General features: G+C 45.1%; 6 protein-coding genes across 12 annotated transcripts; 4 read left to right on the top strand and 2 right to left on the bottom strand.

Moving 5' to 3' along the window:
• Positions 1–15792: 15792 nt before the first annotated feature.
• LOC308588969 (transmembrane 4 L6 family member 1-like) lies at positions 15793–34436 on the top strand. Its single transcript, XM_081197728.1, has 6 exons — positions 15793–15850; positions 22010–22192; positions 28040–28105; positions 31107–31252; positions 32551–32731; positions 34105–34436. Exons 2-6 carry the CDS (start codon positions 22022–22024, stop codon positions 34123–34125), a joined length of 585 nt encoding a protein of 194 aa, XP_081053854.1. The 5' UTR covers positions 15793–15850; positions 22010–22021; the 3' UTR covers positions 34126–34436.
• A 4343-nt stretch (positions 34437–38779) lies between these two features.
• On the top strand, positions 38780–49212 carry LOC308588937 (high-affinity choline transporter 1-like; the record flags this gene model as incomplete). The annotated part of the gene is made up of 8 exons (XM_081197666.1): positions 38780–38954; positions 41397–41510; positions 42440–42595; positions 43239–43387; positions 44163–44306; positions 45107–45260; positions 45528–45745; positions 48529–49212. The coding sequence occupies 8 exons, from the start codon at positions 38780–38782 to the stop codon at positions 49033–49035; spliced, it is 1617 nt and encodes a 538-aa protein (XP_081053792.1). The 3' UTR covers positions 49036–49212.
• Positions 49213–53568: 4356 nt separating this feature from the next.
• VSTM5 (V-set and transmembrane domain containing 5) lies at positions 53569–64746 on the top strand. Of its 2 annotated transcripts, none has more exons than XM_081197726.1 (4): positions 53569–53993; positions 58039–58371; positions 60771–60854; positions 63862–64746. In XM_081197726.1, the coding sequence occupies exons 1-4, from the start codon at positions 53903–53905 to the stop codon at positions 63903–63905; spliced, it is 552 nt and encodes a 183-aa protein (XP_081053852.1). In that variant the 5' UTR covers positions 53569–53902; the 3' UTR covers positions 63906–64746. The 2 variants fall into 2 exon arrangements, with proteins under 2 accessions (XP_081053852.1, XP_081053851.1); XM_081197725.1 differs by having other exon boundaries at positions 53572–53993; positions 60717–60854.
• A 558-nt stretch (positions 64747–65304) lies between these two features.
• MED17 (mediator complex subunit 17) lies at positions 65305–77537 on the bottom strand. Its single transcript, XM_081197658.1, has 12 exons — positions 77083–77537; positions 74602–74768; positions 73924–74140; positions 72845–72981; positions 72677–72761; positions 72158–72310; positions 71659–71789; positions 69731–69915; positions 67681–67818; positions 67183–67300; positions 66039–66198; positions 65305–65642 (listed from the first exon to the last, which is right to left on the bottom strand). The coding sequence occupies exons 1-12, from the start codon at positions 77327–77329 to the stop codon at positions 65434–65436; spliced, it is 1947 nt and encodes a 648-aa protein (XP_081053784.1). The 5' UTR covers positions 77330–77537; the 3' UTR covers positions 65305–65433.
• Positions 77538–80204: 2667 nt separating this feature from the next.
• On the bottom strand, positions 80205–90206 carry LOC308588956 (ester hydrolase C11orf54 homolog). Of its 2 annotated transcripts, none has more exons than XM_081197712.1 (9): positions 90070–90206; positions 88266–88360; positions 87736–87834; positions 85560–85633; positions 84465–84566; positions 82722–82898; positions 81746–81895; positions 80903–81019; positions 80205–80590 (listed from the first exon to the last, which is right to left on the bottom strand). In XM_081197712.1, exons 2-9 carry the CDS (start codon positions 88321–88323, stop codon positions 80417–80419), a joined length of 951 nt encoding a protein of 316 aa, XP_081053838.1. In that variant the 5' UTR covers positions 88324–88360; positions 90070–90206; the 3' UTR covers positions 80205–80416. The 2 variants fall into 2 exon arrangements, with proteins under 2 accessions (XP_081053838.1, XP_081053839.1); XM_081197713.1 differs by having other exon boundaries at positions 88266–88402; positions 90070–90132.
• Positions 90071–101815, top strand: TAF1D (TATA-box binding protein associated factor, RNA polymerase I subunit D). 5 transcript variants are annotated; one of them, XM_081197700.1, is made up of 13 exons: positions 90071–90377; positions 92248–92660; positions 93361–93536; positions 94163–94220; positions 94712–94773; positions 96754–96907; positions 97853–97898; positions 98437–98537; positions 99221–99254; positions 99813–99880; positions 100621–100674; positions 101194–101265; positions 101659–101815. In XM_081197700.1, the coding sequence occupies exons 1-6, from the start codon at positions 90074–90076 to the stop codon at positions 96767–96769; spliced, it is 1029 nt and encodes a 342-aa protein (XP_081053826.1). In that variant the 5' UTR covers positions 90071–90073; the 3' UTR covers positions 96770–96907; positions 97853–97898; positions 98437–98537; positions 99221–99254; positions 99813–99880; positions 100621–100674; positions 101194–101265; positions 101659–101815. The 5 variants fall into 5 exon arrangements, with proteins under 5 accessions (XP_081053826.1, XP_081053827.1, XP_081053828.1 ...); XM_081197701.1 differs by having other exon boundaries at positions 99826–99880; XM_081197702.1 differs by having other exon boundaries at positions 92251–92660.
• The last annotated feature ends 4322 nt before the right edge of the window (positions 101816–106137 follow it).

The raw sequence follows: 106137 nt of genomic DNA on the forward strand, positions 1-106137 counted from the left end.
CTATGCTAGCAAAAAAACCTCCAGCTAATTCAGCCCGTTTCCCCAGTCTTATATTTTCTTTTCCCTTTACTTAACCTAATTGGTACTTATTGCCTCACAAGGCCTTTGCATATATTCATTAATGTCAATTATGCAGAGGCAAAACTCAAATAATGCTTATTGCAGCACTCCAGGCAGGTATCAGCACATTTGGGGGAACTCCAAATATGTTGGCCGAGGGAGCTGTACGCCGGCTCCCTCGGCCGATAAAGCGAGATGAGTGCCGCAACCCCAGAGTCGGTCACAACTGGACCTAATGGTCAGGGGTCCCTTTACCTTTACCTTTACCTTTACAGCTCAGTACAGCCTACTCTGATTGGCAACAACTCTCCAGGGTTCCAGATGCAGACCATTCCCAATCCTACCTGTGCACGCCAAGGATTGAACCCGCAACCTTCTGAATATCTATGATTACTCCCGTTCGTTAAGCCTTTGACTTCATCCCTCAGGCCTCCTCTCGTAACTGAAATAAATATGTGACAGCATTTGCTGATATTCAGATGTTGCTGTCTTCTCCTCCCCCCCCCCTTTTATTGACTCTATTATTGTGAAGATGAACCTTATAAGCGGCTTGCAGGCAGAGACGTGCTTAGCTTGGAGTCATTTTGTTTCTCTTGCTTGTGGTTTCCGTTTTGTTTTGTTTTGCTTGCTTGCTTACATGGGTGCCGGCTCACTAGGGCCCTGGGTGCTCAAGCACCAACAAAATTCCCCATGCAGGGGCCAGGCACCCACAAATTCCAGCGCCAGGGCCATGCACAAGGCATGGCAACCACGGCTCTGGACGCCCCTGGTGGTGCAGTGACAATAATTAACAATTAGTAACTGTAATTTCAGGGACACATTGTGACGTATTTTATCAGCCGTGACCCCCGCTAATTGATTTATGGCCCTCAATTAGCTCTTCCTTGCCCGGCACGCTTCTTCTGCCGCATGCTCTGCTCCGAGCTCTCCGTCACGGCCAAGCAGAGTTTTGCACAGCGGTGAAAACTGTCACGTTGCTTGAATTCAGACAAACTCACACTGAGTCCAGGTTTGTCTATATACAGCATTTATTCCAACATTTCTCAGGATTTTCCAGGGCTATTAGCAGCCATACCAAGACCACGTCTTTTCCCCACAAAGTTCACAGTGGGACTGGCAAACTCCTCCCAAAAACTCCTCCCAGCTTCTACTGCTGACGTCAGAGTGGTGTGGCACCATGGGAATAACTTAACCAGTTAAGTTCCAGCTCCAACACCCCCCCTTGCCACGCCTTCTGACAAGACCTTTTTGAGTTCAACACCTTTCCCTTTGCCTTGTGCCCCTTCCCGGCATCTTTCCCAGGCACCTGTTGAACCCCTTCAACACTCCCAGAATCACACTGTGCGACACTTTTCCACGCACCTGTGACCTGATACCCTACTGACCCATTAGAGCCAGCAGTTGTGTCTTCTCCGTCAGACGTTTCCCCCTCTGACTTGACAACCCTTCCGTGAGCTTTCTCCATTACCGGAGATGAAGCCTCACACCTGGACACTCCTTTCACAACCCTTGGAGATGCCCAAACCTGCCCTGACCCCTGACCCTGGACATGGTCCTCATCACCGGGATCTGAACCCTGATTCTGGACCTTGTCCCTGTCACTGGGATCAGCCACAGCTTCCCTTCTCCCTTGAGAAGACTTTGCACCCGTCACCTGGTGACGTATTTCCTTTTCCTTGAAAAACTTCTCCAGAGCAGACCCAGTAAACTGTGACCCTTGGTCGCTCTTGAACCCTTGCACCCTGGTGGAGAACCTTCGTTCCACCCCCGCAACCCATTCCTGGATCAGTTGCGTCACCTCCCCCTCTGATTTGAGAGAGAAACACCAGCCAACCTGGCTGTGGTCACCTGTCAGCGACAGCACATACCTGGCCTCACCCAGACTCTCAGACCTCTTGGGTCCTGACAGATCTGTGAGAACCAGCCCAAAGGGCTGCTTGGTTACCCTCCCAAACCCGGGAAAACCAAGCACCTTTGCACCTGTGCATGCCCTGCACCCTTGGGACCTCCCACATTGTGTGATTTTACACCCTTCTTTTGTGCACCTGTGCAACTTTTGCACATGACTGGGAACCTTAGCACACTGCACCTGTGCTTTAGCAGCATTCCCACAACCCTCCAGAGGTGTCTCCAGAACAAAGACGTTGTTCCCCCTCTGCATGTTGACCCGTTGTCTCCCCCCTCTGAAAATGTTACAGGTGTCATTTTCAAAACGAGCATTGTATCCCTGCTTCTTTAGAGCTGATACATATAAAAGACAACATTCCAGTCCCGGCACAACGTAGAACTCTTGCTCCTGCTGGAAAGAAAAGAACACGTTAGCCATTGCACCACAGACTGATTTTTGTGTTCTCCGTCTGTGAACCTAACAGTCATCCCTGTCAAAACAGCCCTGCATTTCCGCAGCTTCCCAGCAGATGTCTCTGGAATCAAGTCGCAATCAGCAGCAGAGCCAATAACAAAACTCTGCTCTGGCCTTGTCCCACGAGTCTCTTGCTGGCACCTGGTACGTTCACCAGCCTTAGTCTCACGCCTGGTTGTTTTTCCAGACCAGTTGCCATGGAAACCCGACTGGTTCCCATGAGAATTCAACAGTTTGACCTTGCAAACATCCTGTCTTGTCTCTCTGCTCCGGTGGGGGCAACTGCCACGCAGACGTTGAACTCCAGTGGAAAAATACTGCTCGGGGCTCCCAGCTGGCTTGGCCTTCCTCCTTCTGGAACGGCGCCTCCCACCAGCCTCGCCCCCCCTGAAGCTCCACTTCATTCCAGCACGTACAGTGGAAAACTTTGAACGTGCCTTTGGAAACCTTCCGCCCCCCCGACCTGCTCAGCAGCACTCCTTGTGGCTAAAGCATCAGGGACAGGGGCTCCAGCCATCTTTAGGCTTTTTGTATTCCTTCTCCAGGGCTCTGGCCTCCTGCTGACGCTTTACAGCAAACACAGCAGGACATTTCCAAGTGCCAATAGTCCCTTTGCCCCCCCTCTGGGGCCCACAGCCTTTCCCAGCTGTGCACCGGCTCTCACGTAGGTGATCAGCGCCATCTTGTCTTTCTGTTCTGAAGCAGCCATCTCCCGGCCCTTGTTTTCCGCCTCCAGCCTCACAAACACCCTGGAGCGCTGAACGGCCTCTGGCTTCCTGGCACCCAGAACAGTAGACTTTAGATCAGCAGCCAGGTTGCCCAACTTCTTAAAGTGAGCCTCCCACAGTCCTCCAAGACCTGTCAGCCTGCCATCCTCTCCCCGGGGCCCAGCGTACTCACGTAAACAACCAGCCGCTCTTCAGCTCCCGGTTTAGCAGATTTGCTCCCCTGCCTCTTTGAACTTTAGGCAGAATTATAAGCTGGCATCAGCAACGTCGTCAGCTTGCCTCCACACGTTAGGCACATTTCCAAGCTCTCTGCAGCCTTTCTGCACAGCGGCTTCAGCTTGCTTGCCTGCTTGCCTCAGACTCCGGCCTCCCGTTCTCCAAAGACGCCCCCAAGCTGTACTCACAAGACTTCCAGCTCTCCTGGCGTGGAGAAACGCTTCCCTGCTGTTCTCAGCTCCTTGGCTCCACAGCAACGCAGGCACTTCTCTGCGTCTTGCAGCTGCCGCTTGCTTGTTTGCCGACACAGCAGATCAAAGCCTCTGCTCGACACCGCAGAGTTTACGACTCCCGCGACAGTTTTACAAGCGGTAATTTATTGGCCCATAACCTGTGACGTATTTTATCAGCCGTGACCCCCGCTAATTGATTTATGGCCCTCAATTAGCTCTTCCTTGCCCGGCACGCTTCTTCTGCCGCATGCTCTGCTCCGAGCTCTCCGTCACGGCCAAGCAGAGTTTTGCACAGCGGTGAAAACTGTCACGTTGCTTGAATTCAGACAAACTCACACTGAGTCCAGGTTTGTCTATATACAGCATTTATTCCGATATTTCCCCCAGGGATTTCCTGGGCTCCTCTCCGCCATTACAGGCTACGTCTTTTCCCCACAAAGTTCACAGTGGGACTGGCAAACTCCTCCCAAAAACTCCTCCCAGCTTCTACTGCTGACGTCAGAGTGGTGTGGCACCATGGGAATAACTTAACCAGTTAAGTTCCAGCTCCAACAGCGCTGTGGGTTAAACCACAGAGCCTAGGACTTGCCGATCAGAAGGTCGGCAGTTCGAATCCCCGCGACGGGGTGAGCTCCCGTTGCTCGGTCCCTGCTCCTGCCAACCTACCAGTTCAAAAGCAAGCCAGTGCAAGTAGATAAATACCTTCCAGCAGGAAGGTAAACGATGTTTCCGTGCGCTGCTCTGGTTCGCCCGAAGCGGCTTAGTCATTCTGGCCACATGACCTGGAAGCTGTACACCGGCTCCCTCGGCCAATAGAGCGAGATGAGCGCCGCAACCCCAGAGTCAGCCACGACTGGACCTAATGGTCAGGAGTCCCTTTATCTTTACCTTTAACTGTAATTTCTGGTAAGGTTTTTATTAAAGTTTTTCATAATACCATAAGATATAGAAAACAAATGTAAATAAAAAACCAAAAATACAAATAGAGTAAGTAGAATAGTAACCATAACTGTAAATAAGATCTTCAAATTAAATGAATTCCAGTTGTCAAATAGCGACACCAATTCCTTTAGCCATGTTTATTTATAGGCAAGTGCCAGACTAAGTAATTTTCCACCAAGGGGAGAAAAAACACCACACAAGTTTGACTTCCTGAAAGTCATCTTCATAAGTTCCAGTGTTTTGGCTTACCTTTCTTCCACTGAATGACTACAACTTTTTCCCACTCGTAGCTTGTTCAGTCAGGGCTAAGCAAATGACTCTCAAGTCACAATGTACACTGTCTGGAGCAGCAGTGTGAAGTGGAAGAACTGGGGATGCTAAATTCAAGGCTCTGCAGAGCTACCGTCCTGTGGAAGTTTGGAGTGAGAAAACAGGAGCAATTCTCTCATTAAAAACGAACACATTGTGGTTTTTTGTTTATTTCATTTGTGAGTCCCTTGACTCCAAAATGGTCTCCAAGTGACGTATCTGATCAAAAGGCATACAAATGAAAACGAGCATCAAAAAATAAAATGAAATCAGGCTTCTTAGGCTGAGCGGATGCAAGTCAGCCTTTATCCGCCTAACACAATCGAGCCAGCAGATGACCCGGTCATTGAGCATTCGTCCTGATTTGCTTATGTGGTGGTTAGATTATACCCCGTCTTTATTGAATCATAGAACCACAGATTTTGTTATATATATTGATCCAGATAGCATGAGGGAGCAGGCTTCCACAGGGGTAAAAGATAAAAGTAAAGGACTCCTGGACGGTTATGTCCAGTCAAAGGCGACTATGGGGTTGTGGTGCTCATCTCATTTTCAGGCCAAGGGAGCCAGTGTTTGTCCACAGACAGCTTTCTGGGTCATGTGGCCAGCATGACTAAACAGCTTCTGAAACAAAGGAACACCGTGACGGAAACAAGAGTGCATGGAAATGTCATTTACCTTCCCGCCACAGTGATACCTATTTATCTACTTGCACTGACGTGCTTTTGAACTGCCAGGTTGGCAGGAGCTGGGACAGAGTAACGGTAGCTCGCCTCGTCACAGAGATTCGAACCGCTGACCTTCTGATCACACAAACCCAAGAGGCTCAGTGGTTTAGACCACAACGCTATGCGTGTATCCCTAGCTGGTTATGAAATCACATAAAAAAAACAAAGTGTGTGATTCCTTGGCTGGTGGGGCTACAATACATACTCGCTTATTTGTGGGGGGAACGGGACACCTTCCAATCAGCTGTTCAGAAGTGGGAGCAAAGGGTTGCATTCAGTCTTACTCTTCCCTGTTCTTACACACACTCATACCCCACAGCTGAACTGTGCTTGTCATTGCTTTCTGAGCAAATAAGGCATCAGAAAACTACATATAAAAACGGGAATGAGCTAATCTGCACGTACAAACCCATTTTCTAATCCTATTACATTTTGTTGACTCTGCTAGAGTTAAGGCTCCCTCTGATGGACAGAAATGGCCTCAGTTGTCACTTGCTAGTGGTTTCCAAACTGTGCTTGAGCAAAGAGAGCATTCTAACGCTTGCACTTAAAAGGTGCAGGGAAGGACTTAGGGAAATGGGGTACGTAATGGGGCTTCAAGGATGCTTTAAATCCTATTTCTTGTTCTTGAGGCATCTTTAGGTACAAACACTCTTCTGGGGAACTTAATGCAAGATCGGTGGCTTTGCTACCTGTTTCTTTAGCTGCCTCCTTGTGCACAATGTCCTCTGGTATCCTGGTAGCTAGCTGCCTTATAGCTGTTCATACATTTGTCCATCGAGAGCAGTATTGTCAGCTCGGGCGGGCAGCAATTATCCAGGCTCTCAGGCTTCCTCATCGCTTTCCCACCAGTCTTTCTAATCTCTTATACCTGATGCTGAAGATTTTGGCTGAGCCATGCCTACTGGCCCTGCACCATATATGATGTCAGGTGTGGGGCAGGTAAAGTGTGGGGCAGGTAAAGCCAGGCTTGACCAAGCACCTAACAACCACCTGGCTGCTGAGCATTTGGGAAGCACAGGACAATTCACTACACTTTGACAGGCGTCAACCACCTGATGTCGTTATGATTGGCTGGTGGGTATTCTTCATGTCCACCTGCCTAAGTTGGCTCATTGGGGGTGGGAGAGTTAAAGACCTGGTGTCAGGCTCCAGGGACTCAGCTCCCCCCCCGACTGTAGATAAGCAGGACAAAGCAAAAAGTGTCCGTTACCATATAAAGAGTCTTTAATGATCACAGCAAAAGAACAAAGCATCCATTATTGGAATTGAAGGTGTTCCCAATTAAGGATTCTACCCACTTCCCCCCATGTCATTTCCATCTTGCAACCTGATCACATAACCACCTTGCTTTTTGTGTAGCCACCTTATCTGCTCTACCTATCTGTCTGCTCTTAGACTGATAAGCTGATAGGACACTTTCTAGCGAGAGTCTGTTAGCTCTTTCTCTTCCTGTTCTTCTTCACTTTGCTGTTCACACCCCAGTTCTTCCCAGCTTTTGTCTTCAGAACTATGCCCCTCTGCAAACCACTGTTCCAAATCTATACTGCTTCTTCTGCTCCTGGGCAGCTTCAGGATCCTGGTCAGGAGCAGGGAAAGGGCGAGGTGTGACGTTAACATATGAGAGTGCTGGAGGAGAAATAGTTAAACAGGTTACCCAATCAGAACCTGGGGGCGGAGTCAGAGGGACTATAAAACCAGCTCTGGGAGGAGCAAAGGGAGGAGTTTGTTGGCAGTTGGGTGGTTGGTTGGAGTGGGAGTGAATTGGGATAGAGTCTGTGGGTAGGTTGGGTGAGTGTAGTGAAATAAGCTGAGTCAGGAACGGTTAGGAGCTAGGAAGACAAGTATATATCTGAGAGGTGGTTTAGTGAGTGGGAGCAGGTAGCAAAAGTTATAGGTCTGGATAGGCACCCCATGATTGTAATTGACCTATACCGTTTATGAAACCACACGCTTGTTAAACTGCAATAAATAAACAGAAGTTTATGTCCCAATTTAACCCTGACTGGACTCAGTATTGTACCAGGTAGGGCCTGGGTGGTGGCAGCGAGAAATAAAGTGGTGGCACAGGGATCAATAGATGGTGAAACGTCTGGGGACCCTGTGTGATCGCCACACGAGGCTCCCACCATTCCTCATCAGAGCAGTACTCCTCAGCCTGGTCTCTGACCCCAAAGAGTGTTGGAGCAGCAAGCATCAGGTTCAAACTCTAATTCAGCCATGAAGTTCATTGGATTGTGTTGGGCTACTTACTTTCTCTCTCCTTAACCTACCTCAAGGGGTTCTGGTGAGGATACAAGCATGGGGAAGAGCCATGAGTGCGGCCCAAGGCTTATTCGATGAAGGAAACAACTACTCATCTGCAATAAATAAATCCAGCACAGACTTAAGGATATTTAAACCTAATTAACGCCAATGTACCTATGCACATCTAACTCCGAACTGGTTCATAGCAGGTACACCATGCATTGGTGGGTTTGGGAGAAGCAATTTCTGGGAGTTTGATGTGACACAACTTTTTAATAATAACAGCACATTAATGGCTGTTAATATTGGAAGTGCACGAACCTGTTCTTTTTAAGTGCCCAGCAACCTCAACAAGATTGACATAATGGTTAATGGTCTCTCTCCAATATTATCAAGCCCTTTCATTAAAGGATTCTGAGACACTTCGTACTTCTAGTAATTATACCATTCTTGCGAGTTGGTTTAACAAACATAAACCAGTCAACCGGCTCTCCCTAAAGATGGGGCAGAAACAGGTTATTACCCTTAACTTTGCTAAGGATGCACAGAAAGGAAGGGTGGAATTTGACCTCTAATTGGCAATGTGGAATTTACAGGTTATAGTGGGACTAAGAGTGATCTCGGCCTCCATGTCAAATATTAACGCAACCAACTTAAAGACTCATTTTGGAAATTATCTGTGTTTGAAGACTGAAAAAAGGTTGGTTTTTGAATAGCAGAAGAGTTGGATGTTATTCTGGAGCAGGCATAGGCAAACTCGGCCCTCCAGATGTTTTGGGACTACAACTCCCATGAACCCTACCTAACAGGGCCAGTGGTCAGGGATGATGGGAATTGTAGTCCCAAAAAACATCTGGAGGGGTGAGTTTGCCTATGCCTTTTCTGGAGCAATGCTTTATTTATTTATTTATTTATTTGTTAGTTAGTTAGTTAGTTAGTTAGTTAGTTAGTTAGTTAGTTAGTTAGTTAGTTAATAAATAGGATTCCTTTTCAGATTGTTCTCTTGAGGCCATAACATTATATTTTGGTTATATATTTTTTAAAATATGCGTTTTGGTGTTCTAGCCCTTTGTTTTTGCTGTGAGCCAGTTTCTTAAAAAAACCAAAAACAATTTTATTGCTTTTTAAACAAATACAAATAGCTGAGACAGTAGAGCACGAGATTCTTAATCTCAGGGTTGTGAGTTCAGGCCCCACTTTGGGCAAAAGATTCTTGCATTTTGGAGGGTTGGACTAGATGACCCTTCTGGCCCTTTCCAAATCTATAATTCTATGACTCTAAGTGTTTTGCACATATGTGTGTGTATGGCTAATAGACAAAGAATAAGAAGTATTCCCTTTTCCTTTTCCTTTTCTTCTTTTTCCTTTATTTTATCTCCTTCGGTTTTTATGTTTTAAAAATACTTGTCACTTGATGTTAACTTTTGCATATTTTTTCTTTGTTCTGCAAGCTTTAATAAAAAAATATATATTCTGAAAAAGAAGGAATTCAGGCTCTAAATATAGACAATGGTATATTGTCTCGCCATTTCTGCATATTCCATAAGTTTTTGTATCCATTCTTCCCTTGCTGAGACTTCGTCTTCTTTCCATTTTGGGGCCAGTAACATTCTTGCCACTGTAGTCGCATACATGAATAGGTTTCTATACAATTTAGGTACAGTGGTACCTCAGGTTAAGAACTTAATTTGTTCCGGAGGTCTGTTCTTAACCTGAAACTGTTCTTAACCTGAGGTACCACTTTAGCTAATGGGGCCTCCCGCTGCTGCCGCACGATTTCTGTTCTCTTCCTGAAGCAAAGTTCTTAACCCGAGGTACTATTTATGGGTTAGCGGAGTCTGTAACCTGAAGCGTCTGTAACCTGAAGCGTCTGTAACTTGAGGTACCACTGTAGTTCTGTCCCTTTTTCCCCAAGAGAAAGAGAGAGTTTGAGTTTCACACAGTGTCTGCTTGGCCACTGGGAAAACAATGCTGGGAAACTGGTCTGATTCAGCAGGGTGTCCGTATGCTTAGTGGTTTGTCTCAGCATAAGGTATCTTCTAATGTTCCTAAGCACTTTGCCATCAGTATTTTTTTTTAGCTTTCCCCCTGCACTATATCCGTGACCGACTTTGCAACAGGTAACAAAATCCATGGCTTTAGAGGCATCCGTTTTACTTTGTTCGATTTTGCAATGGCGTCTATTGCAGGTAGCCAAGAGAAGCAGACAGCTGCCTGCTCTGATCTCATTAACGCTGGTAAAGGTCTGTAATTGCACAGTTAATTGTTACTGGCAAAAAACCGGGAGGTATAGCTATTTGGAATTTGTAAACAGTAAAAACAATCAAGATATCTGGCTCTCTGGGACTCAGGAGGAGGGCGTTGCACAGACCTGAATAGGCTTCCAGATGTCAAAATAGAACTTTGTGCTCCCACTGGCCCTGTAACGAAAACAAGACAGTGATTAGACTTGTTAAGCACTATGCCTTCTGTACTTTCCCCAGTCCAAGATTTAAGTTCATCTATAAAACAATAAGGGATGCGGGTGGTGCTATGGGTTAAACCACAGAGCCTAGGGCTTGCCGATCAGAAGGTCGGCGGTTCAAATCCCTGCGGTGGGGTGAGTTCCCATTGCTCGGTCCCTGCTCCTGCCAACCTAGCAGTTCGAAAGCACGTCAAAGTGCAAGTAGATAAATAGGTACTGCTCCGGCAGGAAGGTAAACGCCGTTTCTGTGCGCTGCTCTGGTTCACCAGAAGCGGCTTAGTCATGCTGGCCACATGACCTGGAAGCTGTACGCTGGCTCCCTCGGCCAATAAAGCGAGATGAGTGCCGCAACCCCAGAGTTGTCCGAGACTGGACCTAATGGTCAGGGGTCCCCTTACCTTTATAAAATAATTATATATGCCCATCAGGTACTGCCACACCTTTAAGTTCATATTTACTGTACATTTTGAATTTAATCTATTATATTATTTGCAGGTATAAGAGGTCAGCCTGCTGGATACATACCCTCCAACTTTTATCCAATGAAAATAGGGGCGTCCCATTCCACAATGATAATTTTATTATTTATAACCCGCACATGTTACTGGGTTGCCCCAGCCACTCTGGGTGGCTTCCAACATATATAAAAACATAATAAAACATCAAAAAACTTCCCTATACAGTGGTACCTTGGGTTACAGACGCTTCAGGTTACAGGCGTTTCAGGTTACAGACTCCACTAACCCAGAAATAGTACCTCGGGTCAAGAACTTTGCTTCAGGATGAGAACAGAAAAAGTGCTCTGGCGGCGCGGCAGCAGCAGGAGGCCCCATTACCTAAAGTAGTGTCTCAGGTTAAGAACAGTTTCAGGTTAAGAACAGACCTCCAGAACAAATTAAGTTCTTAATCTGAGGTACCACTGTACAGGATTGCCTTCAGACGGCTCGGGGGGTCGGATAACTCCACACCCTCCAATATTTCTCCAATGAAAATAGGGACATCCTAAGGAAAAGCGGGACATTCTGGGATCAAATCAGAAACCAGGATGGCTTCTCTAAATCAGGGACGTCCCTGGAAAATAGGGGCACTGGGAGGGTCTGATGGTGCCCCGAGTCCCTTCCAGCTGTTGGGGTTCTGTAACCAGCAAGGGTTAAACAGCTGGGTATCAAACAAAAAATAAGGCTATTGGGATGGCAGATTATGTTTGCAGGAATCAAAACCCAATGGCACAGAGAGAAATGTGAGTGACAGAGGCAATATCACAATTTTTGAAGCAGAGGTACTTCTTCTGTTCTGAGGCAGGGATAATAAGAGAGGGAGGAATGCACATCTGCTCTCAACCTATGTGCATTCAAGAGAGCTTGTGAAATATTTTCTGTCTGCATGTAACAGCTATGTGCATAGGCTTATATTTATATGATCTTTGACTCTACTGCAAACAGTAGAGTTCCTGATTACACACAGAAGTCTGTGACCTTACAGCTTAGATGTATGTGTGTACACACACACACACACACACACACACGGGGTCTGGTCTACATTGTTTTCAATTCCCAAATGTGTCAACTGCCTTGAGACAGCGGTTTAGAAGCTGATTAATAAATCAATGGAAATAATCATAACAATAAAAAGCAGCACAGTTGTGCCTGTTTACATTCCCTTTCCCATGATTTGAGCTATGCAACAACAAGAGAGCGCCGACTTTTTTTTTTTTTAACGAAAGACAAATGCACAGAAGTAAGGCAGCGTTGATCAATATAACCAGGAGCCATTGATCAGTGGAACAGAGCAATGCTTTCATTGCCTTAAAAATCAATCATGCACGGTGACACACGCAAACATAAACACAGAGTACCGGATATCTCGCAGCCAAATTTTAGGGTATTTTTTGTGTGTGTTCCCAAATAGTGTGATAGAAGGAACCATTTGCTTGCTTGCTCGGCTACAGCAACAACGCTCTAACTCCAGAAAGTTTGAAGAGATTTGACAACGGGCTAGCATTTGCACAGGGTCTTCTCAAGGGTGTATTGTTTCGAAGTTCTGCCTCATAACGAAGTTCATGGTAAGTTTGATTGGCACATTAAGGTAAGTGAATGTCTGCTGAAGCTGATCTTTTAGGCAGCCTTTAGGCACCATAGATAAAAATGAATGTGTAATGGTAGACTAACTTCAAAGAACCTGCAGTGAAGTTGCACATCGTATCAGATTCCTAAGGCACAAGCCATCAGAACGTTCCTTCTGTGTAGTAGTAATAATAATAATAATAATAATAATAATAATAATAATAATAATAATAACTAATATATTTATATCCTGCCCATCCGGCTGGGTTTTTCCAACCACTCTGGGTGGCTCTCAACAGATTAAAAACAGAATGCTGTAAAACACCAAACATTAAAAACAGCACTGAAAAGAATGGGTTCAATGCATGAGCATCGGGTTCCGGCAGCAATCCAGATCTTTTCAATTCGGTTTGCACAAAGGAGCATCTCACTAGATGGTGCCCACATGCGTTTTCTGCCGCGATTACACAAATCGGACAATCAATGCGTATCTGGGCTCACAGACTTTGGCACTGATGGCAGAGGAACAAACTTGCACTGCTCTGAAACGGAAAGCTGGCTTTTATTAGATGTGTTGGTTCCGGAATAGCAGGACACAGAGTTGAGGTGATAACCTTTTCTGAACCAAAGTTTGAGCTGTGATTACTTATTAACACATCCATGTCACCTCCTTTCCCCCCTCTTAAAGTGTTTGGAGGACTTGAGGCAGGAAGTGTCAGGTTTATATAGGGCAAGGGTGGGTGTGATGGCCTGGGACTTGGGCTCGGAACCGGAACCGGAGGAGTCTCCATCCGCGCTGGATCCTCTGCCTCAGGCGGCATCTGAACCGAGTCTGGGGCCTTATTCTGAAGAGCCCCAGACTGCACAGGTTCCCCTGCAACAAGCACCAGCTGAGCCGAGTCAGGGGCCTGAGTCTGCCTTGGCTCCAGATGCGGGGATGACCTCGTTGCCTTCAGCTGGGCCATCACGTACAGCTGCTCCACTACCAGTTGGGTCAGGAGAGTCTGAGGCAGCCTCTGGGTCTAGTAACCCACTGAAATCTCCCGAGCTGCAGAGACTCATGTTTGAGAGAAGGAGAGACCTGAGTACTCGCAGGAGGAATGCTCGCCTTCAGGCAAGACAGGGAGGTGAGTCGCCGGGGTATCAGGACCGGCCGCTACCCCGACAAAGATAAAAGGCTGTAGGACCCCATCCCAGGTTGTGGGAGCAAGATTGCTGCTTGTTGGAATCTGCCTGTTACCCTGTGCTTGACCTAGCCTGGTTTCCTGCCTTGGCCCTGTTGGACTGACTCCTCGTGGGATCCTTGGGTTTGGGACCAGACCTGGACCGTGTTGCTCAGGTTAACCCCCGGGCCCAGCACAGTGAGAAAACTCAGACTTGGGGGCCAAACGCAGCTCTCCAGACCTCTCCATCTCATGCTTGGGACTCTCCCCAGGCCACACAACCTCTCCTGGCTTCCTTCACCCTCTGCAACGGAGTGTTTCTGCCTGGCAAGAATGTGCCCTTGAACTGTGAGATAAAGACTCTTGCTTAGCTGGATGGAGTGTGAGGCGGGAGAGGGGGGCAGCAATTTGTAGGGAACCGTACCGGCCAGGAGGCAGGGGAAGCTTCAGAGTTGGGGGGTGGAGCACCGGATGGGCTATAGAAGTGACAGTGTTGTTTTTGACAATACGGTGGTACCTCGGGTTAAGAACTTAATTTGTTCTGGAGGTCTGTTCTTAACCTGAAACTGTTCTTAACCTGAGGCACCACTTTAGCTAATGGGGCCTCCCGCTGCCACCACACGACTTCTGTTCACATCCCGAAGCAAAGTTCTTAACCTGAGGTACTATTTCTGGGTTAGTGGAGTCTGTAACCTGAAGTGTCTGTAACCTGAGGTACCACTGTAAAGAATTAGCTATCTGCTGTGTTCATTCATTGGAAATGTGTAGAAACTACCCTACTGCAAGGCTTACAGCCATTGCTCCACCCACTTTCACCTCTGTCCCCACCCACTGCCAGCATGTTGCCCCCAAGAGGAAGAAGAGGCTACCCACAACAACAGGTCCCTCAAATGGGCCCAGAGGGGAGGTGTGGACAAAGAAATGGGACCACGCCTAATGGCCACACCTCCCAACAGCCACAAATTCAGTGGAAGCACGAAAGGAACGTCTCCTGCACATGATCAGAAGCTCAGGATTGCTGATCATGTGGTAGAGCCCCATGCAGCTATAACAGTGTGCGCATTACAGGCCCTTTTTATACTAACACTGAGCATGCGGACATTGGGAGTGTGGCCAGCACCGTTTTGGTTCCTTCTCCAATGGCCATAGCTCCCAAGCACTCAAGGACTTTACTGTTCAAGATTCATCCAGACATCCATTGAATATTCATTCTGATTTGCTTGCACAACGCTTACACATAGTTAGTTAGATTGTATCTGGTCTTTATCAAGCATTTATGCTGATTTGCTCCCTGGTTGTTTATGTGTCTTCACATTAATCGTATGTCCGCCCCATATTTTCCAATGCCTTTAACCCATCACTTCCCAAACCACAAAAAGTCCATGGGGGGGGGGAGTAGATTTCTTGGATTAGGGCAACAGAGTCTTTATCAACTTTAAATGCACAAACCTAAAGTTATGGTGGGACGCGGGTGGCACTGTGGGTTAAACCACAGAGCCTAGGACTTGCCGATCAGAAGGTCGGCGGTTCAAATCCCCGCGACGGGGGGAGCTCCCGTTCCTCAGTCCCAGCTCCTGCCAACCTAGCAGTTCGAAAGGACGTCCAAGTGCAAGTAAATAAATAGGTACAGCTCCGGCGGGAAGGTAAACGGCGTTTCCGTGTGCTGCTGTGGTTTGCCAGAAGCGGCTTAGTCATGCTGGCCACATGACCCAGAAGCTGTATGCTGGCTCCCTCAGCCAGTAAAGCGAGATGAGCGCCGCAACCCCAGAGTCAGTCACGACTGGACCTAATGGTCAGGGGCCCCTTTACCTGTACCTCTAAAATTACGGTATGCATTAGATTACCGCCCCCTGCAAAATACTGACACAGCCTCCCACAGTGTTTATTGTGGGTCCCTCCCTCACCCTGTTATTTGATAGATGACTTCCTCTTGTTTTGTTTCCCTAAACTGTGATGTTGTAAAGCATTTCAAACATAATGATGGTGACGGGTTGAGGCTTTCAAAGAGCTGCAGAAAGTCAATGTGACTTCAAGGTGCCCATTGACCAATGGAACAGTCCCTGGAAAAAAAATCCATAATGCAGAGTGACACATGGCCTCGGTGCCTGTCAAATGGAAGCTGTTTGGGGTATTTCCTCGTTCTTTGGTGTGGGTTTCACGTATTTGTTTAATGGAAGTTCTACCTCCAGAGGGTTTATTTGCCTTCCTAAGGCTGCTATGGAGAACGAGGGGGAAGTATAAAATCTGAAGCCATCAGAAAGAAAGATTCCTCACCCCATTCCCAGCTGGAGATTTTACAGTTTGGGATAATTTGCCTGCCTGTACGATAAATAAGGTAAGGATTGATGCTGTCCTCGCCGTCATATTTCAGGAGGAATCCAAAAGATCTCCTTAAGGAGAAGATCTGCCTAATGTCAATTTTGGCTTACAGGTGGGTCCGGATTTGGGCTTGCCAGATTCCTAATGAGGCTAGCTAGGATCGGCGGATTTCCCAACTTGTCCATCTGTTATCAGTCTGGTTTTTATTAAGAAGATGCACAAACTTGTTATTGTTTGGACAATATCTTTGCATTTTTGGTTGAAGTCCAAATCCTTTTTTTTCTCGCAATCTGAAGAAAACATTGGTTTGTTTCTTATTGCTCCAGAGGTCAAGCTCCATCATCTATCTATGTGACACAGGCAATTTTAAAAAAAAATTGGAGCTGATTGTTAGACACCTTCCTTATGTCTTCTAATCAGAGCAAAAGCAGATCTCTTCCCTTCCCTAACCCAGCTAAGGATGTGGAAATGTCTTATTTAATTTGTTGGGAGTGGAACACAGAAAAAAGGCTGGAACCAAGAGACAGAGAGCTGAGATTGAGCTAACAACAGCATTGTGAGTCTGTCCCCTAACCCTGATGAATTACTACTGCCATCAGCCCCAGCCAGCTCAGGAAACCTGAATAAGCTGTGCCTCCACCTGCGTTCAACCTGTATATCTGTAAATGAACTCAGATATTACATATAACACCTTAACCTTCCATATCTTCCTCCCAAAGGTTATTAAGCTAGGGCGAATAGTGCATCCCCAGAATTTCACACTGCTCAGAGAAGCTAGGAGAAGCAAGTTGAGCATAGGAATATTGTAATCTACAATTTGATGATTCTATGGTTGTTGGATTCTATGTCAAGTTTGGTTTCTCAGTCTCTCATTTCCCCATTCTTAAATTCAGTTCCCCACATTTGCATATCAGTTTGCATTAAAAAAAAATAGTCAAGGAAATTCATCAGCTTTTGGGTGCAAATTTCTCCTAATATTCCCACTTTCCATGTGTACGTTTGCCAAACATACACATTTTTGCAAGGTGATTTTCCCTACTATGATACATTTTGGCATGCTGTTTTCAATAACGTTATTTTTTAGGCATATATACTTGGCTGGAGAACTGCATTGCAGAATTTGGAGTAGTGCAAATTTCAAAGGAGAGCTGAATTTCGATTCACACGTTGTTTCAGAAAGAGCCAATTGGTTTTGTTGTTTAGTCGTTTAGTCGTGTCCGACTCTTCATGACCCCATGTACCAGAGCACGCCAGGCACTCCTGTCTTCCACTGCCTCCCGCAGTTTGGTCAAACTCATGTTGGTAGCTTGGAGAACACTGTCCAACCATCTCGTCCTCTGTCGTCCCCTTCTCCTTGTGCCCTCCATCTTTCCCAACATCAGGGTCTTTCCCAGGGAGTCTTCTCTTCTCATGAGGTGGCCAAAGTGTTGGAGCCTCAGCTTCAGGGTCTGTCCTTCCAGTGAGCACTCAGGGCTGATTTCCTTCAGAATGGAGAGGTTTGATCTTCTTGCAGTCCATGGGACTCTCGAGAGTCTCCTCCAGCACCATAATTCAAAAGCACCAATTCTTCGGCAATCAGCCTTCTTTATGGTCCAGCTCTCACTTCCATACATCACTACTGGGAAAACCATAGCTTTAACTATACGGACCTTTGTTGGCAAGGTGATGTCTCTGCTTTTTAAGATGCTGTCTAGGTTTGTTATTGCTTTTCTACCAAGAAGCAGGCGTCTTTTAATTTCATGGCTGCTGCCACCGTCTGCAGTGATCATGGAGCCCAAGAAAGTAAAATCTCTCACTGCCTCCATATCTAGAGTCATTTAGCTAGGTTTAAATGCAAACAGTATCTGATTTCTCTTCCATCCCAATTTAGAAATGATGAGGAAGGGGAGGTGAAAACACAGGCTGCTGCTTTTAGTGGTATACATGTAAACTCCATAATGCCTATTTTCTGCGGCCTATCCTGTTTGTTTGTTTGCTTGCTTGCTTGCTCGCTTGCTTGCTTTGAAGTCTCCTGCATGTTAGAAGATATTGCAATGATGCGAGGAATACCTCTGCCAAGAGATGGTGCTATAGGTTTTTCTTGCTGCTACTGGGTCGTCCCCCGTCCACCCCACAATTTCTTTCTGAAATATAAGATTATGTACATATTGCTATGTTTCCCATCCTCCCCTAATGGGGAGAAGTTCCAGGACAGTACTAACTGGGCTTGGCTTCTTTTGGCTCAGAACATACTGGAGAGACCTGTCAGGAGTAAGCATGGACTAATGGTACCAAATAGTATGGGAAACAGACCTACTAGAAAAGTTAACCAATAAACTGGAACTGACACGGGGACAAATAGAAGAAGACACCTTTATCCTTTATCACATACACAGCCCAACAAGACAACAGCAAACAATCCACCAACAGCATACAAATCAATATGGCTAACCTGATCCAAAACACCCACCCACCCACCCCACTCACACACGAAAACAAAGTCCACCACAGCCAACCACAAATGAATAACCACACCCTAGGCCAACCCCCACCTATCTCACCACCAAAGGAACACAAGTGAACAGCAAAGAACCTGCAAAAGCAACGCTGACACCAAACCCTACATATAGTAAGTAAAATAGAAACATCGCCACCCGACCCCGACCCCGCTCATCTCTCCCCCCTCCACCTCTTTCCCCCTTTTCTTCCTAATGTCTCAACAAATGAAACTGATTTGTAAAAATGTTACATGGGGGGAAAAATACGAGAGAGAGACATTGCATAATTTTGTAAATCAAGAAAATCTTTAATATAAACAAACAAACAAACAAACAAACAAACTGGAGACTTGGTGTATCTTTGCAATATTTGTAAAAACACATTTGCAAAGATAGATTTCTTCTCAAATATACAAGTGAAGTCTAAACAGAGGTCAACCAGTGCCAGTGTGGTGTAGTGGTTAAAAGCAGTAGTCTCGTAATCTGGGGAACCGGGTTCGCGTCTCCACTCCTCCACATGCAGCTGCTGGGTGACCTTGGGCCAGTCACACTTCTCTGAAGTCTCTCAGCCCCACTCACCTCACAGAGTGTTTGTTGTGGGGGAGGAAGGGAAAGGAGAATGTTGGCCGCTTTGAGACTCCTTAAAGGGAGTGAAAGGCGGGATATCAAATCCAAAACTCAACAGCAGACACTCTTACATGGCAGCAGACATGCTAGTGTTGCCATACGTCCAGAATTTCCCGGACATAGCTGGGATTCGGCCGTCAGAAACAGTGTCTGGGCTACTCCCAGAGAGAAGCCTGATGCCATCAACCTTCCAGCCAAATCGCAGCTCAATGTTGTGTCTGCTGTCCCTTCGCTGTCTCTCTCTTAACTTTTAAGCAGCTGTTTCACTATAGAATGAATAATCAGACAATAGGCATAAGATGGGGGTGGCTGGAGCTCAGTGGAGGAGCCCTTGCTTTGCATCCAGAATGTCGCAGGTTCAATCCCCAGTCTCTCCAGACGGGGCTGGCAATGATAATGGTCAGCTTCCACTCAGCAGAGACCAGGAATGGGGAACTGGCATCCCTCCCAGAAGATGTTGACGCTCCAGCTTCCATCAGCTCCCACCAGTACCAGCCAGCATGACCAATGGACAGGGACGATGATCTATTCAATTTCCATCTCACCCTTCCTCCCACAGGAGTCAAAGTAATGGTGGGAATTATGGAGCATCTGGGAGTTGGACAGCGACATCTAGAGGTCCATAAGCACCAAGGGACCACTGAGCCTCTTGGGCTTGCCGATCAGAAGGTTGGCGGTTTGAATCCCTGTCGTGACGGGGTGTGCTCCCGTTGCTATGTTCCAGCTCCTGCCAACCTAGCTGTTCAAAAGCACACCAATGCAAGTAGATAAATAAGTACCACTGCGGTGGGAAGGTAAACAGCGTTTCCGTGCGCTCTGGCTTCCGTCACGGTGTTCCGTTGTGCCAGAAGCCCGTTCAGGCATGCTGGCCACATGACCTGGAAAGCTGTCTGTGGACAAACGCCGGCTCCCTCAGCCAGAAAGCGAGATGAGCACCAGAACCCCATAGTCGCCTTTGACTGGACTCAACCATCCAGGGCTCCTTTACCTTTTTTACCTTTACCATAAGCACTCATTACTGGCCTAGATATTATTGAGCTAGATGGATCAGTGGTCTGATTCAAAATAAGACAGCTGTTTACGGCCCATTTATGAGAAAGCATCTCACTTAAATGTCACAAATCGTTTTCTCCCACAATCAAAATACACCCTGTTTTATTTCCTGATTTCCTCATGATTTATATACAGTGGTACCTCGCAAGACGAACGCCTCGCTAGACGGAAAACCCGCTAGACGAAAGGGTTTTCCGTTTTGGAGGCGCTTCGCAAGACGAATTTCCCTATGGGCTTCCTTCGCAAGACGACAGCCCATAGGGAAATATCCGGGACAGCGGGGAAGCGCAGCGCGTCTTCCCCACTGTCCTCGGACCTCCTCCGAAGCCGGGCGGTGGGGCGGGAACGCCTCCTCCCGCTGCCGCCGGGCTTCGGAGCATCGTTCCGAAGCTGGGCGGCGGGGAGGGGACACTTTCTGAAGGCGGGCGGGGGGCGAAAGTCTTTGCTCCCCCCTGCCTGCCTGTCCCGGAGGGCTTTTGAAGGCAGGCGGGGGGAGCAAAGACTTTCGCCCCCCGCCCGCCTTCAGAAGAGGTCCAGGACCTCTTCTGAAGGCTGGCGGGGGGCAAAAGTCTTTGTCCCCCCTGCCTGCCTTCCCAGGGGCTTTTAAATCGCCCCGGACAGCGGAGAAGTCCTCCGCTGTCCCGGGGCGATTTTAAAATGCCGCCCGCCAGCATTTTAAGATCGCCCAGACAGGGGAGAAGTCCTCCGCTGTCCCGGGGTTTTTTAAAATGCTGGGGGTGGGAAGAAAAGCGCTTGTCCCCCCCCCCAGCCTTCAGAAGAGGTCTGGGGACAGACTGTCCCCGGATCTGGTCTGAAGGCGGTTTCCCTAGGAACGCATTAATTGATTTTCAATGCATTCCTATGGGAAACCATGCATCGCAAGACGAAAAACTCGCAAGACGAAGAGACTTGCGGAACGAATTAATTTCGTCTTGCGAGGCACCACTGTACTGCTTGATTGTAAAAAGCAGTTTACAAAAAGGGATAAAACAGTAAGATTGTCAGTAAAAGAAGAAGTTAAGAACGACTTAAAACATTCAGAACATAATAATTGAAAACATTGAAAACACTGAAAACATAAAACCACCAGTAAGCTACCGTATTTTTCGCTCTATAGGACGCACCCGACCATAGGACGCACCTTGTTTTAGAGGGGGAGAACAAGAAAAAAAATCTCCCCCTCTCTGCTCAGTGCCCCTTCAGCCAGGAGAGTCTTGTTTTAGGAGGGGAAATTTTTGGAGGGGAAAAAGTGTGTCCTATAGAGCGAAAAATATGGTAAATGCCAGATTAAAACACACGTCAACATTCTGCATGTCTGGGTACCAGCAGCGGAGCTTCATGCTCCGGCACCGGGGGTGGAGAGCAGGTGGAGGCAGGGGGGGCAGCCACGATGGCACCCTGGGGATCACGCTGCCGGGGGCAGTGCACTCCTCCCACACTCCTCTTCCACTGCCAGTGCTGGGTGGGCTTAGAAGGTTTTTTAGCAAAGCTGCCTGCCTGAGGTCAATAGGCAGGGAGTTCCAAAGTTTGTGTGCCGCCACACTAAAAGCTGGATTTGCAACTTCCAGCTCTGCAGAGCAAAGCAGCTGAGCTGGCATATGTAGGTAAAGGCAATCTAGCATGTAAACTGTTCCCAAGCTGTTATATACTAACACAGGCATACTCAACCTGCGGCCCTCCAGATGTTTTGGCCTACAACTCCCATGATCCCTAGCTAACAGGACCAGTGGTCAGGGATGATGGGAATTGTAGTCCAAAACATCTGGAGGGCCGAAGGTTGGGGATGCTTGTACTAACACCTTGAAAATGACCTGGCAGCAAATTGGCAGATCTCTGAGCAGAGGTGTACTATGTTGACAGTGCCTCACTCCTGTCAGCAACCGCGGTGCAGCATTCTGCACTAACTGCAGCTTCTGGATCAAAGGCAGCGGAAGCCCCATTCTTCATTTTATAGGGATCCACTTTTATGCAATGCATCTACTCAGCCTTTTCTTTTCGTTCCCCATGTCCTTCCTAAGAAGAGATACAGGATGTGCACTGGAAAATGCTCCAAATGCATTGGGATTGCCCTCCTGCCTCTGGCTGTCTGCGCTATCGTCTCCAATCTCCTCCTCTACTTCCCTAACGGAGAAGTGTTGGAACCACGCAGGATCACGGACCTGGTCTGGTTCTTCCACGGTATTCTTGGAGCTGGAATATTGGTAAGGAAAAAGCTGGCACTGTTTCTCTTATTCATGTTTTCAGCTTTATGTGAAATGAACCTAAAGGGAACCTAATGCAGGGCAGATCTGAACTAGAAAACAATATTGATTTATATGTATAGAGAGAGAGAGAGAGAGATGATAGATAACAATTATTTATTTGGATTTTCAGATTAATTTTTTGCAGTCACATATCCAACATACAACATAAAAATAAGATTCCAAAGAATCTCCTCCCCTTTGTCAGTCCTATTGTTAATCATTTCCTCCTGCATCTTTTATGATAATCTGAATCTTTTACCTCTCCATTGTATCCAAAATTCACCATTAAACTACAAGTGATATTCCAAACCTATTAATGGTTTTAACTGTTTAAAATGGTCTTTATGATAAGTTACAAATTTTCCTCATTCTATATTAAAATTTTGGTCTTCCTGATTTCTGATTCCTTTGGTCATTTTAGCCTTTTTGGCATAATCCATCAACTTGATTCGCCATTCTTCTCTGGTAGGGACTTTATCTTCTTTTCATCTCTGGGCCGATAACATAAAACAGAGTTGAATGTATGCTGGAAATATAAGGAAACAGAAGGCACCTTTTATCATATGTGATGGAAATGTAAGGTGGTAAAAGAATTTTGGGAAATGATATATAATGAGTTGAAAAAAATGTTAAAATAACTTTTTCTAAAAACAAACAAACCCAAAGCCTTCCTTTTAGGAATTCTAGGTGCTGAAATCCCAAGGGAGCAGAAAAGACTATGTATGTGACCATGGCTGCGTGGATGTTATTGTCACAGAAATCGATATTAATTTTATACTTTATGCAAGATGTAATGATGATCAGACGCGGGTGGCGCTGTGGGTTAAACCACAGAGCCTAGGGCTTGCCGATCAGAAGGTTGGCGGTTCGAATCCCCGCGACGGGGTGAGCTCCCGTTGCTCGGTCCCTGCTCCTGCCAACCTAGCAGTTCAAAAGCACCTCAAAGTGCAAGTAGATAAATAGGTACCGCTCCAGCGGGAAGGTAAACGGCGTTTGTTGGCATCTGTCAGTCTTGAGAGACAATGGAGTGTGCCTACGGGGGTGAAGTCAAACTGCTGCGTTAGCAGCACTGAAGTGAGCTCCCGGGGCTCAAGCCTGGGCAGTGTGTATGGAGGTCTGGACTGATGTCAAGACCACCCTCTTGGCCTCACTGATGTGGTCCAAAGGAAAACAGAGCAATACGTTTGGCACCAGCTTGGCTGTAGGAGTTGCCAGAAGGAGGCGTACAGGACACCATCCAACCGTCTTAGGGACTCCACTCCGAATTTGTGTAGGGTTTACTCCTTAGCCTTTTCATCTCCCGAAGATGTCCCGCAAGGCAGCTGTTATGTACTGAGTTGAATAGGATGTAAACTGCAGCAGTCTGATTGGTCCTAGAACAATAGGATCCAAATTGCAGCAGTCTGATTGGTCCTAGAACAATAGGATTCAGAATGCAGGAGTCTGATTGGTCCTAGAACAATGCATCAGTATGATTGGTTGGCAGGAACCACCCAATCATGCTCCAGATATAAGTGAATCCACAACCTGATTGGCTTACTATAGAATTCCAGAATTAGCCAATCATGTGCAGCCCATTGTGTAAATAATGTATATAAAGCAGATACTTTGAGGGGACTTTCATTCATTCCTCCTCACCACTATGAGCTGAATAAAGAGCATGAAATCACTTTGCGACTCTGAGTATATTTCAGCAGCGGAGGTTTAGGTTCAGAATTTCCATTCTCCTAGAGGGGAACCTTCCCAGATTGATGAGCCCCCATCTGCCCCTCACTTCTCGCTGGCTGTTAGAAGGCCGTTAGAAGGACAAAGGCCAGAGTTGTGGGTTTGTGAACTGAGTTAGAAGCAGGAAGGAGGCTATGAAACCGAGGCTGAGGCTATGAGAGAAGCAGGGAGGAAGAGGACAGTCTGCTGAGACCCAGCCGCCCCATGTGATGAACTGGCTCTAAGGCATGAGTAGGCAAACTAAGGCCCGGTGTCTGGATCCGGCCCAATCGCCTTCTAAATCCGGCCCTTGGACGATCCGGGAATCAGCGTGTTTCTACATGAGTAGAATGTGTCCTTTTATTTAAAATGCATCTCTGGGTTATTTGTGGGGCATAGGAATTTGTTCATTCCCCCCCACCAAAAAAAAATAGTCCGGCCCCCCACAAGGTCTGAGGGACAGTGGACCAGCCCCCTGCTGACTGTAGCTGTCAACTTTTCCCTTTTCTTGCAAGGAATCCTATTTGGAATAAGGGAATTTCCCTTAAAAAACAGGAAACGTTGACAGCTATGCCCTGGACGGGAAGAAAGAGGGAGCGGTGCGGAGCAATAAGGAATCTTCATTAAAAAAAGAAGAAGAAGCTTTGTGTGTTTGCATCTAATCTTGCCCCTTTCTAAAATTTATTTATCGGTTTGTGTTTTTCTTTTGGTAAATCTACCAAAAATTAAAATAAAACTGGGAATAAGAGGTTCTTGCAGGACAGTGGAGGGCCTGTGTGCCAGTCGCCCTACTTCTGATAGGAAATGTTCTGGGTGTGGGTGGGTGTGACAAAAATGTGGGGTTGAGGAGGGGCAATTGGGGTGGGGAGTGAGAAATGCCCCTATTTTCATGTGAGGAATGTTGCAGGGTATGAGATAAGAGACATATGGGAGGCCACAATCAGCCCCCTTCAGGGAAAACAGCTTATTTATGTTGTGTTGGTTTTTAAAGGAAGCACCCAAACGTCATCATCAAGGAAAGGCATGAGCAGAGAGGCAGTGTGGTTTGTGTTCTCAGTCAGAATATCACTTCTTGGGAAACATTTAAATAGAAATAGCCTAAGGTCAGATTGGTTGGCGTCAGACATGCGCATGAAGAACAGCGAAGGGGGAGGCGCACCCATCGATCTTCCGAATACCGACAACAGCACTTTGAGAGTAGATATTGACCCTTAATGCAGACTGCTGCAATTAAAGTGCATGTTTCCCCGTGAAATGACATATGCGCTGACCGTTGGCGGGTTGTTCATTCCTGCAAACACCGTTGTACAGTTTGCATTTGGGATGCCATCGGTTTGTTGTTAAATAACGGCTGGTGTTTTACTGCTGTTTCCCCGGGGAGCCTTTTAAAACGTTTACCTTCCCCATGATTCCAGACACAAGGGCTTTACTCTCCATTCATCACTAGAATGAATGGGAAATGGTCACTGAACTCGCTATATCCAGAAAAGCTTGATTCAAATCCAGAAGAGTATCTGTTAAGGCACCATTGCTTATTTTTCAGGGCTACTTTCCCCTCGGTGTGTTATGTTTATAGCTCTTTCGGTGCTGGTGTCTTACTGTAATGAAAGCCAAAATATTGAAGATTGCTTCCTCATCTTGCATTGTACGATAGCCTTTTTGAAAATTTGATGTGAGGTTAACTTATTATTTGGGGCAAAGCACATATTGATTTAAACAAATCCATCAACGAATGGCTCAAAAGCAACTGGTTAGTGGATTTAAACTCTTAAAATGGCAACAACTGTTAGTTGGAGGGAATAATAATAATAATAATAATAATAATAATAATAATAATAATAATAATTTTATTATATATACACTGCCCATCTGGCTGGGTTACCCCAGCCACTCTGGGCGGCTTTCAACACACATAAAAACATAAGATAACATCAAACATTAAAAACCTCCCAATACTGTACAGGGCTGCCTTCAGCTGTCTTATAAAAGTTCTGTAGTTCTTTATCTCATTGAAATCTGATAGGAAGGCACACAAATAGTTGTTGTTGGAGGCTATAAAAATGTCCCTTAAGCAGATGGAAGGGTTTTTTGCAGGGGGAGGCTTGTGTGAGGAAAAGTGACTCACATAATCAATATTAAGAAGTGCTTAGGATTCCTGGGCCAATTAGGAAGTTGAACCAGAGGCCACCATTCTGGGCTGTGCTAACTGAACCACCGAGAACATCTCTCCATTATGCCAGCCTTCTGGCAAAGTTCCACTTTAGCTGCAAAAGATAGAGTGAGAGAACAAATGTCCTCTATGGCACACAATTGTCCTTGGAATGAGGCTAGATAAAATAAAAAGCAAATGTGCAGATTGTCCAGAAGGGCCTCCAGGAATTAGTTGGCTTTGGGTGTCGCAAGAAATGAGAGGGGGAGCACCAATGGGTTGCTGAACTTCCATTTTCCGCCACCAGTTCCCTTCTGCAACCGAGATAAGAAACTTCAGCAATATCCTTAAAGTCTCAGGTGTTCGGAAATGGAGTGTCTGGCCTAGACTTGATGTGGTGTTATGGTTAGAGTGTTGGACTATGACCTGGGAGACCAGGGTTTAAATCCTCACTCAGCCTTATAAAAGCTCATTGGGCGACCTTGGGCCAGTCACTAACTCTTAGCCTAACCCACCTCACAGGGTTGTTGTGTGGATGAAATGGGGAGATGGAGAACCATCAGCACCACCTTGTGCTCCTTGGAAGAAAAGGTGGGGTGTGTGTGTGTGTGTGTATTAGCAAATCAAAGTGGTGCACATAACTCTACTCATTGATGTATTCAGTTTTCAGTTAACCCTCCTCATCTCACAAATGACAATTTATTATAGACTCTGTGCTGTTCATGCCTACAAGTTTTGTGCTATGTCTACAGGACGTCACCCTCAGCGAAATGATATCATTTCCCTATTTAATCCAGATTTACAGCTGCAGAAGTTCTGGTAAGGAGAAAGAACCAACCAACAAAATACCATATTTACTTGAAAGTAACACACACCTTTTTTGACCAAACGACATCGCAAAAATCAGGATGTGCACTAGATTTGATGGCGCATTTACATCCGCCAGCGATTTCTTTTTTGGTTTCAAGGTTTTGAAAATCTGAGATGTGTGTTAGATTTGACGGCACATTAGAATTCATGTAAATACAGTAGTAAATCTGAATTAAGGGGTGGCACCATTTTTATGTGAACTTGCATGCATAAACAGCAGCACAGCTACAATAAACTGCTGCATATGTGGAAGTGTCCTGTGATAAATTGTTACAAAACCGCTCTGGAAATTGGGGCAGGGAAGTGTAGTTATGATGTTATAGGCACTACCCAATAGACACCTTCCACAGATGACTTTCCCGCATTCAAGCAAAACCACTCTGAAATCCTTCAGGGCTGTTCTTGTCCCATCCTTTGTTGTTGTTGTTGTTGTTGTTGTTGTTGTTGTTGTTTAGTCGTTTAGTCATGTCCAACTCTTTGTGACCCCATGGACCAGAGCATGCCAGGCACTCCTGTCTTCCACTGCCTCTCGCAGTTTAGTCAAACTCATGCTGGTAGCTTCAAGAACACTGTCCAGCCATCTCGTCTTCTGTCGTCCCCTTCTCCTTGTGCCCGCCATCTTTCCCAACATCAGGGTCTTTTCCAGGGAGTCTTCTCTTCTCATGAGGTGGCCAAAGTATTGGAGCCTCAGCTTCACAATCTGTCCTTCCAGTGATCACTCAGGGCTGATTTCCTTCAGAATGGATACGTTTGATCTTCTTGCAGTCCATGGGACTCTCAAGAGTCTCCTCCAGCACCATAATTCAAAAGCATCAATTCTTCGGCGATCAGCCTTCTGTCCCATCCTTACCACTACAAAAATGTCTATTTGCAGACAAGAAGAATAACTATCACACCCTGTCCGAAACTCCTGTTTAGAATTCTATCGCTTGCCTTCAGCTTGATTTCTCATTTCTCATGCATGTCAGCTGCCCTCAACACTGAACACAATTTTGTCTTGGCAAAAGCCTTTGTTTGCTTGTGTAATAACAACTACTGCTTTCTTCCACCACCATTTAATGTGTGCTTTTCTTTTCCTCCAGGTTTTCTTGCCAGCATTTATGATATTGGGTGCAGGTGAAGCCAAATGCTGCGCTAACAGATGTGGGGTAAGCAAAGCCTTGTAAATTGGGGGGAGAGAAATGCTCCTTTCTGTTTCCCTTTCGCCCCAGTTTCTCCACATCATCTCTTAGTCAGCATTCCATGGTCAATGAGAACAGTCAGTCCTCGCTGGGTTGTTTTGAATTCCCTTCCCCTTAATATTCTTCTCTACTTCTTCAAACGCTGGGTGAGTAATACAGAATCTGGAGAGAATAATGAAATTTAAAGCAAATCACCTATTAAATTTAAAGAAAACCGAGGAACTTAAAGCAAAGCAATACTTATAATGGCACAAGCTAACAGCTATATTGACAAAGCGATCAGTTGCAGTAAGTGGCACAGTTAATATAGTCTCCTCCTAACTTCCTCCAGCCAGCCAATTTACGTAGTTGTAAAACAGAAGTTCTAAGTTCCCTTTTCTGGTTCCCTAAAAGCTTGGAATAAAGTTGATTATTACCATTCCAGGGCAGTATGCAAAGTTCCCTCAGCTGGAACTGTTGAAGCAGACGTTTCAACATTCCTCAGATAAAAATAAGGACATTTCTCACTGCCCACCCCCCAGCTGACCCTCCTTAGTGCCCCATTTTTTGTGTCCCCTCCTACAGAGATTTTCCTGTCAGGAGAAGGACGAGTGCCCCCACCACCAGCACATGCCCCTCCCACCATCCTGAGAGAACCCCTTACCCCCCCCCCCCTTAAATTATTTGGTATACAGTCAAACCTCGGGTTTCAGACGCTTCAGGTTGCGAGATTTCGGGTTGTGCACTGAGCCGAACCCAGAAGTACCAGAATGGGTTACTTCTGGGTTTTGGCAGTTGCGCATGCGCAGAAGCACTAAATCGTGCTTTGCACATGCACAGAAGCGCCGAATCACAACCTGTGCATGCGCAGACACGGCGCTGCAGGTTGCGGACGCTATGGGTTGCAAACGTGCTTTCTGCATGGATCACGTTTGCAACCTGAGCGTCCACTGTATTTACAAAAATAAAAACACACACCAATAAATAAGTTTTAGAAAGGGAGAAGATTAGGCCTGGACACACAATTGTTTTTATTAAAAAATAATCATCCTTGCACTCTGCTCCCCTTTCCCCCCCACCCAGAGCGGCCCTGCCCTCTGCCTATTGGTGTAGCCAGAATTTTTGTTAAGGGGGGGGGGACAGGACTTCTGTTATGGGGGGGCACAGCCAACGTGATTGGTCAGTTAGTTAAGTATTTCTATTGTTTAACTTGATCTAGGGGGGCAGCTGCTCCCCCAGCCCCCCCCCTTGGCTATGCCCATTTCCTGCATCTGCCCCTCGGAGCTGCTACGTGACAGCAGCTTCTTCTCCTCCTTGCCTGCTCTCCAGCAGCTGCTTTGAGCTGCCCAAGGCAGGAGGCCAGCAGCAACCACGGAGAGGTTATGGGATGCTTCCTTGCTGTTGCTGTTGCTTGGGACAAGGGCCAGCTCGTTTTCCTCCTTGAGTCTGGCGACGACAGCAGCGCTGGCAAGGGAAATAGGGGCATTCCAGAATCCAATCAGAATCTGGAATGGCTTTTGTAATTCTAGGACTGTCCCTGGAAAATTGGGACACATGGAGGGTCCGCGAGAGTACAGAAAGATGATATATAAGCAGCAGGCAACAAAAAACAAGAAAAGTTGCCTGCAGATCATCTGTACAAAAATCACACACACACAAACACCATATACAGTGGTACCTCTGGATATGAACGGGATCCATTCCGGAGCCCCGTTCACATCCAGAGCAGAATGCAACCCGCGTCTGCACGTGTGTGGGTCGTGATTCGCCGCTTCTGCGCATGCGCATGACATCATTTTGACCGTCTGCGCATGCACGAGCAGCAAAACCCAGAAGTAACGCATTCCGTTACTTCCGGGTCGCCGCGGAGCGCAACCCGAAAATGCTCAACCTGAAGCAACTTCAAGCCGAGGTGTGATTGTACATATATGGCTTTTTTATTTCGGTTTGTACCGCATATGAAACAGAGAACACTTACTATAACAGCAGACAAAAATTAAAAGATAAAAACAAAACTGTAAGATGGGCACACAGAATGAGTACATTTGCCTGTGGGTTAAAATAAAGTCAAAGAAAAGACTATTGGTGTGATCAGATTATGAGTGTACGCTTTTTCATATTGATCCAGAACTGGGCCAGGGTTTGGACTTTTCTATATTTTGCATAAATTTCATTACTTATGTTGGCAGGATCATAGTCTGAGTTACCACAGTCTGGGAGGAGGGATAGCATACGCAAGGGCCTTCCTTCACCAGTGGTTCTTTGTGCAGGCACTGTTGATCGTTTGACTTTCTCCAAGGCCTGTTTTTCTAAGCGTGCTATGGTTTTCCTTTTGTTTTGCTTCCTCGCTGTTCTTCATGTTGGAGACGTCTCGTTCTGGTGATAGCACAATGCTTCCTTCTAATCTCATCCTTCAGAATGCCAAGGTCTCACATAGGAGGCTGCCGCCTAGCACAAAACTGCAAACAGTTCACTCAGAGATGATTCAGAGTTGCATATTTAATCTATCTTTGATCCATCATGGCTTCTTTGATGTGTACCTCAAAGTTGCCTGGAGGGTTCCTCCAGAAAACCTGTTTATTAAGCATCTGTCGTGATTTGTTTGCAGTGAGATGGGACTACGTTGGTTATTTGACAAGCGTTTGCACTCGTTATCCGCTTGCAGACTGTGTTATGTCACAGCAAATTTTACCTCACAGTATTTTCTCATCACTTTCCTTATCGCCCGCCCAAATTTTGGGGAAGCTGCTTCATTGAGCAAGGTCTCTCAGTCAAGTATAATTGTGCAAAACTGAATTTGAAAATGTGGGATGGAATCCCACCTGAGAATTGCAACTGTCTGGAAGTACCTGTAGTTGCTGGTTCCACGGGCCTATCTAGGTTCAGGTGAACAGGCAGGGGATCAACCCCACTGCTGGTCAGGTCGAAATTACATACACCTTTTGGAGTTCCAAACGGCTTTAATGCCAACATGTCTATTGCCTTCCAGATGGTCCTCTCTCTCGTCTTTGCTGTGATTGGAGCTCTCGGTGGACTGTACTGTGTGATCATCTCATCCTTGGGGTTAATTAGTGGTCCTCTCTGTGATATTGGTGACGAAGTATACACCTACCCTTTCAGGAATGACAGCTTAGTGTGAGTATAATGGAGCCCCTCTATCATCAACATCACCACTGCAAAGTTTGTTCAAAAAAAATGGTATATACCGCGGCAGCAAGGACATAGCTGCCGGGTTGCCCAGTTTCCCCCTCTCCCATTCTTCTGTCCACTTTCCCATTTGCTGTAGCAAGGGGTCCGTGGGGGGGGGGGGCACAACACGCTTGATGGAGAGGGCAGAGCCAGGAAGCACAACCTGCCCTCCCTCCCCCCCCCCCATATGATGACAACCATGTAAGCTGCAGATGATTATAAAGGGCCTCAAAATAAGAGCTGGAAACCGTGGTTTGGAAGTGTGTTTTCAACTTGGAGGCAATCTTATGGTCACTATAGTTTGCTGTCTTCGGATGCAACAAGAAACTGTGGAGGTTTCTTGGAAACCAGGAAGAGGAAGAGAGAAAACTAGTGTGCTTCAGGAGTGAAGGGGAATATGAGAGCCTAAGCCATGGAATATGAGAGCCTAAGCCTTTGGGATGCAGGTGGCGCTGTGGCTTAAACCACAGAGCCTAGGGCTTGCCGATCAGGTCGGCAGTTCGAATCCCCGCGACGGGGCGAGCTTCCGTTCCTCAGTCCCAGCTCCTGCCAACCTAGCAGTTCAAAAGCACATCAAAGTGCAATTAGATAAATAGGTACCGCTCCGGCGGGAAGGTAAATGGCGTTTCCGTGCGCTGCTCTGGTTCGCCAGAAGCAGCTTAGTCATGCTGGCCACATGACCCAGAAGCTGTACACTGGCTCCCTCAGCCAATAAAGCGAGATGAGCGCCGCAACCCCAGAGTCGGTCACGACTGGACCTAACGGTCAGGGGTCCCTTTACCTTTACCACCTTTTGGGCCAATTGCCTCACAAAGTGTTCATAGTCACAACACATCAATAAACAATTGCTTTATATATAGATTAAAATACTGTAACACTTTATACTGAGTTCCCCATGAGCCATGCCTTAAAATGAACTAAGACTGTTAGGAAATTAATGCTACACTAGGAATTTGGTTCATTTCAGACAAGTCATAGTTAAGATCAACTATGGTGTGTTGTGTTCAGAGGATGTTGCAAGGTGTGGTTAATTAAAAAGGGAAGGAAAAGTTTCTGAACTCCTCTTCCCAGCTGCACCGGGGAAGAGGAAGGAGTGTGTGGACCCGATGAAGGCTAGACTTATTCCTGTTATGATAAACCATTGTTTGCTATGATTCCTGAATGCAGCCTTTAAGTCTGATGAAGGAAGTATTTCTCAGCTGAAAGTTTCTAGCAAAACTCAGTTTTGACCTCTCCCTTTGTAGGGACAATTATTTGTTTAACCAGACAACCTGGAGCATCTGCAAAAAACCCGAAAATATCATCCTTTGGAACATTGTGTTGTTTTCCCTCCTGCTGGCAATCGGCTTGGCTGAAGCCATCCTCTGCCTCATCCAAGTGGTCAACAGTCTCATCGGGTTCCTACGTGGCTTGAGGGAAAGAAAGGTGAGTGCATGAGAGAAAATTGGGATGCGCACTTCAGATCTTTCCACCTCCAGTAAAGTGTAGCAGAACGGGGGAAGATAGAAGAAAAGGCAACGCAAGCATTACGGGGCATAGAATATATTCCTTATAAAAACAGTTGTGCGAATGAGGTCTAGAAAACCATGAGTTGCATTTGAGAGAGTGAACTGGTTTATCCTTGGTTTATGAAGGAATGAAACGTCGGCCATTTTGTATTTGGGTTTTAGTTGTGAAACGTTTGCTTTCCACTCAGATCAGATATTGGGAACCTTTGGCCCACCTTTGCATGGCTACCGCTACAGTTGCCCATTTGTATTCAATGTGTCATGGTAGGTTGTATTCCTATTTGGGGGAATCTCAGGCCTCTAGGTCAACTGTGGCCCTCAGACCTCTCTCTTAGGCCCCTAGGACTCTTCCCAACCTCTCTCCAGGCCTGCCCCTCCTCATCCATGCTCTAGGCCCTCCTGACTGGAATGTGTCTTTGAACAGTGATAATCCCTCTTGGCTGACTGGCTGGAAGACAGGGGTGTGTGTGTGTGTGTGTGTGTGTGTGTGTGTGTGTGTGTGTAAAATGGCCTACTGTACAATGATAAATTTGGCATGGTGGGAGGCAGCAATGCTTCTGAATAACAGTTGCTGAAAACCACAGGAGAAGATTGTGCTATTGGGCTCGAATCCAGTCATTGTATATAGCCAAAGGCCTTTACAATGGACGACAGGGAATAAAAGGGAAACTTGCTGCCGGCACAAATTTGGCTACCTGGAGTGTAATATATAGATGTTTATCTGCCAGGAGTTGTGCTCGAATCCTGCTTGCATGCTTCCCACTGGCACCTGACCGCTATGAGAACAGGATGCTAGATTTAGATAGACCATTGGCCTGATCTGGCCTGCTGTTATATAGCGTGGGGTTGCCATATTTCAAAAAGTGACTTTTGAAATAGTTTTTTAAAGGAAATTCGCCCAAAGCGTCCAACATGTGTTGCCATACTCCCAGATTTTCCAGGAGATTTCAGCGCTTTCCATCCGGACCCTGATTCCGACGGCCAAATCCTAGCTATCTCCAGGAATTTCCGGGCGTATGGCAACCCTAATATGGTGGTTCCCCATAGCTTGAGTGCGCAACCTGTATCCACCAGAACCGTGTGTTCTGTATTGCAGGCCCAAGTTCATGGAACTCCTTTCCAGTTAAGGTCAGATATGTCTCCTCCCTATTGAACATCTGGGGCCAAGTGAAGGCTTTTATTGTTGTTGTTATTTAAACTAAATTCTGAAAAAGTAAAATGAAACTATGCTATCTGACTGCGATCTTGACTTATTTTGTTAAGAGAACTCATCCTTTCGCTTGCTTGCAGACGGATATTGCAGGAATGTGACCGGCCTACGAAGAAGACGAAAGACAAATAACCAACAGCCAACATGTGTAAAGTCAGGATAGTGTGTGTTGTATATTTATAGCCGTGGTGGGGAGCCTGGGGCCCTCCAGATATTGCTGGACTCCCAACTCCCATCAGCTCCAGCCAGCATGGCCAATGGTCAGGAATCATGCGAGTTGCATGTAACCTGGGAATATCTGGAGAGTCACAGGTTCCCCACCTCAGATTTATAGGAACCAGAAACACAGCGGATTCTTATAACCACAGAAAGAATCCCAAAACGTTCTTTTTTATATATAAAGTTAAACACTATACAGTGGTGCCTCGCAAGACGAAAAGAATTCGTTCCGCGAGTCTTTTCGTCTTGCGGTGTTTTTCGTCTTGCGAAGCACGGTCCATCGCAACTGCGCCTCTTCAAGCGGCTGGAAAAAAAAAGCGCAAGACGTTTTCGTCTTGCGAAGCAAGCCCATAGGGAAATTCGTCTAGCGAAGCAACGCAAAACCGAAAAACCCTTTCGTCTAGCGAGTTTTTCGTCTTGCGAGGCATTCGTCTTGCGGGGCACCACTGTATAGGTAGGGGGAAAGGTTGTGTGTAATTTATTTAGGACTTTTCTGAGATTATACTAGATGGACCACTGGCCTGATCCTGCAGCCTATCCTATGGTTACCAGATTTTTTTCAATGAATCTGGGGACACTTTTTTTTAAGCTGAGTAGCAACAGGGAGTCAGTAGTGGGGATGGTGAGGCAAAAGACCCTGGGCCCAGGCACACATGCATATTGTATAAAGGTACAAAGCCCTTCTTTCGCACACTGTGAAACATAAATGCGTAGAGTTTTTTAAAAACTGGGCAATGGCTGCCCACCTGTGGCTCCTGAGCCTTCCCTGATCTGTCAAAACAAAGGGGGGAAGGGGGCAGGAGATCGAGGGAGGCTCGGGAGTCATGGCCGGGCAGCGCGCCATTGCCCAGTTTTTTAAAAACTCTGCACATTTATCTTTCACACGGTGCGAAAGGGCTTTGCACCTTGCCCGGCAGAGAAACTGCACCCCTTGCACCCCTCCTGGGCAACAGCCGCCCATCCGCAACGCCCGAGCCTCCCCATCAGTCAAAACAAAGGGGGAAGGGGGCAAGAGATCTGTACCGCCAGACGTCCCCGATTTCCCTTCGGCAGCGGCAGCAGCAGTCAGCAGCTCGGAGCCAACCAGAGCCAGCTGCGCTACCAGGCTGGCTCCTGGCTGCTGAGGCTGCCGCTGCCACATTTCCCGGGAATAGATCTGCAAATCTGGGGACATTCCGGGGACGGAATTTGTCCGGGGACAGATTTGAAATCCAGGGACTGTCCCCGGGAACCAGGGACATCTGGTAACCCTAGCCTATCCTTATGTTCTTGTGTTTCATTTATTCCATCTCCCTTTTGAGAGCAAGCAAAGGACAGGTGGGTGTCCTGCCCCCCCCCAACATAAATCCTGGTTACACCCATTGGCTTTTAGCAAATAAATTGTGCTGTTTGATTCAGACATGCTCCTGCGCCATGTGGAATAGCAACATGAATAAAAGGCCCCTTACACTGCTGGGTGCAATACAAAGAGAAGCCAAAGTGCCCCAGCAATATTTAATCTTCTGTCCCACATGCAGATTCTACAGCTATTATTATAAATGAGCTAGTTTTTGTGTACTAACTATGCAGACAAAAATCTTGCCCTGTTCCTCCTCCTCCTCCTCCTCCTCCCTCTCTCTCTCTCTCTCTCTCTCTCTCTCTCACACACACACACACACACACACACACACACACACACACACGTGTTTTACATTACAGTCAGAATCAGTATGCCCCTTCTGGTTGGCTAATGTGAGATCAGGATGCTTCACTTGACAGTAGAGGTTCTTATGTTCTTAGGTGCCTGAGATTAATCCCAGGAAAGAGAGAGCCAGAGATAGATGTTTATGGTGTCTAGAATGGACAAACAAATGGTGTATATTCTGAACCCTTACAATTTACCTTGTTTTAGAGACGTGTGCATTTAAACTAGTCTTGTTTCTTATCTGGGCTTCCGTCTGTATCATGTCTTGCCTGTAAATATTAAATGTTGTTGTATTATTATTTGAGGCATGCTTCTTTTATTAGTTGGAAGAACGACTGGCTAAAGGAGGCTGCGTGGCAGAATCCGCTCAGGCAGGCTTGCATCCAGTCTTGAAAACCACATTTTGCTTCATATCCATTTGCTGCAGGACAATTACATTCTTCCTCAAAGGAGATGAACGCCTTGAATTTTAAATTCCTAAACAATGGCAGAGTTAGGCTGAGAGTAGAGATTGGTGATTTCGTTTTTCCAATCTCTAATTCACTTCTTCATGTTTCCACATCAATTTGCAAATTCTTCCTTTTTAAAGACTTCAGTAAGATTCATCATTTTAGTGTGAATTGGGACATTTTTATGCAGTTTTGCCCAATATACACATTTTTTGCAATGTATTTTTTACCTTGTTTTCACTAATATACATATACACTTTGCCCTAGTACATACATTTACATACACATTCCTTGGTTGGAGAACTGCATTGCAAAATTCGGAAAAGTGCTAACTGCAAAGGATGGGCATGTTTTGGTTTGCATCTTGTTTTGTGAATTAGGCAAGTGTGAATTACATAAGTTCACATTTAAATGTGAACTAGATCAAATTCCAGTTCCCTAGCTGAAAGACATTGACTTGCACAAGGCCAGCCTAATGCTTGAGCTCTTCGCTCTTCGCTCTCCCTCTCCCTTTCTTTCTCTTGTATGCTCCCCCCCCCCATTCCAAAGCACGTTCCTTCTAAGTTTAAATGTTCTTTCTTAATTTGTATCCACTCTTCCTAGCAACTAGGAAGAAATTCAGTTCAATTCACGAACCTACCTGATTTGTACTTCCCAAAACAAGATACAAACGGAAATGCAACAAAATCCACGCGTCTCTGAATTCTGCAGTGCAGCTCCTCCAATAAAAAGAGAGAGAAACAGATTTGTATTAAAAGGAACAAGTGGTGCTGGAGGAGACTCTTGAGAGTCCCATGGACTGCAAGAAGATCTAACCTCTCCATCCTTAAGGAAATCAGCCCTGAGTGCTCACTGGAAGGACAGATCGTGAAGCTGAGGCTCCAATACTTTGGCCACCTCATGAGAAGAGAAGACTCCCTGGAAAAGACCCTGATGTTGGGAAAGATGGAGGGCACAAGGAGAAGAGGACGACAGAGGACGAGATGGTTGGACAGTGTTCTTGAAGCTACTAACATGAGTCTGATCAAACTGCGGGAGGCAGTGGAAGACAGGAGGGCCTGGCGTGCTCTGGTCCATGGGGTCACAAAGAGTTGGACACGACTAAACAACAACAAAAATTAGAAAGCTGCCATACACCAAGTTAGATCACCATATCTCAGTATTTCGCACAATCATTGGCAGTGGATCTCCAGGGCTTCAGACAGGAGCTGAACCTGGGACCTTCTGCATAAGCAAAACTGTAAGCAAAACATCTCCCCTCCCCGCCACTGCCCACAGATTCAGGTCCCCTCCCTGCTCCTGCTGTAAACCCTGTGCTGCCACCTTGCCGCCGCAACTAACACAGAACACAACTACTTTATAATGGGGCATCCAGAAAGTAGAGCACAATGCAGCTTCACAAGGACATGGATCATTCCCAAAATATAATTGCAAACCAGCCTCTTGCGTAAAATGTACCTTAAGTATGCCTACAAACTCAATGAGCTTGATATTGCCGGGTAATCTCATTTACCGTATTTTTCTGTGTATAAGACGAGGTTATTTTATTTTAAAATTATGCTAAAAATTTTGAGTCGTCTTATACACGCGTAGTGGAGAGGTGGGACGGGCGTTTGGTGGCTGCCGCGAGCAGGAGATTGCCAGCGGTGTATTTTCAGCTGATTGGCCGGTGCGGCAAGTTCTGCAGGCTAATGGCTGCTGCGGCAATAGGGCGGGCAATTGGCGCTTGCTTTCTGCTTGTGTGCCGAAGATTGGTGGCTTCGTCGATGTGCGTGCGATTGGCTGTGGAGGTCCTGCGGGTGAGCAGTTTTCAGCACCCCCCCCCCAAAAAAAGCTCAACAACTCCCCCCATTTTCTCAATTTGGAGTCCCCAAAATACATGGGGGCGTCTTATACACAGAAAAATACGGTATGTTAGGTCTATTCTGAGAAACTCGCATCTCCTCATCAACTCAAAGAAACATTTCTCTTTTCTGAACTTGATAGTATTCTGTGCTGTACGCTGACATGTTTAAAAGTTTCTTCGATTGTCCTTGAATCTTCCTGCCACGCTTGCCATCCAGTTTGATCTTCAACGCCCTTTAAGAACCACTGCTCCAAGACCCACAATGCCAATGCTAGATCTTTTTTGTTTGTTCCATTAATCTCTCATTTTTTTCCTGGTATTTAAGGACACACAAGCAGAGATTGTTTAGTCTGTTGAGAGAGAGATAGGCGGGGTCCTACTCCAACGTCATAAACTGCTCTGCTCCCACTTTGCACACACCCCAATTTAGTCTTTCAGATAGCAACAGTTCGCCAGTGGAAGAGTTTGCAGAAGGTCCGTCCGACAAGACACAGGCGTTTTGCTGCTTGAACTTGGCTCCACTGCCAGAAACTCACATCTCTTGATAGCTGGAGAAGATGGCTTTGAGCACAAGCGGCTTGGTGGCCTTAGTTGCCTTTTATGCTGTTACTTTAGCAACTGGAATATGGGCTTCCTGGAAAGCCAAGAAGCTGAAAAGCAGGAAGCCCAGTGAAGTGGCCATGGTGGGAAACAGGAAAATGGGGTTTTGCCTTGGACTGTTCACCGCTACCGGTAAGTACCAATTTTCCAAAACCAAGGAGGTTGTGGATTCTCCTTCCTTGGAGGTTTCTAAGCAGAGGTTGGATGGCCATCTGTCATGGATGCTTTAGTTGAGACTCCTGCATTGCAAGGAGTTGGATTATAAGATCTTTGGAGTCTCTTCCAACTTACAATTCTAATGACTCATGGTGTGAGGCATCTTGATGTTATAGATGGGCTTTGTCATGACACAGGATTGCCAGTTTTTAAAAGGAACTATCCTGATATCTAGGCAGGGTCCAGAAATGTGGCTGGGTGGTTATGCCAAAATTCAGAAGGGGAAAGTCAGAGTTTTTGTGTTTGTGTGTTGGTTTATGTGTGTGTTTTTTGTGTCCGTGGTCTTTCACAGCATTAACAGGGAGATGTTGGAGATGAAACATGAGACCTTTTGAATGCAAAGGGAGTATTCTACCACTGAACTACTGCATCTGAGTCTTAGGTCTAGAAGGTTTTTTTTGCAGCAGATTGATTTTAAAGCACTTCTTTCCCAAGGTTATTTATTTACTTATATTTCAAAGTTTTTTTCCACTTATACAAAATAAAGTGGGGGGGGGAGAGAAGAAGGTGTAACATATACTAATATAGCAGTTTTTATTTTATTTTAAAGCACTTCTTTTCCAAAGTTTTTTATTTATTAATTAATATTTTAAAGTTTTTCAGTTATACAAAATTTTATATATATATCTTATATGCATATATGATTAATAACCTGCTATATTCTGTATACACTTGTTCCAAATATCAATATATTTATCCAAACAAAGCCTGCATCTATAAGCAATCCGTTCATATGTTGTGAGTTCTGTCATGTCTTCAATCCATTGATTAAAGAGGGCCAGATTTTTGTTTTTCCAGTATCAGTCTTTTGGGCATACTTAGAACACAGAGAATCCATTTTTGTTGTCTGTCCACTTGTCAACTTCCATATAATAAGTGTATAATTCAAAAGAATATTTCCCTCTGAATATTTTAAGTTTTTCCATACAGTTGTATTTACACAGTTCAACATTTTCGCCCAAAACGTAGTGGGAATAGGACACTGTAAGAACACCATGTTTCCAAGAGGCATTATCCTCCAACAAGGAACTGCGTTCGACAGTCCTTTTCTATGCAAAACTAATGGAGTCCAATAGATTCTAAATATTATTTTCTGTTGTGTAAGCCTTAGTTTAAGATCCATCGGTCCCTTTCCTATGGAAGCTAAAACACTGTCACACTGTCTACCTGGTCTATAGGAACATCCAAATCTTTTTTCCAGTTGTTTCTTACAGTCTGCATATCAAACTTATTTATTAATAACAAATATCTGTAAAAAGTAATTGCCGGTTTTTTTGTTTCAAAAGATTTGGACAACTGTTCTAATACCTCTGGTGTCTCAGAGGCTGAAAAAGCAGCCAATGCAAACACTGGTTTTTATTTTAATTAGTTTTTATTAAAGATTTTATTGTGCTACCAAACAAACAAACAAACAAACAGGGGAAAGTACCATATTTTTCCATGTAGAAGACTAGTTCCCCCCCCTAAAAATAATGTCAAAAATTAGGGAGCGTCTTATACATGGGGCCATCTCCCCCAATTTTCTTAAATCTGAGTCCCCCCCAAATAGGGGGCATCTTATACACGGGGGTGTCTTATAGACGGGAAAGTATGGTACATCTTTTGTCTGCACTTTCAATTCATAGTCTTTTTCGCAGTTTGTTTACATGCAGCGAGAGACATTTTTGTCATGGACCTCTTGCGATTGGGGGAAAATAGAAGGGGAGGGAGGAGAGATGGGGTGTTGTTCTTTGTTACAAGGCATTGTAGCTGCAGATACTGCTATTGGAATGCATCTGACGGGTGATAATTATCACTTAAAACACTTAACGTATAAAATTCGTCTTCCTCATCTATCAGTTGAACCAAAGTCATTATGCCGCTTCCATCCAACTATTTCATACATGCCATCTTTTCCCCAATTTTAAAAATGGGATTCCCCCACAACGTCAATTTAGCGTGGATCAAATCTTTTTTTAATTCGGCATTATATTCCATATCTTTTTAACTGACTTAATTGTGTCAAGAGCTTCCTTAATTTTAAAATATTTTGATCCTAATACCGTCCAACCAACCAAAGGTGCTGTGTATGCATAATCTCATGTAGCCACTTCTTTTCCAAAGTCAATAAATAAATAAAACCTCTCGTCAGTCTGAAAGAGAAAATATTGCAAAAGAGGTTTTCATTGCCAGGGATTGAGACCTGAGATGTCCTAAGTGCAATGTAAATATTCTATCACTGAGACATGGTCCTTCCCTTATTCAGGGCCTTATAGAAATTGGAGCTAAAGGCAGCACAGCACAGAATTTATTTTTAGCTGGGATGTCCATTTTGAGAGAATTTCCAAGTTTAAGTGTGTTCTTTCTGCTTTCTTTCAGCCACGTGGGTTGGAGGAGCATATATCAATGGCACTGCTGAAATTGTCTACCTGCCTTCAAGAGGACTCGTGTGGGTCCAAGCCCCAGCAGGATTTGCTCTGTCTCTCCTTATTGGTAAAGTTTTCAAAAAAGCTTAAATATGTAACTACGGTGGTACCTCGGGTTAAGTACTTAATTCGTTCCAGAGGTCCGTTCTTAACCTGAAACTGTTCTTAATCTGAGGTACCACTTTAGCTAATGGGGCCTCCCGCTGCTGCCACGCGATTTCTGTTCTCATCCTGAGGTAAAGTTCTTAACCTGAGGTACTATTTCTGGGTTAGCGGAGTCTGTAACCTGAAGCGTCTGTATCCCAAGGTACCACTGCATTCCATCCAATAAAAATCAGTACTGGAAATGATGAGAGCCTCGTCCAAGGGGAATGCTGAAGTTTGACTTTGGTTCACATTGTTTCCTCACAAATTGCCCTTGTAGCACATACGAAAAGTCTCTCAAGGAGCAGTCCAAACACAAGATCCACTGGGATGAGGGGATTTCTGGATAGGTGGATCTTGGGCTGAATCCGGACTAAATTTCCCTATCTTGGGCCAGCCATAAATACTTCAGTGCAAACCCTCCATCTCTGATCCTGTGAAGCCCAAGCCAGGAAAATACCCCAAAAGAGGTGCTCCAAGGGTGTGGCAGAGGCAGGGCTGAGGAGGAGACACCCCCTATTTCAAACTCCTTTCAGCTCAGTCCAGACCTAGCAACCCAGCAGGTTGCCACCCAACCATCTCTGAAGGTCACTGTGATGACTATTCCCAGGTTAGAGTGCTGGTCCAGGTGTGAGGAGACCCCGGTTCAAACCTCCACTCAGCTATGGAAACTTGCTAGGTGATTTCAGACCAGTCACCTTCTCTCAGACTACAGGATTGTTGTTAAGGATGAAATGGGAAAGAGGAACCAAGTGTGCCACTTTTAGCTTCTCGGGGGAAATTTTGGGTATCTAAAAACACCTCTTCTGCCCAGATGACAATAATAATTGCAATACAACTGCTTTTTAACAGGTGGGCTCTTCTTTGTCAATCCAATGAGATCGAAGAAGTACGTGACAATGATGGATCCACTCCAAGAAACATACGGGAATGTGATGGCAAGCCTCATGTTTATTCCATCGTTGATAGGGGACATATTCTGGTTTGCAGCTATTCTTGCTTCCTTAGGTAACTAAACATCTCTTGCTTGTCTTAAGGACTGAAGGCTTGTTTCAGTAAAGCAGGAACTGCTTTAATTACGGCCCATGAGTCCGTGCAGCCCACATTTCCACTTCATCCAATTCAAATGTCTACAGCTGGGGAAAGAGAGATGGAGTGATTTGCCCTAAGTCGGATGAGGAACCTCAGACCAGGTGGCCCAATGTGGCCCTCTAGATCTCTCTCTCTCTCTCTGGCCCTTGGCACTCTCTCTAGGCCACAACACCTCCTCAGCCATGTCCTGCAACAACCCTACTTCCGCCCTGAGGAATAATTAGAACTGAACTCCACATCTGGGAATGTTCATAATTTCTAGAGCAGCCTTTCCCAACCTCTGGCACTCCAGATGTTTTGGGGTTCAAAGGCCATCAGCCCCAGATGGTGTGGTCAATGATCACAGTCCAATGATTGGAACTGCAGACTAGTAACAACTGGAGGGCATCTGGTTGGGGGGGGGACATCTAGTCTAGAAGAACATATCTCTTTATGTTAATGCTTGTATCTCCTAAGGAGCAATTCTGTCACTTGTGTTACACACTAATATAACGATGTAAGGGAAATGGTGTCACATTAAATTTCATGCTGTATCTTAACATTGTCCTTTTTTCCACAGGTGCAACCATGCAGGTCATTTTGGATATCCATGGTATTTTAGTCATTATTATCTCTGCATGCACGGTTATAATCTATACTTTATTAGGCGGCCTGTACTCAGTTGCATATACAGATGTAATACAGCTGGTCTTTATAACAGTCAGCCTGGTAAGTCCCAATACTGTTATTTTACTACTCACTTGAAATGCTGGTGTGATTTTTTTAAAAAAACCATAACAATATTCTACACACATGGGGCTTGGTCTCATTCCCTGCGAGGCTGTGATGGGTACAAAATGCTAGGACAAAATTATGAGTCTGGGGATAATCTTTGCCTGCAGTGAATCTGAGCACCATCAAAGTGAATGAGCGGTCTCTCTACATGTGTGGAACTGGGGCTTCAGGTGTGAGCAGGAGCTTCTATAGGCACACTGGAGCCAGTTCTCTATAGTAATCATCAACAACCAGCTGCTTGTAAGATCAAATATTGTCTGTGGGTGAGCAGCTATCCACTCATCACTCACCTATGTCCTCTGTTTAATGGATTTTGGCAAGCAGAAGCGGATATTTTATTTTACTTTCCTCTTTTCACTTGTGGGTAACTAGAGAGCCAGTGTGGTGTAGTGGTTAAGAGCGATAGACTTGTAATCTGGTGAACCGGGTTCGATTCCCCGCTCCTCCACATGCAGCTGCTGGGTGACCTTGGGCTAGTCACACTTCTCTGAAGTCTCTCAGCCCCACTCACCTCACAGGGTGTTTGTTGTGGGGGAGGAAGGGAAAGGAGAATGTTAGCCACTTTGAGACTCCTTCGGGTAGTGATAAAGCGGGATATCAAATCCAAAACTCTTGTGGGTAGCATATTTTGCAAACCAGAGCTCAAGGCTGGTGTCCTTGAGGGAACCTGGTGGGGAAATAATTCTGATGTTTCTCTTTTTACCTCAAGTGGGTTTGTATCCCCTTCGCCCTCATGAACCCTGCAACAAAAAGCATTTCCTACACTGCTGCGCACGACGTCTTCCAGGCATCTTGGATTGGAAAAATGGAAGTGCAGTATCTTGGAAGGTGGCTTGATGACTTCTTATATTTGGTAAGAACTGCTCCCGAGGCACATGGAGGGCAAGCTAGTGGTGCTTGCTGTTTTTATTACATTCTGGCCGGACCGTAGAAATAGTTGCATTGGATGAGCTGGGGAAATGCATACCATGTCTGCAAAGGAAAAACACCCCTTCACAATTTGAATCTGAGTCACATCTAAGAACGGATTTCCAAGCGGCTTCCTGTAATGCCCCCATTACTGGTTACACTGATAACTTGGAACTGCCCTTCTCTTTGCTCAAGTTTGGTCCACAGTGAGTGGGGGAATTAAGGATTTGGCCCTCAGGCTAGTATTGCCCCTTTCTATTTATTTATTTCTGTGGTTTTCTTTTTGTAAATAAAATCGGGATTAAGGGTTTTTCCCCTCAGGACGGTGGAGGGTTGTTTGTGTTGCGTCCCATTTGTGAAGTGGTGGTGGCACTCGCCCTTCTTCTGATAGGATATGCTTTGCAGGGGAGACAGACCAAAAAATGGGGTGGTGGTCAAGGAGGGTCAGTTGTTCGGGAGTCAGAAATGTCCCTACTTTTCACCTGAGGAATGTTGGAGGCTATGAGATTGCCATTTATTGCTGAATAGATTCCTAAGGGTTTTCCCTTGGGAAGAAACAAGGCAAGAGGGAAACCACTTGGAACCACAGCAAAATTGGGAGTGAGCCCTTCGTCGCTCGAACAAGACTCAGTTGGAACGGAAGGCCACAAGACCTAACAACACTTGGGTTGGATTGCCTTTGGGGCTGCCTGTATGTGGTGGGAGGCTGACTGATATGTTCATAAGCTTCTGCTTCTCTTCCAGGTTCTTGGGAGTATCCCGTGGCAAATCTATTTCCAGCGAGTTCTCTCGGCTTCTTCTCCAAACGAAGGAAGGCTCATCTCCTACTTTTCTGGACTGGGGTGCTTCATCATGGCCATCCCTTCTGTTGTCATTGGGGCTGTCGCTGCTTCCACAGGTAAGATTAGCACGCTCCATAACACCACCCGGAGGATCGCAAATCCTCCCTGACTCTTCTGGGGAGAAAGAAGTTGCTACCTTGGGTTTGATGAATTTTAGGGACAGCCAATTTCATTCAGTGATACGCTGTTCCTAACCTAGCCTACTCTCCCTGTTGGTAAAAGTGATAGGGAAGACTTCCTGTTCCTTTGCATGCGTTAACCCTCATCCTGAAATATGATCAAACCTTTTAACATACATGACGCGTCTCTGTTTCCTTTCTAAGACTGGAATCAGACTGCCTATGGCCTCCCCAGTCCCAACGACAGAGGAGAGTCTGCCCTCATCCTCCCACTGGTTCTCTACCATCTGTGCCCAACGTATGTCGCCCTTGGTGGCTTGGGCGCCCTGGCTGCTGCTGTGATGTCTTCTGGAGATTCAGCTTTGCTCTCGGCTGGTACCTTGTTTGCTCACAACATATATAGGAAAGTCTTCAGGAAACATGTGAGTTGTTGCGAATAATATCGACACCAGCGGGCAGAGGGAGGTCTGTGGGGGACGCAAGTGTCTTCACTATATTATTTTTTGGTGCCTGCTAAAAAAATTGTTTTGTTTTGACAAGCCCACCCAGATATGTAGAATGTTGATTTGTATTTTAATCTGTTTTTAGTTTATCATGGATTTTACGATTCGATAATCTTTATTGTCATTGTCCAATACAGAACAACGAAATTGAAAAAAATCTACATCAGACATTCAAAAACCAACAAGCCTGCTATCCAAACTATCCCAACCTGGTTAGCCCCTAAAAACTCTGATACCCCATAATTGAATACAATGTACTCACACAGAGACTACCTTACACTGCATTTAAAATCTCTACTCTGATTTAATTGTTGCTTGCAACTGTTTCTATAAATAGTTTTATTGTTTTATTCCTTTCATAAATTGCTTTGAGGTTTTTTTATATATATATACAATCAAGCAGTGCATACATTTTTATGAAATAAAATTAAAGAAAATTAAGCAGGAATTTCCTCCCAATGCAAAAGAGAAGCATGATTTTCCCGCACCTGGGGAGGAAAAGGTTAAATCCTTTCTCCATGCCTGCTCTGATGCTGTCAATTGTCCCTTCCCCCACCCCATGATATTTGTATTAAAAACAAAAGAAACTGAATGTTAAATGCAAGGCTAATCTAGGTTCTCCCTATAAGAAAAGAGAAACTTGAAAGGCCACAACAGAAATATGCACTGGAACATAATAAAATTTAAAGATAGGAAGCCAGTAGTTACAGAGTTATACCACACAGAATGATCACAGGAAATAGATACATAACATTTCGTAAAATGTATTGCAAGGCTCCTCATCTCATTATCTCATTAGCTAAAATGGCTCTTGGGGTTTGCGGTAAGCAGAAAGAATATCGCAGAGACCTTTCTTTTAAAACGAAATAAAATTCTTAATTTAAGGGGTTTCTGGGAATTTCCAGGAACCGGTAACAACAGGGTTCAAGGCCACCCCAAATCCCAGAAAGACAATTTAAATAATAATACAGTGGTACCTCTAGTTACGAACTTAATTCGTTCCGGAGGTCTGTTCTTAACCTGAAACTGTTCTTAATGAGAGGCGTGCTTTCGCTAATGAAGCCTCTTGCTGCTGCTGTGCCACCGGCACACAATTTCCATTCTCATCCTGGAGCAAAGTTCTCAACTCGAGGTAACTCTTCTAGGTTAGCGGAGTTTGTAACCTGAAGCGTTTGTAACCTGAGGCGTTTGTAACTCGAGGTATCACTGTAATAATAAGTGATACGTTGGTACCTCAGGTTACAGACACTTCAGGTTACAGACTCCACTAACCCAGAAATAGTACCTTGGGTTAAGAACTTTGCTTCAGGATGAGAACAGAAATTGTGCTCCGGCAGTGGGAGACCCCATTAGCTAAAGTGGTGCTTCAGGTTAAGAACAGTTTCAGGTTAAGAACAGACTTCCAGAACGAATTAAGTTCTTAACCCGTGGTACCACTGTATTGGTAAAAGTTACCCAGCTTAGTGTAGTCATGTCAGACTTAGGACCTAGCAGACCACCTGAACTCAGCTATGAAGCTCCCTGGGGTGACCTGGGTGGGCCAGTCGCTGCGTCTCGGCCCCCAGCCTACCTCAAAGGGTTGTTGTACGGGTAAAATGGAGAGGAGGAGAGTCATGCACGCCACCTTGAATTCGTTGGAGGAGAGGCGGCTGTAAGAATAACGGAGGATGGCAGGAGGTTGGATACAGGGAGCTGTGCGTGAGCAAGCTGAAGAGCAAGCTTCGCAGAGCCTCTTTTTATTAGCAGAAGTCAACAATTGGAAACAGTAGTGAAATCACTCTGAACATGACATATTTCCATCTAAGCACATTTCCAGTGTTATCAAATACAGTGGTACCTCAGGTTAAGTACTTAATTCGTATCGGAGGTCCGTACTTAACCTGAAACTGTTCTTAACCTGAAGCACCACTTTAGCTAATGGGGCCTCCTGCTGCCACCACACTGCCGGAGCCCGATTTCTGTTCTCATCCTGAAGCAAAGTTCTTAACCTGAAGCACTATTTCTCGGTTAGCGGAGTCTGTAACCTGAAGCGTATGTAACCTGAACCGTATGTAAGCTGAAGCATATGTAACCTGAGGTACCACTGTACACGTGTCAGCAGGTGTTTCCCTAAAATGTTCCCCGATACTTGATTACATCTGCGTCCCCGGTCATGCTCCAGCCAAGCGTTATGTCGAGTAACCAAATCTGTGAGAGGAGAAATGGTCAGGGGAAAAACACTGTTTGCTAGCCAAGAGGCGAGAGTTCAGGGAGAGTGGGCGCAAGGCTCCTGGGCACACTGTGGCATGCCGGGTGCGAGGTGTGCCTCAGTACAGGCGGAGCCTTACCTCCACAGCGGCTTATAAATGTACAGTGGTGCCCCGCAAGACAAATGCCTCGCAAGACGAAAAACTCTCTAGACGAAAGGGTTTTCCGTTTTTTGAGTCGTTCCGCAAGACGAATTTCCCTATGGGCTTGCTTCGCAAGACGAAACGTCTTGCGAGTTCTTGCGAGTTTGTTTCCTTTTTCCTAAAGCCGCTAAGCCGTTAATAGCCGCTAAGCCGCTAAGCCGCTAATAGCCGCTAAGCCGCTAATAGCCGTGCTTCGCAAGACGAAAAAACCGCAAGACGAAGAGGCTCGCGGAACAGATTAATTTCATCTTGCGAGGCACCACTGTAATAGCACCTAAACCAATAATAAAACACCTATTTCTTTATTTCCAGGCGTCAGAGGAAGAAGTGCTATGGGCGATGAGAATGTCCATGGTGATCTTTGGGATGATGTCCGCAGGTCTAGCTTTTCACTCCCATTCCATTTATGACCTCTGGTTCCTGAGTGGAGAACTCGTCTACGCTCTCCTCTTCCCCCAGCTCTGCTGCGTCCTCTTCATTCGCAACACCAACACTTACGGGTCCGCCGCTGGGTTCTTCTTGGGCCTCCTCCTGCGCCTCTTGGCGGGGGAGCCCGCCCTGAACATCCCCCCAGTCATCCATTACCCAGGATGCTCTCTGGTTGACGGGGCCTATGTCCAGCTGTTCCCATTTAAGCTGTTCACCATGCTGGTATCTCTGCTGACCATCGTCTCTGTCTCACATCTGTCTGCCTTTCTATTTAAGGCAAACGTCCTTCCCCGCAGATGGGATGTCTGTAAGATCGTGCGAGCTGACAGGGTGGTCATTTCCTTACCCCAGAGGCGTAAAAGAGTTGCCTGTGCCAGAACAGAGTTTTGAGCAAATGGGAGACAAATTGCATTGGTATTTTACCCATGATCCTTCTTGAAGGATCCTTAGCTCTTTGAATGAGGCCATCTTCCATGTTGTGTGATTTGTTGTTGTTGTTGAAGTCCATAGTCACAGCAAAGGGCCCTCTCCCATTGTGGCACAACCTCCAACACCTTTCTTTCTTCCTAGTCCTGTTAATCTAATGTCTGGGCTCTTTCTGGAAAACACGAATCCTTTGAAGCCCTTTAATTGGTGCTGCAGCTACAGAAATTCAGCGGGTGCAGAATGCTGCGGCGAGACTCCTTGCGGGGTCCTTGCTGCAGGATCACATTCACCCGGTGCTATACCAGCTGCGCTGGCTCCCGGTGGAGTACAGGATCAGGTTTAAGGTGCTGGTTTTAACCTTTAAAGCCCTATACGGCCTAGGACCCTCGTACCTACGGGACCGCCTCTCCTGGTATGTCCCACGGAGGACCTTACAGTCTTCAAATAAAAACATTTTGGCGGTCCCGAGTCACAGAGAGGTTAGGCTGGCCTCAACCAGAGCCAGGGCTTTTTTGGCTGTGGCCACAATCTGGTGGAACGCTCTGCCACATGAGACTAGGGCCCTGCGGGACTTGAGATCTTTCCGCAAGGCACAGTCTGACCCCCTCCTTTGCCAATCCTCGTAGAACTCTGGCCCAGTGGTTGCCATCTGACTTTGAAATGATTTTAGAATACTGATTTTAGAATGCTGTGTTACTTTTATTGCTGTTAGCCGCTCTGAGCCCAGCTTCGGCTGGGGAGGGCGGGATATAAATAAATTATTATTATTATTATTATTATTATTATTATTATTATTATTATTATTATTATTATTATTATTATTATATCATTTAGTTGCATAGAGTGTCTTAATTGATTGGTTACTTTTGCCAAATTTGTAGCCCTCAGCAGTGGCGTAGTGTGGGTTGTCAGCACCCGGGGCAAGGCAAGTAATTTGCGCCCCCTAACCCATGGATTTGCGCCCCCTAACCCTAACCCCCAGATGTTGCGCCCGGTGCGGCCCGCCCCCCTGCACCCCCCACGCTACGCCACTGGCCCTCAGTGTAATGGGGGGGGGGAATTCCAATTCTGAAATGCATCCTTTATCAACTGTACCATCAACGGTGGGAATGGAGCATGTGTCCTAATTTACAGAGGATGGTCCTCTATTTGAAGGTGTTGCCTGAAGGGTTGGCATTTCAAAGATTCCCAAGGAGGGAGAGCAGGAGGAGCTCGACAAAGCTACAATTCCCAGACTGGCTTAACAGTCAATGCGTCTTCACAGGGAACTCTTGAGATTTGTAGCTCTGAGAAAAGGGACAGGAATCTCCTAACAACTCTCAGCACCCTTAACAAACTACAGCTCCCAGGATTCTTTGCAGGAAGCCATGTTTAAATGAATGGTGTGAAAGTGACTCCAGTTTCTAAATAGCAGTTGCTCAGCACAAATAATAAGAGAGATCAGTTGCCTCAGTGCTTTCTGTTTGTGATTTCCAGATACTGGACTTGATGGATCTTCCTTCAGAAACTTGATTTTCTTTTTGTATTTATAAAACGCATGATATAAAACAAGACCTGCTTTGATGGTTTGATCACCTCATATTGCACCTCTAATTATGTTGTCTTCCATATATTTTGCCATGTATATTACTGTTATTTGCAAGCCACTCTGAGGCACTTGTGTAAAGTGACTAATAAGCCCCCAACCTGCAACAGCCAGCCATCATTCTGTACCCACTGAAATTAAAATTTTGCAATGTTAATTTCAGAAGGTACATATTTCCGTTCACAAGTTGTGGAGGCTTGTCCATCTGAAAAATCTGTTGGATCTGAAGACTCTGAAAGCAAATATAAGAAATTATTTTCACGGTCTACTTTTAAAGCCCTGTGGCAGGCTTCCTCAGCTTCGGCCCTCCAGATGTTTTTGGCCTACAACTCCCATGATCCCTAGCTAGCAGGACCAGGGGTCAGGGATGATGGGAATTGTAGTCTCAAAACATCTGGGGGGCCGAGGTTGAGGAAGCCTGCCCTATGGTGTGACCAGCCTCTCTCATCCCCTCATGCTTTACTTCAATGCCTACATTAACTCAAGCTTCAAATGAAAATTCTAACTCAGCCTGGAAGCTAGGCAGTGTATATCAGTGTTATAAGTCTGTAGCTAACTAACTGTATACCCTAAAATGTTCCCCACAATCTTTTGCTGAAATGCAAGAGGCTCTTCAGAAAACAAGTTAACACGGAAAGGGATTCCCTTAAGGTAAATAATATGCTGGGTATAGGGAAGAGGATAGATCAGTTATATCTAATCCTCTACACACCCACATATGTGGGTTAGCAAACAAAAGAAAAATGGCTGGTGCCTGTTTTAACAAATGCAGGACTTGTGCATAAAGAACCCCAGTAGCATACTTTAAACCCCACTGTTAGGCAGGTTTAGTGAAACATAAGAAGAGGCTTTTAAACCTTCTTTTAATGCATTCCAACTACTTCAGGCAACTGGTTCCCTTTACCCCACCTGCCAAGAAACAGACTACATACTGAAGTAAGTTTAAAATATACTTTACTTACAGTTATACATTGTTCTTATCAGTAATAAGAAAATGCAGGTAAATGTTCTTAGTGGAAAATGTACATCAAAGAATGTTGAGGCAACTACTGAAATTGTTCACCTTTTTTTTTAGAAAAAAAACAATGTTGTTGAGCTTTTTTTTTTTTTAACAGAAATGCCAAAAACTGTTATTTGACTTGCCTTTGAAATCCCAGTAATGTCTGCAAAGATGCGGACGTATAACAACCCTAGGCATGTCTGCCTCTGTCACTTGCAGCAAGAGAGAGAGAGAGAGAGAGAGAGATGAAACAGGAAATGAGCCTTACTTCCTCTCAGGAGGAGAGGAGAGGCAACACCACTGAACCTTCTCTAACAATTTAGAACTCTGTGATCCATAACCCGTTCGCATACTAACTAGCATTGTTAGGTTTGATTTCAAATCTCCCACAGATAGATACTTCTAACCTAAAGCATCCTAAAATTGCCAAAACCCATCACACCATTTGAAGAGATACGAAAAGAAACAGAATTGTAACCTTTGTGCAAAATTTCCGAAAACCCTAATGCAACATATGGCAGATAAGGAGTGTTGCGGCTCCTGCTAAGCCGTGCTCCATTTGTAAATGCCTTTTTGTTCCATTATTAATGACTTTCGGTCCCACTCTTTATAGGAACTTGAAAAACCACAAGAGACTGCAGAAAAACTGCACTCAGAGTGATCTTGAAAGATGGATCTCTGTTTACAAAGGCAGACATGCAAAGGAAAAGGGCCCTTTGAAAACCGTGGCTCCTAATCAGCAATCTAAGTTCAGATTTCACAGCAGAGACGGGCAACCTTTTGTCTGTTGAGACTTGAGCACCACATTCCCTTGGGGGCAATGTGTTAGGAGGTGCATGGTAGCAGAGGCCAATGGCCCACCCCAGTCCAGTATCCTGTTCTCACAGTGGCTGACCAGTTGCCTGTGGGAAGCTCACAAACAGGACCTCAGAGCATTAACCCTCTCCCCTCCTGCAGTTTCTAGCAACAGCTATTCAGACACATTTATGCCTCTGAAAGTGGAGGTAGAACATAGCCGTCATGGCCGGTAGCCATGGATAGCCTTGTCCACCATGAATTTGTCCAATCCTCTTTTTAATCCATCCAATGTGGTGGCCATCACTGCATCCCATGGAAGCGAGCTCCATAGTTTAACTATGCACTGCATGAAGAAGTACAGTGGTACCTCAGGTTACAGACGCTTCAGGTTACAGACTCTGCTAACCCAGAAATAGTCCAACCATCTTGTCTTCTGTCATCCCCTTCTCCTTGTGCCCCCCATCTTTCCCAACATCGGGGTCTTTTCCAGGGAGTCTTCTCTTCTCATGAGGTGGCCAAAGTATTGGAGCCTCAGCTTCACGATCTGTCCTTCCAGTGAGCACTCAGGGCTGATTTCCTTCAGAATGGAGAGGTTTGATCTTCTTGCAGTCCATGGGACTCTCAAGAGTCTCCTCCAGCACCATAATTTAAAAGCATCAATTCTTCAGCGATCAGCCTTCTTCATGGTCCAGCTCTCACTTCCAGACATCACTACTGACAAAACCATAGCTTTAACTATATGGACCTTTGTTGGCAAGGTGATGTCTCTGCTTTTTAAGAAATATCAACAACCAAACAGTTCTACTCCCTGAAATTAGACCTACTGAAATTAATGGGCCTAACTTAGTTGTGCTCTTTCATTCCAATGGGTCTACTCTGAGCTGCATACAACCCTATGGCTGTTTACTCAGAACCAGAACGAAGTACGAAGTCCAGCTCAGTTTAGGGTTTCCCTCAGAGGTAAGCCCGGCTCAGTGCAGTGTAACAGGCAAAACAGAAACCAGAGGAATTATTCATCCGCTTGTCATGCGGCAGAGCCGGCTGAGTGGCTCATTTCCTGAAAGGAACATTACACTGCTTTGCTGCTGCTGTTCTCCGCCAATTGCATCCTAAATCAATATCGGAGGGAGGGTTAGATATTTATTTATTTTAAGGGCGTGAGAGCCGAGGCAAAGAGCCAGCCTTCACCTCACAGTTTGGTGTTGGTTTTCCGAGACAAGGCTCTGCGTCTGAGGGAACGCAGTGAAACCTGAGGGAACCTGCAGAGACTGACACCACACAGCCCCTCGGGTATCCGATTGTTTGCTGGCTTGCAGGAACAGGGGATGGAAGAGAAGAACGGGGTGTGGGACGGACAAGACACACACGCGCACCCCAATCTGGATTCTGTCATGCGGTTCTCCAGACACTGGATTAAATGAAGGCCGGCAAACGTTTCCCTTCTTCTGATGAGGCCTCTCAGCTGTCTGCAGAGCGGCAGACAAGACGTACAGCTAGCAGTCGCCATCCTCTGCCTGACGGCTGGCTGGGCTCTGCCGAGTAAGTGCTTTTGGGCTCCTTGCAGTCCCCACACCTCTTTCCACCGCCAGACCAGGTTGTGGTGCCAGGCGCATTGTTGAGTTCGGGTCCTGCGTACAGGTTTGCCACTGCTTGGCTGCTGTGAGAATGGCGTACTGGGCTAGATAGGGTCATTGCTCTGATCCAGAAGAGCCCATGAACATCCTGGTCCCACAGTGGCCAGACAGACGCTTGTGGGAAACCCGTGAGCAGGATCTGAGCATGAGAGCCCTCTGCTCTCCTCCTGGTTTCCAGCAACTGGCATGTTCCTTGTGTGTTCCTTTCCTAAACAGTCTCATCACTTCCATCCCTGCTGCCTCCCTGTGTGGTGTGTGTTTGTGTGGTTTGAGATGCATCTGTATGGAATTGTTTTTTCAAGACCTTTCGAAGTTGCTTCTGTTGTTTGCGGGAAAGAAGGGCCGCGTATAAATTAAACAGATTAGTGCCTTTTGCTCTTATGCATGCAGCTCCTAAAGCCCAGCACTGCTAGAGGGGGGAACTTGAGCCTAATAAATTGTCTTCCTCCATCTTCTTTGCCTTCGTCTCCCTTCTTCCTTTGTGGTGAAGTGTAGGCGTTTGCTGGGCTGTGGGCCAAAGCAGGCATGGCAGGTCGTTTAGGTTTAGAATAATAGAATCACAGAATTGCAGAGTTGGAAGGGACCACGAGGATCATCTAGCCCAACCCCCAGAAATCTTTTGCCCAGTGTGAGGCTTGAATCCATGACCCTGAGATTAAGAGTCTCACGCTCTACTGACTGATCTCTGGGGGTTTTTTCACTTGGGGTATTTGGGCTTGGCCTGAAAAGGAACAAGGCCTGGTGTGTTCTCCCTCTCTCTCTCCCTCTCTCTCTCTCTCTCTCTCTCTCTCTCTCTCACACACACAATCTCTCTGCACACTAGAGTTATTCCTTTGGGCATCGGGAGTCCATATATTACATATTTTCCAAACCGTGTACAGTGGTACCTCGGGTTAAGGACTTAATTCGTTCTGGAGGCCCGTTCTTAACCTGAAACTGTTCTTAACCTGAGGTACCACTTTAGCTAATGGGGCCTCCCACTGCCGCCGCACAATTTCTGTTCTCATGCTGAAGCAAAGTTCTTAACCCAAGGTACTATTTCTGTGTTAGCGGGGTCTGTAACCTGAAGCGTCTGTAACCTGAAGCGTCTGTAACCCGAGGTACCACTGTATGTAGGTATACATGGTTGTATGTGTACCCAACCACAGTACCCAACCAGTCATTTGAGGCTCTGGTTGCCCCTACCATTGGACAGAGTGAGGCAAGTGCTTCAGGCGGCAGATGCTGAAGGCAGGCAGCAGGGGCGATGCGCTGGAGAACAGATCAATTTGTGCCGCATGGCCTGTCCTATGGACCAGCTAGCTTGCTGTCCTCAGGTGTGGTTGTACATAGGAGACCACTTCTAGGGTCTGAGGTCCCTCCCCCCCTAAAATATTTGAGCAAGCTGCCCCCCCAAGCAGATGGGCATTTCCATTCAAATGGTGTGCCTCATATGATAACATATACAGGGCGGGGCTTATCTCCCCCACCCCAATATTTTGTTCAAGTTGGTAGAGCATGAGACTCTTAATCACAGGGTTGTGGGTTCAAGTCCCACCCTGGTAAAAAAATATCCTGCATTGCAGGGGGTTGGACTAGATGACCCATGTGGTCCCTTCCAACTTCACGATTATAGGATTCTAAGTTGGTGGAGGGTGCTGTCCCATTGCCAGTTTTGATGTAAAACCCAACTGCCAGTCTGATCAGCATCTGTATGTAAATCCCCACCTCAGGCAGCAAAATGCCCTGTTTGAGACTGAAGCACACAGGTGTATTCATCACTTAGAAACATAGGGAGCTGCCTTATACTGGGGCCATCTGTGTTCATCTATCTCAGCCTTCGCTAATCTGATGCCCTCCTGACAGCCCCAGCCAGCATGGTTGATAGTCAGGGACGATGGGGGTCAAATATATGTTGGAAATGTAAAGAAAAGGAAGGGACCTTTTACCATATGTGGTGGGAATGCAGAGAAATTTTTAAAAAATGGGAAATGATATACAATGAGTTGAAGAAAATGTTCAAAATGACATTTGTAAAAAAAACCCAGAAGCATTTTTGTTAGGGATTGTAGGACAAGACCTGCCAAGAAAAATAAAGAATTTATTTATGTATGCTACAATGGCGGCAAGAGTCTTGATAGCACAAGGATGGAAGAAAGGATGGCAAAAGAACAGTGGCAAGAAAAATTGATGAACTATGCAGAACTGGCAAAACTGACATGTAAATTGCGAGATGAGGACAACTGTGACTTTAAAGAAGAATGGGAACCTTTTACAATCTATTTAGAAAGACAACAAAATGAACTGGATTCCTTGGCAGGTTTTGAATAAACATACACAAATTTATTGGGTTCAGATAGTGGATAGATAATATAAGGATGTATACAATTTTACAATATGCAGAGAACAATATGAGTTGAGAAATCAGAGAGAGGAGCTGAGGGAAGTCTCGGGGGGGAGGGTTTGTTGGGGAGGTGGGAGGCAAAAAGGGGGGAATAATGAAGATGATTTGTATTGATGATTTGTTATGTTGAAATTGTTAATAAAAAAAATGTTTTTTAAAAAAAGATAGCCAGGGACGATGGGATTTGTAGTCCAAAATTATCCGGAAGGTATCTGGTTGGGGAAGACTGATCAAGCCTGCTGCCTGCTCTGAATGGCAGTCATGTTTCTGAACGCTGGTTGCTGGGAATCCCAGGTGGGCGGAGTGCTTTTGTGCTCATGCCCAGCTTGCAGATTTCCCTCTGTGGTATCTGATGTAAGAACAGGAGGCTGGACAAGACGGGCCATTGGCTTGATCCAGCAGAATCTTCTCAAGTTCTAACTTTCTGACGCAATACCCAAACCGAAACAGGGCTACAAACATCTCTGACCTTTGCAATGCAATTTTCCAGCCAAGCAATGTGTACAAAAATGTATGTACTGGAGAAAATAATGTACGAAAACGCATTATATAACGCAAAATTGCATACAGAAATGTGTGCGTTGGGAGAAGTTGCACTAAAATGCCAATGAGTTTCATAAGGATCTCTTTAAAATAATAAAAAGCAAACTGATGTGGACTTGCGAGAACTTAAGGTGTAGCAAAAATAGACCTAGAGAGAAACCAAATGTAACGGATTTGTCCATCCCAAGTGACACTGAATAGCTGGCCTCCTCACAACCAAATTTATTTTTATTTATTGCATTTATATCCCACCTTTCACTCCAGGCAGCACACATGTGTCTCCCCCTCCTCATTCAATCCCCACAACAACCCCAAGAGGTTAGGCTGAGAGGTAGTGACCAGCCCAAAATCACCCAGAGAGCTTTGTGGTTGAGTGGGGATTCGAATCCTGGACTCCCTGGTCCTAGATGAATGCTGTAAGCCAGGGTTTCCCAAACCTGGGTCTTCAGCTTTTTTTTTTTTTGAACTACAACTCCCATCATCCCTAGCTAGTAGGACCAGTGGTCAGGGATGATGGGAACTGTAGTCCAAAATCAGCTGGAGACCCAAGTTTGGGAGACGATGCTCTAAGCATTGTTTATATGCCACACTAGCTCAACACGGGACGCGAGTGGCGCTGTGGGTTAAACCACAGAGCCCAGGACTTGCTGATCAGAAGGTTGGTGGTTTGAATCCCCGCGACGGGGTGAACTCCCATTCCTCGGTCCCTGCTCCTGCCAACCTAGCAGTTCGAAACCACATCAAATTGCAAGTAGATAAATAGGTACCACTCCAGCGGGAAGGTAAACGGCTCTTCTGTGCGCTGCTCTGGTTCGTCAGAAGCGGCTTAGTCTTGCTGGCCACATGACCTGGAAGCTGTACGCCGGCTCCCTTGGCCAATAAAGCGAGATGAGCGCCGCAACCCCAGAGTCGGCCATGACTGGACCTAATGGTCAGGGGCCCCTTTACCTTTTAGCTCAACACAGACAAGGCCAATCCAGCACCTAAAAAAAGGACGACTTCCCCCTTTGCTTTCTTTTCCCAGCCCAAGGAGGAGAAGCATCGTTGCTGGTCTCACAACCCAACGTGAACACCACGGTGGCGCAGAACGTTTTGCTGTCCGTCGCGCACACCTTCGGGGGCTCCCCCGTCATCAAGTGGACCCACACGTCACCCAGGGGCACGTCCAAAATTGCCGAGTGGAAACCGCGAAGCTACGCCAACATATCCAGCGGCTACGTAGACAGAGTGAAGATTTATGACAACGGTTCTCTTCAGCTGCTGAACGTCGATATCAGAGATACTGGTTATTACTTAGTCACGGTGAGGGAAGAGTTTGGGATCACCATCTATGGCACCATCCTGTTGAATGTTTATGGTATGAAATGAGAGGATTTAATATTTTCTCTAGGGCCAACTGCTCGCAACCCGCTCTTCGGCAGGAGTTGGGAGCTAAAGCTGGGCTGAATATCCCCATCCCACAATTTCATAGGAATGCTTGGCTCATGCAGAAATGGGAAAGGTGATAGTTGGAGTTTTTTCAGGGGGCAGGCAAACTTTTAAGACTGTGGCAAAGGTTTCCCTTCTTTCTTTATTTTACCTCCTGCCTTGCCACCCAAAAGCAGGGAAGGTCCCTGGTCACGACAAGGTGTTTTTTCACACATCCAGGTGAATATGAGTTAGAAGCCTCTTGCAGATCTTCCCTGCTCAATGCAGGGGAACTCAGGAACACAACGCCCACGGATAGATCATTCACCTGTTCAGGTAAATGTCTGAGAATGTGCCAAGAAGCTGCCATCTGGCTAATAAATGAACGGATATTTATCTAGCAAATTCATTGCCACCAAATTACCAGCAGTGGTTCAGGGTTGGGTCATTGTCAAATGCCATCATAGATCATTTGCTAAATGTGTGTTGCTGTTGTTTTAAAGGTTTATTGATGAATAGATGTATATTCTTTGATTCAAGGGGATTGCCATTCTACCTCTTGTTATCCTGATTTTGGAACCCTAAGGCATTGCAGCAGGACAAACAAGTAATGGGAAATAGATAATTAAAAACCTGATAAAGATCAGGTTTTCAACAGATAGAAGATGGTGGTTGGTGGCTTTTCCTTCTCTCTGTGTTTGTGTGCTGTCTGCCTTTGCCTTTCTTATTGCTGAGGGAGACTTCAATGAAAGCATGGTCTAAGTCAGACCATGGCAACAGAAGGTGAAGTCCTGGGGGAGAGTAACCTGTGCCAGGTTTGTGGCCCCGTTTCTGAATGCTTCCTACATATCAATCACCAACTCCTCCCTGAAAGTAAACAATGAGCATGGGATGGCAAACGCTTTCTATTTGCATAGGGAAACATTTCAAAATGCAATTGCTTTGACTGCCCACCTCCACCAAAACCCCAAACAGATACAGCTCATTTCTATATCATTGCTCTACCGCAGGGGTGGCCAACTCCCAAGAGACTGCGATCTACTTGGGGGTAAGTTGTTGAGCCCCGTTTTTTAGAAGAGAAGAGCAGGGCAAAGTTAGTTGTTGAGCTTTTTTTAGGGGACCCAAAGTTGTTGAGCTTCTTTGGGGTGAGCCAGTGATCTGCCAATGATCTACCACAGACATCCAGTGATCTACCGGTAGATCAAGATCTACCTGTTGGACATCCCTGCTCTATTGCATAGGTAGAGCAAACTCCAGATAAGTCACAAGGGTGATTGATGGCAGCAGCAGTGGGGAAATTCGGAAACAGAGAGGTCAAAAAGCAATGAGGGCTTGGCAGAAAACAAGGCTGAGCTGGAATCCTGCCAGACAACCTGTTTATTCAGCATTCATCCTGATTTGATTGCACAAAGTTTGTTGTTGTTGTTTAGTCATTTAGTCGTGTCCAACTCTTTGTGACCCCATGGACCAGAGCACGCCAGGCACTCCTGTCTTCCACTGCCTCCCGCAATTTGGTCAAACTCATGCTGGTAGCTTCGAGAACACAGTCCAACCATCTCGTCCTCTGTCATCCCCTTCTCCTTCTGCCCTCCATCTTTCCCAACATCAGGGTCTTTTCCAGGGAGTCTTCTCTTCTCATGAGGTGGCCAAAGTATTGGAGCCTCAGCTTCAGGATCTGTCCTTCCAGTGAGCACTCAGGGCTGATTTCCTTCAGAATGGATAGGTTTGATCTTCTTGCAGTCCATGGGACTCTCAAGAGTCTCCTCCAGCACCATAATTCAAAAGCATCAATTCTTCAGCGATCAGCCTTCTTCATGGTCCAGCTCTCACTTCCATACATCACTACTGGGGAAACCATAGCTTTAGCTATACGGACCTTTGTCGGCAAGGTGATGTCGCACAACGCTTATGCCATGGTTAAATGGCACCTGATATTTACTGAGCATTTGTTTGTGGGGAGGTTATTCAACAAGGAACATTCCCCCTGATTTGCTTGATTACATATCCTCCCATTAATCATGTGTTCACCCTACACTTCCCAGTGCACTTCACTGTCACTTTCCTAGCTGCAAAAAGGTGTTATGGTTTTTTTCCTTTTCATAGTGCATTTGTTGTGCTGGGGCGACAGAAGACGTTAAACCCCTTTAATTGCGCAAACCTAAATAAAGGGTATGCACCTGAATCTATCCCACAGCATAGCGATAATCTGGAGGCACCCCTCAGTGACTCGTGATTTCTTTTCCAAGCGTCCTAAGTCAAGTTCCACTGTGCTGTCTGTCTCCCCTTCTCCTTCAGAGATTATCTATGAAGACCTGCATTTCGTAGCCGTCATTTTTGCCTTCCTCACAGGTGTGTCTGCCATTCTAGTCTGCCTCATGTGGCTGTGCAATAAATTAATGCAGCTGTTTCAGAAGGAGAGGCACCGGATCAAAGGTAATCTTTGCAGCAGCACGTAAAGGAACCAAATAGTCTTTCACTTGCTCCAACTGTCCCTGTTTGCCAGAGATAGTTCCTGATTTGGGGGGGGGGGAGTTGCTATCCATTCCCGGAAAATTGTTGTCTCTTTTGAGGATGCTTTGTTGAATTGTTGTTATTTCGAGTTGCAAACATTGTTCTTCAGCAAGAATCGGAAACCAGTGACCCTGCAGTTGGAGTCCAGCTCCCATCAGCCACAACAAACATAGCAGTGTTGTAAACAAAATCTGCCTTTCCCCCCTTATGGGGTACCCAAGAGCCCGTATAGAGTCCTTACGTGGGTTCCCTATTGGTAGGAGAAAATAACAGAGGCCAACCAGAGAATATTGAGAAGCAAAGCAGCTAGTAAGCCTGATCTTTATTGATCTGTTGCAACAGGGTGCTCCCCTCACACGCAGGAAAGGAGGAGGACCTCAAACAATGGCAAGCAAGGCCTTATTTAAATCCCCTGCCCTGGAGCTCAAGACCACCCCCCACAAACCTCATACCTACATCACAGAAAAGGTGGTCTACAGCAGAAATTTGAATGTTGCTGTTTTTCCTGTCTGGCAGGTTATCTGATAATGCCTTATCCAATTGCCTTTCCTGGTAGTCTGTCACCCTTTGAGATGGTGATTTCCCAATTCCTGAGAGAATGGGAAGGCTCCCTGACCCCCTCCCTCCTTGCAGAGAAAACATTTGGTTAGTTTGGGAGTCAAAATGGTTTCAGGTCGGTCTTCCTGTGCTGATCTATGTACATGCTTGGTTGGTACATTTATGAACATTTATTATATATATAAAACACCTTAAATTTTATTATTACAGCAGCGATCAGGAATTACAAGAGTTGTAGCTCATTCCTCTTAAGAAGAGTTTAGCTCCATGGGCATTAATCTGGAAAGCACATGCATATTTCTTTAATGCACATCTGTAACTTTAAAAATACATGCGCATGAGCGCTAAAGCAACTAGTGCCACTGGCATCTTACACACTGCAGTAGCAACAGCATAATTTGAACTCTGATCCTACTCAGAGACAATGCTGAATGCATGCCAGGAAACTTGCATATATGCATACTTCGACTCTTAAAACATACTTGCAAAAGATGCACATCTTTTACAATGCACCACCCTGGGAATGTGTCTAAGGGACACCGGGACCCAGGGACGCTAATCTACACCTAGATCTCAAGTTGAATGTCAAAGCACAGTTACACACAGCTGCAACAGTATATTAAACAGCTGTGACATTCTTCCCCACCTCTTCAGGAGACAAGAATTCCTTAGCAGGCAAATCAATGTGGAAAGAGTGCCCTGAAAGTAGGACATTAAAAAAAATCTGCCCCGAGTGTAAATCTGGGTATACGGTAGTCAAAGCTCGGTTGTTGAACATAATCCGTTCGGCTTCCAAAATGTTCAACAACTGAAGCAGGCTTCCAATTGGTTGCAGGAGCTTCCTGCACCCAAGCGGAAGCTGTGTCGGATGTTCGGCTTCCGAAAAACGTTTGAAAACTGGAGCATTTACTTCCAGGTTTTCGTCGTCCGGAAGCCGAAACATTCCAGAATGGAGGTGTTCGGGATCCGAGGTTTGATTGTACCAGCAACAGTGCTGCAGTATTCAGACTTAATCTCCCCCCACCCTTCTTCAGTTTCTCTGCACCTTGTTTGCAAACTGCATTATCTATTTGGCTTGAAAGATTTTCAGGTGATTTCAAGCATGCAAAGACATAGACAAACACAGCAGGCTGTTTGCTTTGCAACTATGGCAGTGGCAGCTGAGAACACCTGCGGAGAAGAAAGGCCCCATTGTGCCAGGGCCCTTGTGCAAACAAGCGGACTTGTCATATCCCTTTCCATGGAATGTCAGAAGCTGCCTTAAACAGGAGACAAATCTTTTCCAACTGGTGGTAGCAGCTCTCCAGTGTCTCAGCTAGAAATCTTCCACATCACCTACAGATAATTTTTTAAAAAAACAAGAGATGCTAGGACCTTCTGCTTGCTAAAACAAAGTACACTGCTACTGAGGCTCGCCCAGTCCATTTAAAGCCAGTCCCTTCCTCTTTTGACATGTTGCAGGCCTGCTTCCTTTGCCTCTTGTTGCAAGGCAAGACCGCAAACCCTCCCGCTGCCCAGTTTTATAAAACATTATGAGCTTCCTATCAGATTTTGTGAATGGGACAACCACAACGTCCACCATCCTTGACTACTGCCCATCTTGGCTGAGGCTGATAGGAACTAACTTCCTTGCTGAGTGAAAAGATCCTCTCCTTTGCATATAGAAGGTCCCCCTGGTTTAGCTTCATTAACTCCAAAATTTAGGATCCCTGTGCCAAAGTTCTGCAGCCATTTTGCAGCAAAAATCCTGTGTTTTGCAGTGCCCCCCCAAAAAAACCTGAGTAACCGATACAGCAAACCGAGGTTTTTAGTTAAGCTTTTCCGAATTGCTTCAAACCGGAGTAAACGTTTGGCAATTGTTTTTCAGTGAACCCTGGCATCTGCCCATAGGGCGGGGGGAAAGGCAGTGGCTGTAGAGCCATTGCCACTTAGCATAAACGATACTGAGCTGGTCTGACTCTCCAACATTCCCCCTCCCGGCGACTCCACTGCCTTTCCATGTTCCATGACTGGCTTTTCTCCATACAGCTGATACCAGAGCAGACCTGGAAAAGGAAGTGGGGGTATCAAGAGAAACAGCATCTGCAAAGCTGCTGCAGATGTAATGCACACACTTGACACTTGCATCTATGGTACTGAATGAATGGTTCACCATTCACAAGTCTTGGTTTAATTGGTAGAGATTTCAGAGAGGTGTAGTATAAACATGGGCCCTGTTTAGGGGAGATTATGCAACACTAATGCCCTGTTTGCAGCAAGTTTCCACTGTGCTCACGAGTTGTATGCCATTATCTCTTAGCTATATTTTTATTTTGGAACTGCTCCTTTCCAATCGATCCGTTCTCAAACTACGTTCTCCTTTCATTTACAGCAAGCGCAACTGAAGAGACCGAGCTGCAAATGATGGGGTGTTAAATGTGGAACGGTTTAAACGTACAAGACAATTTTCTACCTCAAAAAGAAACATAGTAAGAGACAGGCATCCAGAAGACACAAGATGTATGTTTCTTCTGTTGTAAGACATTTCCTGAACCAGAAAAGCAAAGATTAATTGGAAGCCGATCCAGAGATGCTGTGAGAGATACTGTGGTTTCACAGTATCATAATTTACAATGGACAGAACATGTAAACAGGACAGAATGCTTCTGTTGTTTCAACCTGTATCAAGAACAAACACTTAAACTTTGCATTGGCAAATATCATGACGACGTGATTGAGGACTTCATGTGCTAAAATCTGCACCCACGACAGTGGACAATCTTGAACGTGCATAGGTAGGAAAAATACAGCCTTTTAAAGAAGGTGCAACTGTTTATTAACTTATTACATTTTAAAAACATATTAAAGTAGTAGTGGGCAACTCACATCAAAAACGGTTACCAATGATTGGGTGATTAATTTAAAGACTAAACCAAAATTATAAGGATCCTGAAGCCCAAGTTCTCTCATTGACCTTTTGATGTTAGAGGACAAGATGAGCATCCCATTTACTTATTTCTATCCCTCCTCTTCTCTCTGACACTCAAGAAGGTGATATGGCTCAGTGGGGATTTTAATATGGCTTTCTAACTTCTAAATACAGTACTGCAGACACTATGCCACAAGCTTGCATTGATATTTTACATTTAATTCCCTGTGCTTGTATGTCTTTGGAATGACAATAGCATTCCAATAGAATGGTTAAACTCAGTGGTGCTCGCAACTGTCTTTAGCTGTGGCTGTTGGTGAGTGTTTCAGGATTAAAACTGACAAATAAGTTGCCTTGTTAAGTGTTTTGATCATCATTAATAAAGAGTTATTACCTGAACATACATTTTCATTGGTTTTAGGACCGAGACATCACACAGAGCCCATCCGATCTAATCCCCACCTCCTCAGATCCCGTCTGAATTTAGTGGCACTTGCTCCTGAATTCAAGGTGGGATCAATAAGAGCTTGTAAAAGTTTTCTTCCACTTTGCAATCTTTCACCTTCACAGGTGGTGTGTAAAAAATAAATCTAAGCCTATATTCAGCACTTATCAAGAGTCACAGATGCAGATCTGAGCACTGCAGAAGTAACTACTACTATGGCAAAGACCTCCTCTAAATGTATAGAAATGTTCCAGCCCGTTCTGGGCTGCCCTTGCTAAGCTGGGCATAACCACATTTTCTACGGAAGCAGTCCAGGTAACCCCTTTGTAAAGATGGAAGCAAAGACGAGTTCCATTTTACAAACCTCATGAACTATTCATCAAGAACTTGGGACTCGGGCAAGACAATGGCAAAGTTTAATTCAACATTCAGAAATGGCAGGAGACATTGCTTCCAGAAAAGGGGGGGGGGGAGAGAAAAATGAAATTAATGGCGTTTCACAGGTTATGCAACTTGGCAACTATCAGAATTGTAAGAGCGTCATTCCCTTTTGTGCCAAAACAATAGTCCTTTTCATTTCGTCGCTAGGTCTAGGAGCAGGGTGTCAGGGCCGCCATGAGGAGCTCCATTTTGTACACAAAGTTGCGTCCTTCCATTTTGTTCCATTGAACCTCTTTGAATGGGCCACGAAGGTTGTTCCATTTGCTGTCTTGAAGCACGTCGCTTTTGGGGAGGTCTTTACACTGGGAGCGTGGGAACTGAACCATAATCTTGCTGCCGCTTTCTGGACCATTGCGTACTGCAGAAAACAAGCGCAGCAACACAACAACATTAACTATGCACCATTTTGTAAAGATTTTAAACTAAAATTGTAAACCACCCTTTAACCCAAAGGTTCCCGTGGTGACATAACCCATCTGTTAAAATAAGCAAATGCTATATAAAATAAAACCAAATAAGAAATATCATTCTGGTGATTGTGCCTTCAACAATTCTTAGGAACCACACAAGTCCTCATTAAGTCATATTGTGCCATTTTTGACTTTCCAATCTGAGTGGGTTGTGGTCTTTTTTTAAAAAAAGCTGCACTGTAACAATGCTGTATTTACTGTACTTTAACTGCAATTTCTTTCTTTTTAGCTCACATGCATGCAGCATATAGGTTCTCAGCAAGTTTTAATTCCCAGCACAGTACCTGAAATAGAATAGTCTCCATTTGGTGACGCCACAGTTATGGCTGACGCATTGCCAATACTCTCCACTGGGCCCAGACCCACGTGATTACCAAAACTGAGCACATGCCATCCCATAACTTTGGCTAACTGCTGGACTGCATGCACTTGATGCTGTGACATCTGAAATAAAATTTAAAAAAATGAATGGGTGGATATTTCAGTTGCGTTTCCCCCCCTTAGCCCCTGCCTCCTGCCACATTCTCTCTCATTACTCTCTCAAAACATAGAGCAGCTATTTCATTAGGTACTGTAGCATAAAGACACATCTGCATTTAATCTACAGCAGTTTCCACACTCAAGAGTCACCAGTGCAGAAGCTCTAGTAGTAAACAGGAGTGAAAGACATACAGAGATGTCAAGTGACACAGTACAGCACTTTTTGGTTGTCTGTGACTACGAGCAAGCCATCCTGACTCAGATGGAGGCTCCCAAGGCAAAAAGAATAATTTAACAGAAAAGTATACTTTCTTAAAGGGATGCGGGTGGCGCTGTGGGTTAAACCACAGAGCCTAGGACTTGCCAATCAGAAGACTGGCAGTTTGAATCCCCGTGATGGGGTGAGCTCCCGTTGCTCGGTCCCTGCTCCGCCAACCTAGCAGTTTGAAAGCACGTCAAAGTGCAAGTAGATAAATAGGTACCACTCCGGCGGGAAGGTAAACGGGTGTTTCCGTGCGCTGCTCTGGTTCGCCAGAAGTGGCTTAGTCATGCTGGCCACATGACCCGGAAGCTGTATGCCAGCTCCCTCTGCCAATAAAGCGAGATGAGTGCCGCAACCCCAGAGTCGGCCACGACTGGACCTAATGGTCAGGGGTCCCCCCTTATACTTTCTAAGCATACTACTGGTTGAATCAAGTTGGCTCAACAAGTTTGCACTACAAACTTTGGACTGAAAACAGGTCCCTAGTCACAGACATAATTTCCCTGTTCTTGCTATTTGCTACTAGCGCAATATTTTGCAGATGCAGCATGAGAACTTCAAACTCCTACAACTGTATTAAATCTACATCTGCAATCGCAAGAATTCCATTTTTAAAAAGAAGGCGTCCAAGGTCCTGCTGCAATCACACGCCCACCACAGAAAGGCAAAAGATTCCTGGTTTTTACCTGAGAGAGAAGAAAATCTTGTAACTCTTGTTCTTGGTGGGATAGCGTAATTACTCTTCCGTCTCTATGCACTACTCGGATCTGCTCAACACCAATATTTAGTTGCAGCTGAATGGACCTTTGAAAGCAATAAGATATGAGCACAACTGGAGTTTCAGGGTAGAGGAACAGGGGTTACCTCCATTGCCTGAGAAAGTCAAAAGCATAGCACTGCACCACAGTTAAAAACCAATCCTTCAACAGCAGCAATCCTTAAAAGCAGAGTGAAGTAGAGTACTATTGTGAATAGGGAAATGATCCTTCAGTTCAACAAATATGCATTGCAAACACCAATGGGAATAGTTCACGCTTAGCACTCCCTTTTTCAAAAAGGCATTTGAGCCTCTAAGTCCTGGGTATTGGGGAATGACCTCCCCAGCTGGGTATTTACAGAGACATCCAAAAATTTCCTCCACCAAAGGAGCAAGGTGCAAACATTTCCCCCCCTTTCACACTCACTTGCATATCTGCTCATAACCTTGAGAGGTGATCAGGACTTTGACACTTGATTCATAGACATCATTGATGTTTGACCAGTGCGCCTGAATTTGTGGATCTTCAATACGGCTGGCAAGACTGTCGATGGTTCGAGCAGTTCTGAAAACAAAAGGAACAAGATCCCAGAAGACTTGGAGGCACTGCATTTTTATACTGGTGAGGAAAAATAATAAGCTCTGCCTGATCAAATTAGACATCAATGCCCATAAACATAAACTGATATTGATAATATTTCAAGCCTGACACATCTCAAATGCTACCGAGACTATGATGCCTAACTTTAAGCGAACCTTACATTGCACATCAATGTTTTATAGGCATTCCTGAAGACACTAGGAGGCATATATTATTCAGCACATTGATCGGTTGAAGCTGCACGTCTTGCAAAACAAGACAATAAATGTAGGAAAAAGACTCAGAGCATTGCAAGGAAGACAGAAACTATCACCAGTAAAACATACATACACTGAAAAAAAGAACGAAAAAAGTGGGCTTTTCTGCAATCAGCTTTCCTGAAGTAACATTAAAAGGTAAAGGGACCCCTGACCATTAGGTCCAGTCGTGGCCGACTCTGGGGTTGCGGCGCTCATCTCACTTTATTGGCCAAGGGAGCCAGCGTTCCGGGTCATGTGGCCAGCATGACTAAGCCGCTTCTGGCGAACCAGAGCAGCGCATGGAAACGGCGTTTACCTTCCCGCCAGAGCGGTTCCTATTTACCTACTTGCACTTGGACGTGCTTTTGAACTGCTAGCTTGGCAGGAGCAGAGACCGAGCAATGGGAGCTCACCCCATCATGGGGATTCAAACCGCCAACCTTCTGATCAGCAAGCCCTAGGCTCGGTGGTTTAACCCATAGCGCCACCCGCGTCCCGAAGTAACGTTACCTTGCAGGTAAAACATATTAGGTTTGCTCCCTCACTTAGTAGCTCAGAGAAGGTGTGGGAACCTTCAAGCTTCAAAGAGGTTCAGGAGTTAACCTCTAAAGATGCTGAGCCTTGGCTTAATGCCATGAAGGCTGAAGTTGATTCCTTGAACAGGAACCAAACTTGGGAGCTGGTACCGGGAGTCCCAGGGATGAGACTGGTTGGCAGCAAATGGGTCTTCAAGGCCAAAACAGACCAGAATGGCAAGGTTGTCAGACACAAAGCCAGATTGGTTGCCAGAGGTTTTTCACAGGTACCAGGACAGGATTACCATGAGATTGTTTTTTATTCTATTTTTATCCTACACTTTCCCCCAAGGGGCTCAGGATGGTGTTTCTCTTCCCAGCCATTACATCTTCACAACAACCCTGCAAGATAAGTCAGCTTGACATTCTTTTGCTGGTCCCCAATCAGCTTGTGTGGAGATCTGAAGCTGGCTCTGCCTGGGTGCAGTCTGACATTCTAACCACTAAAGCGTACTGGCTAAGACTAGATTTCCCTGAACAGATATCTGGACCACCCAACATAATTGAAATGCTACCCACTACTCGTTGCATTCTCCCCTGAATTGAGCCCCTTTCCCGAATCAACTCCACTCCTTTTCAATTCTCATTCCATGTTGTCCCTGGAACATCAGTCTGGCCATTGACCAGCAAGGCTCTTCCAAGCAGAAGAGTCCATCATTTGGACATCATTGTGCACTGATCTATATAGCACATACGTAACACTTAAAATTAAGCATGCTGAAAAATCAGTGTGGTCCAGTACAGACAGTGGACAGTCTTACTTAATATGTTTATGTTTATCTGCCTGTGATAAATAGCTTCCTATAGGAATCATCTGGGAGTGTAGTCAATGCTCTGTTGGCTGATGAAAGGAATCCCCCCAACCTGCTGTTTTCCCCTAAATTTTCTCCTGACAAGAGCTGTTATTCAGCAGCATCTGCAGGGCCAAAGATTCCCCGCCCCTTCTCTGAAGAATTCCTTCCATAAATTGACAGAAAATATTGGATATAATCCCTGCTGCACAAGCAAAGCGTTCAGGCGAATTAACTTGCAAAGCGCTCTCCAAAAGATGCAGTTGCATACCTGCGTCTGAGAAAGATGTGTTTTGCCTGCTTTATAATCTTCTCTAGCAGCCCCTCGCTTGGTTGCAAGGAATTGATTTCATTTTTATCAAAAGCCTGAGGCCCCGCTAGTCTCATTCTCTTATGGCCAAAAGGTGCACTAGCTGGGTGAGGCATCATGGTGGAGCTCAGGGTCTGCTTGTGAAACTGAGGAGGGAAAAAAGTTGCTGCAATGAAGCCAAGAGAACAAGCGAATTCTAGTCTCAAGTCAGAAACTGTGCAAAGACCAACAAAACAGAACTGTTTGCTGAGTAACAACTGTACACAACTTGATTAAACGATCTTTTTTTAACTATTGAGAAAATACAAAAGCAAAAAACACACCATGATTTTGTATCAAACAATCAAAATTTCTCCTGGGTTTTGTAAAGCTCAAGAATACTGGCCAGGAAAGGGAACGCAGATCTTGAAAGCCATTTCTCAGGAGAAGTACCTAGTTCTTCTCTTTTTGATGTAAAGGAGACAATTAGAGATTGTCTCCCCCTTCCACCTGGGAGAGGGAGTGATCATATGACTAGTGGGGATTATTGGGTTGTATTTGTTTTTATTATGTATTTTTTATATTGTATTTTTTATGTTGAGAACTGCCCTGAGATTTATGGGTACAGGGTGGTATATTAATTAATTAACCACCCTGTACCCATACATCTCAGGGCAGTTCTCAACATAAAAATTACAATATAAAAAAATAAATAATACATAATAAAAACAAATACAACCCAATACAACCTCATCAGGAGGTCTAGCAATCAGAGACTTATCCTGAAATCCTTCACTGCCTTACCTATGAACAAAGCTCTCCACTATAGTTTCTGAATGTCTTCTGTCTTTTCTCGAGTTTCCAGGAGCACCTGCTCTGTATCAGCTATGTCACACCGGAGCAGCTCTGGGGAGCCTACAGTCCTCCCAATGTTACTAGATTCCCAACTCCCATCACACCCAGCCAGCATGACCAATGGTCAAGGATGAGAATTAGTTGGTTCCCCACTGGTGAGCTTGAGGTTATCAGCAAACAATGACACTCAAAGGAAATCGTTCTCGGAAGAACAAGAGCTTAAAAGATATTTGCTTTCCAGAGATCTGTAGTTTTAATTCCATTCGCTTTCTTAGATCCTCATGCACGTATGATAAACCTCTCCATAGATACTCAAGTACATCACATGACTTCTCTCTCCGTATTGCAAAAATAACAGTGCCGTTCCTCACCCCCAAAGTCTTTGATGCTAATTCTTCCTGTAATGCATTTGCAATTGTACTCTGGGGAGAAGTTCTCAACCATACATGGAGATCAAGGAGGGCTAATAGGGAACAATATTCTGTCATGATTAGAGGCAGACCCACAAGTTGCCACTGAGATAATAAAAATGCTTCTCAGGAACCCATCAAGAAGCTGTTCTGCAAATGGAATATGCTCTTAATTTTTTACAGTCTAAAAGTTCCTGCTACCGAAAACAGAATCCACAATAGAGGAAGGGAAGAGTTAGTTGTGTGCTGGTTCCAGCAATCAAAAGACACAAATCCCATGCAATCATTTTGTTTTCATTCCCCGCTTCAATTGGCCTTGCAAGAAGATCTGCTACAAGTCCCACTCAACGATACTGGGTGGGACAATGTTTGCTGAATAGTGATGATTGTTTTATCTAACTGGCAGCACTGTGAGAAAAAGCAGCACAGCCTAGGTTGTTGTTGTTTTTAAGAAGCCATGGTGCCCAGAATTAGCCCCTAAAGTAAGCATAGCCAAGATACTACCACCCTTCCAAAAAGAAAAACATTTAGAGAAACTGCCACAGCTCTTAATGCAAATATTACACACCCTTTTAGTAGGCAATTAAAACAACAGCTGCTTTCTATAAGTGAGCTAACAGGAAGGACAGAGCAAGCTGACATCACCTCTCTAATCAGCTGGTGCAAATTATGCTCTAGAACGTAAAGATGATCCTCTGGACTTTGCTTATCGGAAGCAGATTTCTGGGATTTCTTGTCATCTGAAGAGTGACACAAGGAAATGGACAGCTGCAAGCCTACATAATGAAATGGGGCAGAGAGAAAGCATGGCTTGGTTTTAACATATAAGAGCACAGCAACACATACAACATATCTAGATATATTTTACTCCATTTGTCCTACACATAAACTTGCTGATTTCTTACATATAAGGCATAAAATTAGCCTATGGAAACGGGAAAATGCTGGCAGCTTTGCCTGGATCAGTCCATACAAGCAAGATGATAGTTTTGGGTATCTTTTGGACAGATTAGAGCCATGCACCTGCAAGAGTCTTAAGACTTGAAAGTTACTGGGTTAAATGACACATCTTTTGAGATCTGCTCTCTACACGCATGCAAAAAACTGCCAGATTCTTCATTTTAATTTGTCTCGGAACTCTTACCTGGAAATGGCTGGGAAATTATTTGGTTCTTCACAACTATGTGGGGAATCTGAGATTTAATTTGTACAGCTTCTCGAGACAGTTGAGCAAAGATTTCTTTACACAGCAATACATTCTGTGCCGTCTCCAGCTTCGTTTGCCAATGCAGAGCCCCTGAAGGAGAGGAAGGGGAAAACACCATTGTAAAGTTGACAGAAGCAGCTATATTTATATGGACTGTCAAAGTATTACACAACCTAAATGATGAGAAAAAGATGGCTGATAAAATGTGCACACAATTTGAATTTTTTTAAATACAACTCAAGTTGAAGACAATACATATCACCTATGCAGAGCTCAGTGAGGGTGGGCAAAAAAGAATACATTTAATTTCACGTCTAGATCTTTGAGCAGAGTATTATGAATCAGTGAAGATATTGGGCTTTTCAAGAGTAGGTTTATTTTTTAATAGCTCTATTCAGTTTTCATGCTTACAGAGTCTTTTGAGACATACCATTCAAATACAGACCATAACTATACCTGGCTTTGATTTCAGAAGCGGCCTTTTAAACAGATTTACTGTACCCAGATCCCCTATATCGGGTGCTTGCTTCTGAATAGACACCTTTATTCAAGAAGAAGAAAACAGGGTCATTTTGTATTCAAAGAACACACTAACAAAACGTTAAAAACAACAACTGGGCAAACCTTTATATAGGCAGATCCCTCTAAATCACTTGGGATTTGAACATCCAATGGACAGTAATCTTCAGGAATCTTTTTATCCAAATCAATGTCTGTGTTTTTTATGACCTCAAATGTACCGTGATGAGGAAAGAGAGACCCTAAAAATAAACATAGTTTAAATGTTCTGGTATTTCTTACAATGTTCATACCACGATAATATGATCAAATGAAGTACATACATGCTAGCTTATAATCTGTAATGTTTTAGACAACATATTACTACTCTATGCAACAAATAACTGCTATCACAAGCTACGAATGTTCAGAGTACTGCATTTTTCTTCTATGTCATCCTAGTATTTTTACTGAAATAGTAACATTTTCACTGAAATAGTAACTTTAATTATCCCAAGGAAACAGAGCATACAGTGTTGCTCATTCACAGTAATCCTTACAACAACCTTGCAAAGTAGGTCAGTACTATTATCCCCAAATTGTAGACTGAGGGAGGGATGGGGGGTGGATGATGCTGAGAGACTGTGGCATGCCTAACAAATTCATGGCAGAAACAAGAATTGAACTGGACACTATCTTAGTTATAATTCAAAGCTAAGGAGTAGTTGGTACAATACAGGGGTTGGCAACCATATCTACTACCTAGCTCCTCAGTTGCCAATATGTCTTTCTCCTTCTGCTCTATGCTTCTTGACAGGGCCAGCCCTATTATTAGTGAGTCAGCTGCCTCAGTGACAAGTTCTCCGCTAGCCGATTCCTTCTGAGCCTCCATGCATTCCCCTCTGCTAGAGAACAGAGTTGTACACGTCCCCTAAGCTAGCCTGCTGCCTTCAAGTGCAGTGGATGCTGTCCTGTTGCTCATGTTGAAGAAAGATCCAACAGCCACTCCAGGCAGTTTCTGTACATGCAATGTAGGGGGTGAGGCACCATCTTGTTCTTTGCCTCAAGCAGCAAAATGTCTTGGGCAGTCCTGCTTCAACTCAGAAGGGGGAGATACAAAGCTCTATCATGTGTGGAAGAAGAGGTGATCAAAAACATTATTATTAGACTCAGCAAACTTTAGACCAATCCTTTGCCTACCATACCTGCACTTTTGTAGCTCAAGTCCCCAAGGATCTTATCCCCGACCTTCCTCAGCTTCCAGTGCTGCCTCAGTCTTAGTAACTCAGAGTTGAAGTCTCTCTGTCGCTTATTTTCCTGGCTCTCTGCAACCGATTTAGATAACCTTTCTGCTCCCTTCAGAAGAATTTGGGCTGCTCCAGCTAACGACTTCTTCTTGGAGATCAGCTGCAAAACTTGATTCTAGAAATGAGGAAACAGAACTGCAGTTTTATTTAAATGTGACCTTATCTGTCGACACCAGGGATGGGGCAACCTGTATCCCTCCAGATGTTCCTAGATCACAACTCCCACCATTTACAGCTAATGGCCATGCTGGCTGGTACCAGTGGGAACTGGGAGTCCATCACTATCTGCAGAGCCACTGGTTCTCCTTTTACATTATGAACAAAACAAAACTTCAAGCAAAAAGGAAACTTATACTGTATTGTGTCTTCTAGGCAACAAATCCAATTTCAGCTTAAAAGCACGTGTGGACAAATTCTAATTCCCTCTTGAAAAGGAAACTACTTCATATTTGACAATGTAGCCCACAGTTAACAATAAATACAAACAGAAACAAGTTATGAATTTTAACCAAAATGGAACAGTTCATCTTTGCCAATAGTTTTAATAGTGGCCTGAACAGAACAGGTGGGCTGTACCTGCTTTTGGGTAAGTGGTTCTTGCACAACTGGATCCAGAGTCATAAATTTTTTATCCTTGACAATGCTGAGAACATCATAGAGCACACACATCTCTGTCAAAGCGCTTCTCAAGTTATTCCTCACTGAATCCCAGGGCCAGAGCGAAGGCTGGAACTTTACCAAACCTAGAGTGCACAAATGAAGGAAAGACACAGGATGTCTATTTACTATTGCTGGAATCATCGAGAGAGCTATTCCTTTACACAGGTGCTGCTATAACTATGGATAGAAAGCTGAATGCCATGGAGTTGTATCCCATTTGTGAAGGGTCAAAGGTCAGTGGTAGACCATCTGCTTTGCACACAGAAGGTCCTATGTTCAATTCCTCACTAGCTCCAGGTAAGGCTTGGAAGAGACCCATCTGAAACCCCAGAGAATTGCTGAACCAGTGGTCTGAGTCACTATAATGCAATTTCCCATGCTTGTTTCCTTTTCAACTCAGTGAGAGGGGGTGAGCAGCTTTAGAAGCTTCCCAATAAAAAAATGAATATCAATACTAGTAAAGTGTGCAGGAAAGCAGTTTTCATTTATAGATTAGGAGATACCTGCTAGTGGAGCTGACTGCCTAAGTTCTCCTTTGCCTGCAAGTATGTAAGCAGAGGCTGGATAGCTATCCATCAAGGACGCTGCAGCTGCAGCCTGCGTATTGTAGATCCTCCACTGAACCAGGGATTGAATTAGATGAATTCCTGGAAAACTTCTAACTTCATTAATCCGTGATTCAGTGTGGTTGAGGTGTGTCCTGAACATCTTCCAGGATGCACAGAGTTGGGGAGGGGCCACACAGAAGTCCAGGAATCCTTAGTAGCAAAACGCAGAAACTGAGCACATACAGAAGCATGTTTATGGCCCAGAATCTTCTGCAACTCATCAAAGTTCTTCATTAGCCTTGTAGGAAATTTCTTAATAAACAAACCAATGCAGAAAAAGTTTGCTATCCATCCACCAGTTGATATTTTGTGTCTCAGGTTTAGGTATCAGATATTTCATAAAATAAACCAGACATTTCAAATTGGGTGAGAAGCTTGGTTTTTTTCCTCTCCCCTACAGACCCAGCCTCCTCATGTGTCAAAATCCACCAAGGCCTTTCCCAGAATGCCTTCTTCAGTGGTCCACACCTACCAGATATTTTTAAGATATCCAAGCTGACAACTCTGAGAAAGGAGTTGGCATAAACACCCTCCCCTCCAGCAGAAATAAGGAAGTGGGCCAGATTGCTGGCAGAGGGGTCACATTTCGTACTGTCTCCCCAACTAAAACCAAATAAAAAAATTCCTTCCTGTAGCACCTTAAAGACCAACTAAGTTAGTTCTTGGTATAAGCTTTCGTGTGCATGCACACTTCTTCAGATACACCGAAATAGAAGTTGCCAGATCCTTCTATATATTGAGAAGGTGGGGAGGGGTATTACTCAGAAGGGTGGTGGGAATCGGAGATTGGCACATAGCTGAGATGAGCCTGTTGACGACTCTTAACGACTGTAATAGGTCTTACAGGAAAAGGCAAGGGGTGAGGAGGTGAGAGATGGCTTAGTCATGTATAATGAGATAAGACCAGGTCTCTCTCTGAACAGAGACATTGGATTCTTATCTCATTATACATGACTAAGCCATCTCTCACCTCCTCACCCCTTGCCTTTTCCTGTAAGACCTATTACAGTCGTTAAGAGTCGTCAACAGGCTCATCTCAGCTATGTGCCAATCTCCGATTCCCACCACCCTTCTGAGTAATACCCCTCCCCACCTTCTCAATATATAGAAGGATCTGGCAACTTCTATTTCAGTGTATCTGAAGAAGTGTGCATGCACACGAAAGCTTATACCAAGAACTAACTTAGTTGGTCTTTAAGGTGCTACAGGAAGGAATTTTTTTATTTGGACTATGGCAGACCAACACGGCTACCCATCTGCAACTAAAACCAAATAGTAAAAGCACTGTCTAGGAAGGGGAAAAAAGTGTGTTGGGGGCTTGGCTACACCTTCACTGGATTTGGATTCGCCTGCGATTTCTACAAGGGAGAGAACACAATTAAAAACGAGATTTCTCTACCTGCAGCCTAAAAGCGGGTCGGTGTTTTCATTTTGATCACGTAATTTGTGTTCTTGCTTTGTATTTTTATGCCCCTTTTAAATGTGTTTTTTTGGTGGGGGGCCTATTGGGTTGTTGTTTTTTATTATTATTATGTACTTTGTGGTTTTATATCTTGATTTTATTTTGTGAACTGCCCTGAGACCCCCGGGTATTTTAAAAAATGCGGTGGACCGCTCCACGATCTTCAGAGGAAGGGTGGCATGCAAATGCAATAAATAATAATAAATAATAATGATAATAATAATAATAATGCTGCTTCAGGTTCGGGCATGGCAGGGGTTGGACTACATGACCCTCAAGTCCACGATAGCGGTGGCGACGGGCAGGCATCGCTCCCTACCTACCCACCTTCCTCCTCCTCGTCCTCCCCTCCTGCGGCCCCGGGCCACTCTCTCCCCCCGGCGGCCGCGGCGGGCTCGTCCTCCTCGGAGCCGGAGCTGCCCTGGCTGAAGTCGATGCGCTGCGCCAGGCGGGCCAAGTTCTGCGACATGGAGAGCGGCTGCAGGTAGGTCTCGCTCCCGTCCAGGCCCACCTCCTGAACATGCTTCTCGCAGGCGGACTCGATGCTGATCCGCACCGCGGGGACCCCCGACATCTTCGCCTCAGCCTGGGTTCCCCTCAGAGGCTCTGCGTTCAGGTGTACGAGAAGGCCTCGCCGAGCATGCGCGTTAGGAGCTACGGTGCCTGCAGAGGGACAAGGCAGAACAGCGACTCGGGTTTCCCTTAGCGGCTGTGTGTTTTTGAGAAAGATCCCGGCCGGCCTTGTCGAGCATGCGCGTTAGGAGCTACGGTCCCTGCGGAGGGACAATTCAGAGGAGCGACTCAGCTTTCCCTCCTCAGCTGCTGTGTGAGAAAGATCCCGGCAGGCCTTGCCGAGCATGCGCCTTAAGGACCACGGTGCCTGCGGAGGGACACGGCTGAAGCAAGCGGCGTGCGTAAAGAGAGGAAAAAAGTTCCGGCTCCCCCTAGTGGCCGCCGGAGGTTGCTCCCGGAAGAGCTTGGGATTCGAAAGGGGCGGGGATAGAACGGAGGCGGGGAGGAACCGCGAAACCAGCTTTCCCCAACCTGCCGCCCGCTGGATATTTCAGACTACAACTCCCATCAGCGAGGTTCATTGGGAATTGTAGTTTTTAGCATTTGGAGGGCACCGGGTTGGGGAAAGCTGAACTAAAGTGTGTGGCGGCAGTTATTTACGAGTAGCTTTTACATGCATCTTTATTTATTTGCATGTTTGCTCTGCACGGAAAATTTTGCTTGCTGGGTTTTTGTCATGTACTGAGTTGAATAGGATCCAAAATGCAGCAGTCTGATTGATCCTAGAACAATAGGGTCCAGAATGCAGCAGTCTGATTGGTCCACAGGAGCCACCCAATCCAGCTCCCGGTGGAAGTGAATCCGCAACCTGATTGGCCTACAGGAGAATCCCGGAATTAGCCAATCACGTGGGGCCCATTGTGTAAATAATGTATATAAAGCAGACATTCTGGGGGAACTTCCATTCCTCCTCACTTCTATTAGCTGAATAAACAGCAGGAAATCCACTCTCGACTCCCAGTATATTTCAGTTTTCCACGCTCCAAGTCAGGAATGCGGAAGCTGCCTGCCTTGTTGGTGTTGGGCTTCAGCGCCTATCATCTGATGATCACCTGTCTGTGCTGGCTGCTGCTGATGGGAGTGGAGTCCAACGACACCTGAAGGGCCGCAGGTCCACCCATCCCTGCTCCAAGCTCCACAAGACTCATCAGAGACCTTGGAAGCAGGGTTGCAGCAGGTGTGCAGTGCAATACCACCAAGGTTTATTATGGAGCAAGTCCCGCACTGAATTCCACAGAAGATGCTCCAAGACAAGTATTTGTAATATTGCAGCTGTATGTTACAAGCCTTGTGCATGCTAATTTGGGGGGGTCGGTCCTGTAAAACTCCAACCCAAAGTTCCTTTCAGTCATATGTAGTTACTACCAAGCCCAGGGGGCCGAGTCAGGTTCCCCCAAGCAAACTTCCCCTTGTTGGCAAAAAGGAGCAAAAAAGGCTCCCCATCAAATTGATAATTTGATAAGCAGAAACAGCTGTTTTGCATGGGGAGGGCTCTGTGTGTCCTGCGAACATGTGTGTGGGGTGGCCACACTTTGCACTGCTAATCAGCTCCTAGGGGTTAAAAAAGCTTAGCCACTCCACTTTAATATAAAAACAACTTGCTTGAGTCTTTGAGGTGCCATCAGGGGCTTACTGTACTAGCACAGCAAGAGGCTCCTACACCGAACAAGAACTTTTACGGACATAAAGCTGCACTACTTGCAAGGAGAAAAGTGTCTAAACAAACCGAGTGCAGCAGATGACTCAGAATTGCCATTTTCCAACCAGCTTTTTAGTTTATGTGCATTTGGGGGGGGGATTTGCCTATCCTGCCTGGAAGAAAACAGATAATATAATAGATTCAAGTGCAATTTTAAGATGTTTCATCTGGGACAAGAAGTGCTAAGAAAAAGCGTCACACCCAAATGAAGCACCCATGGGTGAAACGGGCAATTGAGTAAATAAGAGACATGCATGGTTTAGTTGCAACCCAAAGTCAGGAGGAAAACGGAGAATAAATTCAGTGCTCCAGTCCAACTTTTGGCTCTCTTGCTAACGCAGCAACGCAAGTCCCATGTACCAGGAAGTAAACCACACTGAATTCAATAGGCCTTAAGTAGATGGTTAGGATTATGCTGTAAGATGGAGACTTGCCCAAATAATAATAAAAAGTGGTTTTTTTTTCAGATCTCTGTGTGAATCACTGAAGTTTGCTGTGCTCTTCTATGTGGCTGGGGAAACTCAGCCAGATGGGCGGGGTATAAATAAATTATGATATAAATTATTATTATTATATATAAAAAGTACACCAGTCCATCCCCGCTCCATGTATTCTCTCTACTGCATCCAAATCCTGTTTGGGGACAATCACATTTCTATGCAGCAAATCTGTAGGCATGGGGTGAGTTACTGAGGGATACGGCTGCAAGGACGTGTGGCTGAGCCTATCATGAGGGAACCTTGCACTTTTGAATTCATTGGTGTTAACGCAAGGGAGGTTTGGCAACCGGCAGCCTCAGGCCCAGACTGGTCCATTAGGAGGTGCTGCTTGCTCCAAGAGAAGATATCACCCTCTCTTTCCTGAAGCGGCTTTGGGCAGGAGGCAGGCCGGCTCCCAAACAGAGGAGAAAGGCTTACAGAAAACAACCCTTACCCCTGATCTCTCTCCCCTCCACCCTCTCAGGTGTTTCAGGCATGGACAAAATGGCAGTATATGTGTCTGTGGCAGCTGGACTTACTAAACAACAACAAAAAAACAATGGGGAAGAACTCCTCACCTTCCACTCAGGGACCTGTTTGTAAAAATTGTTATTAATGAAAGAAAGGAAGTTGAGAAAACAGTAGGTAGAGACAACCCTCCCGGCAATTAAGTAATTGACTCCAGGTGTTCCTTGTCATCGGATTAAATTCAGCTATATTTCCAATCACCCATTAATTACATGCCATCCCCCCTCGAGAACAAGCAAAATAAGTGCTATCGTCCTGTGGTTATTGGAGTCCATCTTGTGACGACGTTTCAATCCGGTTAAAGGCAAATTTCTACCAATTTGCCAGACTTCCTGTTCCTTGGCTGAGCTGGCTTCCTGCTGCAACCTGACCCCGTCTCGCTTCAATCCCGGCCAACCATGTGTGTCTCTTTGGGCTTGTCAATTCGGAAGAGAAACTCGGCGGGTTGAAAATAGCCCAGGTACTCGACGGTCTCTGGGGTCGTGTCCTGGTGGTAGTGGCCTCCCTCGCCATGGTGGCTGAAGCAGTGCGTGTGCTCAAGGCGCAAATCAAAGCCCTGGGGAATACAGGAAGAAGTAAAATGAAGCTGAGTGACTAGGCCATGCCGCAGGCCCAGCCCTCCGTTACACGCTTCCTTAGAATGAATTTACGAAAAGAGAATCAGAAAACAAGGCGAAGCACTGCCCGATTGTGCGCTGTAACAATTCAGATTGCGGACAGAAAGCGATATGCTGGAACGCTCCCCACTGGGGTTGGTTGTGACCACCAGTAATGTCTGCGTGGTTAGACAAGCCAACATTTCTTGCCCACCCACCCCTGCAGAACACACCCAAGAGAACCCACGCCGTATGCCAACAAAGTGACTTACTGGATCATGGGAAACCAAAACGGGTTGGCAAATTAGTGGAGCCTTCATTTCATAAAACTTGAGCCAGTTGTTCACGTCCTCATCCGTTTTCAAAGGACAGGCAGAAAATTCTGAGGGCTGTAGGAAAAACACATCTATATTTAAGGAATGAAAAGTTGGGAATGTTGGAGCAAAGGTCAGCCTGGTAATGTCCATCAGAAAAATATCCTACATCTCACCATAGGGGGGAAGACTGGGCCCAGCCGGCCTACCTCTCTTTCCAGGTGCAAAGTGTTTCCAGGTGCAAAGTGTTGATGAGGACCCCTGCTCTCTCTCCTAATACTACTACTACAGTACTAATAATAATTTATTATACCCTGCCTATCTGTCTGGGTTTCCCTAGCCACTCCTTGCAGGGTTTTTTTTTAACTTTAAACCAGACTTAAACTGGCCAGTCCTTCAAAAAGAGGACAACTTTAAAAAGAGGACTATCTTCTTACAGCCCTTTGAAAATAGGGGGCTATAAAGTAGGACACAGGGCCATCCTGCGTAGTAACTATGGTTTGTTTATTGTCAACAAACCACAGTCTGAAGCCATGGTTTGTTGACGACTTTCAAACCTTGATTTAACAAGCGACTCCAGCACCCTTCCTTAACTGCGGTTGGTTTGGCCGCCTGAGACACTCACCAAGTGGCTGTAAGTTCAAATTGCATACAGCAAACACAAGTTTGCAATTCGGAATATTTTCTACATGCATTTTTACCTCCTATGCCGAAACCTAGACCTTGTTTATCATGGCAGTTGTACCGCTGTTGTACTCTCAAAGAACAAGGGAAGAGAACCATTACTTACTTATTACTTACCATAATATGAATTTTTGCTTTTCCTTTCTGGATAACGAATGTCCCTCCCATGCCAACTGGCTTGTCACCATAATATTTTTCTAAGGCTTTCCTCATGCAGGATATGAAATTCTGCTCACCAGTTCTTCGAATTGCTTTCACTTCAATGACCTTAAAAAAAAGGAGAGAAGCTGTGTTTATATTATGGGCACTAATCGGCACGAAAATGTTGATTATGCAACTTTCAATTCCTGTTTTGAAAAAAAGCAACACGGCATATTTTAACATACAGCATAGCTCTCAGTAATATTGTAAGAAGGCTTCGTAGCTACATAAACTTTCCTAAACAGCAAGTACTGTCACTACCTCACCAACAGCAATTCTGTCAGAGCAGTGCTATCATTTGCCTGAAACCTCAGAGAGAACAGTTTCCTTTAACACAACTCAAATGAATTTATGATGGAGGCTATTCACCACAAAGGGACGCGGGTGGCGCTGTGGGCTAAACCACAGAGCCTAGGACTTGCCGATCAGAAGGTTGGCGGTTCGAATCCCTGCGACGGGGTGAGCTCCCGTTGCTTGGTCCCAGCTCCTGCCAACCTAGCAGTTCAAAAGCACGTCAAAGTGCAAGTAGATAAATAGGTACCGCTCTGGCGGGAAGGTCAACGGCGTTTCCATGCGCTGCTCTGATTTGCCAGAATCGGCTTAGTCATGCTGGCCACATGACCTGGAAGCTGTACACCGGCTCCCTCGGCCAATAAAGCGAGATGAGCGCCGCAACCCCAGAGTTGGGCACGACTGGACCTAATGGCCAGGGGTCCCTTTACCTTTACTCACCACAAACCTCCACAAACCAAGCTTCTCTAGAGTTTCAGGTAGGGTCTTTCCTAGCTGTACCTGGAGATGTTAGGGGCTGGATCTGGGACAACCAGCAAGTGCTCTCCACCTTCAACTACATGCAAAGACTGTATGCGTTAAAGTCAGTGAGACCATATACCTTGCCAGGAAGGCCTTCACTGGCATACAAGTTGGCCAGCAGCCCAAATTCACAATCCTTATATTTGGAGCTGTACTGTTCCAGCAAGCACCCACCAGCCTCCGGATTAATCTTGGCCAAGTAACTCCGATTGACAGCTGGCTTTTTCTCGTTTTTAGCTTGAACGATAGGGATAAGCTAGAGAGAAAGAGAGAGAGAAAATTAGCTTTCCTGAATGGATCTGCTCTGTTTATTGGGCATCGCGATCAATAAAAAGAACCACCCACTGACGCTCCAGGTTAAGGTCTCTTTAAATGTAGAATGTACTATTCAGAGGAAGGCAGAGGTCCTGCACCGTGCAGTCCTATATGTGTCTGATCAGAAATAAGTCATGTGAAGTTCAGGGTGGGTGGGGCTGACCTGCTGATAAGCAGGTATAATAATAATAATAATAATAATAATAATAATAATAATAATAATAATAATTTATTATTTGTACCCCGCCCATCTGGCTGTTTCCCCAGCCACTCTGGGCAGCTCCCAATCAATGTTAAAAACAGTACAGCGTTACATATTAAAAACTTCCCTGAACAGGGCTGCCTTAAGATGTCTTCTGAATGTCAGGTAATTATTTATCTCTTTGACATCTGATGGGAGGGCGTTCCACAGGGCGGGCGCCACTACCGAGAAGACCCTCTGTCTGGTTCCCTGTAGCCTCACTTCTCGCAGTGAGGGAACCGCCAGAAGGCCCTCGGCGCTGGGTCTCAGTGTCCGGGCTGAACGATGGGGGTGGAGATGCTCCTTCAGGTATACTGGGCTGAGGCCGTTTAGGGCTTTAAAGGTCAACACCAACACTTTGAATTGTGCTCGGAAACGTACTGGGAGCCAATGCAGATCTCTCAGGACCGGTGTTATGTGGTCCCGGCGGCCACTCCCAGTCACCAGTCTAGCTGCTGCATTCTGGATTAATTACAGTTTCTGGGTCACCTTCACCTTTCAGCCAAAGTTCCACTGAAATTAAGTAGTGTGCAACCAGGATTTTATTCCGGTTAACGAAGGGAACCTTTCTTCTGAAAGAAGCTCTATGTACCGAGATGATTTAGTGTTTACCACTGGATTTTGAGGATTCTAAGTTGAAATACTGTACCGACTTACATGGCTCAAGTCTGAGAGGGGCTTACTTCTAGGTCAGGGATAAGACCCTTAGAAGCTTACCTTGTGCCCTCTATTTTAGGGTTGCCATATGCCCGGAATTTCCTGGACATACACGGAATACTGCAGTCCGGAGTAGTGTCTGGGTGGAAATCGGCAAAATTATTCAGGGAAAATCCAGGAGCATGGCAGTCCATGTCGGTGGTGTTGTTTTAGCTGATTTCCCTTAAAAATAGCTCAGAAATGTCAACTTTGGACAAAACTGAAAAATATGACAACCCTACTCTATTTTGATCCTTTTATTGTGCCTATTTGCTTTTAAAGCTTGTTGGTTTTATTTATTTAAACAATTTATGTACCGCTTTATCGCAGTAGTCTCTCATCAGTTTACAAGGAATTTTAAATAGGTATTTTAAACAATTTCACAAAAGCTGCTTAGAGATTTGTTTATCCTTTATTAAGCAGCCGACATACAGCTTGTTTAAGGAAATAAAGGAAGGCACGTTTTTAACGTCACATGCAGCCTGGCCTCTCCAGATGAGCCCTCTCAATCATTACACTGGCTCTCTTGATCGAGTCTGGCATACATATTAAGAGCTAATATTTACCTACCTCAGCGTTGCCTCCGACAACTCTGGACGAAGCCGCTCCAGCTCCGAGAAAGAAAGCTCCCGGTAGCTGCATTTCCTTTGCAATTGTGTTCAGGTCATAAACCTAAACAAGAAAGGCGTGTTGGGTTTTTCACTAGAATTGCTGTTCTCCGTTGGATAATCTATGCCCGGGATGTGCTTTGAAGGCGCATAACAGAAGGACCATAAGCTCAGTGGGAGAGCTAAGTCCCACTCAAGAGTAAGCCCACTTGGACATACAGTGGTACCTCGGGTTAGATATGCTTCAGGTTACATATGCTTCAGGTTACACACTCCGCTAACCCAGAAATAGTGCTTCAGGTTAAGAACTTTGCTTCAGGATAAGAACAGAAATTGGGCTCCTGTGGCATGGCAGCAGCAGGAGGCCCGATTAGCTAAAGTGGTGCTTCAGGTTAAGAACAGTTTCAGGTTAAGTAGGGACCTCTGGAACGAATTAAGTACTTAACCTGAGGTACTACTGTATCTAACAAAGTAATATCTAACAAAGTAAATCCACCAGCACAAGCATTTATCCTTGCCCAATGGAACTTGCCCTCCCCGCCTCCTCTCTCCATGCTCCCTCCCACTCCCCAAATATGCTCTGGAGCAGGGGACGGAAACCTGAGGCCCACGGAGGTGGTTTAAACGACCCCCGAGCCACCCCCAAACCGAGCCGCCCAGCACAGCGCGGAGCAGGAACTTGCTTCCGTGGTGTTGAAAATCACGTCTGCGCAGATGCCGACACCGGAAATTGCGTCTGCGCAGACGCGATCCAGCCCACGGAGCGATCTCCATGGGAGTGAACCGGTCCAGGTGAGGTATACCTTGCTGATCTCTGCTCTGGAGAGTTCAGGGAACCCCCAGAACAGATCTGGGGTCATGGGGAGCACATAGCGAGAGGGGAAGTTCCATTACACAGCTGAAGTCTGCTTTGTTGGGATGCCATGCACTGAAATTAATGGACCTAAGTTAGTCATTATCCAACAATTTCAACGGATCTTGAGTACAACTCGCATTAGATACAAATCCCATGTTTGCAGGCAGATCAATTATGTGGCCACAGGTAGTAACAACTCACCTTCTCTTTTTGTACAAGAGGCAAAAGGTATGGAACGCCGCCCACGTCGGCGATTCTAGGCTTGCCGCAAATACCTGTAAGGCAACCAAAAGAGTTTAGTTTCTTCAGAAAGCGAGGGCCAATGGTGGGGAGACCAAGAACATCTCGGGGGCAATATGCTCCCTATCAGCAATTTAGCGCCATTATGAATCTGCACTAGCCAGTGGGGGGCAAATAATAGGGAAGGCCACTATCTCTGTGCTCTGCTTGTCAGGGAGAGACTCCATCAGGCAAGGCCTCTTTCCACCTGCCTTGCCCCACCCTCCAGTCTCTGCTGCTCATTTTGTATCGTATTAGGTTGTGCACTGTGGTTTGCTTTGTTTTATTGATTGGAGTTTAGAAATTACTTATTGTAACTGTTAAGAGTGGATTTCTGTTTAATTTTGAAATGCTGATATTTAATAGTGGTCCTGGGCCCTAAGGAAGTCAGATTAGCTTCAACCAGTGCCAGGGCCTTTTCAACACTGGCTCCGGCTTGGTGGAACACTCTGCCTCATGAGACCAGGGCCCTGCAGGATCTGATGTCTTTCCGCAGGGCCTGTAAGACAGAGCTGTTCTGCCTGGCCTTTGGCTTGGAGCCAATTTGATTCCCTCCCCCTCTTTCTTTTTCCTTTCTCCTCCTGTGATGAGGCTGCATTTTAATATTTTAATGTTGTATTTTAATCTTGTTTTTTAAGTTGTATTCATTCAACTTGTTTTTATTATTGCTTGTTAGCCGCCCTAAGCCGCCCTTGGCTGGGGAGGGCGGGGTATAAATATTATTATTCATATTATTCATATTTAATATTATTCTATATTATTTTAATGAATGTTGAATGTTATTCTCTTGCGTATTGTATACTGTATTATGCATATTGTCTTATTTATATGTTAGCTGCTCTGAGCTCAGCTTTGGCCAGGGAGGGCGGGATACAAATATAATTTATTATTATTATTAGGCCAGACCTAATTTAGTAGAGAAAACAGATCACTAGTATAAAATGCAGAGGCTTTCTTCTTCAAGCACAGCCATTAAGGGCTCCATCTTCTCCCAACTTTGAGACAATGATAAACAAAGGAATCTCGAACTTATGACATGTTTGCAGCATAGGACCTGCCTATGTTATATCAACATCTCCACCGCCCCCATTTCAGGTTGTATCATTATGTAAATCTGTGGGGAGCTTGTGGTCTGCAAGGTGTTGTTATACCACAACTCCCATCAGGCCTAGCAAGAACATCCAATAGTCAAATCAAATATCTTTGATACGGTCAATGACCAACAAACAATTTATAAAATAAAATTGGCAATGTGAGTACTATTGTACTACAGATAACAGTGGAGATATGGCCAAATCACAAAATTGGTACTTATGTTTATGACCAGGTTTCAACTTTTAAGGTTTTGAGAATTCAATTCAAATGTCATTACTATTTATTATCGTTCCTTCGATGTTTACAATTTGAACTCCGTTGCTGTCATCATTGCTCGTCTTATTCTTGTTGCAATGTAACAGTACTTCGCCACAGGCCTGTTGCTTTCGGGGTCTTTGTCAGCTAAGAGGTGTCTGATATAGGTGTCATCTGTACTACGAAGGTATTTTCCTCAGAATCGGCTCGATCAGCTCTTTTCTTGAGTCTCGATATAATGGGCAATATAAGATGAGACCCAATATAAGACTCAATAGTCAGGAATTATGGGAGGTGTAGACCAGTAATTTTTTTAATTTTTTGGGGTGGGTTGAGGTTCCCTATCCCTGGAAGTATCAGTAGGGCTCAGAGGAATTCTGGAGTGTTTTGGAAGTGATTTCTTTTTTAAAAAGAAACACCCCCAAGAAAAGTGGAGACACTCAAAAACATCCCAGTGGGGACCATGGACATAGCTAGGGGGGCATCTGCCCTCCCTAGATCAAGTAAAACAATAAAACTACTTAACTGAGGTTCCGTCCCCACAACATAAATGCTGGCTGCACCCAAGATGGGGACTAGATATGCTCAACACAATGAGGATTAACTTTTTGAGGAGGGTAAGGAGACAAAAGTGGGAGCAGGGGAAGAAGAGGAATGCAATGGAGTATCCTGGAAAAGGACGTGGCTGGCTGGCACCTTGAACAGAAGTCCTCTGTGAAATAGATATTTCATAGATTTCACTAATTACCTTTAACAGGAAATGTGAAGGGTTCTTTAGTCAGATCAGGGCAGTCCACTAGAGAAACCTGAACATCTGCAAAGTTTTCTTTAAGTCCATTTTGCAAAACTAGAAGAAGGTAAAGAGTGCATTATTACTGTTGTCTTTAGAAATACTTAGGGCAAGCTTTCTGCAATGAAACGAAACAAAAAGACCAACTTAGCAAGGCAAGGATATCGCATTAAAATGCGCACCCAACATTCAAACGCCTTCTGGGTGGTGCAATAGTTGTGCAAGAAAGTTTAGTTATTTGTTGCCTCTTCTCATTAGGCATAGATATGGGACTAGTGGAGAGAGAAAGGGTTTTCTCCCTCCCTAGAACTCTTGGACATCCCAAGAAACTGCATGTTGGAAGAGGCAGGACAGAGAAAAGAAACTACTACTTCATGCAGCTCATCGTTAAACTATGGAACTCACTTCCACTGGAGACTCCAAAGGTTTCCCCTCCCATTTCGTACGTCACAACATTTCTGTAACATCAAAGAGTCAAATCTACTCACCTCCAACAAGTTCTTCCAGGCTAGGTACATGAAAAGCAAACATCTCAACATTGGCCATCTTTTTCTTATTTCATGAAGCAAACTCAACAGCTAAGCTGTGGAGAGATCAGAGTACACCCTAGAACAGCTTACAAGGTCTGTTAATGAACACATAAGTTTAGTGATTAAATACAAGCTGTGAGTGTTTGCACAGGCTTTTTACAATATACCTTTTCAGTTACTATTTGGGATACAGGCAACGCTCATGTTATGTGAGGCTGCATCCTGAGTAACTAGAAACCTAGCTGTGCAAATAGTCCATTTTCAAGGCTGCACATTTCCCAAGCTTTCAACATGTCTATTTTTCCCAGCTGCTCTCTGAAATCTTGTTCCCTTTCCATTCTCTCTGACTAAGAGGGTTACGAAACTCAGCAGCCTGACACTGCTCCATTAATCATACACCAAATAAAAGAACACCACATTGCTGGGTTTGCATTTAGCACCAAAATAACCATTTTCTTCCAACCGCTAATTTATACAAACCACTATCATGTTCTCCCATTTGCAGCTTTGCTCAGACGCATATCCTATTAAATTCAATGGGATTTACTTCCAGCTAAATGGGATTAGGATTGCAGCCTTAGCCTCACACTGAAAGGATAGGGGCAGTAGGCTAATTTCTGACACACAAAAATGAGGAGAATAGCACCTGGACATTTTGTCTTGTCTCAGATTCTACAAATTAGCATAATTAATGTAATCTAGGGGTTGTGGTTCATGGGATGGAGGGGACAACATCCTCACCTGGATGCGCCTGTCACTCACCCAACAACTGCCTTGTGGTTTCTCCAGTGTGTTTCTGGGACGAAGGTTGCAGTTATCCATTAACAAGGCAATGAGGCAGTGCAACCTTAAGGCTTGCTCAGAACTCCTGGTCCCTCTGAGTTCAGTGCAAACCTGCATAGGTCTACACAGAGGTAAGCCTCGTTGTTTTCAACAGAGTTTACTCAAAGGTCCATATAGTTAAAGCTATGGTTTTCCCAGTAGTGATGTATGGAAGTGAGAGCTGGACCATAAAGAAGGCTGATCGCCGAAGAATGGATGCTTTTGAATTATGGTGCTGGAGGAGACTCTTGAGAGTCCCATGGACTGCAAGGAGATCAAACCGATCCATTCTTAAGGAAATCAGCCCTGAGTGCTCACTGGAAGGACAGATCCTGAAGCTGAGGCTCCAATACTTTGGCCACCTCATGAGAAGAGAAGACTCCCTGGAAAAGACCCTGATGTTGGGAAAGATGGAGGGCACAAGGAGAAGGGAACGACAGAGGACAAGATGGTTGGATAGTGTTCTCGAAGCTACTAACATGAGTTTGACCAAACTGCGGGAGGCAGTGGAAGACAGGAGTGCCTGGCGTGCTCTGGTCCATGGGGTCACGAAGAGTCGGACACGACTAAACGACTAAACAACAACAACAAAGGGAGAATGGGATTTCAACGCTAACCACAACGTTGTAGAGTTGGAAGGGATCCTAAGGGGCATCTAGTCCAAATTAACAATTAACAAATTGCTTAAGCCCAGTTCCATGTTGCATGGCTGCAACTCGCTCTAGGCACCTCGGGTGGGCAAGAAGTTAAAAAAATGCTGACAATAGTTAGCAAAGCGCCTGGGTTTGCAGCCTCGCCTTACAAACCCACGCCCAATTCCTCAGGCAGTCTCAATGAGCAAAACATGCATTGCATTTCAGCATTCATCCCCCCAACCCATGCAAACAATTCTTGGCACACACACACACACACACCTCGCCCCATGGCTGCTTCAACTTACAGGAATGCAAACTTCAGCGCCCTACTCCCGTCTCAAGTTCCTTTCTCTGACTGCCTCTTTCCTATGGCAGCGTCACCTGCCCCTCGTCCAATCACCTCGCAGCTGGAGCGCCGCACCCAGCCACGCCCATTTCTGCCCGTCGCCGCTCTCAAGATGGCGGCGCGAGGCTGCTCCTTCCAGCGCATCCGGTCCCTTCCTCCCATCGGCGCCGAAACCGAACTCTCGCGAGATCTGGGGGGGAAAAAACAGCCTACTTAAGCGGACCGGCGGCTCTTGCGCGGCCTTGTTGAACCGGCAAAATGGAGGAGGTGGGTTGCTGTAATCGTTCGGCATCGGCTCGGTTGGCGTCCTGTGATGAGATAGGAATGTTGGGAAAAGGTTTAGGGGCGCCTAATGTAGGATGTGGGTAGGATATTGTGGGGTGAGGGGGAACTATAAAAATTGAAAGGCCAGGTTCTCCCCCCCCCCCGGCCGCTGGGCCTGGCCTAGTCCTGGTTGGTAGACCAGGGAGCCGAGGGTTAATGCCCGAGAATAGCTTTAGCACATATAAAGGGTTTGAGAGGCGATCCGTGTTTACTGTTAATTCCTGACTTTTCCCCTAAAGGGCGCAAGGTAGTGATCGTAGAGTAGCTTGACGGGGTATAAAAGATAAATTATTATTTTATATTCACAACAATCCTGCGAGGTGGGCTAGGTGGAGAGATCAGTAGCAGGGCCAAAATAATGGGGGTAAACCATGGATGTGTGGCTGGGGATTTGAATGCAAAAGGCTGACCTCGCTGCGGCACCAGGCTGATTTAATCAAACTCATTGGATTGAGCTGGCCCACCTCTTAACATGCCTTGGTAAATATGTGGAGGATTAAAAAGTGCTATATTATGTATTTATAATACGTGTATGATAAGTGCCTGACGGGCACTTGAGGAAGCTTAAAAATAAAATAGGAACAGCTGAAAACGGGGGGAGGGAGGGAAATGTTATTGGAATTAAATTATGATCTATTAACAACGTACAAGAAATGAACATGTTTTGCTGTTTTATAGAGGATGCTATGCAGATTTAATTTGTGGAAATCCTACTGGATTTTAGGGTGGATTTATTTTGACCTCATCAGAGCATGCTGATAAGAGCCTCTGTGATTATACCAGTAAAGTACCGGTATATGTGCATCTAAATGTGTATCATTAGGGACACGTTTTCAGTAACTGATGCTTGGGTACTTAAGGCTTTTTCGCACCTTTGGGTTGTGGTAACTTGATCAATTGGTAGCAAAAGATAAATAAGTCTAGATTAAATGCATTTTAAATGGCTAAGAAGCCTGTGTTGGGCAAATGGATAGCGTGAGATTTCTTTGAAAATACAACCGCACTTGTTTTAGGGACTGAAGTCCTGAAGTTGCCTTAATAATTTAGCGAATAGTTGATGTGCGTACTTGACTCCTAGTACAAACTAGAAACAATATAGCTGATATTGCTGAAGGCAAAAACTCAAGTGTTCAGCAATGCTGAAGACCACAAGCGGCCATGCTTTCCAAGGCTTGATACAGATGCCATGCTTCCCAAGGCTTGATACAGATTGTAAATAGGTTAGCATCTGATTAAATGGTTTCTGTATTTCAGACACAAAACATGAAAAAGATAAAACCTAGTCACTGTCCTTCAGCTTTAATGAATTCCCCCTTTATCTGTATAATGGCTTTGCTACTTCTGTTAATGCATTTCCATCTAAATTCTTCTTTTAGTAAGACCCCATGATAAACTCTTTCCTAGTTGGGTAGGCTTTCTCCATAGCACCCATATACTCATTTAATATTTTGCCTTTTTGCCCAGTGGGTGCAGTATGACTGATGGTGACAAGATGTGCAACAGTCAATAAAATGATAAAATAATTGAAAGATCAGCAGTATGTAAAGTTGGCAAAATTAGGAGTAGACTGTAAAACTGTACAAGAAACAGTTTAGGAAGAATCTACCTTGTCCCTGTAAGCTTCTTGAAAATGAAGGCTGCAGCCTTTCCTAAGCACTTGTAGGAAACGCAACCCCATGGGCTCTGAAGGTGAGGGGGTCACTGCTGTAAATGCACTCTGCTAAAGATTTTCTGTATTAGACTGGTATGCTCTGATCTAAATAGATTGATTAAAATGCCATCAAAGAGCAATCATTTTCTTTCATTGTTTCAGCAGGACTAACTGGTTTGCATTCACTGAAGCCCTCAAAGAAAATGAAAGCTATGCTGCCAGCAAGTCTTGTTGGTCAGTCTCCTGAGAGTCCATCTGGCAATAAAAGACAGAATGGCTCTCTAAAGCCTAAGTTGCCCAAACCTAAACTTGACCTCAGAGCCCTCTTTGACTACTTCAGAAGGAAGCAGCATCTGAAGAGGAGAAAGTGGAGGCCAAGTGCTAGGAAGAAGAAAGTCACAAAGAAGAAAACTGTGAAATGCAACGAGCAAGAAACTTGTGAGAAGAGACAGCAGCCAAGAGTCCCAGGAAAGAAACGGAAAAAGAAACTTACTGAGAAAGTTGTTAATTTTCCTTTTGTGGAGAGACTGTACGGAGTGAAACGCATTCCCTTTAGAATGGTGTGTCTGTATGAGGTAAGTAGCAGTTAAATTACAGCAGAGGTTCCCAAACTTATTTGGCCTACCTGTCCTTTTACGGAAAAAAAAATATTCCACGCACCCCGGGAAATTTACCTTCTTTAAGTGAACAGACAAAGACTCATCGACAAATTTGCATTCTTTTATGTATATATATATTTACCTACATCCTGCAACATAGTAAAGAAAGATGATGTTATAAAATAAGACAGCTTGAAGCTTGAAATTATAAAATTATTAAAATCAACCAGAGTAACATTTACATTATACACAGAAATGAAATAAAAATTATGAACAACCTTTAAAATAATCTTAATGAGAAGGATGAACCTAGTACGTTGCTGTCAGCATATTGATGTTTGGGTCTACTTTTGTCAGCAGCATTGTTAAATCACACTAGTTAGCTATCTGCAGTAGATTTCTTTTTTTAGGTAACCTGCATTTGTGTTTATTTGGAAAATGAAGTTTGGGAACTTGGGGAAACACTGATTTAGAGAAAGCAACTATATACAATAATGCTCTGGTCTTTCGTATTTCATAGTGTTAATAATTTGCTTCCTGAGTAACAAACTTGATTGGGAAAAACTGCTTTGCAGTTGAAAGAAAGCCTCATTGGTACACTGCATAATCAAATTTGTGGGCTTTCAGAGTCTTTTGTCCTGGTTTATGTTCATAGAGCAAATTTCTTCTCCCTCAGCAAGCAGCTTTAAATGGATACTTCAGATACATTGAAACACTGAAATTAGAGAAGCTCATGGAAAAATCTTTGACGCAGTTGAATGCTGTGGATGATCTAGAAAATGAAAGTCTGGCGTCAAGAAAGTACAAATACGTGGATGAGGATGAACCTCTTTCTCCCATTGTGGAGACAAAGTATGTATAATTATGCTTTCTAAAGTTCTGCGTCACATCTGTGCATTCAGTAGAAACTTCAATGCAAGGGAAGAGTTGAAAATGGGAATCTGCTGATCTACGTCCTGCTAAGCCATATTCCTCAACCCTTGCTTGTATCAATAGTTGATTGTTCACCGCTTAGATTATACCATAGAAAGTATACTCCTATAGACACACCCGGAAATTAAACTTTGAGAGAAAGAGATAAAAACCTATAAATCTCTTGAGAATGTGTCTGACGTGTGGCACGCTTTCAGAAATATCAGGATTGCAATGTTGTAATGTGCTTCCTATTTAACAAATGTATTCTTGCAGATTTTACAGGAACACACCTTAATTCTTGAGTTTCTCAGTGGACGGGAATAAAATCCTTCCAAGTTCAGACTTACTACAACATGCAGTCCTGAAATGAAAAGGTTTCAGTAACAGTCTGTAGGGGGGATAATACTGACACCTTGCACTCTGTATTGGGGAGTTGTAAGAATTATAACTAGGAAATGCACAGGAAGCACTTTGAAAGCTAGAAAGCGCTATATGAATTAAATGTTTCTACTATTCTCATTTACAACTTACATACAGATAACTGGGCAATTGCTGTATTTCAGTGGAGATGACCAGACTGAGAGTTCTGCAGATAAAGAAGAAATGGGTGCCAAGATAGTGGTAAGTCTTTGCTGACTTAAGTCAGTCACTTTAACTCAGTGGTTTTCAACCAGTGGACATTCCCTCCTGTCTTCTGAATAGAGAGGCCAGAGAGCAGCTTTTTGTAAGCAAGTTGTGGTGAGTGATGTAGGTGCCTCGCCCATTTTATGGTTGTCTTCTTCCGCTCTTGCATGTGGCAGCCGTTTTGTTATGCCATGCTCCAATGATAGCCATTTTTTAAATTAAAAAACCCCCATGGGTGGTACTCCACACTAGTCCTACTCAGTGTAGACCCACTGAAGTTAATGGACACGACTAACTCAAATTTATTTCAGTCGGCCTGCTCTGAACAGGACTCATTTGAATAAAACCCCATGCACCTAGGATGTATGGTTCTATAATTATGTGTCAGGAATTAGCTTTGTAACGGGAAACTTCTGTATATTTGGTTGATTTGATCTGTATTCACATGTTTGTGTGTTACATTTACCTTGTCTGTTTCTTTGCCATAGGAAAACAGCTGTTTCATACTAAGTAGTGAAGTTCCAAAGACTACACGCAAGAGGAAGTCAAAGTAAGTGAGCCTATTTACAGAATATAGCAAAGAAAGTAAGGAAGGAAATGAGCAAGAAGCTTCAGTAGTGGATGCCTTTAAATTAAAATGTTAAAATAGCGTGTCTTCAGACTTGGGCTTGTTCTCACTAACCATATTTTAAATAAATTACAATTGGAATCTGGAGATTCTGATATTGCTGCTGCAATAAGGTGGAGAGTGCATGCACACAAGACAGGTGCCTCTTTTGCCTAGATTTAAGTTGTGAGATTTTCCTGCTTTACACTAGAGTAGGAGGGTAGTGATGGAGTTATTCTAGACGGGCTATTAGCTGTGGTCATACGTTCCTTTAGCTAAGGGACCCTTGAACAAATGCTTTTGAGGCAGGTGTTTGAGCAGCACTACTGTACATCCCCTTGTTGACTGGATTCCAACAGGGTTTTTCTTGCAGATCTTATGGATAGCTTTTACAGTTGCAAGCTGCCTTGCTGAAAGGGTGGGCAAAGAATCTGTCACGGGGAGTTGACAAATTGCAGTTCTGGGGGCTGCCATCAGTGTATTGTTAAATATGTTGCCCCATTAACTAGGTGCAAAATCCAGCTTTATTGGAGTGCTAGCTAACATTCTTTTTTAAATGGAACTTGTGTGTGCTGGAGTATTTTTTCTTATGAACCCATTAGGACTTCAGGAGAGTGTGTGGGATTGTGGCCTGAGCCATTTAACAGCTAAATAGCTTCTGTGTAAATCTCATTACTTGAACATGGCAATCAAACTACTGTATTACCTTAGTGTGTGTTGCTTACTTGGGGCTTTCTAAGTTTCCTAAAAAAAAGTTCCCTAGAGTTGGGCATCTAATCTAGCAAGATGTGATAACTGGGTATTGCTCTTGGTAAGCTCTTCCCATCCCCAAAGTGCTTACCTGATCAGCCCCTTTTAATATTTAAAGCATGCACAGCTTATATGCTGCACATGCTCATATCTGAACATTGCTTGACTTCATGAGTTACTAGATCTCAGCACAGTGTAGTAGCATTTATCGTATTCCACATACCTCATTTTAATCTAGAACAGTGATTTGTTCTGGAGTATTACCACCAGTGCCAGCAATCTTATTTTTATCACCTGAAATGAGTGCTTTGGCATGAGGTAGTAGGATCTAAATTTTTGGTGTGGTTGTACTATTATTTGAATTTTTTTAGTAGTAGTATTTTATTAATATATTACCATGTACGTGTAGGTGGCATTTCGCAAAGAACAGGTATGACAGAGCCCTGCCCCCAGGAACATACAATCTTAAACAGACAAGGGAATGGAGGGGGGAGGAAAATTAGGCAGGGGGAGAACATGTGAATATTTCATTTCCCTGTACTTTGACTTTGCTGCAATAAGATGTAGATGTTAAGGAGATGGGACAGCAGCAATTCAAGATAGAACAGAAGAACCAGATTTTTGGGGGGAGGGGTCTAAATAGGAATGAAATGGAGAAAGAGGGCAGTTGGATGTTGGTGTTCAAACCATGTGTATATTAACCAAGGACTTGACTGAGTAACAATAAAGTGGCATTCATAAGTGAGTCTAGATTCTGCACAATAGTTCATGTGATGACTGTTTTTAAGTTCAACTGCTGAGTGATTCAGAAATGAACTAAAACGTAACACACTGACCAGAACTGAGTGCAGAATGAGAGTTGCTTTGGGTATGCCTTAAGCACACAACTGGAGTGCATGTACATCTGGTGGGGGGAGGGGGGAGATGCTTTTAGTAAAAACTTCAGGGGAAAAAGCTGCCTGAACAAAATTTGATAAAATCAGCACACAGCCTCAGAAAAGCATTTGAAGATGCCTGTAACGCCTTAAGGCCAAAGATCTTAAATTCAGTCTGAAGAACCACTGCTAGTCAATGCAGATGGCACTAGATAAATCAACAAACTATTTATGAGGCAGTTGAAGAGAATGCAGCCAAAGCTAAAAGTTTATGTATGTTTGAAATGTGTTCTTCCAGCACTACCAGCAACTGAAGCTACTAATAGCCATGATAAGCAATGGCTCTGAGAACATATGGAAGCAGCATTTGTCCATGGCAGCAAGGAAGATGACTTCATCCACACTGGTTCCTATAGTTTGCAACTAGCCTTGGATTTGTTCTGCTTCACCAGGTATCCTTTTTCCTTCACTGGTCTTTTCCTTAAGAGTGGCAAGAGCTATAGGAAAGCACAACACTTAACTTCTTAACTGGAACAAATACACCAGCCATGGTTGGTACATTTAAAGAACCATCCAAAAATTATGCCTTGGCAAGAAATTTTAAATGTGAGCCCTGTGTTTGCTGAAGGAGGCGGCTGTGCCATTGGTGTGTTCCTTGGTAGCATATTTACTATGTTCCATTCAGTGTTAAATGTGTCCACATTTTAAAGACTTATGCGGGTCTGTTCATTCACATGCTTTCTTGACACTGGGAATGGGACCTTGCTGCTGACATGAACTGCAAACTTGTGAAAAGGCTACTGGAAGCAACATCTAGAGTGGCACAATATGTTCCAGAAGCAGTTTCACCATAAAATACCAACATTGCTTTTTCACTTGGCCTTCATCCCAACTGGAAAAGTGGGGGGTGGGATGCTGGTTTGGCTGATCGTAGGTTTGTGTTTGGAGAAATGTGTGTTTGAAAAGGAAGTGGGATGTTTGTCTGAATTGGTGATGACCTAGAGTAACAATAAGTTTAGACATTTATCCAATGTTTTTTCTACCGTGAGCACTTTGCTTACCAGCACAGCTTCAGGTTTTGGCTACTCTCATAGACAAAAAACCATGGAGTCAAGTGCTAAGAATAAATCCTTTTTTGCAACCCACAGTTGATCTGTATTGGCTGTGTTACTAATAGGAAGGAACATGACTTGTTAGTCCCAGGAATACTGTACTTTTTGCATAGGATAGTTTTTCTGATATCCCATAAAAGCTCTTTATCTCAAAGAGGCCACAGGCAATTAGGATACAGTGGGGTGGTAATTCTTGTCAAATAGTGTTTGGTTACTATTTTGAATATTTGTAAGAAAGTTTGAAATAAATCCATTTCTAAGACTATTCCCAATTATTGTTTTCAGCGTTCTAGACAGTGGTGATTAAGAAAAACCCCGGCTTGCAAAAGAGGTATGTTAAGATCCATTCATGTTCTGCATTGTGCTGTGTACCAGTTTGGAATACATCAGGGGGTAGAGGAATAAATTGATAAGTGCACTGTATGGTATCTGCATCCAGCAGTCTGTTCCTGATGGCATGTTCAAAAAGCAGTGCAATAATAATTCAGCATATGGCATCGTTGGTTCTCAAGCTACTGTGCTTGCTAAACCTGGTATTTTTGTTGAAACAAATTACATGTTATTTGAAGGATTTATAAAGTGTGCAGTTATTTGATTCTAGTTTATTCTTTGTTCCCTGGGTGGTTCTTCAAAGTTCTCCCATAAGCACATACAAAAGAAATTTTTGCTTCTGGAATACATTGTCAAAATACTTGACTGGGACTGATGGCTGAAAGCAGGAATCTGCATGCCTTTGGAGCGGTCTTGTGTGGGGGCATTACGGATTTGGCTATCCTAAACATCCCCATAGAAATGTGATTACGATCACATAACTTCATGTTGACTGTACAAGCTTAGGTTCTGATTCATTATAATTTTGTACCATTTAGTGCATGGAAAAACACTGGAAAATGTTTTGTATCCTGAACCATCCTGAAATGGTCCAATTGAGATGTGATGTCTGCATCAAAGCAACAGCTTTGTGCTAAAGGTAATGTGTCTTGCATTTAAATGTGATGCTAAGAAATGGTCTGGGGGTTGGTATTTGCCAATTTAACATGCTTTGCCTTGTTGGGTATACAAAATGTAGGCGCACTTCATTGTGCCTGAAGTAAGCAACAAGGCTACAGAAAACACAGGTTATGCTTCCATCCTTGTAAGACAAATTGCATTGGTGACAATGAGACCTGTAATAAGCTTGCTCTGACATCTCTGCTAAATTGTGGGTGGACAATCTTGGCCCTTGGCCTGTTTTCATGTGGCCCTCTTCAAGCAATCAGTTCAGCCATGAATAGTATCCTCCCTCCTCCCCAGCAGGCTCCCCTGAGGTGGTTTTGTCCATTTGGCTCTGACTTTAGGCTCTGCCCACTAACAGCAAATGAGTGACAAGTCCTGAAGAAACACAGCCATTCACAGAAAGATTGTGCACTGCTTTAATGACAAAATCCATTCCAGTATTAGCAGGCCACCTTCACAGAATTCAGAGGAGGAAAAAATTAAGTCATTTTGTCCCAAGCCGGACAGTATACTCACCGGCTCCCTACGGATGAAACTTTACCTTGCACTGACTGGAAGAGTGTACTACATGCTTGAAGTGTTAAACTTTCATGGCAATATATTGGCCCTTAAATGAAGTTCTATGCTGATTTTTTTTTTAACCCTCTTTTTTTAAAGGAATCCAGATAATGAACACCTGTCACCCAAATTGGTAAGAAACTATTATGCCTGAAACATAAACATGGCTAGTGAAGATATATTTCAGCTTGATGATGTTTTAATTATTGGTTGCTGCTTGCCTAACCTGCTTCACTGTATAAAAGGAATTATGCAAATATGTTCCATTCCATCTCTTTGGAAGAGACTGAACTGTAAAGGCACTATCTGTGTCAAAGTGATCATACTTTTCATAGTAGAAGCTATGGTAAAGAATTGTTAATGATGATTGGCAAGATGTTCAACTGCTCTGAAAAGAGTGAATGATAAACAGCCATTCTGAACAAACAATAACAGCTAGTCCAAATTAAGTACGTAGGTTGCTGGCTGTTACATTCTTTGCAAATGAGACTTCCTGGAGCTTTGACCAATGAATGTACTGCTGTGTAGCTGGCTCTCAGTTCTTGGCTGGAAGTAAGACGAAGCCCTCATTTGCAAACCGTATGGTGAATAGCATGAGGAATCTCCAGGAAGCAGATTCTGCTGAAGCACCATTGGGATACCCTAACAGCTTTTGCTTGACATGTGCTCTCTTGTGGCTGCAAACTGGCAGCTGGCTCTTTCAGGTAGAAAAGTCAAATGGCATGAAGCTGCTCTAGTTTGGAACAGAAGGACATTGAGGTATGTGACCTTATTTTAGCTTAACATAAGGCCTAGGACAGGGACAAGTGCAGGTCTTTGGCCCTTGGGACTCTTCCTAGACTACACCTTTTGATATGCTTGCTTGCCTGGATAGAGGATAGGGAGGGAATATGTAGAAAGGAGCCCACAGTACGAAGGTAAAATTCACATTTGTTCTGGCATGTGGCCCCCTGACCCTGGGGGAGGAGGGAATATAAATAACAGAAACAACAATATGCAAGTACTTTATGGTTTTCCAGTATAGCTCAAGTTAGCATTGCAGCATTGGAATCAAGGTAACAGAATGTACATGTTATTTGATTATATTTGTAAATCTCAACAATGTATTAACTAAAACGCAAAGTTCCGGGAAGAAAATAAGTTGTTTTTTTTTTTGGGGGGGGGATAAATGGATAGAAACATGTGACACCTTATCAGCCTAATAGTAATAATTTATTATTTGTACCCTGCCCATCTGACTGGGTTGCCCCAACTACTCTGGGCGGCTTCCAACATATATTTAAAAAATAAAACATTATTAATGTTGAGGTCTATCCCGATGTGACCTTGCCGTAGGTTCCTATCGTTGGAAATACCTCACAGAGGAAACTTGTGGTTTCGCTTTACCCACTAAACTGTATGTTAGGTTAGTGGGATAAAACTGCAAGACAGCAAATTATTGAGTACTTGCAGCTCTCACTGTGTGAAATTGAGCATTAAGAAGTGTTGTCTGTCTACAGGCATGGACTTGGTTGAAAGCCTGGGATGCAGCTAGGAAAAATCTGCTTGAAAAGGTAACGTTGCTCTTGAGTATTTGCTATATTTTATTTGTAACCAAGCTGTATTAAACAAAATGCTAGCCACAGTAACAGACAACCTCCAGTTCCTTCATATTAAATATAATATCCAGGTAGTGCTAACATGCACAATGACCCAAAATGCAATTCCTGTGTAAACAGGGAGTTGCCTGTATACAAGGCTATTGGGAACTGTAGGTAATGCTTATTTTTCGACATCTTCCATCACTTGTGAAACACATGTTTCACAATACCACAATTTTTAAAAACTCTTTGGGTGTATTACCTGGTCTCTACCAAGGCTGCTAGGAAATCTCATTTCTGGTATGCTGTGGACGTGACCATAAAGTAACTCCTCCAGATTTTTATATTGTTGCTACGGTAGCATCAAATCTGTTGGGAACATCTGGCAAAAGCTAGGAGCATGTGGCCAATAGTTTGAACCACCGCTGCAATTCAAAGTTGGGTTTCCTAGAGCTACTTAATCCTAATCTTGTGCTAACGTTTGTTTTCCAGTGCTGCTAGACAATCTACAAGCCTGAAAAGGAATCTGCAATTTAGGCAAATAAGCTCTGTCTGGTGCTAAAGGTAAATATTATAGGTGCTGTTTGAACTGCTTGTTGCAAGGTCACTTCAAAGAGGGCTGTATGCTGTTGAACAAACGGCTCTTAACGCAATGGCCTAATATGGAAATCCTTTGCAGGATGTCAAGGGTACTTTAGATGTACTCTGTGGTCTATCCCGGAGGAGACATGTGCTTGAATCCACTTTAGGCAGCTGCTTTGCAGGGAAATTTGGAGGTGGCATTGGTTGAATTTTGGCCTCCCCAAACGGACGTTTTATGGAAAGGCCCATTTAAGATGAACTCTTAAATCACTGAAATTGGAGGAAGTACACCTCCAATATTAACTATGGGGTGGTTGGAAGGGAATGAAACCATGCTGGTTTTATAATGTATTCACTATTTTTTTACACGTTTAGGTACCTTAACAGCCGGATAGAAAATGGAAGAACACGCCGGGGTGCTCTTTTGTCAGACAGCTTTTAAATTAAACAAATTGGTGTTTTTCTTAAAGCTTCAAAAGTGAAGTTTATGGAATTCTAAAATGTCTGCCCAATAAACAAGTCCTTGCTGGAATGGTGTGTTGGTTTTCTGTATCAATGAAACTTGTGCTTATTTGAGTTCATTCCTGCTCCCTTTTCCTTACAAATGCTGGACTTTTCTTGCACTATACAACCCATTTGACGACTCCATGAGATTCTGGGATCTCAGTGAGAAGCTTTCTCAGATTATTGATCTATACATGTACAATGCAGGACTAATAAAACTATCTGAACATGGCCGGCTGTTGGACATAGCAACATAACCACTGTGCTTGGAACTGGCTTTGTCTACCTGGAGTTGTAGGGAGGGTCATTTAGTCCAACCCACCTGCAATTCCGGAATCTCGGCTCAAAGCATCCATGACAGATGGAGGTTTTTAAGCAAAGGGGATGGCAAAGGAAGGAGAATCCACAACCTCACATGTATCCACCTTCCCCCACCTAACCTCCCTTCCCTTGCAGCTATACCAAGAAGCTGGAGACTGATGGGCTAGCACATGGGTAGGCAAACTAAGGCCCGGGTTTGGATCCAGCCCAATCACCTTTAAATCCGGCCTGCGGACGGTCCGGGAATCAGCGTGTTTTTACATGAGTAGAATGTGTGCTTTTATTTAAAATGCATCTCTGGGTTATTTGTGGGGCACAGAAATTCATATTTCCCCCCCTCCAAAATAGTCTAGCCCCCTGCAAGGTCTGAGGGACAGTGGACTAGCCCCTTGCTGAAAACGTTTGCTGACCTCTGGGCTAGCATATAAAGCACCCTGGCAAACAAGCCATGCCTGTAGTTAGTCCAGCTGGCAGTGGGCCCCCAGGAAAGAGCAGAAGCTGCTGAGAGTAATGACATATGTTTGAGTCCATACATGTTAAGCCCCACTAAAAACACATGCTGTGGCTCTTAAGACATGCACTTCAAGTGAACAGTGACTACTTTGCTTAAACCCCAAAGCAAGTACAGTAGTGGAACTTATTAACTGATCAGTTTAGCTCTGGTAAGATTAGTCTGTTCCTTCCCCCTGGCAGCTTGTTTCCATTTTGTCTCTAGCCCTTGCTCCAGCCCTTGACAAGGAACGCCCCTCATTTCAGAGTAAGGTGTCATGAAAGGGCAGGTGGTTATTTCTACTGATGGGGCTGGTCCAAAGAACCCAAATCTCATTTCCATTTTCAGTAATTCTGGGTTTAGGTGCTGCCAGTGTGGTGTAGTGGTTAAGAGCGGTAGTCTCCTAATCTGGGGAACCGGGTTCGCGTCTCCGCTCCTCCACATGCAGCTGCTGGGTGACCTTGGGCCAGTCACACTTCTGTGAAGTCTCTCAGCCCCACTCACCTCAGAGTGTTTGTTGTGGGGGAGGAAGGGAAAGGAGAATGTTAGCCACTTTGAGACTCCTTAAAGAGAGTGAAAGGCGGGATATCAAATCCATACTCTTCTTCTTCTTCTTCTTCTTCTTCTTCTGCTTGGGGTTACCCTGTCCCAAGATGCCAGACAGAAGCAGGTCCCTACTTCGTCTTACAGCCTGTCATCAGTGACTGACTGGTGGCAGTTCCAGTATTAGACGCTTCAGGTTACAGACTCTGCTAACCCAGAAATAGTACCTCGGGTTAAGAACTTTGCTTCAGGGTGAGAACAGAAATCATGCAGTGGCGGCAGAAGGCCCTGTTAGTTAAAGTGATGCTTCAGGTTAAGAACAGACCTCTGGAACGAATTAACCCGAGGTACCACTGTATCCAAAAGGTAGGATGGGAGCTGTTCTTAAAAAGTGGTTGATGCTTGCATATAGCTGCTTTTGAGTTAAAGCCCCATTTCATGTGCTGATCATTACACACTGAAAGCCCAAAGTGAATTAGAAGATAGTTTAAAAGGACTACCACCTCCCCTTCAGTTACAGCTGTGACTCATTGTTCTGCTGCCAACGACTTGTAACTTTCTGGTGGTGGTTTAACAAAAGCAAATGCACTAAATTAGTGCAATATGTTTTAAGTTTCATAGTCCTCTTTTAAAAGTAAGAAAGTATTTCCTTTGAACATAGTGGGGCGAGGGAGGTATGGCGGTGGGGGCAGATGTCATAGGCGAAGGGGATCGAGATATGGATATGCTCGTACCCCTTCCAATCTGCGCCCCATCCCGAGGGACGAAGGTAGGGTGAGCAAGGATTACTCACCTCCGTCACTGGTGTTGTGCAATGCCAGGTCTATAGGCAAAAAAACCGCCACCCTGCGAGACTTCTTCACCTCGCAGGGGGTTGACCTGGCTTGTGTGACGGAGACCTGGGTACGCGAAGGGGAAACTGTTACCTTACGAGAGATGGCGCCCCCAGGTTTCTCCGTCCTCCACCAGTCGCGGACTGTGGGCCGGGGGGGAGGGGTGGCATTATTAATCCGAGAAGACTGTTCTTTCAGGGCTCTGCCATCGCCATCGATCCCCGGCATTGAATGTGTTGGCCTAGTGTGGGGCTCCGAGGTGAGCTTGGCTGTCTGGCTGGTGTACCGGCCACCTAGCGCACCAGCAGCCACCCTGTCAGGCCTGTTGGAGGCGGTGGCCGGCTGGGCCTTGGAGTTCCCCAACCTATTGGTACTGGGGGACTTCAACATCCATGCTGATGCCACTCCCTCCTCACAGGCTCTGGACCTGGTGTCTTCCATGGCGACACTAGGGCTCTCCCAATTTGTTTCGGGCCCCACACATCAAGCAGGCCACACGCTGGATTTGATCTTTGGCGCCGGTATAGATGTGATCATGTCTCCCTCGATGAAGGTGCCATGGTCTGATCACTACGCACTGAAAGCCAGGATTGATTTTCCACCCCCACCCCGCTTAGGTGGCGAGCCAATTTGGGCTCGCCCGCGGAGGCTGATGGACCCTGATAGATTCCGTCAGGCCTTGCGGGACCTTGCTCCCCCTGGCGACTCATTGACTGAGCTTGTTGAGGGCTGGAATACCCAGCTCCTGGCAGCCATCGATGAGATCGCACCTAAGCGCCCTCTGCGACCCCGCAGAAACCGGGCCCCCTGGTTTACCGAGGAGCTTCGGAAAATGAAGCGGGACCTCAGACGGCTAGAGCGAGTATGGCGGGGTGCCCGTGACGGAGCCTCAAGAACATCTTATAGGGCTTTTATGAAAACCTATGAGATGGCAGTGAAGGCCGCTAAGAAGTCTTACTTCTCGGCCTCCATTGCATCCGCTAGCTCTCGCCCGGCGCAATTATTTAGTATAATTCGGTCTTTAACGTCCCTTGAAGGACAGCCAAATTTAAATAACAATCTGACACACAGCTGTGAGGCATTTGCGAGCTTTTTTGTGGAGAAGGTCCTGTTGCTCCGCCATGACCTCCCTGCCAATTTGGATACAATAAAGGAACTGGAGGCCCCTCGACTGTCCTCGGGTCCAGTATTGGACCACTTTGACCGGATATCTCCAGCCGATGTGGACAGATTCCTCCAAGCTGGAAAGCCCACCACCTGTCCTCTTGACCCGTGCCCGTCATGGCTGATTAGAGCGTGTCCAGACGAGGTGCGGGCCCCCCTGGGGGATATCATCAATTTGTCCCTTGGCACCGGGATATTCCCAGGGGAACTGAAGGAGGCGGTGGTGCGTCCGCTCTTAAAGAAAACATCATTAGATCCCTTAGATCTATCCAATTACCGCCCGGTCTCGAATCTTCCATTCCTGGGTAAGGTGATTGAGAGAGCGGTTGCTGAACAGCTTGGTAGGTTCCTGGATGAAACATCTGCTTTGGATCCATTCCAGTCCGGCTTCCGTGCTGGCCATGGGACCGAGACGGCTCTGGTCGCCCTAACAGATGATCTCCGCAGACAGCTGGATCGAGGCGGGTCGGGGCTGCTGATTCTTCTAGATCTGTCAGCAGCCTTTGACATGGTCGATCACGAACTCCTGGACCACCGCCTTGCCGACGTGGGGATCCAGGGCACAGTCCTTCAATGGCTGCGCTCGTTTCTCTCTGATCGGGGACAGAGGGTGGCGCTTGGGGGGGAATTGTCATCGCGTCACTCCTTGGTGTGTGGAGTGCCTCAGGGTGCGATTCTCTCCCCGATGCTTTTTAACATCTTTATGCGCCCCCTCGCCCAGCTTGTCCGGAGTTTTGGGCTGGGTTGCCATCAGTATGCTGATGACACCCAACTCTATCTGTTGATGGATGGCCATCCTAACTCGGCCCCAGACACACTGACCAGATGTCTGGAAGCTGTGGCTGGATGGTTACGTGGGAGCCGGTTGAAGTTAAATCCTTCGAAGACAGAGGTCCTCTGGCTGGGACGGGACGATATGGGATCGAGGGGGCAACTCCCATCTCTTGCGAGGGTGCAATTAGTGCCAGCACCGTCCGTTAAGAGTTTGGGTGTAATCTT

The sequence above is a fragment of the Podarcis bocagei genome (assembly GCF_964188305.1).
Source record: "Podarcis bocagei genome assembly, chromosome: 6".
NCBI lineage: Eukaryota > Metazoa > Chordata > Lepidosauria > Squamata > Lacertidae > Podarcis > Podarcis bocagei.

Coding starts and splice junctions, on each gene's coding strand:
- TAF1D (XM_081197700.1), top strand. CDS start 90,074: ATGCAAACTTCAGCGCCCTACTCCCGTCTCAAGTTCCTTTCTCTGACT. Junction 90,378..92,247: donor GAACCGGCAAAATGGAGGAG/GTGGGTTGCTGT, acceptor TCATTGTTTCAG/CAGGACTAACTGGTTTGCAT. Junction 93,537..94,162: donor TCTCCCATTGTGGAGACAAA/GTATGTATAATT, acceptor GCTGTATTTCAG/TGGAGATGACCAGACTGAGA.
- MED17 (XM_081197658.1), bottom strand. CDS start 77,329: ATGTCGGGGGTCCCCGCGGTGCGGATCAGCATCGAGTCCGCCTGCGAG. Junction 69,916..71,658: donor TGCACCAGCTGATTAGAGAG/GTGATGTCAGCT, acceptor TTCCCTCCTCAG/TTTCACAAGCAGACCCTGAG. Junction 67,819..69,730: donor CACATCTTTCTCAGACGCAG/GTATGCAACTGC, acceptor TTTTGTTTTCAG/AACTGCTCGAACCATCGACA.
- LOC308588969 (XM_081197728.1), top strand. CDS start 22,022: ATGTGCACTGGAAAATGCTCCAAATGCATTGGGATTGCCCTCCTGCCT. Junction 22,193..28,039: donor TTCTTGGAGCTGGAATATTG/GTAAGGAAAAAG, acceptor CTTTTCCTCCAG/GTTTTCTTGCCAGCATTTAT. Junction 31,253..32,550: donor TTCAGGAATGACAGCTTAGT/GTGAGTATAATG, acceptor CTCCCTTTGTAG/GGACAATTATTTGTTTAACC.
- VSTM5 (XM_081197725.1), top strand. CDS start 53,903: ATGAGGCCTCTCAGCTGTCTGCAGAGCGGCAGACAAGACGTACAGCTA. Junction 58,372..60,716: donor CATCCTGTTGAATGTTTATG/GTATGAAATGAG, acceptor CTTCTCCTTCAG/AGATTATCTATGAAGACCTG. Junction 60,855..63,861: donor GGAGAGGCACCGGATCAAAG/GTAATCTTTGCA, acceptor TTTCATTTACAG/CAAGCGCAACTGAAGAGACC.
- LOC308588956 (XM_081197712.1), bottom strand. CDS start 88,323: ATGGCCAATGTTGAGATGTTTGCTTTTCATGTACCTAGCCTGGAAGAA. Junction 84,567..85,559: donor CTCTTGTACAAAAAGAGAAG/GTGAGTTGTTAC, acceptor TTTCTTGTTTAG/GTTTATGACCTGAACACAAT. Junction 81,896..82,721: donor GTGAAGGCCTTCCTGGCAAG/GTATATGGTCTC, acceptor CTTTTTTTTAAG/GTCATTGAAGTGAAAGCAAT.